The sequence below is a fragment of the Melopsittacus undulatus genome, chromosome Z (assembly GCF_012275295.1).
Source record: "Melopsittacus undulatus isolate bMelUnd1 chromosome Z, bMelUnd1.mat.Z, whole genome shotgun sequence".
NCBI classification, from domain to species: domain Eukaryota; kingdom Metazoa; phylum Chordata; class Aves; order Psittaciformes; family Psittaculidae; genus Melopsittacus; species Melopsittacus undulatus.
This window is the reverse complement of record NC_047557.1, coordinates 15,765,320-15,909,498: the sequence shown is the minus strand read 5'-3', so window position 1 is coordinate 15,909,498 and position 144,179 is coordinate 15,765,320. Positions and strand designations below refer to the sequence as shown.

The 144,179-nt window shown below is 38.9% G+C and overlaps 4 protein-coding genes across 4 annotated transcripts; 3 read left to right on the top strand and 1 right to left on the bottom strand.

The window, feature by feature from the left end:
• Positions 1 to 23,013: 23,013 nt before the first annotated feature.
• On the bottom strand, positions 23,014 to 75,022 carry NNT (nicotinamide nucleotide transhydrogenase). The gene is given in 23 exon segments (XM_034073067.1): positions 23,014 to 24,415; positions 25,595 to 25,710; positions 26,679 to 26,797; positions 37,163 to 37,244; positions 38,665 to 38,824; positions 47,384 to 47,563; positions 48,306 to 48,466; positions 50,462 to 50,695; positions 51,166 to 51,361; positions 52,324 to 52,374; positions 52,376 to 52,470; positions 53,244 to 53,354; positions 55,489 to 55,650; positions 56,561 to 56,714; positions 57,827 to 58,018; positions 59,614 to 59,747; positions 60,462 to 60,649; positions 63,850 to 63,938; positions 64,590 to 64,677; positions 66,188 to 66,405; positions 67,537 to 67,766; positions 73,774 to 73,972; positions 74,932 to 75,022. Coding segments are annotated over 22 exon segments (3,261 nt in total). The 5' UTR covers positions 73,925 to 73,972; positions 74,932 to 75,022; the 3' UTR covers positions 23,014 to 24,265.
• A 175-nt stretch (positions 75,023 to 75,197) lies between these two features.
• On the top strand, positions 75,198 to 104,592 carry PAIP1 (poly(A) binding protein interacting protein 1). The gene is given in 13 exon segments (XM_013129760.3): positions 75,198 to 75,469; positions 76,519 to 76,635; positions 80,088 to 80,224; positions 80,226 to 80,270; positions 87,144 to 87,332; positions 91,607 to 91,719; positions 95,704 to 95,815; positions 97,048 to 97,173; positions 99,838 to 99,944; positions 101,286 to 101,403; positions 101,534 to 101,588; positions 102,178 to 102,271; positions 103,223 to 104,592. Coding segments are annotated over 12 exon segments (1,218 nt in total). The 5' UTR covers positions 75,198 to 75,469; positions 76,519 to 76,604; the 3' UTR covers positions 103,314 to 104,592.
• Positions 104,593 to 108,264: 3,672 nt separating this feature from the next.
• CZH5orf34 (chromosome Z C5orf34 homolog) lies at positions 108,265 to 121,760 on the top strand. Its single transcript, XM_013129791.3, is given in 14 exon segments — positions 108,265 to 108,388; positions 108,390 to 108,524; positions 108,856 to 108,945; positions 112,752 to 113,333; positions 113,335 to 113,399; positions 114,000 to 114,095; positions 115,466 to 115,589; positions 116,439 to 116,530; positions 116,746 to 116,815; positions 117,116 to 117,286; positions 118,679 to 118,767; positions 119,514 to 119,606; positions 120,420 to 120,460; positions 121,143 to 121,760. Coding segments are annotated over 14 exon segments (1,899 nt in total). The 5' UTR covers positions 108,265 to 108,331; the 3' UTR covers positions 121,337 to 121,760.
• Positions 121,761 to 122,915: 1,155 nt separating this feature from the next.
• TMEM267 (transmembrane protein 267) lies at positions 122,916 to 137,561 on the top strand. The gene is made up of 4 exons (XM_031051670.2): positions 122,916 to 123,019; positions 125,778 to 125,925; positions 127,555 to 127,942; positions 135,394 to 137,561. The coding sequence occupies exons 3-4, from the start codon at positions 127,619 to 127,621 to the stop codon at positions 135,727 to 135,729; spliced, it is 660 nt and encodes a 219-aa protein (XP_030907530.1). The 5' UTR covers positions 122,916 to 123,019; positions 125,778 to 125,925; positions 127,555 to 127,618; the 3' UTR covers positions 135,730 to 137,561.
• Positions 137,562 to 144,179: the final 6,618 nt, after the last annotated feature.

The window sequence follows — 144,179 nt, the reverse complement described above, 5'->3', positions numbered from 1 at the left end:
GAAAAGCAGTAAGAAACAAAGTGCCGTAGAACAAAATAAATAAGCAAAGAAAGCAGCAGTTAAACAAAAACTGCAGATATCCTGTGTCACCCATCACCTTACTGTAGTAACTGAGACAAAATGAGTTCAACTCCCAGCAAACACTGGGGAAGTCAGGCTTGGGAAAGAGGCAGGGAAAAGTGCTTGGCTCAGGTGAATTTTTGATTGCTTATGTTCTCATTTTTCCCCTAAGCCCAAATCAGTGATCAGAAGTTGATGTTACCTGCACATAATCAAGTAAAAATATCCTGACCAGAAATGTTTTGCCCACTGCGAATATTTGGATGCTTCTAACAGGAATGTGTGTTGCTTCCATGGTGCAGCTCAGCCCAGCATGTATCTTGCTCCACTTAAAACTGACCAGGACCCACAGTGCCTGGCTCCCATTAGGTGTCCCAGACAACAGTTCCCTTTAACTACTGCAACATAAAATGTCATAAAGAGCTTATTAATCAGCTAAGCCTAAAGCTACAGGAGTATTTCAAAATATTCATTATTAAATTTGGAGGGAAGGGGGAATAGGGAGTTATATTTGGTAGTAAAGAACAACAGCCCAATATTAAAAGAAAATAAATGAATGAGTATGGATATTGTTAAACACAGACTTAGGTGATTGTCATGTTACAGGTGAGGTTTAAACATTCAATTTTTCTTTCACTAGGGTCACTAGTAAAACATGCTTTTACTTCCATAGGAGGTGAATGGAGCCATTAAGTGCAGTTGAATTGTTAGGCCATATGGTCTCTCTCCTTGTAGTTTTCTTCATGTTGCAGGTATTTGTTTCTGTTTTGTGTTTGTATTTACATTTTCTTGGCCCACTTAGTGCCCTAAGGAGCCATTTATACATGGTCATAACACAGTAACCCACAAAATTACAGCCCTATAAATTATTCCCTCAGGCATTAAAAGAGCCTGGAAAATACAAACACAGACAGACTCAAAACTTGTATTTAACAAAATTTAGGCCGTATTAGCAGGGGGAGGAGAATCATAATTTCAAAACCTGGAAAACTACTTGTCTTAGATACAGACCTCATTTAGTGGGTGATGCAACAAACACAAGAACTAGCTGGGCCTTCCATAGTATCTTACTAGGTCCAAACAGATTTATTAACAGGAAAAATGAGTAAAATTATGTAAAAACAGTGAATCTTGCTAAGTGACAGTGTACTTACTTTGACAACATTTACAAAGCGAAAACACCTTAAAAGCCAGGAAATGAATAAAGAACATCTAAATCTTACTCTTGCTACATAAAAAAAGAAAATACACTGATGGCCTCTACTGCCTGCAATGGTATCCTAGAATATCACACTCACTGATATATTTGTTTTCAAAGCTTCTCCCTGAGACAAGGACATGACATTTTCAACCAGTGAGAAACTGATGCACAAAGCAACAATGTTTGAAAGATACCCAGCTTTGTAGACCCAGGGGAGACACGTGTCTCTCTTAGCTTCTGCACCAAAGGGAGTACCTGAAGTCCCAAAATGTGGTTTGCAGCCCAGAAGAGTGCAAGTAAAAGTGTGATGAGCACACTTGTATTCTTCAAGTTCCCCGTACACGTTCCTGAAAGCAGAACGTACATAGCTCAGAGACATGGAGCCATGCCACTAGCTCAGGGTATTCCCGGGCCCCATAATTTAAGGACCTACTCAATAAACGCCTCACAACCAGCTTACATAATGTCTACCCTATGATGCTGCGGTAAGGACAAGATTAGCATGGACCAAATGCATTCTGCTGCACTGATGAATGCCCCATAAACCTGGTAGCTTAACTTGGGCATGCATCCAGACAATTGCTCCCCGAACGAGAAGTCACATGGAAAACTAAGCACAAAGCCAGGACACTATGACAAAAATTGACTTGTGGATTGCCAGTAGGTTCAACTAAAACATGTTTCCCAACATGTCCTACACTACTTAGCCTTTCAGATCTGGCAAGATCCCAAAAGAAGGTGGTGTGGCTATGGAAAGTCTCCATTTTAAGGTTTAGTCAAGTGATACTAATTTCTTCACAAGAAGATTTGGACTAGAATCACACACTTCGAACTAATGTTTGTGAGAAGACAAATGTCTCCATATTAATCCCAGAAACAATAACAACAAGCAAATGCCTTTGTCAGTTGTTTCCAAATGTTTTTTTGACCTCTTAGTCCTGGAGATTATGAATTTCAGATGGATGTACTCCATGCCAAATACATTAACTCAAATAATTGGTGCCCTGGGGACCCACCTCTCTGGGAGACTGAATTCATCAGCAGACTGTGCTGCAGGACCTGATTTTGGCACACAATAATATGACATTTAGTGAGGGGAAAGAATCTTAGAATTCATCTTAAATATTCTATGGACTAAATTCATAGCTATACATTGTTTTTTCTGGCTACAGTACTGCTGTCACTGGATTTGAGGAATGTTTTTTCCCACTTTTTTCTGAAAAAGAATGAAAAGTGGGTGAGAAACCACACTTTTCACTGGGAGAGCTACTGAAGAGACAGAACATCTGCTGGAGAGATATATGGAGCTGTCTGTCCACCTGTGTTTATGGGGAGATTGCAGGGTAATATGCTAAGGGATGTTAAGTCTCCACAATCTGCAACAGCTCCAACTCATGTCAGTTCTAAAATAAGGTGCAGGAAAAGAAAGATACATCACAGTTTCTCAGGAGGCTTTGGGCAGAGCAGGGAGAAGACAAGCTGCAAAAGATCAGATCTCTGCTGAGCACACTTTGCTGCTAAAGCATCATGTACATTTTGTTCTGGGGCATAACAAAACTCTTCATTCCAGGCTCTCCCAGAAGGTACTGATAAGTTGCTCTTGCCAATAGATATCTCTGATAAGGGAGAGTCTTGCTAGATGTTTTGGTTATGTTCACAACAGACCCAGGACTGTCTGATGGCTCTGAGGCTACCCAGCCACTCACAGAGCACACCAAATGTGCCCCACTCCCCATCTACATATGAAACCAGGGTAGCAACATCCCAACCAGCTCTTTGGGATGGCCCCTGAATGATCTCAGGGCCAGTTCTCCACTGTGAATGTACCACCTGGCTTGGGCCACAGCCAGGAACTATGCAAGCAGTTTTATTAAGACAGCTGTATATCTTACTAATATAGTTATACAGACACTTAGAGCAAACTTGGACCAAAAAAAAGGTAAAACAGATCTGCTTAAGACCTTCATGCTTATGGATGCAGAACTGTCCTCCTTAGACTAAGATGAAAAAATCCCCATTACCATTCCATAAAACCTCTTTCTGAGTCTGAAGCAAAATTCCAGATCATTTTGTTTCTAATAGCAAACAATTTTAAAATTCAAGTTCTTACATTCACAGGAATGAAAGGTTATGGGCATCATAAATTTTATGACATAAAACTTATAAACCTGTTTTCATATAGAGTGCAGATTGTGCCCAAGTGCAAGTATACATTCTACTGAATATTTTTATAGAATCAGTTATTTCAGCAGATATTAATTATCAACATTTGATAGCTGTGAGTTTATTCTTATTTATAAGAGTATGCAAAGCAAATTTCACAGAAATAAGGTGTGAATAACTGGAGACTGTAGATTGACAGCTTTAAACAACTGTTTTGTTAGCAGAGGTTCCCTAAAAAAAATAATCAACAATTGTCTGAAACCTTAAAGGCATGCATTACTAATTTTAAACCTTTTACAGAAAAGTGAGATTATTTATAAAGTAGTACATTTACATTAAACCCGTTGCTTGAGAACTTCTCAAAACAGACCTACATTAATCAGTTTTTTATAAAGGAAGTTATCAAAATATTTAAAGTATTTTTCATTATTTGTCAAATGTCAACAACCACTTTGCATTTTGCAAAATGAAACCTGAAGACAATCCACTCCCCAAGGAGATTTCAGTCAAAATGTTGATTATTCTCATGCTACATAAAACCTTACAGGCAACCAGTCATGAGAGAAGATGCAGCATATATCAGTGCTCTACTAGAAGGCTATGCACACAAACAGTTGATTTATCTCCAGAGAAGGGACTCCATTTAGAGTTTTAGGGGTTACTACAAAGAGACAATGATATCAATTTAAATTTTTCTAACTTCAGTATTCTGATTTCCAGCAGGGTTTCCACCACAAGCAAACATTTCGGTTCCATGTCCACCCTAAACCTGGACTGCTCATCAGTGTAGGACAGCCAAGGCAATCTATACATAAGAGTACAAAGGGAAGGATTGTATTTATTTACCTTTGTCTCCAGAAGCTTGCTTGGCCACTTGCATGCTGAAGTTTTTCACTCCTACCTCTTACATAAAACCTGTTTATGGCCTCCAGCCTCTGACACCCTACCTGGAAATAAATTAAATGGTGTTCAAAAGAAATTGAAGTAAATACTCTTAACGTTCATGTGGGATCTCTCCATGAGCCTGCTGAAGGAATATGCCAGTTGGTTACTGGAAAGAGGTAAGTATCCTGACTGCATGTCCTAGCTGTCTCCACCACTGCCATGGCCTTAGATGAAGCTGTTCTTGAAGACTTTTCCTAGAAAATAGTTAATTTTCATTATCAAGTTATTACAGCTCAAAGTACATAACCCAATTTGTGTAAATAATATGTTCCTTTGTTTAGGTGATATTTTAAGATCATACTGTCTGAGGAAGACAGCAATTGTGTACAGAAATCTAATACCCTGCTTAACTTTAGAAAATACACAATTTAGTTATTATTGTGAACAGCACAGCCCACAAATACTATGGACAAAACAAGAAAAATTTTCATCTTTTCAGAACCCGCAGTTTCCATTCTTACACTGCATATGTTTATATATTTACATATTTTATCTTATTTTCTTTCACTATCCTTTAACATCCTCTTCCCATTTTCTGTTCCCTGAACTGAGTAAATGCTAACCCTCTATTTTTGTGTTCTGTTCCTTCAAGTAGTTTAACTTCCATTCATTTAAACAGTCCCCCAGTTTAACTGAATGAGATTAACCACATGTGAAACAACCAACATCCAACCTGTTGATGTTGTACCACATTCAGCCCCAAGACAGGTTTAATCTTTTCTTTAGTTTCAAGGCAGCTCCTGACAATTGTTGCATTTTAGTACAAAATGAACCTATTTTATTGCATTATTTTGAGCTGCCCTTAAAGGGAGATATATCACACAGACCATTCTGTCCTGAGATGCAGTCTGGGAGTGCTTTCTCTGAAGAAGTTGCATCCAGACCTTCTATGTCAATACTTCAGATTTCAACAACAGTCGTCATCCTTGATGATGATAAAATACACAGGGTTCTTAGTAGACTGCGAAATGTTACATAAGAGAAGATACAGCTCCACAGCCCCTTTACTCCAGCCAGTTCTGGTTTATATCTACCTGACATTCTTTATTTGCATGTGCTCTCTCTTTTACATTGTTTAAATTTATGGTAAGGTTGCTGCTTTTGTAGCAGTATAAGTATACAAGCTAGAGTAGGTAATCTCAGTCTCAGTACATTATTCAGTTGCATACACTGGTTTAGCACGGGATTTCAGCTTAACAGCTGAAGAGCCAAGCAGCATTTTACAAAGAACTTTTTATCCTGCTTTTATGGTGATTTATAAATCAAAGGAGAAAAGTAACATCTTTCTTAAGATTTCATTTTAAGCACTTTAAGACTTTGATTGAATACATAGTTCATTCAAAATGGGAAATTTTTATTCAATCGGTGCTTTTACTTCTCATGCTCTAGTACAGTTTTAAGGGGGTTTTGGCTTTCTTCCACTGTCAGGAAGTATTGTTTCCAAAAATCATTATTTACTAGAGCACTAAGTCTTTAAAAAGTACAAAGACAGGCAAAGAGGTGAACACTATGTTCTTTTTGAAAGTTTTCTAAGGAATAAAGTTGATGCAGCCTGTATCATCATGCCTGGATCTACATTCCTGCCTTACAACAGCTTTATTGATTTCTGTGCCATCCCTCCAAACAGAAGTGCTTAGGTGCCTCGGAAGGAAGCCTTCTCCTCATGTCATATGCCATAACACTGAAAACAAGCAGGGGAATAGCTGCATCATTATGCAATGTACAGTACAGTCTATGAATCAGGGCTCCCTTACTATGCCCAGAGCTTCACAACAGTTTGTTTTAGTGCCTCCTGTAGTATCTCTCTGCTGGTAACTAAATATTTTAGAACAGTTTATATTGACTCTAGGGACAGCTGTTGAGGAGAAAATTCCTTATTTCAAGCCAAATATGGAGTTCATGGCTTAGCTCAGGAATTGGACAGTAGCCAAGAATTTGTTAGGTTTTCTTCCCCTTTGCTCCGAATTGTCCAACATTTCCCTGCTTTCCCAAAAAAAAACTCCTCTACAATAATAAACTTTAAAGTATACCCAGAATGCTTACTATAGGTTGACATTTCCTTAAAGGCATGTTGTCAGGAAAACTCAGGCCTAAATTCTGGATCCAATAAGAAACATTTTAAACAAAAAAGTAAAGTTAATGCAAAATTTAAGATGATTTTAACCTGTCTCAGCAGAAACAGCCATTCGTGTTTTAAAATGCCACTAATGCTGTTGAATTTCTAAGAAATGTCTTATTCTATAAAAGCTAGTAAGCGAAACCATATAGACTTTTTAAAAGTCTAACACACTAGTCTGCTTTCACTGTCTAAATGCAAGAAAAGCAAAAAACAAACAAACAAAACAGAAAAAAAGAAAGATTTTTCATTTTCAATGCTTTATCTCATATTGATCACAGTCCATATAGATATTTGGTTTTATTACAGCACTTACAACTTAGTAACCAATAGCACTCTCAAAGGAAATCTATGCCTTTGTCCTAACAATTACATTACAATTGGGAATTAAAACAATAAAATATCTTCCATTTCCACTAGCCAAAGGCCTATCTACTTTTTCTATGACCAAGCAGAACAAATAGGTCAAGAGTATTAAGATACAGGAAACACTGACCAAACTCTTCTCCCCCTGAAAAAAAAAAGGAAATACATTTATAAAATGACACATATTTGCTACAGAAAATATCTCAATTTGAACTTACTGCATAAATCCTGCATTGCACATTTAATTTCTATCTATTCTTAGCTTGATTTTAAAACACAGGACAACATAAGAAAGATACAAATTCCAAAAGGTGTCTAGAAAATGAAGCTTATCAAGATAACACCTGATAGCTAACACCTATAAAGGCTTTCTGTAAATGACATGTCACATAAATAATGTCATGAGTCTTTTGTGAATGTCATGATACACCAGTTCCAATAGAACAGTAACTTGCTAGTAGCAAAAAATACAGGTTTTTAATAAAGTAAGGCATCATCTAGAGTATACAAAACCTGCAACAGCTGAACTCCAAGGCATGGGTGACTCAAAGCAAATAACACTTAATCCTAGTGATATGTGAAATATTTTAAAGATTTAAAATTGGGAATATTTGAGCAGGTATGAGTTAAAAAATGCTTCTAGAGTTTTATTGAGATTCTTGGTGGAGGCGATGCACCTGTGGGATATTAGTCCAACAATAACAGATTTATTGTGACCACTCATCATGAACAGAGAGGTCTGCCCCACAAAAGGATGGGTAGCAGGGGAAGCTCGAGGTGGCTTCCTTAATCATGTGCTACAGTCTCAGAAACTGCCTTCAGCATCCCCTGTAGCCATACAAATTGGCAGGAGAGCTCTGTTCCTCTGGGAGGAAATTAATGCCTTGAGGACAACCGGCACTGATAAACAAATTTCCTGCCTAGGGCTCTGCACAACAGGCATTAAAGAAGAAAGGTTACAGAGCTATAGCAGTGTGAGGCACTTGTTGAGGACACATCATAAGGAAGCCCTCTCCGCTGCTGCACCATACACTGAGCTGCCTCATGCAAATGACTATGGCATAGATCTTCAAGGAAGGCTTTTATGGCACTATATCCAGCATAAGTCTGGATGGATTCGTACTTACAGGCAACTGTATGGCTAGAAAGTACTTAAAAATTCAACGTCCAACTTCCAGACTGGTGTTTCTCTAGCCTCGTCCCTGGAGAGTCTTTAGCCTTTCTTAAGGTATGCCTTATAGATACACAATCAGCGGATTTCCAGATGTGACCAGCAGAAGCAACAAATACAATTAAAGCACGATATTCACCAAGCGAAGATGGGATCCAATTTGCTCCTTGCAACTCAAACTTGTCTAACCCCTTTTCTAAAAGTCTGCGCCTGGTGCTTTTAAAAAGTCAAGATTTACCAAAGATGGAAAATAAAAGAAATTTAAGACATTTTTTAAGTCCATGGTTTAGGAATTTCCTTGAAGACATCTTAGTCCTCTCAGGAGGTAGACATCACCTCATGGTGTATATCCCCTGCTTCCAGGATCTGTGTTGCAAGCAGTAGGTTATTTTATACAAGTAATTTGCTGACATTTTTTGTCAATCAATCCTGTTTTAAAATAAAGCATCTTTGTAACTGTGTTTCCAGAGGAACTCATTTTCATTGGGCTCCTGGGGTTAAGTGTCCTGGGGAAATTCCCAGTGGACTGGTATCCCATGGGAGCCAGCCAAGACCTTCACAAGGAGATAGATGTTAATTTTCACAATGATTAAATAAATAGGTTGATTGTTTCAGATTTTTATACTTAAAAAATGTATTCTCTTATGAGATTAGGCATCTCATAAGAGGCACTTCAAGTATTAGGTAGCAGCTACATGATGTTATTGAGGATTTGGCTTTGACTGCTTTCAAATATAATTCCCTGCTGCTAGTTCTGCATCTCTAAATAAAGGACAACAGAACAAAGAGTCCAGACCGGGTTTTGCAGGGAATTAGCAACACCTTCAGCTTTTAGGGAACAGGATGCTCCGTAACTCTGAATCCATTCCAGTAACCTTGGATATGTCACCAAGCTAAAGGAATCTATATGCAAAGTGTTACAACCTCTGTTCAGGAGAAGCTGTTGCTCTTGGATTTTATTTTATTTTCTTTCAGCTGGGGTGGGTTTTAAAGTATCCATCTGTAGCAATAACAGAATTCTCGGCACAAGAGATGTAGGAGACTTGCTTTAAGCATAAAAAGCCTTTCAACATGGTTAGATGGAGACCAAAAAAGAAGGGAAACAATCAAGGTTGGACATGTTTCACGTATCAGACAGTCCCACATCTGCATCAAGCCCGAGCTCCTAATCCTGTTTTGGCTTCCCCTTCCAACACTGATGTGGTAAAACTTTATTTTTTCTGACAAAACTTACAGCGCTCCTGTTTAGCAGAATACTTTTCATAACAGCTATAGGTTATCACCTACTAGTGCTTTGGCTTGTGTAAGTATGAGGCCATGATAAAAAGGTCACTGCTTATACATGAAGGAAAAGAAAAGTATGTAAGTGTTACTGCCGTTTTTCTAAAGTGCAGTCCTGGAAAAATTCATGTAAACTGTGCATAGCTGTAATGTGAAAGGGGACATTTGTTTCTTCAGAAGGAATTACTGTGGTGCAAGAATTGTCTTGGCAGATAAACAGAACATATTTGCCTATTGTGTAAATAACACTTTCTTCTGTAAAATTTCAAGTGAATAAATTACATCTTGAAATGCAAAAAGATTCCACCTCTTTACCTTCTGTGCAGAGACACATACCCGGTCCTTTAAAAAAAAAAGTATATATATATATATATTAAATTCTACCTTTTGACCTCAGTGGTTTCAGTGCAAGTTTCAAATGTCAAACCAAAGGGTATTGCTCATGAAAAGAAATCTGCTGGCAAAGGTAACTCTCCTATTGAGGTTACATTCTAGAGTTCAAAGTGTGGGTAAATTATTGGGTTTTTCCCCACTTTCCTAAAAGATTAGTCACATAAATATTTTCTAATCACATAAAACACTACACATGACTCTCCCTATTGAAATGTATTCATTTAAATGTCTATTACGCAGTTTCACTAGCAGGAATGCCTGCCTTTCAAAATTGCGTGCAAATGGGTCCTTTTCTATTGGCTGACCTGGAGAGGAATGAAACCTCTCCAAACCATAGCAGCTATCTGGACAGAAATTCCTCTTCAGCTCAAACCACAGGAGGTCTGTGCTTCCAGACATGCAGTATGTAATTCTAGCATTACATGTTGTCCAGCCATAGACTGTCTGCATGAAGTACCACATTGGCCATGTATCATCATTATGCCAGTGCCAGGCAGAAGGTCTCAGCTGAACCTGCTCTATTGAGCCCAGAAACATAAAGGTTTTCTGCTAGAAAGGGGTCATTCATACAAATATCACAGACTTGATGCCAAAATCTGCCCTCTCTAGAAAGAGAAAGGTGAGGAGAACTTTGCCAGCTCAGGCAAGAAGTTATCTTTCTATACTAAGCTATAGTCATCTCACCAATCTAGATCATTTTAACGATGGATGCTCAGATTTGAGATAATGACTTTTTTACCAATTTAATGGTGAGTCTATCAGGACATGGAACCTAGGGCTCTCCTGGACTGTAGCATGGAGTATAACTGCACCCACTGTTACACCACAAGTCATTTTGCTGCTTGCAAAAACTCAGTGAAAAAGTCACATCTTCTTGCCTATTTTATTTGGACAAAGTTACTTCTATTTGCAGTAATATACATGGATTTTTTTTTCTTTCTATTTATTTTGTGAGTTGTCAGTGACCAGGCTGTTTCAATTTTTGCTGTACAAGAAAGGAAAAAAATATTTTTATTTATACCCTACAAGCTTAAATTATACAGGCACAAAGGAATGAACCAAACAAAGCCTAAATGAGTTTTCCTACCATTTTTAGATAGATTTTGACACTCAGCAGGTTGGAACTACTTAGTCTTTTCTCATGATTCACAAATAAGTCCACCATATACTTTAAAAGAATTAATGAATATATCACCCTGCAGAACACTAATGCATGCATTATTCATTCTGCCTCAGCTTGTTTGAAATGTTTGCATGAAGAGGAACTATAGTAGGTGCTGTTTCATTTCATCACTTACAGTGCCTGCAACCTGACTGCAGTAAAATTTACAGCACTGGGCTCTTGTATGATTAATATACCACTGCCCTAAGAATCTGCTATACTTTTGGTACCAATATACACATGGGTTTCTGTTGGATACCACTCTTTGTGACTTCACATATCATTAATTTAAAGGTAGCAAATGTTTCCTTAAGGTATGGTTTTAATCTTGTATATCAGACATATGAGATATTCTATGAAATTTGTGGAAGAGCTTGTTTGGAAGAAGCTCATACAATTCAAGGTAAGTAAGCAACCCAAGACTAATCTGCTTGTGTCTACTCATCAGTAATTTAGAACTAGATAATTCCCCAAAATAAAAAGACCTATAGGGCTTCTAGATGGATAAATGAATAAAAACACCTTGCAAGGTCTTGCTCATTTGGTTATCAGGCACAGCAATGGAGAGATGGAAACTCCACAACACATTAACCCTGCAGCCCCCTCTTTGCTCTTCTCCTTGGAATTCCTCATCATTTAAAGTAGAAAGCAGCTTTAAAAGCCCAAATAAAACTACTTGGAATGACTTTCTTGTGGTGGAATTCACTGTGTTTAGGGGACTGAAGGCAAATGAAGAAATCAGGGTATGGTCAGGCCAAACATTAATGGAGTCATAACAGAAAGCGATAAACCATGAATATGCCTTCTTGTGAAAACTGGGATGGAGACCTAGCATATGAAAACTTACCTCTATGAGCAGCCATTGTGGAAACAGCTGTCTCCTTCCTTATCTGAATTCTACTGAGAACATTTGAAATTTCCTGGTATAGCTGTTGCAAGAAAAAAAAAATCATTTTTTAAGTGCGCAACAATAAGTTAAAGGTGAAGTTTTTATTTCTTATTTTCCCATTCCTCACATGTGTGTAATAACAAAAGCTCTCCTCATATTTTTAATTAAAATATTCAGCTTCAGAAAGCAGCTGACAAACTGCTTCAGCTCTTGTAACCTGTAGCACAGCCCTTTAGGGCATCATTTACCAAATTTGACCAATATGTTTAACTGTTAAAACAAAATTAGCAAAGGTTTGTATTACACACTGCTTGACTTGTATGTAATTAAGAGTAAACAAGCTCTGTTGTCTCCACTGGTATCTAATATGGCTTTATAATAACCAGACAGAGACAGCCTTTGCTGTTGGGAAATTAATACTGTATAGAGTAAAAAAAAAAAAACTGGGACAGAAAACTTCACTGTAGAGTTTCAAGATACAACAGAACTGAACAGACAAAACTTTTTTTATAAAAAATGTGATCAAATACCAGACATGAAAACACTCAGGTTGACTAAAAGACCCTTGGAAAGAAACCATTCTTTAACAAAAAAGTCCCATAGAGTTAATAACCAGCAGCCACCTGAGACCCTACCACACAGTTTTAACAGCAGCAACAGAAACACAACTAGAAGGGAAATAAAACTGTTTCAGTTTTAAACACACTAACAAGATATTACTATCAAATCTAAAAATTTTTCCAAAGCACTAAATAAACGTTTAAGATAGCCAATCACCACAAATAGGTGAAACATGATAAGAATATGCAAATACAAGCATATTAAAAATGTATTAATGTACCCTGTAAATACCCTATCACTTAACTGTTTATATTATAAGTTTCAAGAGAATGACAAGTAGGAGACATTTGTTAATAACTGCTGGTTTTTAGATAGGATTCAACTTTTATACTTCAAAGTCAAATGCACAAAATTTTGTAAGATACAACAACATGTTTTTCTTTTGAACAAAAAGTTTTGGTTAGAAATAAAGATCAGAACTGACTTTTCCCCGGACAATTTTCGAAATGTTGTCTCCCATATAACAGGGGACAGTTCTGTTTGGGTTGTTTTTTTTTTTTTTGAGAATGCTGTAGCACTAGTACAACAGTACTAGCACAACAGTACGGAACAGCTAAGTACACATGGAAAAAAAACTGCTCAACCCAAAGTCATTGAAAGAAGTGGACCTCATTTCACTAAAGACAAGATGTCATTCTACATTCTAAATATCAGTAAACTTTAAAGAGCTGACACCTATACCTGAGGCATTCAGTAAAATGAACTTTCTTACGCTTACGGAAAGTCTGTACTATTAACGTTGTAGAGATGGCAATGACATTAACCCATTAATTATGGGATGTTTATATATTTATTATATAATACATTTTATAGACTTTGCATTTATTTTACATATTTTATATTGTATTTGGTTAATATATTTAGAATATTATTTATAATTTTACATACTAGAAACATTAAAATTTAGCTAGAAAAAAGAAGTGATGGGACAGTGTGTTATGGCTGAGGGTTACCTATTTATTCAACAACTTACAAATGAAGAAGACTTACCACAGTTCTCTGCCACTTAGTCAAGAAAAGGTTCTTCTTTTTATTCTAGTCTTCTGATAGTGCTGTCAGATGCTGCTGTTAGGACCGACATAACAGACAGGATGTACATACAGGCACAATTCTATTTACACAACAGATGACCACATCAAGCATCACTACACATGTCAAAACACAGGAGTTGGAATTTGACTGGTGCTGACGTTGCCCATATATTTTTTTCAAGATGTGAATTTCTGCAGCTAGATATTCTGCAGTAAATGGGCAACACCTCAAGAAGAGAATACTTCTTGGGTTTTGTTCCTTCCTATCTCTCATATCTTCATCTCTTTTTTTTTCTTTATTGTCTGCAACTTTCTTTTTTTTAAACCTATTATGTATGCTTCTTTACATCCACATTTTCATCTTTACAAAAAGCCTACAAATGCACATAAGACCAAACGCACTGTCGTGAAAACCGTATTTCTGTTGACTCAAACTCATGGTCCAAGTCAATGCTAATGCTACAAAAGTCATGGAGATCAGCAGAGTAGTGGCAGAAACAGGACCTTCCTGATGGCTGCCTCATGGTTACACATTACTGGAAAAGCCATCATCTAAACCTCACTTTAGAAGCATTATAGCATAATACAGGCACAACTCAGTTACAAGCATCTTACACTCTAAGGTAACAAGATGTCACTTCATATTAACCTTTCCTGATTTTCAGATAAAAAAGCATATGGCAGAGAAAGAAAAATTCTGCTGCCCATTCTCACCTAGGCACCATTTCCATGCTTGCTGTTGCACACAAACTGTTTTCTCTTATGCCAGACCGTTAACTTCTTACATATATTTATATGGAACAAGTGACATCCAGTGGTTGGTACAGTCAATTACTATTCAACTCTCAAGCCAGGTGCTCCAACTTCTCCCTCTCTCCTCCTGTTCCCTATCTACTCCGAGTGCCCATAGGGAGTCAACCAGTTTCTCTGTTCAAGGAGAATTTCTTCAGGACCCTCACCAAAATAATCGCAAAGGAGACTGGTACAAGGATCATGGAGGTTAAGGGTCTTTTCCAAACTAAATGGTTCTCTGATTTTATGATTCTATAGTTGTACATTGTATGATAACCAAAGAGCTGTGGAATGGCAGGCATTTACTTTATATTACAGACTCTAAAACAATTAGGTGATAAAAGAATGCTATAAACAATGTAATTCTGTTATAGTTTGAAGTATTTTTCTTAATTTTAAAGAAGTATTTGATAAAATATTCAAATCAATTACTCCGGTCTGAAAGACATCAAAAGCTAGAAAACACAATATCGCATTTAAAAAAACACATTTTTGTCTATCTTGAAATATCCTCTTTAACTATCCACCATGTAGACATAACTTTTTATTGCTGTAGCTTACTTACATAAGACACTTCACTTTTTTTTTTTTGCAGTGTTAGCAGTAAAGTGCATTCTATTTTAAATCCTTTCCTAAGCACTTTAAAGATTTTAGTATTTAAAATAACAAACATTGCTGCTAAAGATAAATGGACAAAGTCATTCAAGAACAAATGTCAGAAACATGAACCAGGTAGCTTTAATACCACATTAATAATTTTAGGTCCTATAACAATAAGAAATGGTAGAACATACAGGTTTGTCTGACATGCCACAGAAAATAAATTTTGAGAGAAGAAATAATGCAAGACCAAACAATATAGCTAGGAAACAAACCAGAGCTTTCAGGGTAACGTGCCCTTCAAAGCTGAGTACAAGGCCATTTCTAAACAGAAGAAAATGAGGTTTGAAAAATGTGTCCATTCTTTTCCCAACTACATCAATTGCCTAATAAAATAAGTCAACTCTCCCTTTCTTTTTTAGTCTGTTATGACAACAGGAGGCCATCAAACAATAGCAATAACCAACTCCCCAAGAATGAGAAGTCTTTTTCAGAAGACGATGTTATAGCTGCTTCATTCTGCACAAGGATTATTTCTCAGTGGTAACAGGACACAAGCTAAGCCAAAGAGAACTAGCTTGGACATTTCTGGAACAAGCTTTCGAAACAAAAAAGAACCTCTAAATACACAACCAAGCAGCAGCATGCTTAAATATCTTAGACATTCAAGGAAGAAGTGTTCATAGAGAGAAGTATCAGCTGAAACCTACATTTTGACCACTCACATCTACATACACCACACATACAAACAGTTTTACATCCACTGTTTGGACCTCAACAATATTTATTCCTACAGGATTTCAATAAAGGATGGCAAAACATCAGCCTTAAAATATGTGCTCATTTTGTGGCAACTCATATATCACATCTTGAACACTTACAAAGGTCCTAACACCTCTACTTGTAAAGTAGAGGAATTGCCATAACAGGCAAACTGGGACACCCCTTTTTAGAATATCAAACCTTCCCTAGCACAGAAAGATTCTTTAAGAGGCTTTCTTTTCAACCATCCCTTACATTGGGCCCTAAAACATACTTTCTATACAAGAAACATAACCCATTATCCTTTTACTGGGTTTTCTTACCTACAGTTTAATCAGAACACAAGAATTTCATATTTAAAAGCTTAAAATCTCAACATTCGCATTTGTTAGATGCCTCTATTTTAACAGCCTGTGAATACTGACCTAAATCACAAGTAACTCCTAACAGGAGCACAGAAATTTGTGGATACAGCATTAGACGAAGAATGGATAAAATGTCTTCATTTTGATGAAACTTTTAATACAGAGAACTGAAAATTTTCACAAAACAAGAAAGCTGCTTTAGATCCCCAGCTCCTCTTTGTCTAAGTTTCCTTCATATTATCTTTGTATTCAACACAATTTAACATTTGCAAACCATAGTAATTATTTTCCATGTTTCCATCCCGATAAACCATGGCCACGAACTCCAACAAAAAGCACAGACAATTAAGAATTTAACAAAAACTAATTTTCACCCACAAAATGTATCCAATACTGCAAGTTCATCAGAGTAATTCCCAAACCAATTGCAACTATTCTTAAGAGGCATAAGGGAAGTAATTTTTGGAGCTAGACAAAAGAGAGTTGATACTAACTTTGCTTGGAAATGGAAAAATATTAATGAATTTAAATTCTGGCAGAATGCTTCAGTATTTCCTGCAAAGTACATAAGTCTTCAGGTATGGTAAACTTAGTGTCATACTGATCAAAACCTGATCTACTTCCCTGTCCTAACCTAATATATTACTTGGTAAGTCTGGCTGAGAGTCAAGTCAGTATATTCTGAAGGTAAAATAAGAAAGATACTGATTGAAAACTAAGCTCAAATACTGGCTTTTGCACCTCACCAACATAGAATCATAGAATAGAATCATAGAATAGATTCTATTAAATACTGGCTTTTGCACCTCACCAACATGCTTTTTTAAGGGAAAAAAAAAAGCAAAACAACAAAAAACAAACCAAAAACATTGCCTGCTGGAACAATTCTAACAAAACATCTTTGGAAGATACTTATCTTCCAAATGCTAGAACTTATTTCTGAAAGAACAAGTAAGCTAAAATACTCCAGGTTTATTGGAAACTAATGGTAGAATACCACCCATCAAACAAAACCAACACAGGAGGAGTCTGGAGACTACCTGGGCTTCAGGTGCTGTTTGGTAAAAGGTCCAGCTTTCTTCTTTCCCTTTTTAAGAGCTGACAGTTTTAAAGACAATTATTTTGAGAAGAATGCATACACAGAAACAATGTATTGCTAAGACTATTACTTATATTATTTAAAAAATAGTTGCTGTTTGTAAGCCATTGTGCATTTCCTGACATGGAAGGATATCACACCTATTCAAACACTGAGATTTAACTGTTCAGCCCAAAGCCACAGAGCTGGTCCTTGAATAGAATGAAAGAGAATTGATTGTTACAAAAGTCAAACTCAAGCCCTCTTGAAAATTTTCTCATTTGTCATGTCATCGACAAAAAAAATTTAGATGCCTCCTTCTTATCCGGAGGGATGCACTGCAATTCATCAGGGAGACCAGCACAGCACATCCACAGGGCAAGCAAAACAAGTCTTCTTATCTCAAATGTTACACTGAGCTCTTTGAACTGTATTTCAGTCTTCACTGCCATTTTAGCTTCATCCCAACATTGTTTTGCTCAACCTTTTGATAACATCTATTTCAATAAATCGGAGGAATTGCAACATGTGCATGACTACAGTAATCTCAAGGTAATACACTAGAGTATGCTTCCAAACTAAAACTAAAGTGTCTTATTCATATCATCTCCCATTCAGGCAATATTTGCTCTATTGAGATCTTTAATGAACATTCATAGGTACCTTAGAAAGCAAATGAATCATAGAATCCACCCGACTTCAAAAGGATTATAACATGAAAATTATAGCAACACTTACCAAATTGCACTATGTTGATTATACTTTTCTGGTTTTAAAATTCAAATATAAAGAGATCATGTTCATATTATATGGCTCACAAAACTAACATTCAGTGGATACATTTGGAGACAGCATGCTGATGAGAAATAAGGATTGTTGATGTGCCTATAAATTACAGAAAAGCCAACTTCCTGTGTTGTGTCCACACATTAACAAATCCACCATAAAACACTTGAAAACTTAAGTTCATGGCCTATGACAACAATGAGCTTCTGAGAATGCAAAATCAGAAAACCAAATGGTTTTTCCTATCCACATCTGTAATATCTTAATAGGGAGAATGGGCAACTGCTAGTTATTACTGCATGAGACAGCTTTAACATCTGCTTGAGCTTTTTAAGTTCACTAGCTGTTAGTTTCCATTCTGTTAAGGATTTTTTAAATTATGGGTTAGACTGACCATGTAATAGAATAACTTAATTTCATGCTATGCTAGAGTTCAACCTCAATCTTCTTTCAGAAGACACTTCTGATTGTGAAGCCTTCTCAGCCCTTTTGTTCTCCAGTTCCTTTGTAGCTTCCTTTCTTTAATAGGGAAAGGGTTATAATAACCAGGTTTATGGGTTTTGTCAACAAGGAACAGGAAAAGAAGGTCAAGAGACACACAAAGCCTTCTCTCACACCTACTTGCAAAACATCACACTGTTAGTGACGCTCATATTCGGCACATCAAACAGAACTGCATCACATAAAACCTTATTTTTAAAGCTATACTTACATGGGAAGGTGTGATCTTTGCAGCAAGACTACTTTCCATAGAAGTCATTAAGATGATAGATCTGGAAAAAGGGCTGTAGATTAGTCCCTTAATGTCCCAAGCAATACCTTGAATTAATCTTTTAGGACAGGTTTTGCTAATTCAAATTATCACCTTTTGGGTACTTTAACCTTCAAATATTACTAAACCCATTTATGAAAATGTGCAAGTATGTATCTTCCTCTCAGGAAAAAACATGCATCACACTAGTTTAAGAAAGTTAAGGTGATATATCCTCTTTGCAGCTACAGAGCAGCTGGATTACACAAGTCATTAGCATTTGCACTTCTTTAGAATTATTTCTTTTAACCACCACTCCACACTAGAGATATCATTGGAAGAACACTCACTGCAAGTCTAATGAAACGCCTATTGGAACTGCACTGCTTAGCTACAAAGTATCCAGACCTCCCAGTGTTCACACTACTTCTTTGTCAAGTTTTCCTGCAGAATTTGAGAGCTTATACAAATACATAGTTATGCTCATAGAGAAAAAAAAATCTTTTTCTGTTTTGGGGTGGGTGGTTTTTTTGAATTTAAATTTTTAGTTAACTAATTACAACTAACTAAGCCTTAGACTAGAAGGAAGTGAATTACACCCTCTTGATCTGCCTTATGCTCTATAGATCTGGAAGTCTACCATCGTAATTACTTTGGCACAACAGAATCAAACCTGGCAAAAAAGGGACTTGGTGCTAAGGATATGAAATGCACCCTGTATGCTTGAGGATGTTTACTGTGAACTACCACTAATCTGGTTCTACAGACTGAATGCTCATTCACAGCTCTAAAGCATCTTCTACCTTAGTTCCAAAAGAATCCAAGTTTGTGTGCTCCAAGACTGCTCTGCAACAGAAACCAAAACTTACCAAGCGATGGAAACTGTGATTCACTCCAAAAGTCAGCTTTTTATGCAAACTGAAATACAAAAGTAGATTCAGCCCTAATTTCCCTATCTGAATTAGCCAGAAATGCATGCTTGCTACATGGAACCAAGATAGCAGGGTATATGTAACTCATTAGATTAAGATATGGTTTCTGAAATTCCAGACTAATGTAAGAGTCTGAGAAACAGATTGATGGAATAATAGATCACATAACTGCAAACTTGTCATTTGGCAATCAGTTAAATTCCCCTATTTACAAAATGCTACAAAGCGAATTTGCCATCACAAAAGTCCGTGTTTCTCAGGAGAAAAAGTAAACAGAATGTGTGCTAGAAACAGCAGCTTTTACAATTAGAATTTAACTTCTGATCTGAATAATAAGTTGCTGGCTCAAGAAAGGCAAAGAACAGGGAAATAATAGGCCAGGCAGCCTAATGACCCTGGGAAGAATATATAACTAATACCCCTTCAGAATATCACATAAAACAAGACAACTGGGTAAAGGCAGGATGATTTTACCATGGACATATCATACCTGACCAACATGATTGCCTTCTGCAGTGAGATAGCTGACCATGAGGACACAGGAAGAGCAAAGGATTTTCATACCTTGACTTTTCGCAAGGCCTTTGACAAGGTTTCACACAGTATCCAGGCACATTAGTGACATACAGTTTGCACAGGTGGAGCCCCAGCCTATTATCCCTTATGGGATAATAGCAAGAAATCCAGCTAGTGGTGAAGTAACAATATCATGAGGAGGGTCAGTACTTAAGTCTCAAATTTCCCTATTATTGACCTGAATGATCAGAAGAAAATCACTCATAACAAGCTCACAGATTTTACCAAGTTGTAGGAACAAATTATAACTGCCAGAGGGACTTCAGCAGGCTAAAAAACAGATTGACAGGAATCTGATGACTTCCAAAGCAAATGCAAAAAGCATGACTCAGATGGAATAACCCCCCACAACAGCACAGAGCACGGGACAACTAGCAAGAAAACAGCTCTGCAGAAAACAAGATGGTCCCACTAGACCATCATGAACTGTGAAACAGAACCACAACCTCGCAGCAAAGGCCAACCATGTATTGGACTGCATCAGTAAACACATAGCTCATTGGTAAAAGTGATGATTTCCCTGCACTTCATACTTATGAGACTGCATCTGCATTAGTGTGTCCAGTAAAAGAAAACACTAACACACCAAAGTGAGCCAAGCTTGAACCAATCATTCACACAACATACACAGAGAAACAAAAGACAGTGTTTGTCAGGCATAAATGGATAAGGGCAGAATTTTTCTGTCATATTCAGTAAGACTGGGGGAAAAAGACTCTTTTCAGAGGGACATGGTAACAGGATTAGGCTAGCTAATACACACAAATTGAGCAAAGGCAATTCCAATTGATATGAAAGAAAAAAATTGTTCACAATGGGAAGAATCAAACACTAGAACAGAGAAGCTATGGCACCTCCACCCATGAAATGTTCAAATCAAAGCCTTGCAGCCTCTGATAAAACTGCAGACAGGCAGCTCAACAGGGAAGACGGGTTAACTCATGAATTAATGCCAGGCTGCAGCCTCTGAGTCTTGGCTTGACCAAAACTCAAAGAAAACATGAAAGCTACATGTCAGCCTTGTATAATGATACAACTGAACAGACCAGCAGATAGCTGAAGTTACTATCATTCATTTCAAAGGCAGAAACTGAAATCTTCACAAAATCAACTTGACCATCTTGTAGATCTAAATAAGAACTGAACCAAACTTATATGGCAACAGGCTCAAGGGCACAGGATTAATCTCACACCTCAGCCAAGTTAGCCTTTACAGCTTTTTCAGGGTTTTTTTAAGTCAAAAAGGCAACAAATATTTGGATCAGCTGCTCTCAGAAGCTGTCTAACCCTTTTCATTTATTAGAAGTTGCTACAGTCACGTAACATCATTTTAAAGAATTATTCAAATTAAAAAGCCAAGAAATACGCATATTTCACTGAGTCCTTTTCATTACATTCTTCAGTCTCAACATCCTTGGTAGCAATTTGATCTTCTGACTCCCAGAAAGAATCTCAGACTACTTACCTACTCAACAAACAGGACAGAAAAGAGACAGTGATCAATAAGAAAAATAATTGACTTTATTAGCACTTCAGTGATCAGCTGGTGTTCCATGGTAAAGCAGTTTCAAAGATAACACTGGTAACTCTGATCCAACATAATGATATGGATATATTTTTAGTTTTTTTAAGTTCCTCCCCCATTGCTTTTGTTTGTAGGTTTTGTTGTGTTTTTTAAAAACCTACTTATAAGCAGAAACATGTTGCATACAGATTTAGATATATCATGTTTGACAAGACAAAAATTAATGCTTTAGGATGTTAAATCCCTTCAAATCCCACTTTGTTTAGTTGGGAGACAGACAGAGGATTATTTCCGTGTCTTTCCTGCTCTCTCATTTTCCTATTTTTGCAGACCTAAAAGAAAAGTTGAACACAATGAAATCAAGAAGCCATATATGTTACAATCAAATATAGCTGCCACAATGTTTTAAAATTGAATTACAAGTCTTTTCCTGAAGTGTACAACATATTAATGCTTACATGAAAAATTTTATTTCAAATTATATGAAAGAGATTTGCAAAAAGGATAGTTTCCTTAATACATTGTTACAACTCTTAATGTAATTCTTATCAGTTCAAAGTCTGTGTTTTAAGTGATTTTCACATAAAAACAGAGGTAGCTAAGTAGAAATACTATATTTTAAATGAGGTCTCTGTACCTGGTTGTCATGGGTTCAACCGTAGCAGTCATTTTTCTCCTTCTCGTAGCTAGTGCAGTGCTGTGTTTTGAGTTATGGGCTGGGAACAGTTGCTTGATGGCGAGCATGTTTTGAGGGTGTTTTTGTTCAAGGCCTTTTCTGAGCACGTGCTCCAGCCAGGTGGAGGAGGGGAGGCCGGAAGGAAGGAGAGACAGGACACCTGACCCAGGCTAGCCAATGAGGTATTCCATACCATAGCACGTGATGCCCAGGATGCATACTGGGAGAGAGAGAGCAGGAGGGGTGGAGCTCTGAAGGGAAATGGAGGAGGGAGCACGCGGTGCTCGGCCGGGCAGGGTGGAGTGAGTTATGGGTCAGTGGCTGGTGGGGTGTTGTATTCTTTTCGCTTGTTATTGGCTGTATCATTATTATTTGTAGTAGTAAATGGCAGTAGGGGTTTTGTGTTATGCCTTAGCTATTAAACCGTTCTTATCTCAATCCGTGGGGGCTACATTCTTTGGATTCTCCTTCCTAACTCTCCGGGAGTTGGGGGACTTGGTTTAAACCACGACAATGGTATAATAAAAAAATGTTTGTTCTATGAATCAAAATGGATTAATTTCAAGACCCACTTCATAACAGTTTGTCTTCCCCAAATATGACTGCTTTCTAACACAAGTACAGTTATTTCTGTTTAGCCTTCGTCACCACAGACAGTTGCTACATCATTGTGGAAACATGATAAAGTCATTTTAATAGACAAATATTTGAGTTCCACTCAAGTACACTTAACATAATAAAAACAAAATGGTAATCTATGTCATAATGTAATTTAATTCTTTGCTGAACTTATTATGGGAATTTAACAGTGCTTTTAATTAGATTAGAGAGAAGTCAAATAATCAAAACACTGGATTTTAAGATTGGTATGTTTCTGTGCTGTTCAAACAATAGCTTATTTATTTAGAAAAATTCTAATAAAACTCCAGCATCTTAAATATGTTTGGAAGTACATTTTCCAGCATAAAAAAATGTTAATTAAGAAAGCATCACTGAATTTTAAAGTAGCAAATACAGTGAAAAGTCTAAGTGATCACAAACTGAAACAGTGTTCCAAATTCTGTGAACAGATCGGATATGCAAGATGTTCTGCCTCTGCAGAACAGGACAATATTTTTCCTCAGACACTTAAAAAGGCAACAACTGGAAAAAAATGGAGAATTTAGCAGCTGCTTAAAAAAGTTAAGCAGTGCAAGTACATGTACTTTTCCTTCTCAGACTTGAATATCACTGGGTAGGTCCCCGAAATCCTGTGCTTACATAATGTAAGCAGACACTACAAAAAAAGTGGAACTGTTCTTCTGAAGAAAAGTAACCTTCCTAGAATGTTCCTGATTCACAGCATCCATAAAATCCCCAAAAGAAACAGAATATTCTGTTCAGAGTCACAGATCATTTAAGCATCTATTTGCATCTGCTTGCATCTGTTTGCAATTTGCTTGAAGTTTTGATGAAATAAATAGTTGTTTTGTCCATACTGGCCAAAGAACAACTTTGATGATAAGACAGGTTTGGCACAGTATTTTCTAGTGAATTACCATGACAAAAGTACAGACAGCAAGGAGGAGGAAGCCAGTAACTACTTAAAGATGACCATGAGTTATTAGTTCCTGCTTCTAACAGCTCAGTGTTAACCTTAAAAAGCACATTTTCATCTCTTAATGCATTGCCTCATGGGAGATTCAGTTTGAAGGCCTAATATGGTCATCTTTTCATAAAGCCTGCGTTCCATCCTTGGCAGTGTTCAAGGCCTGGTTGGATGGGGCTTTGAGCAACCTGGTCTAATGGAACCAATGGCAGGGGTGTGGAACTAGATGATCTTAAGATCTTCAGTTTGGTTTCCAAACCAAACCATTCTATGATTCAATGATTTCCTAACTGAACTACATCTCCTAGGAGTCAATGCAGTCTTCTTCAAATGCTGGCTGTATTATGACAGTAAAGAATTCTTCTATAACTCTTTTTCCACAACCTCTGTGACAAAACATTAACTGCAATCATGAGTGGAATACAAAATCTGTATTTAATTTTGATACAATTCCCTGACTTTTGCCTGCAGGGCATCACAAGTCTTCTTAGCATCTCCCAACAACATGGCAGTATTAGGTTTGTAGAAGATTGGGTTGTCCACTGCTGCATAACCAACTCCCAAAGACCTCTTCATTACAATGACCTGCACATAAAGAGTTCATGTTTGAAACAGCAAAAACCAACTGCCATACCCCCTCCAAACAAAAACAACACAAAAAGCAACTTCCACAAACTAAGGGAGAGGAAGAGGCATTCAAAATAGGGTACTCACTGCTACGAAATTCTATTTCAAATTTTAACACAGCAGACAGAATTGATACCCAAACCATTTTCAGAAACATTTAGCGTTAAACACAATATTACACCTCACAAGAAGAGACTGTGGATGCTACACATGCATATACTTATTCCATATAATAGCATCAAAGCAAGATGGGCACTGATGATTACAACAGGTTTTTGAGGCTTTTTTATTTTGAATTATTTTAAGAGCCAATTCCCTGATAGCAACACAATTCCAGGCCATTACTCTGCATTACTTCACACATGAGATTTTCGGGTTTTCTAATCCTAAAATAAATTTCAGCCAGTTTTAGATATTAAATGTCAAATTAGTTAACCATGGCTCCTTCAGCAGAGAAACTATGAAGCTTTACCAGCTTCACTCGTACATGTTTATTTCCCAGTTTGCAACACTGTGATAAATATATGTGCCTACCACTGAGTATCTGAATAGCTAAACCCTCAGAAGAACTGAGGTCATATCCGGGTTCAAAACAAACTATCAAAGATTTCACAATGAGGCACCTCAAGTCTGCATATTTTAGAAGAGACTATGTTGCTTTTGAAGAGCAAAACTGGTGAGGTAATTAAACTGTCAACTCAACCTGGACAAACTAAGCTCTCTACTCAAACCCAGCCATTTACTGTTTTGATTCTTTTTATTTAAGCATATTATTAATTTTTGTATTTTTACTTCAATATCAAAGTTGTCAATCAAATTTCTTATGACCTTAAAAATGCTTCAGGACTGCAAATGTGAGCAGAACATAATTTATTCTAACCACATTTTTTAGTAGAAGCACTTTCATTGGTCTTTTCTACTACAATCACCACTAGACTCACTAAAGCATTTGCTGATGATTATAAAATCAAGAATAATGCATCACACTTTCAAAATATTGTTTTGTTGGACAACTTACAGAAAAGCTTCTCATGGAAACCAGAAGAGTAGGAGAGTCTTATTAGCTTATCCTATAAATCTTTTTTTTTAAAAGCATGCTCCATAAGGTAAGTGCTAATGAAACTCTGTTAATTTCACCTGTTTGGACTTCCAGACTTCAAGAACTGGCATTCCAGCAATGATAGAGTTTGGATCTTCCTGAGCTGCTGAATTAACTGTATCATTTGCACCAATTACAAGGACCAAGTCAGTTTCTGTAGCAAGACAAAGAACATAAGATCGATGAAAAATTATCTGAAACCTGAACAGTGATGCTGATATATTTTTGTGTTAAATCTGATCTTCAGAGGCAGAAAAACCTGTTATGGTAAGCAGTCTACAACATTTATGGGGACTTAATTCACAAATATTTTTCAAATTTATCAGGCAAGTTATATGTGAGAGGCAAGTGTGCTACAAACTACCCCAAGCAAACTGCAAGCATCCAGAACCCTGTTCTAAGGGACTTGTTAGATCATTTTGCCTCACAAAAGTAAATCCTTTGATATTTAAATGTGGTTTCGTATACACATAGTACCATTACTTTCATATTTCCTTGTGCCTAGCTTTTCCTTTGACTATTCTTGTTACCAGCAACTTTCTGATTTTTAAATAAAGATGTAAGAAAGAAAGTTGTCTGTACAATGCTAAATTGGTTTGCAAGACATGACAGGGCCAAGTCGTCCACGACACCAGACTTAAAGAAATCAGTAAACAGTAGTTTTCCTGTATGGGACAGTAACAGAGAGGAAAGAAAAAAAGGATATAGCATTTGTCACTTACTTCACAGCTATGACCAACTAAAAAAGAACACTGCTTTCTTGGTTCTGAGAGAAGCAAATTTCACAGGACTATCTAACTTCCATTCAACATCTGCCCTCTTCTGTACACCTGCATTCAATATTTCCCTTTGCTTTACATGTCCATACTTTCTGCTCCTCAGTCACACTATTTCTTGTATTCCTCTGTGCTCACTTGCCATCACAAGGGAGAGCACTCAGACTGCAAGAGAAAGACCTCCTGCTCTTCTACAGCAGTATCACTACAGGCACAAAGAGAAACTGAATGGCTTGACTGAGATTTTTTTATTTTTAATAATCACTGTGTGATATAAAACCAGAAATAAACAAAAATTGACAACATCAAATCCAATCTACTGGAAACTCACAGATCACATGCTAACCTGGGAAGTCACTGTTGATCTCATCCATTTCCAGTACAATATCATAGGGAACACCAGCCTCTGCTAGGAGTACATTCAGCTGACCAGGCATACGACCAGCCACAGGGTGAATACCAAACCTAAGAAGAAGGAAAGTTCAATCCCATTAATATGACTGATCACTCTCTTTTATAGAGTAAAACTGCCACCAGTGACCTACAAGACCGAGAAGTTCTTGAGTATAAGCACACATGTAAATTAATGAAATTATTAAACCTTAACAATATCATAGTTACTTTTCCAGTGTTGCAGGGAAGTTAGCAGGTGGGGAAGGGAACATGGCTCATAGATTTGACTCTTCATTTGGAGAGCAGCTGCTACTTTTCTGCATAGTTAAAAGTATGGCTGACACAGAAGGTATGCAAAAGAATATGCTTATTCACCAGTACACCTAAAGAAGCCAGGAGTACATTTTCAAACGTTCCATCATACAAGAGTGTTTCAGAAAGCTGCTGCACCCGCAAAGTGGCTTTGGAGAGCCTGCTGGACACCTGTAGCGATAACACAGAAGGAACTCATGGCCAGAAATGCCTGGGAACACGTTCTATCAAGATGGAACAGAGTAAATTTTCCACCCAGCAGTAGTTTACACCAAAAAGCTTTTCCTCAGTTACTTTTGTAGGTAATAAGACTATTCTACCATTTTGCCTAGCTACAATCACCAAACTGAGCCACATCACACCCTGCCAGCTTTTGCATCCACCTTCCAAGCAGTACCACATTTAAAAACTTATGACAAGACACCTTTGAGTTTTTGTGTATAAACCTTTTTGCTGCAAAACCATCATCCCCATGAATATGCTTTGCAGGTCCCATACATCATTAAAAAGTAAAAGCACCCAGAGTAAATGAACAAGCCACAAAATCTAACACTCCATGAAAAGGCCAAAAGAATGTGCACCCTTCCTGAAGCAAAGCCACTCCTAGAAATGCCCTTGGCAATGACCTTGTTGACTCCCACAGCTCTAGAATATGCATGGTTAGCGCAATCTAACACTGTAAACGGAAAGTTTAGTAAGGACTCCAAGCACAAAATAATGTTTTGCTGAATTTCGTTCATGTCCCACTGTCTTGTCATGATTAAAAAAAAAAAAAGAGTGAGAAGGTGGGAGATGTTTTTAGAACAGCTCAAAACCAACTTACATGAAATACACAGCTTATGTGTTGTGAGTTACTAAAATTCAGGTAGACACAGAGGGTGGCAGAGAGGGAGCCAATGCATTCATGCAGTTCTGTAAGAGTAAAAACCTGACAAAACTCAGAATGGATCTGTTGAAACCAGTTTAGCTGCAACTCCCAAAAACATATTTTGCATAGAAGCAGATCTGTTTCTATTTCTTGTGGGCAGATTGTACTCTTCTGCTCATCTACTGGCCCTGAATAAACTAAGAATATTCATGTCTACTGCTCTGCACATTTGACATCTTTCCAGCTCTGGAGCTATCACCAAATGGAATGCTGATTCCAGCACACCAGAAATGCCTCAGATAAATGTATATGGCCGAAGTTACACGTTTTATAATAAGGAAGCCTACACGTATTTTTGAAGAGATCTAAAATATGCAAGAGAACTGTAAAATTCTGAATTTCTGAACAGAAATTTCTGAACATAAGTCCAAGGAATGCAGTAAGACTGCTTTGGACTTCAGAAAGAAGGGCAAGACAGATAAATCAACTTGCCATGACAGACGGATTGTGAATTGAACACTGTACAAATACATCCTTAAAAGGGCAACTGAACACTCCATCAGCAAGACAACACTAAGACAATGCAAAGATGACATAATTGGAACTCCAGCAACAAAATTAAGGACATATGATCAATTCACATAGCACAAGATATACTAGAATTTTAAGCTCGAGGTCAAGCAGCAGGATAAAAGCCAGCTTTAAAAGAAATGCTTTTCAGGAAAGAAAGAGAATAGACAGTATTCAGCAAGTTAATATTTGCAATCCTATTGCAAAGGAGAATACTTAGAATCATAAAAAGGAGAGGAAATATACAGGACAAAACATTAACAGCTTACGTTTCATACCACTCAGTAATGGAAGCCATGTGCAGTACTGCAGCTAGTCTTCAAGTGTACTAAATTCAATCACTCACAGTACAGTAGGAGAACTCTTATTATGAAGTACACTTGAGAAAACCCATCACTCCTCTGGCAGTGAAAATGAGATTTTCCAACAAAATTCTCTTTTGTTTCTAATAAAATTATTTTAGTGTCTTTGTGACCAAAGCTACTTTGGCAATACAAAAAAAAACAAAATACTCGTGAGGTTTTTATTAAACGCTATGTACACATACAATCTTATTCCAAGGGCTGGAAAGCCAAAATTTAAGCTGCCAAAAGAATTAATTTCACCTTTGACTGCAGCACTCCTGACAAGAAGCAAAGAAAGAAGAAAAGCAATGGACAAGTAATCTTCATTCAGGAAAAGTTATGGCATGAACTATCAGTACTTAGGGACTTCTGACAGACTCTGCTTGAAACCACATACTGTGTATTCACAAAGAAAGCTACTCATACAAAAGCTTTCTGGATAAATATTAAAGCGACTCCCAGAAGTCTGCTTCTAAGAGCCTGTTAACGAAATATGACAGTAGCTTGCCAGTACCTCTTAAAACTGGGTGTGCAAGTGTGTCAAAAAGAACCGTTAAAAATATGTGCTTCCTAAGGTTTTCATTATTTCACAAGATAAGATCTACATACATCTGGAGTGAAGTCAGCCTGTCCAATAGAAAGCAGAATTCAGGTAAGCACAGAACAGAGGTAGCTAAAATCCTTACTCCTGACTCAAAACAGCAGCAGTTCGTGAAATCTATGTGTATTACGGCAGAAACATTTTATCACATGAACATGTCCCAGATGTTCAAAATATGAACCTCATATTCAAATGTTCAACACTCAAATTAGTTTAAAAGAGAGACCTATTTTATAACTATTAATATTTTAAAGAGAAAAATTGTGAGGTTTCTTTGATACGGTTTTAATATCTGTTATGAAAGAACTCAATTACATTGGTTGGTTTGTTTTTAAATCAAGCAGAAATCTCACACTCCTTTTGATGTTACATTAAGGTTTCAATCTATATATACTTCACCTATATCGAAGATTCACTATCATGCTGTGTCTGACTTGAAACATTATTCTGGTAGTTCACTGAAACACAGAATTAACTGATTTTTTTCTCTTGACCCTGACCATGTGACATGGGGCTTGCTTACCACCTCCTACTGTCAGAACCACTGAAGTGAGCATACACCTCATTGCTACTAAGACCTAAACAGCAAGAATATCAGGCAAGGATATCCAGCCTTCTTAATCAGCCTCTTTCAGACTTTCAGATTCTTTTTAGCTTTAGAAAGACACTGCAGCACTCTGAAAAACATGTTCATATTTGAACATTTTTTTTAATACAAAGAGTGCAACAATTTCATTTAAATTTAGACTAAAAATCTAAAACTCCTGACATGCACATCATATATAGGATAGCACTTTCAGCACAGAAAGCACTTAAATTCGGGGTAAGTGAGAGGAGCAGTTTGTGTTACTTGAAATAGTATGAAGTTGATTATAGCAGTGTGAATAGACAACTATTGCATGAAAAATCTCAGAATGGAAATCACTTTTTATACAGTTCATAAAGTCAACATCTATCTTTATTACAACTGGCTAGATAACATTCTTGTTATCAATACTGAAACAGCTAGCACCTGCCTAACCCAGTGCAGAAGTGTTTCAAGATCACTTCATCCATGTAAAGATAGGATTCTTGTCATTATGCCAAAGCTGGACAGAGTGATGTAAGTAAGTAACATCTGGCTGGTGCCTAGTTTAGTTTACTCAACACTTTAGGTACTGTATATACAGAGAGTAATTTGCCCAAGGGTTTTGCCTCATCTCTTCTCTCCACCCCATTCACTTTGTGTTTTGACACCTCTCCACCCCTGTAGTACAAACAATAATCTGTTATTCAAGGTAATGGGAGGGGAAGGAAGAAAATAAAACAAAATACAAAACTAAATTAACTGAGAAGTGCATCATTCAGATATTGCACAGCTTGAATCCTGCCATGTAACAGCTGCAGGGTAGTATGACAGTATAATGCTATCATCACACATTATGGATGACTATGTAGATTACTAGTATCAAAGCACATAGCTAGCTTAGGCCTGGTGTCATGCCTGAAGCAACAATATATCCCTAGAAATAGTATTTCAGCATCAAATAAGCTCTGGGTTTGCTGGGTCAGGTCATTTAAAGACTTTAAATTGGATTTAATAATTTAAATTATTAAGCATACTTAAGTGAGTGAGAGTTGGTACGGGCTCCTATTTCCAGGCACTATGGTTTATCACTTTGGTGATAAACCTTATTGTTTTTCATTTGCTGTAACTACAGCAAGCTCCAAATACATGGCATGAACTTTATCTCAATGCTAATACCCTCCCAAGAACCCAACTGCAAGGAAGAAAGAGCAGCCTACCTCCACAAAGCAACACACACTAACCTAGTAAGGTTGTCAGAGCTGAGCTGACTCATAGGAGCCAATGGCATACCTACAATAAAGCCCCAGGAGCATAGAACTGAAGCTGTATCCTTGCAAAAGCAAACCAGGTACAGCAAGGTTTGCTAGTGCTTTCTAGCTGTACCAATATATTTGAGCTAACATATCGATTAGACTTCATTTGTCCCTAATAATTCAGCAGCACTAATAATTCACAATCCACCTAGTTAATTTGACTATGTGAAACCAGCTGAGAACTGACACACATTGCTCATGATATCCTGCTGATATATTTAGTGTCTTCCTAGGAAGCATACTTCAACATCCTATGAGCTTGCATCAATGTATGTTGCTCTTAAGGTGACATTCAGCAGTGACAATAATTTCCACCTTATGCACACCTGAGTTATGCAGTATGGTAACACTGATTGGGAGATCATCTTAACAGCTCACCTTTCAAAATTCTGGGTTTTTCTTGTACAGCAATATAGAATGATGACTGTACATTGATTAAAGTAACTGAAGGTCAAAATAAAAAAAATAAAAAAATAATGTCCAACACTAAATCCGTATTTTTCAAAAATGTAAGAAACCCATTTTTCCATGGGCTCAAAACTAACTAGATTTGCCAGGATCAAAAGACAGAAACCCAAGTCCTTCCCTCCAGTGTATCAACTGAACCACACAGCTTGGTGTCATTGGCAAACTTGCTGAGGGCACACTCAATCCTACAGTCCATGACACCGACAAAGATGCTGAACAAGACTGGTCCCAACACCGATCCCTGAGGGACACCTCTCGTTACTGGTCTCCAGCTGGACATTGAGCCATTGACCACAACTCTTTGTGTGCAGCCAGCCAGCCAGTTCTTTATTCACCAAGTGGTCCACCTATCAAATTGATGTCTCCCCAATTTAGAGACACAGATGTCGTGTGGGACAGTGTTTAGCACTTCGCACAAGTCCAGGTAGATGACATCAACTGCTCTACCCCTGTCCATCAGCTCCATAGCCCCATCATAGAAGGCCATCAAATTGGTCAGGCAGGATTTCCTCTTAGTGAAGCCATGCTGGTTGTCACCAAGTACCTTGTTGTTTTTCATGTGCCCCAGCATGCCTTCCAGAAGAATGTGCTCCAAGATTTTGGCAGGCACAGAGGTGAGACTGATTGGTCTGTAGTTCCCTGGGTCATCCATCTTCCCCTTCTTGAAATGGGGGTTATATTTCCCTTTTTCCAGTTTTGGGAACTACACCTGACTGCTATGATTTTTCAAGTATGTTGGACAATATTTCTCTCAGCTATGAGAGTTACCAGAAAACCACCATATTTATGTATGAATTAGATTTAGAACATCTACACAAAGCACCATTATAGAATCATAGAATAGTTAGGGTTGGAAAGGACCTTAAGATCATCTAGTTCCAACCCCCCTGCCATGGGCAGGGACACCTCACACTAAACTGTACCACCCAAAGCTTCATCCAACCTAGCCTTCACAACCTCCCTGGCAACCCATTTCAGTACGTCACCACCCTCACAGTAAAGAACTTCTTCCTTATATCCAATCTAAACCTCTGCTGTTTAAGTTTCAACCCCTTACCCCTGTCCTACCCCTACAGTCCCTAATGAATAGTCCCTCACCAGCATCCCTATAGGCTCCCTTCAGATACTGGAAGGCTGTTCTGAGGTCTCCATGCAGCCGCCTCTTCTCCAGGCTGAACAGCCCCAACTTTCTAAGAGTCCATTCACTCTGTAATACGTTTTTCTTAACAAGAATTTCTTACTATGCAAGAAATAAAACACATGGATAGAAAAAGTCTTAGGAAAGACACATTGTGGCAATAGCTAAGACAGTTAATCTGATGTGGGAAAATGTCAATTACCCATTATATATGGAAATGTATACAGTTTTAAACTGTACTATAATACTATACAGTAATTACACATCTATATATAGAAGTACCTGGGTTAGGGCAATCCCAAGCACAAATACAGGCTGGGCAGAAAATGGACTGAGAGCAGCTCTGAGGAGAAGGACTCTGGCTGTTAGTTGACAAGAGGCAAAATGTGACACAGCAACATGCACTTGCAGCCCAGAAAGCCAACCATGTCCTGGCCTGTATCAAAAGGAGCATGACCAGCAGGTCAAGGGAGGTGATTCTGCCCCCTTGCTCTCCTCTCATGACACCCCACTTCCAACCCTGCATCCAACTTCAGGAAGACATGGAACTGTTGGAATAAGTCCAGAGAAGGCCACAAGATGACCAACAAGCTAAGAGTTGGGCTTGTTCAGCCTAGAGAAGGCTCTGGGGAGACCTTACAGAAGCCTTCCAGTACCTAAAGGGGCTACAAGAAATCTGGAGAGGGACATTTTACAAGGGCTTGTAGTGACAGGACAAGGGTACATGGCTTTAAACTAGAAGAAGAGAGATTTAGGGTAAATATTAGGAATAAATTCTACACTGTGAAGGTCATGAAACACTGGCACAGGTTGCCCAGAGAAGTTGTGGCTGCCCCATCCCTGGAATTGTTCAAGGCCAGGTTGGATATGGCCTGGAGCAATCTAGTCTAGTGATTTTACGGAATACAATTTAATTATATGGAAGAAATCAGAATTTCACAACTAGGAGCCTGCAAACTACATGTGCCAGAAAAACAAGAACTTTCAACAATTCACTCAGTTGTAACTTCACAGAGCTACAACAGCAGTTGTAGAACAGGCATTTCCTCTCCAAGGCAAATAGATTCTGGGGACTTGAGGATTTAGTTTATGAAAAATTTTATTGTCTTACACATCCATAACAACGGAATGTTATAATGAAGGGTCAGCAGTATCCAGCTTTCTATGTGATCCTCCTAATGCATTAAAGATGTGATCTGCTGCAAGACCATCTCAAGTAAGTGATGATGTTAGCTATGCAAAAGTTTGAAGTTTCCAAACTCTGTATTTCTAAATTTAAACCCCAGTCAAAGGTTATGCATCATGTTATATAATCTGCACTCTTCACTGAAAATGTTATGGCTATAAGTAAAGTAAATGAAAACAACAGCTCCTCTGGATCAATCATGAGCCACGAAGCAAAAGAAGACCATATGACAGACATAATTTTTCTTGGCACAGAATGGGCACTACAAGTTGATGCAATTGCATGTCCCTGCTGGCATCCTTCCACAGCGGATGTGTGAGAGTGTCACTACATCTGGATGGTGACTATACTAGGGTCCCGAGGCACTCCAGGCCTACTGAAACCAGAGGGACAGCAGCTGCACTCAATGAACACTGTGGGAGCTCCCCAAAGTGATGAAAGGCCTGAACTACCACAAACTGTAAATACAGATTTATTTCATTAAAATACCAGGTAAGCACTGCAGTAATCCCTTCCTGAAAATGATTCATTTCAAGTATAAGCCAGTTATTTCAAGGATTCATTCACATTTCTCCCCTGCAAAGCCAACATAAAAGGCAAAACCAATAATTACTTATTTCACCAAGGTTGATAAAAAAATAGGAGAGCTGAAAGGAAAGCCAAAGCACACAACACTGTCACTGCATTAGCCAAGAAAGGTTCTTTCATTGCACAGCTAACAGGTCTTCAAAATTTTCAATGCAATCTGGACACAGCTTCTGCTAAACATGGAGAAATAGGTGTGAACAGGACTGTTCCAGAAAGCAAATACACCAGCACACCTCCTCATTTATCATGTATGCATGAACAAATACATCTACAAAGCAATTTTAGATGCAAAACTACAACATTATGGGCAAATGCTAACAAGTAATTGCTGGTAAACCCTATGACAACCCTGTCATTAACAATGCATGCTGTAAAACAATGCAAACACTTATATGCAACTTTTCAATAAGCCTGGAAAAACAGTGGAAGAAAACTAAAACAAATACTTGCTGGAGTACTGCAATGCTGGAGTACTAATAGTTGGAGTACTGATTTCAAAGGAAAGTCACCATATAACTGAGTTAAACACATGAAAATCAGTGACTGAGTGTCTAATCAGCATCTGTCCAAGTATCTTGTTTCAAATGAAAACAGAGCCTTGACTGATTTTAAAATATTAAGTTACCATAATTAGAAAATGGTCGTTCACAAACAATCAGCAAGGGAGGCATGATGTTAGCTGCCAGTACTTTCAATATCTACAAGGTCTATGGAAAACTGAAGATGAAAATGACTTCAGGCCATTCATTACTGGCATCTAAGAATTAACACTTACTTGGATCAGCACTCCAGCAAAATAAAACCATGGGTCTGGCCATATGCACTCCAGTTATCCTTCCATGCAATACTTAAAGAACTCTAATAGCAGTGTTGCTTGCAATAGCAAAAATTTATGAAAATCCAGTAAGTTAAATTGCTTAATAGAATGGAGATTACATTAAAATGGTAACAGAAGTTTACATCCTCAGACCTTCCAATGTTCACTCTCTCCTTTCTGAACAAACCAGACTAGAAAACCGCAAAGCATGATGTGAGAGAAGGTATCACAGCCTTAATACTTGTAAGAGGCAAAGGGAAATCAGGCAGCATATCCTGTGGAAGCTAAAGTCCTGCTGCTAATACAAGATTACATGGATTGACTTAAGATGACTTCAACTAATGCAACAGACAGGAAATACACTTTAAAACAGAGGCACTGTGTGCAGCACATCAGTCCAAAAAGAGAAGCTCTTCAGTGTCTGCAAGACACCTCTAATCAATATGCACTGAATGTCTTTAGCTATTCCAGACTGCAGAAGAGGTTTTAAGAAGAGTAAAACAGCAAGGTAGACTGTGGATTTTTAACCTAAGCAGGACATCTAACACTATAGTGTGGTTAATACTTTTCAGCTTTGTTTCAAACATGACAATCAGAATTGGATGTTACTACCCGTATTTTTTTTTTAATACACAAATATTGCTGTGTAGTAGTAAGCATTACTTCTATTAATTCAAGTCAGTTACCCTAGGAAATAAGTCCCCCATTTTTTGTGCAGAGACTGCTACCTCATCTACTCTTCCACTTCATACCGGACTGACCCCAGCAAGAACTTCTTCCATCCTGTAGAAAGCTCTCCTTTCCTGCCTACTATCCTTAACTATTCCTATTGCACCTCTTTAACTATTCCCCAAGCAGAGAGATTAATTTCCTTAAGAAATTAGGACTTCAAAAAAAATAAAGCTATTTTCAGGATAATAAACAATCCTCCTCAATGGAGGTTTCTCTACAAGGGCTTTTAAAGCACTTATGTTAGGCCTGTGCTGTCTCCCTATTGACTACAAACATAAAAGTTATTCTCCCTGCCCTGATTTCAGTTGTTGTGATTACTCCTCATGGTTATGTATTCCCACAAAGTGGTTGCTTTCACAGAGCTCTCCAACCTCCACACCTGTAGAAAACACTAACTTCTGAACACAATGCAGAATTATATTAAAGTTTTATTTTACAAATAACTCCACTGGTTGTTGTGTAGCAAAATACTACTATATCCAGAGGCAGAGCATATGTATCCAAAGGAACTTACTTACCTTTTAGAAAAGTAAAATTTTGTTGCCTCAATAAAGAAGTATTACATTTTAAAGCTATTCTTTTTAACTGAACTTCAGCATGACACCAAATAAAACTGGGAAAAAATCCATAATTCTCCAGATGCTGGCTTCTTCTAGAAACCAAATTTAAGAAGAGTATAAGGGAGTAAGGAATCTTTTATATTCAGTATTAAATTTCTAGATATTTCTAGATATTCAGCTATAGCTCAGTAAAACTAGAGCATTCTTTTAGCTAGTATTCTGAGAGAGCAATCAGCATTATAACGACTGGAAAAGAAATTAAATCAAAAAGACTTGCAGGGGATTTTTCTGGAATGAATAAAAAACAAAACCAAAATAATAACAACAACAACAAAAAAACCCACAACTGTAATACTCAAGGAAAGTACCTACCTTACATTTTTTCCTTGTTCCCTCAACATTTTCACCAGATCAGATATGGGATACTGAGCTTTTGCTGCACACAAACCATAACCTGCAAGAATTTTCAAATTGTAAGCTATTTTTCTGTTTCAGTGCAGACAGAATAGTTCAAAACAATAAGTGTACCTTCCACACAAACAGAAGCTCCCATAATTAAAAATAAACAAAAAATGTATATGTACACACACACAAGATACTCATATATTCCCAGCCTGACCACTGTACTCCCACTGACCACTCATCTTTTGGTCTCCTGGCCACTAACAGTGTAGTGCTTTGACCAGTCAAACTATAAAAGTAACTTATTTCAACTACACAAAAGCATGTGCTCCTCTTTCTATCAGAAAATGATGTTTCAGACAGGTACACTGAAAAATTGATAAAGAGGCTACTATTGGGTTACTTCACCACTATTAAACTCAACATACAACTAGATTTGCTTTAGCAGCAAACAAACTTTTCAGTCTTTCTGTCTGAATCAAATCATCAGAGCAAAAGTGCCCAGGAAGAAAATGGAGAACATAAATTATTAACAGTGTCCTCAAAATCTGATCACAGGAGCAAGACACAAACTCCTTGAAAATGTCTGCAAGCTTTCTTGGAAACAAAGATGACTTCCCAAATCAGAAACCTACCCACTGATGTTTTTATTTAAGCTGAAGCAAAATGAAAGATGACTATGTTTGTTATCATTCTTTGCATTCAAATGCTAAAATAAATTTAACACAATACTTGTGCCATTCAGTTGAAGGAAAACAAGTCTTGAGCTATTCCCTACCTGACCTTTTATTAAAAGGGAACATACTATTGAACCATATGAGCCTACAGCCAACATAATAGTTTCAGACAACTCAGGGTTTTGGTTTTCAGGTTTCTTTCCACTTTAATTCCAGTATTTATTACATGCTAACAAAGTTTTAGACTTTTTTCTGTCTTTTTTTTAACAGTACAATGAACACTTGGCAAGTAGATGAGAAGTATAAACAAAATCCCCTCTTTCAGTAACTTTGAACAGACAGATATTCTGTTATTGGTATCACTGGTACTGTGGTTGTGCTTGGAAACTCACACCACAACAGCTGTAGAAAAAAACCAACTGTAAACTCTGTAAACCAACTGTATAATTTTAAAAAGACAGTATTTGTCCTGAAAAAAGTAAAGCCTAAATATATAGCACGGATTCTAAAGAGACACACACACGGAAAAATAAAGTGTCCTACACGTGTCTATACAAAGGAATGACAATCTGGGAACAAAAATGTATACCACAGATCCAGTCAGCATTTGCCCTGTTACTGGTATGCTTCAACTGCAAGGTGGGCTACCGTTTGGTTTTTTTTCAGAGGGGTTGTTTGTTTTTGTTCGTTGGTTGGGGTTTGTTTTCTTTTGTTTTGTTTTTTTTTAGGTTTTGGAGTGTTTTTTAAACAATGCATCTTCTGAACCTCTTGCTGTATGACTCAAGAATGTCTTACCTGGAGTAATAATAATATTATTGGCTTCCTTTATAATTTCAACTGCATTGTCCACACTGATTTCTGTGTGGGTTCCAGTAATTTCCATGGGCTTCCCACCAGCTGTTGACGTGGTGCCATAGCCCCCTAGAATCACATTTGCAAGGGAACGGTTCATAGCCTGAAAGACAAGAGAGCTTTCATCAGGTAAAGATGAAAACCAAAAATAAAGAACTTCTGAAACTATTAAAGCCTCTCTGACAATAGTCTTTCTCTGCTGATTTTGCCTGCTTACAACTCAAAATTTCTTAAAACAGCCTCCTTAAAACTGAGACACAGATTAACACAACAGTAGTCCAACATCAGCTTCTAACATATTACATGTAATGGAAGAGTATCAGTATTTCCCTAAGACAAGAATAAAACAACGCAAATAGCAAATATTCGTCTCTTTTTGTTTCAAAACAGAGAAATACAAAAGAATGCATGTTTGATGACAGGTTTATTTCTACATACGTACACACACACTATTTTTGCAAGGTATTTTCTTAAGTTCTTGAGCAATTCAACACATAAGCCCAGAATGGATACAGCACTGCTACAGGACAGCATAGAAACTGTGTATCTCTTACAGGTAGTACAGAAGCAAAGCTCCTACACCATCAAGGCAGGAAAAAAACAACAAAGCCATGTAGCCACACAAAATTAACCAAATGCTAACTCAAATAATAAACTGAAAAGGACCATTAACTTACTGGCTGAGCACCAAAGTGGGACAAGAAATCTTAAAACAGGAGCTTTAAAAGGAGAACACATACTGAAAATTTGGCTCCTGAAAATTAGCCAGGAAAAGCCACTGGCTAAATGCTTTCAGTGGCATGTCTCCTTGTGAGTATGGTCCCAAAGTAGTATCTGTCGATATCTGGAAGCAGGCAAAACTTGTAATTGCAGTAAACAAAACTTTGGAAGCAGGAAAGGAACAGGATAAATTGCTTCTTTAATTAAACATGTGTGTCGTACATCTGCTGTGTTAGCTCAGAAACCACAGCAAAATTTAAGAATTGATCTGGAGAGGCACACACACAAGCAAAAGGAAACACCCACACAAAACTATGTTTCCAAATGTGTTTCCCACCGACATTTCAAATCATGCAATTCCACAGATTTTTTGCTGTAGCCTGAGAAGACACACCATCCTGTGAAATTCACCATCCAGCAAATAAGTACAACAAAGGTGTTAGAAGATGTCCTGATTCATCATCAGTTTCAGGTACTGCAAGGCAGACTCACAAATTTGGTGAAACCAGCATCTTTCTACTCTGCAGCAGACAGTAGTTTATGTCCTCTAATAACACACTGCCTTTGACAAGTATCACAATATCAAACTATCAAAGAGAAGAACAGACTACTTAGTCTATTACAGCAGTTGAGTCAGGTAAGACTATCTAAACATAAGAATACCCTTTTCAGATGTTGTGCACATTAACTTTACATGAAAAGCAGAGCACTTTCGACATGTATCTAAACTAAAAACCGACAGTAAGACCAGACCAAAGGAAAAATAGTTCAAATATTAGAAATCTGAGAATCCACAAACAGCAAGCATGAGACTGAAGCACCCTTGCCTGGCTCCACACCAAAGAGCTGAGGAATCAGGAAGTGTGGCAAAAAAAAAAAAAGAGGAAAAAAAGGGAGTGGTGCAGAAGACTTCAAAATAAGCCAAGACCTCAACAAGCAACAACTAAACAATGCAGCTAAGACCTCCTCAGCACAGGGAAACTCTTCTACAGCCTCTTTCATCTTCTATACCACCACAGGCCACAAACACAACAAAGTCCAGGCTTCACCACTCACAGATAATCTAACCACTAGCAAAAGACCTCTCTGCTATGCACACACAGGTGATATTGGCCAGGAGCTTACAGCCCAGGCAAAAGCAAACACTTGATCCCTGAGAACTCCAAGGCCTTCCCACTGTGCCCACAGAAACCACACAGGTAGTTTGGGTGATGCACCATCATACTATTTATAAGACTAATGCAATATGTTCCTTCTCTTGCTCTGTTTCATCACCCCAATTAATGGTTCCTCTTCAATCTGAAGCGTTTTTCCCGATCCCTAAGCATACCAATTCTAGTACCACACTTGTGATCATCAAGTATTCACCTGAGGAAAAAAAAAAAAAAGGGAGAGAAGAACATGCTAATACAATCAAGTGTTCTGATGAAGACATGCTGTGTTACTGTTTTACGAGAAGTCACAATTCACAGGATGACTGAATGCTACAGGCCTTTGTTTTTTTTGTTTTGAAGTTAAATTCTTTGTCCTTAACTCACCCAATTAATAGGTACAGAAGATGGACAGGTATAAAATCAAGTACATACAAGTGAAACACTAAGTGGTTATCTGAACACCTGTTGGCCAATTTTATCAGCTCAAGCTTTAAGAGATTTTCTGGGTAGGTTTTGGATGATTAAACTACAGTTTTATCACAAGAAGTAATTGGAAATGTAAAAAGAAGGTTTCAGCCAGTAAGACGTTTCAAAAAACACCTTCTCATCTGTATTAGATATGCTTCAATAAACACTCTGCTTTAGATGGGAGTCATACTAGAAGAGAGAAGAAGTTAAAAAGAAATGAGAGGATAACTCTTGCTTCATTAGCATAGGTTACAGCAACTCAGAGTTTATTGAAACTCTTGAGCAGGTTTTTCTCCCGAAATGCAGCTTGAAGACAATGATACTGAATCCCCTAATTACAACAATACTTTTAAAACTAACAATTTCCAAAGTAACAATTTCCATTAAAGCAAGTAAAGAAGAAAAATGCTGGGCTAGAAACAAGTTATTCTGCTTATTATGCAGAAATTATACAAAATATTTGTATTTTACTGGCTGAACTTTGTCTAAACTTTATATAAAGCAGCACAAAATTTCTAGAATCCTATCTCAAACACTAAACTCACTGAAATTTAAGAAATTCATAGAGGAAAGCCACTTTGTCACAGCACAACTGCTTTGCTAATTACTTCCCCAGGCTTCTTATTTACCTAGATTCCTCCAAACAACAAATGCAGTATCTTAAAACTCTCTTGTGAGTGCTGAGAGGAGGTAGCAATAAAATATATAAAAAACCAGGAGGGAACAGTAAAGAAAAAATAAAAATTAAGTTATAGAGGTATTATGCCCATGTAAATATGTACCCCAGCAGATTATATTTTCACCAGGACTTACAAGAATTTGATCTTTAAAGAACACACTTTTCACTCCTGTGTTGCCCCATAAGCTTCATCATTCAGCTGATATGGACTAAACTGCTGAAGGGAGGAGCTTGAGAGAGGACACCTGTAACACTGGAGCCGGGGGAGATCAGCGTCCAGGAGCCTCACCTCAGAGCGACAAGAGCCACTGAGGAGGGAGCCTCAGGTCCTCAACAGGACTTGCCCCAGAGCCAACAGCTCAGCTACCGCGAGGAGCTGACTCACCGGGGGCGGAGACAGGAGGAGTGGCACCAACTGTGAGTGGTTAAAAACCTACCCAGGGAGCAGGGCGACCAGGAGTGGGCCAAGGCAGTTTGCGCGGACAGGCGAGCGGGATGGTGAGCACTCACTGTATGACCAGGGCTCGGTCTGGAAGCTCTGCCTTGGCTGCCCCGATGGCGGCCAGCATAGGCACCCAGACAGAGCTGGTAAGAGGGGAGGCTGCAGTGCAGAACTCAGAGTGTAGAGAGTGACTGCCCTGGTCTTGTGAGGGGAAGGTGCAGAATGGGCAGGGCTGCACTCACTTCTCCCTGATGGAGGTCCTCTTCCAGCAGGTGGCTGCGCTACGGGATGCTGTCAATAGGCTGCAAGATGTCAGGGAAGCTGAGAGGAAGCAGGACTGTTTGCTCCAGGCCCAAACAGTGCAGGGGCCTCAGGCTTCCCCTCTAACTCATGGAGGAAAGAAGGAGGCTGTTAACCCGGGAAGCTGAGAATTAGTAACAAAAAAAAAACAACAAAAGGAGGAAGAGAGCAATTAAAAGCAAGGGGCTTCCTCCTAAATCTGCTGTACCCACCCAGAACCGCTTTGCTGTCCTGCAGGGGGCTGATGAGGAAATGCACTTGCATCAGAAACAGGTGGCTGGTGCACTGGTATAGAAGATCTCTACTGGTGCCGCCAGGAAAAAGCAGCGGGTTGTAGTAGTAGGGGACTCTGCCTTGAAAGGGACAGAAGCGCTCATCTGTCGGCCTGACCCGGTCGCAAGGGAGGTGCGTTGCCTACCTGGGGCACGGATCAGGGATGTTGCGGAGAGGCTGCCTGCTCTAGTAAGTCCCACGGACTATTGCCCACTTCTAGTGATACATGTGGGTGCTAGGGATATAGATAGTAATAGCCTGAGGAGTATAAAGAAGGACTACAGAGCTCTGGGAGAGGTGGTTCGAGGTTCTGGAGCTCAGATAGTCTTCTCAACAATTCTCCAAGACACAGGGGAGGACCTTCCAAAGGCAAGGAGGATTGGACAGGTTAATAAATGGTTAAAAGGGTGGTGTCATAGTCAAGGGTTTGGGTGTCTTGGACATGGGGCCCAAATGTGTAGGCCAGGCCTACTGGGGTCTGGTGGAGCTGCTCTGATAAAGAAAGGGAAGAGTGGTTTTGCTGGGAGGCTTGCCAGACTTGTCAAGGATGCTTTAAACTAGATGTGTTGGGGGAGGGGAGCATCATTCCATCCCAACACACCCAGTCAGTTGCCAGCACCTATAATAAATGGTTGGAGCAATGTAGTGATATCCTAGCCACTCCAGCCAATGAGTCGGCTTCATTTGGAGCTCGGCTCAGATGCCTCTATACAAATGCCTGTAGCATAGGGAACAAACAAGAGGAATTAGAGATGTGGGCACATCTATGGGGCTATGATATAACAGGCATCACAGAAACATGGTGGGATGGCTCCTTTGACTGGAGTGTTGGAATGGAAGGTTACAGGCTTTTTAGAAAAGACAGGCCCAGTAGGAGGGGAGGGGGAGTTGCTATTTATATTAGGGATAAGCTGGAGAGTATGGAACTCTCTCTGAGGACAGGTGATCAGTTAACAGAAAGTTTGTGGGTCAGGGTTAAGGGGAAATCGGTGATGGGAGACATTACTGTGGGGATACGTAACAGACCGTCTGATCAAGAGGAACCTGTGGATGAAGAACTCTACAAAGTGTCACACTCGCAGGCCCTTCTTCTCATGGGGGACTTCAACCACCCTGACATCTGTTGGGGCAACGGTACGGCTCAGCACAAGCAATCCAGGAGGTTTCTCGATTGTGTGGAAGACAACTTCCTTCTGCAAGCAACAGAGGAGCTGACAAGGAGAGGTGCCATGTTTGACCTCGTGCTCACCAACAGGGAAGGGCTTGTTGGAAATGTGACTCTCCAGGGAAGTCTTGGATGCAGTGATCACGAGATGGTTGAATTTGAGGTCCTCAAGACAGTGAGAGGAGCGTGCAGTAAGCTCACTGCCCTGGACTTCAAGAGAGCAGACTTTGGCTTCTTCAGGAACCTGCTTAGCAAGGTTCCATGGGATATAGCCCTAGAGGGTAAGGGGGCCCAAGACACTTGGTTAATATTCAAGAATCACCTGCTACAATCTCAGGAATGTTGCATCCCAACTAGAAGGAAGTGCAGCAGGAAGGCCAGGAGACCTTCGTGGATGGATAAGGAGCTGCTGAGAAAAATTCACAGGAAAAAAGAGCCTTATAAAAGGTGGAAACAAGGACAGTTGGCCTGGGATGAATACAGGGATGTTGTCTGGGAAGTTAGGGACCAAGTTAGGAAAGCTAAGGCCCAATTGGAGCTAAACTTGGCAAGGGATGTTAAAGATAATAGGAAGGGATTTTATAGGTATGTAGCGGCTAAAAAAACAGACTAAGGACAATGTAGGCCCCCTCCAGAAGCTTTCGGGAGAACTGGCTACACAGGACTTGGAGAAGGCTGAGGTTCTTAATGACTTCTTTGCCTCGGTCTTCACTGGCAAAGGCTTTGACCACACCACCCAAGTCCTGGAAGGCAGATGCAGGGACGGTGAAAACCTAGACCTTGGGCCCACTGTACATGAGGATCTGGTTCAAGACCATCTTAAGAACCTGAATGTACACAAGTCCATGGGACCTGATGAAATCCATCTGTGGGTCCTGAAGGAGCTGGCAAATGAAGTTGCAAAGCCACTGGCAATCATATTTGAAAAATCATGGCAGTCAGGTGCCGACTGACTACTGGAAAAAGGGAAATATAACCCCCATTTTCAAGAAGGGGAAAATGGATGCCCTGGGGAATTACAGACCAGTAAGTCTCACCTCTGTGCCTGGCAGAATCTGGGAGCAGATTCTTCTGGAAGGCATGCTAGGGCACATGAAAAACAACAAGGTGCTTGGTGACAGCCAGCATGGCTTCACTAGGGGGAAATCCTACCTGACCAATTTGGTGGCCTTCTATGATGGGGCTATGGAACTGATGGACAGGGGAGGAGCAGTTGATGTCATCTACCTGGTCTTGTGCAAAGCGTTCGACACTGTCCCGCATGACATCCTTGTCTCTAAATTGGTGAGACATCAATTTGATAGGTGGACCGCTTGGTGGATAAAGAACTGGCTGGATGGTCGCACTCAAAGAGCTGTGGTCAATGGTTCAATGTCTGGTTGGAGACCATGAGTGGTGTCCCTCAGGGATCGGTGTTGAGACCAGTCTTGTTTAATATCCTTGTCACTGACATGGACAGTGGGATTGAGTGTGCCCTCAGCAAGTTTGCCAATGACACCAAGCTGTGTGCTTCGGTTCATAAGCTAGAGGAAAGGAATGCCATTCAGAGGGACCCTGACATGCTTGTGTGGTGGGCTGATGCCAATCTCATGAAGTTTAACCATGACAAGTGCAAGGTCCTACACCTGGGTCGGAGCAATCCCAGGCACAGCTACAGGTTGGGCAAAGAAGAGATTCAGAGCAGCCCTGCGGAGAAGGACTTGAGGGTGTTGGTTGATGAGAAAATGAACATGAGCCGGCTTCAGTGTGCACTCGAAGCCCAGAAAGCCAACCATATCCTGGGCTGCATCAAAAGAAAGCGTGACCAGCAGGTCAAAGGAGGTGATCCTGCCCCTCTACTCTGCTCTTGTGAGACCTCACTTGGAGTATTGCGTGCAGTTCTCGTGTCCTCAATATAAAAAGGACATGGGACTGTTAAAAGGACATGGAACTGTTGGAACAAGTCCAGAGGAGGGCCACGAGGATGATCAGGGGACTGGAGCACCTCCTGTATGAAGACAGGCTGAGAAAGTTGGGGCTGTTCATCCTGGAGAAGAGAAGGCTGCGTGGAGACCTCCTAGCAGCCTTCCAGTATCTGAAGGGGGCCTACAGGGATGCTGGGGAGGGACTATACATTATGGACTGTAGTGACAGGACAAGGGGTAACGGATTGAAACTTAAACAGCAGAGGTTTAGGACTAGATCTAAGGAAGAAACTCTTTACTGTTAGGGTGGTGAAGCACTGGAATGGGTTGCCCATGGTGGTTGTGAATGCTCCATCCCTGGCAGTGTTCAAGGTGAGGTTGGATGAAGCCTCGGGTGATATGGTTTAGTGTGAGGTGTCCCTGCCCATGGCAGGGGGGTTGGAACTAGATGATCTTAAGGTCCTTTCCAACCCTAACTATTCTATGATTCTACATACATTTATACCTAAATAAATATACCCGTAAACCACATAATCAGATTTTCTTTTGATAAGGTGATACAAAATGTTCAAGAATGAACAAATTCTTTAAAATTCATGCCTGGGATTGTTCACTTGAACTCACCTCCACAAAGCTGCATAAAAATACATTTTTAAGCTTTTCTGAAATTGCTCCTCAAGAGAGATAAAAATGAGTGATTCCTAACATGGTAACAACACTATTTATCAGCAGATATGAAGTACAAAAAGATATTCAGAGCTGACAGTGGGAAAACATTAGGACAGGAGAAGAGTGATACTGATCATACAAGAAGACAACAACAGAAGTGAAATGGAATTACACAACAGATAATCAGCAGGCTGGTAGCTGTGAATAGGTGTTATTTTTTATGTCATTATCTCTCCATCTTTGAAAACAAAAAGGAGACACACGCAGGAAAACAAAATACTTATGACAAATATTTTATAGAAAAAGAGGCCAGTAATAATAATGCAGTACGATCCTACACACACAGGATTGCATTGAAGCTCGAGTTTGCTCCAACAGACATTAGTACCAGCACTACATTAATGCAAGCCTGCTGCCACCCCGTGGTACTTCAGAGTACCTGCTTTGAAGAGACTAGCAAACTCCTGCACTCCAAAAATCTAACTTTCCAGTACCTCCTATCAAACTAACCTTCTTTTTTTTTTTATTCTAAAGGAACTTACTACTTACAGCATCTCCTGCTGATAGATTTTTCATTTAGCTTGAATGAAAAGTAAACATGAGTGTGATAGAGTGATATGTCTAAAAAAACACCTGAGCACAAGGAATTATACTTAAACTTGAGTCCAGATCCCAAACCTCAATGCACAAATCAAAGCAAAGGCTTTCTGAAGTTTTGAAGTACATATCTCCTCAAAACCAAATAGAGATGATTGGCAACTAGTCCAACAGTTTCAATCTAGTCTGTAAACACCTAGCAGTTTGGTCTTCCAATTGCTTATCTGCCTAGCAAACACACTGAATACAGTTTTTTATTACTTGGAAAACAAGCACATTTCTGCTTCTTACCACACACATGATGTAAGAGAGGATGGCACCAGAAGAGCCAATGAGTGCACCAACAATGGTCAGCAAGTTGTTGTTCAGTAGGAAGCCCTCAGCACATAAAGCCCATCCAGAATAACTGTTCAGGACAGTAATAACTACAGGCATGTCAGCACCTCCAATAGCTGCTGTTAAAGTGACACCCTGCAAAAGGAAAGAAAATGCTTCAGTACAAGCTGTAACTAAGGAGAACATGCAGAGAAAACAACCTGCCTCTAGCACTGAAAAATAAATATTAAGTTACTAACCTATTCAAGTGTTTTCAGTGTAGGAAGTATTAAGCCTGATAATTGGACATACTGATTCTGCCTTTTAGAGAGGACATGAAGGCACTTGACTGTCCCCACCCTGTGCTTAGCCAAGTATTTTTACTCGCAAAAATATCCTACCAGCTCTGTGAAACTGTTCATAACATTAAAGATTTGTACTGAGGAGTCTTTGCAAGACTTAGTTTACAGAATAGTGATACTCAAGGTAAATTTTGCAACAGCCAGTGTGAGTAGAAGGGGGCAAGTTACACATGGGGATAATCTTACTAAATGATGATAATCAGTAGACCTAGTGCTCTTTTGATTATTTTAAGGATAAACTTTCCAAGAAGTCTTTTAAAAGAAGTTTGCCATATAAAAGGCTCCATTAAGTCATAGCTGCAAAAAGTAATTCCATATACATATGCCTGTTCTTTGGAACAGGCTAGATTTAGGAAAAAAAAACTGCTAGATTTAGGAAAGGCAGTTGCAACTTACTACTCCAAGTTAGCATACAGGGACTATGATGACTGTGACTCAGGCTGGTAAAATGCAACCATTAAGAGGAATTGTTCAAAGTCAAAGAACAAAAAGCATATTTAATTTGTTTCACCTCTTAAAACACCCTGACTTCTTACCATTATGGCTGAGAGAACTGACACAGAACCTAAGCAGGTGATTCCCGTAGTGTAACTAGGATCAATCATGTATGGAATCATTCCACCAGCACTGGCAGCCAACAATCCTGCATTCAATACATGTCGACCAGGCAAGAGCAATGGTGCAGAATTCAGGATACCTGCAACCAAATGCATATTCAGAGATTGATACATGTGTGCTGGTGAGCCTGTCTCTTGCCTTCAGAGAAAACCGAATACCTCAGGTAATGAAAAATTAAAAAAAGGGAGGAGCAGAAAACAAAACAAGTTAGTCAAAGCTGAGATTCTCAAATACTCTTCCTCAAACTCTTTTTAATTCCTAATCACACTGGAGTCCTTCAGAATAATCACAAAAAAAAAAAAAAAACAAACAAAAACCCAACCAACCAAACAAACCAGAAGAAAAAAAAAAACCCAAACCAAATCAAAACAACTCATATTTTTATTTTGGCCCCAAGTCTTTGCACATTATGTAAGTTTTAGCTGAAACTTCTTAGTACAGGTATTACCTCAGCTTCTCAAAAGCTGTGTGCTTAGAAAAATATGACCACACAGATAATCCCAAATATAAAATACTCCTGCTTTCAAATGCTTTGATTTCACCAGTATCCTCAATCACACAGAATTCTTACAGCTTTCCATACCGGCAAAGAGGGTTTGGTATTTATGTGAATTTATTTGTACCCTAGCCTTTTTTTTCCCCTCAAACAACATGACAATGAGTAAAACTAATGCAAGTTTATCTGTTACTTTTGGTGTAAGTAATTACTTACCAAGTTCTCATTTAAATTTAACTGAACTAAAGGGGAAGAATGATCATCTCAGGACTAGGAGTCAAAGTGGGGTAAAAAATAAGGGAAAGGGGGAAAGGCAGAGAAAAAACAAACAAAAAAACCCCAAAACAACAACAAACAAACCCAAACCACCACCCAACAACAAAACAAACCAAACCAAAGTGGGGGAAAAAATAAGGGACATGGGGAAAGGCAAATTAAAAAAAAAAAAAAAAAAAAGGAAAATCCCACCTAACAACAAAACAAAACAAACAAAACCCCACAAAAACAAAACAAGAAACAGAAGAGTGGGCTGAAACAGGCCAGGAAGTTCACCAGGGACATGCGCACAAATTACTGAGGGGATGGAAGGAGGTAGGATGGAGAAGATAAAAAAAAATAACCAAGAAGAAATACACGAGTAACCACTTAGCAGAAATACGTCATAAGTACATACTATCTACAATCCTTCAAAAGATTATTAGAGAAGATAGCTTTCCATCCATGTCATGCTTCCTCCTTCAATGGCTGGTCTCATAAACACTTAAGAAAGCAAACAGATGTTTCCTAAAGGAACTATTGCAAAGCTAGTAACAGGATTAGTAACAGGAAGCTCTTAGCTGCAACTTCTTAGTACAGGTATTACCTCAGTCTTTCAAAATCTGTGCGCTTACAAATCCAAAAATAAACACAATAAAGAACCTTCAGGTGCATAAGAATCAGGAATTAGTATTTAATTTAGAAGGCATATTTGCTAAAACAGAAAAATGCCTGGAGTTTGCACAGTAGGTAGACAGCTAACTGAATAGTTTCAAGTGGGGCAGTCTCAGCTTGTATTGCAAGCTACCTATCTGAATGAAGCCTGCTATGACCTACCTAAATGAAGCCTGCAATGACCTACCTAAATGAAGCCTGCAGTGCTGAGAACAAAATCCTATAAATACTGGCAGTACTCACTGAGTCCAGCAACACAAAAGTTCCAATCAAAATGTCTGCTCAGGAATATGAAGTTGTGAACATAAAAGTTCAATAAAATTGATTAGAGAAACAGTGTCAGGTAGTGTCTTAACATTAAAGCAACACTTATTTCTAGGTAAGATGAATGGAGGGAAGGTTACATGACTTAGTAATTACTAGCAGTAAGTAGTATGTCCAAGCATTGAAGACAATTTTTCATAACTAAAGCTGTACACAAATTAAATACAATTTAAAAAGGGGGTGAATGAATTCATACAAATTAAACAAAGTTTTACCTGATGCAAAATACTTAAGTTTCCTTCCAATTACATAGCAGTCTAAAGGTAAACGCTAGGGGTAAGAAAAGTCTGTCACAAATACTTAATTCTGAATGGAAGGTCTCACCTTGCAGTTTTCCATAAGCAACAAGAGAGCCACTGAAAGTTACTCCACCAATGTATGTGCCAAGGTATGCCACAATCCTGGTGAGGTTTGCAGCTGGATCAGCAGCGAAGTGAGGATATTCAATCATGTATTCTGCAATACAGGTGAGCACTGCAGCCAAACCAACCAAACTATGGAAAGCAGCCACTAGCTGAGGCAGATCTGTAATCTGGATGCGTTTAGCAATCGTCAAACCTATTAAAAGTTGAAAACAGAGAGAAGTCTTACAAAACACAATCAACCTGCGCAGATGGAAAATAATGTATCATAGTTCAGTGTGCACTGAATAAATGCACACACATGCCTGTTCCAATGGAAGAATTTCTTCTACACTGAGAATTGTTATAGTATTTAAGTGTAAGATGCATTTGTGTATTTTATGCAATGAAGATATAATGGAAATTAAAAGATTAAAGCTTATTATGTTCTTAGAAGCTTCATTAAATATTGCTCCTGCTTTTCCACCACTCTCCCTATTCTTTACGTTACCCTGATGCACTAATAAAAGCCCTGTGACTTTTTGTTCACGTATTTGCAAAGTAACATACACAAGCCATATATTTTAGTCAATTCACCTGTGAGCTATACAGTATTTTGTGTATACACAACCTGCATAACCCCATGCATAGAGCAAATATTGTTAGGTTATAGCATCATACACATACCTATAGTACCACCAAGTGCCAGTGCACCTGACATCTGCGCCAACAATTCAGGTGAGGGTTTAAGGCAACCAAGAGTTGCTGCTAAGCCTCCTGCAACACCAATCATACCCAAAGCATTTCCAAGACGAGCTGTTCCTTGTGTGGACAGACCAGCCAGGGCACCAACACAGCATAAGCCTGAGCCTAAATACATCATCTTTAAAATAAGAAAAACATCAGTATGCATATATGAATTAAAGAAAAACTGAATAATCACTGTAAAAAACTTTCTGAATATTACATAGAAGGGCTGATTTCTCCAGAATATATGCAAGTTACAGTTCTTAACTGAAGTCAAAACTCTTCTGACTAGGAGAAATTGCTGCACAGGATGTGATTTTGGCCAATCTTGGTTTACCCTGTGAATACTAAACCTGAGTCAAGCCCTTTTTCCTCATCAGTTCAGAAGGATATTTTTCCTTAGTACAAACCCAAAACTCAATGGTCCTGTTCATTACAGCAACAGTTTCAGAATTTGCCTATGGAACATCTGAACTCCTATCTTGTTTGTATAAGCAAAGTTGAACTGAGCAGTACATGTCCAGATAACTGAAAAGAAAAAATAAAAAATAAAATCTATTACAAGCCTCTGGCATACAGGTATGTTTGGATTTGCTTTTTTCCAAACACAGAAGGCAATACAGATTGTTTTTTCTTCCTTTTAAAACAAACGAAACAAACAAAAAAATTGCCATAAAAGGTGCTCATTTACAGGTACAATCCCTGTACAACTCTTTGTGCTGAATTCTCATCCCATCCAGATGTCACACCTACTTCAATTGTCATGCCAAGCTGAATTTTCAGAAACATTTAAACCAAAGCCTGGTTTCTGTAGTTGCTCTAATGCTTAAGCTGTAATTTAGGAAAACTGTCCAATCAGTAACAAAGTACCTGCTGCTTTGCAGGGAAAAAGAAAAAAAAAAGTTTTTAAAATTTTCAGATTCAGCATTTGGGGTATGATAGCGAACTTCAGGTTAATCAACTTCAGACTGGCCTTGTGCGAATACATAGCTAATGAAAAGACCATGGCTAAATTGCAGTTTATCCCTCAAAGTAAACAGTGAAGAAAGATACCATGCTGTGAACAGTTGGCTAAGAGCCACAAAGTTATCTCCTTACCTGTTCAATGTGATAGCCACCACTAAGAGCAGCTGCATAGCCTCCTACAAAACACACCACCAGGAAGTAGGTACAAGTAGTTGTATTCAGGGGGATCTGTGGGACGTTTGAACATATCCAGCATTCTCTGTGTAACTAGAAACCCACCTGGCCAAAGCAAAGCAATAATTTTACAAAAATAAAATCTGAAACTAAACATATGACAAGCTGTAAGAGAAATATTTGGTTAAACCATATTACCACACAAAGTTAACAACTGACACCAATAAAGCCTCTGAAAAGCTACTAATCTGGAAAACCATCAGGAAACAAATATGTAATCAGTGTGAGATCCTGTTGTCTTTTTTAACCTTCCGAAGAAATTCATAAAAGGACAAATTGGAACACATGGAGGACATCCTCTGGCTCTATACTCTACACTGACTGGAGGATACAGCTTAGTTTATGACTGTGCCATTTTCCCTATCTACTCTAGAAAAAAGTTGTATCTGTAAGACACATTGCTCACTTTCTTATCTTTTTTATTTGTGAAGCTTGGGCTTCTGCAGCTCAAGCAAGCAGAATTTTTTCTATGACACTAGCATATTTTTCAAGTTGAAAAAAGGAATACAAGGACAAATTTATATCCCAACATATACAGGAAAAGATATTTCATATAATCATCACCAAAAGGATACTGTAAAATATACAGGAAAAGATATTTCATATAATCATCACCAAAAGGATATTGTAATAGAAAAAGGCACATTTAAATGTTTCCCTAAAGAAGGTTTACACAACAGGGTGTGCAAACCAGACTGAGTAACTTCTAACCAATTTCAAGAATTCTACTTCTGGAATCTATATGATTAAAGACCCAGAAGAAATAAAAGAATTAGACAAGTGCTTTAAAGTTACCCTCAGGAGAAAGCCTTTCATACCTGCAATATTGACTGAAGAGATAAAGGCCGAAAGCACAGCAAGACTTTGAGGAGCATTTTCAGGGAGATAGTGTCCTCCCATCAATACCAGCCCACCAACTGCAGTTAGACCTATTTAAAGGAGAAAAAAAACATTACTGATCCTGAAAAGGCTCTATACCTGTAGCAAATCACCTTTCAGCTGTCAAACAGATACCAGTCAACTCAAATTTTGACCCCTACTGTACACACTACTATTTAAACAAAGACTTTTCAGTCCTAGTCAGACTAAACAGTCCTTTTCAGCAATACAAACATGTTTAAAAACAAAAAAAAAAAAAACAAATTGTCCTGGTTTGAGCAGTAGCAGTCACTTTTTCTCCTTCTTGGTAGTTGGTGCAGTGCTGTGTTTTGACTTTCGGGCTGAGAACAGTTGCTGATAGCAAGTATGTTTTGAGCTACTGCTCAAATGTTTGGTTTGTCCAAGGCCTTTTCTGAGCTCATGCTCTGCCAGGGAAGGAGGGAGGCCGGGAGGAAGGAGAGACAGGACACCTGACCCAGGCTAGCCAGAGGTATTCTATACCATAGCACGTCATACCCAGGATGTAACAGAGAGTTACCCGGAAGGGCTGGGACTCTGGGGGGATGGAGGAGGTATCAGTTGGTGCTCGGTCGGGCAGGGTGGGGTGAGTTATGGGTCGGTGGCTGGTGAGGTGTTGTATTCTCTTCACTTGTTATTTCCTTTATCATTATTGTTTGTAGTAGTAGTAGCAGTAGTGATTTACGTTGTACCTTAGTTATTGAACTGTCCTTATCTCAACCCATGGGGGCTACATTTTTTGGATTCCCCTTCCTAACTCTCCGGGAGTTGGGGGAGCAAGGGGGGAAGTGAGTGCACAAGCTGTGCAGTTTGGTTTTAAATCACGACACAAATTATTATATGAATATAGTTTTGAAGTACAATGCCTTAAACAGAGTCAGCCTCCAATTGCTTGTTCAATAAAAGAACCTTTACTTTTAACAGTCAAAATGAGTCACACTTGTGACCTGTAATAGATATATACAAACGCAGTATGTTACATTTGACAGTTATGAGCCTTACAGGTCATTTAGAATCACAGAATCCCAAGGGTTGGAAGGGACCTCAAAAGATCATCTAGTCCAACCCCCCTGCAAGACCAGGGTAACCTAGAGTACATCACACAGGAACTTGTCCAGGCAGGCCTTGAATATCTCCAACGTAGGAGACTCCACAACCTCCCTGGGCAACCTGTTCCAGTGCTCTGTCACTCTTACAGTAAAGAGGTTCTTCCTGATGTTAACGTGGAACCTCCAATGCTCCAGTTTACACCTTTTGCCCCTTGTCCTACCACCGGATATCACTGAAAAAAGCCTAGCTCCATCATCCTGACACCCACCCTTTACATATTTGTAAACACTGAGGAGGTCACCCCTCAGTCTCCTCCAAGCTAAAGAGACCCAGCTCCCTCAGCCTCTCCTCATAAGGGAGGTGTTCCACTCCCTTAATCATCTTTGTGGCTCTGCGCTGGACTCTTTCAAGCAATTCCCTGTCCTTCTTGAACTGAGGGGCCCAGAACTGGATGCAATATTCCAGATGCGGCCTCACCAAGGCAGAGTAGAGGGGGAGGAGAACCTCTCTTGCCCTACTAACCACACCCTTTCTAATGCACCCCAGGATGCCATTTGCCTTCTTGGCCACAAGGGCACATTGCTGGCTCATGGTCATCCTCCTATCCACCAGGACCCCCAGGTCCCTTTTCCCTTCACTCCTTTCCAGCAGGTCAACCCCCAATCTGTACTGGTACATGGGGTTATGCTTCCCCAGATGCAAGACTCTACACTTGCTCTTGTTGAATTTCATCAAGTTTCTCCCTGCCCAACTCTCCTTCTCTCTCAAAACACATAGTTTGAGGAGAGGGAAAAAAAAGCAGAAAATATGAAAGACAAGTTACTTTCAGGGCAACATTTTGGACAGATGGGAGGAAAGATACGTTTTATGAGAGACTGCGGTACTCCAAGTAAAACAGATTTTAAAGCAAACAGGTTAAAAGTGAAAAATCAGTTATAAAAATTAAAAATACACAGCATCATATTTGCCATTCTTTTGAAACATCATATTCTCATAAAGAGTTTGCTTCAGGTGTCTTTGCTATTTATTTATCATCAGACTTTTGTCTGAAGTTCAAATAAAAGGAGCTGTGCCTACTCCAAACAGAAAACAAGCAGCTGTGTGACAGCTACTCACCTGAGATAGCATTAGTCACTGACATGAGTGGAGAGTGAAGAGCAGGAGTCACACCCCACACTGTATGGTACCCCACTATTCCAGCTAGACCAAATGTCGTCACCATTTGCGTGAAAGCAGAAGTAGGTGCTACAATGCCCAGCCCTAACGTGCTGGCCAAACCTAGAAGAAAAGAACAGCAAAGCATTTTTATAGTTTTTCAGTGGTTTCTTACATTTAACCTCTGTACAACAGTATTTCCCAGTATTGAGCTAAAAACAAAAAGCAGTCTTGTGCATGGACTTATTTCAAGATCAGCTGTGTCATCTTTGTCGACTACAAGACTCTTTGATGCTAGTGTTTCTTTTACAATAGAAAATAAAACCATAAATACAATACATACATCTTTGTTATGCATGCCCACAAAGTAGCTATGATAGGTTTCTATAGCAACACTGAATCCTATCACTCCCCTGTTCTAGAGCAAAAATATAGAAGAGTGGCAATCATGTTGAAATACTATTATGAAGACTCAAACCACGCATATGAAGAATAAAGAATATGCAATTTATTCATTACCTCATGCAGAATTTTTGGTACATACAGAATACCAAATGCCAAGAGCAAACAATATCTATGACAATATATATTATTATGACAATATATATGACAAATGTCATATTCTCAGTACTTCAGTAGATTGTGAGCAAATTAACTCATACACTACATTAAAATTTGAACAAAGCAATAATACTGAATTGATTCTGCTGCAAAGTATGGCTACAGTCCTAGCAGGAGTCCTTCAGGATTTTAAGTATTTTACTGATATTTAAGTAAAACCAAACACATAGATGCACACAGCATGAGTCACCACTGTTTGAAATGTTGATACTTTCAGTTAAACTTATAAAATTTTATTTTTCCCTCCCAAAAGCAGTTATTCTAATACACTGATTTTGCACTAGAGTAGAACAGCCAATCATCTGCTCTCCCAAATAGTTACTAAATTGAATAAGTAAGATGCGGAGTCTTAAAAGTATTTGCCAGATGAGAAGCACTATACACTGATTCTCCAAATCTGGAAGGTGCCTACCTGCTGTGTATATAGATGCAGTAGTCATAGTTTTTCTAAAAGGTGTAATAGTAGCTGCTTTTTCAGCTTCCAGCTCTGCTACAGTCTTCTGCTTCACAGGGGCTCCTTGAGGAATGTTATTTGGCGGGGGTGCTGGGAAAATCACCTTGCCATCCTGACAAGAAGTATTTACAGTTATCACTAACATGGCAGATGCTTTACAGTTAGAGGAATCTCCTCTTCTTAATCCTGCAACTCAATTAAGTCTTAACATCCTACAGGCATGCAACGGGAATATCTTCTTTTTCTGCATTTGCAAAATTTTGCAAGGTTAGATGATCAGTACAGCCTGACCAAGTTAACCTTACTGATTTACATATTTTTCAGACATGATGTAATATTAGTGTCCAAGAGCACCTGGTGAAATCACAACACGAGGCTTGAAAGCAGAAACCAAAGTGGTCAAGTTCCTTAAATGGAAAACATTTATGCAAAATAAAACAGGGTCTTGGAAATAGCAAAATCTGCTACAGATCTGAATTGTAATCAGAGCCTGCTGAGACCTCAGCTACAAACCAAGTATACCGTCTCACATTTCTTGCTGTTCTCCAGACCTCTGGAGGAAAAACCTCCAACCCGAGCAGTACACACCACTTCAGTGGCCTGGGAGAGTGGAGGTTAATGCAATCCTCCTCCTGGTATCATAAGCATTACAAAATGCTGGAAACACTACGTAGCAAACTCAACAGAAGCAAATACCTCTTACCTAAACTGCAAGTTATTATTTCCTAATAGTTTCAGGAGGAGAGCCTATACAGGCCCATGACCAAAGTCTGTATTTTCGTATTTCCCAATAGAGTTGAGAGTATCCTGCACATTCAAGTTCCACCATTTTTTTCTGAAGTTACTCTTACAAGAACAGAAACATGTATTTATTAAAAACAACAAAAGGAATATTTTCTGATCTTGCACTAATGTTTCAAACATGTTTTAAATAACTATGCCTTTATCATATGAATACAACATGCAAATTGAATCTTTTTCCTATTTTTCAATAGCAGACATTAGATACTGGTTTAACCATAACAAGAAGACAGAAGCAAAGAGCTCTCCCTTCACAAAAAGGGACAGAGGAATATTCAGCTGAATACAAACGTGATTGCCCACACTACCCATGAAGTCGCATCTGAAGTCCATTCGTACGCAGTATCTTTGAAGTATTTTAAAGAGGCAACACTGATAAATGTATGCACACACAAATTAAGAAAAGAATATTTACTGACTTACCTTCATTACTACAGTTCCTCTAATAACATGATCCAGAGTCCCATAATCGAAATCATCTTTTGGATCAAAGTAGAAGTTCTCTTTGTCAGGACTAATAGCCTTTAGGAGTTTGACAATGTTATTGGAATACAGAGTACTGGCCTGAGTAGCCATCCTGCTAGGCAGGTCTGTATAGCCAATGTGTGTAACGCCCTGAAAAAAAAAAATTAAGCAAAATACTGAGGATTAGTACAACCATTAAAGATCATCTAGTTCCAACCCCACTGCCACAGGCAGGGGCACCTTCCACTAGACCAGGTTGCTCAAAGGCCCACCCAACCCGGCCTTGAACACTGCCAGGGATGGCGCAGCCACAGCTTCTCTGGGCAATCTCTTCTAGTGTCTCACCACCCTCAGAGTGTAGAATTTCTTCCTAATGTCTAATCTAAACTCACTCTCTTTCAGATGAAAGCTGTTTCCCTTTGACCTAATGCTACATCCCCTTTTAAGAAGTCCCTCTCTTATTCCTATATATCCTCCTAGAAATATACATCCAAACTGTTTCACTTATTTCTGTTTTTAACCCCAGATAAACCTGTTACCTGCAGCTCTAACATTATTATGTTGGAGGAAGGATTACTCACAACAATTACAGTGTCCAACATGATCAAATCCAACAACTTAAATGCTATTAGCAGCAAGTCTACACTGAGAGGAAGATGTATTGGTGAAAGAGCTTGTCCTCTCCAAATCCTACCATTCTCTCAGATTAACTTCTTAAAGCATCCAGTAACAGATTATTCTGCCCAATGTTTGGCGCTTTCTCAGTCATTCTTGAGGGCATGCACTGAAGGCAATTTTCCATATGACAGAAGAGTGAAGGAAACTTCCTTAGAGCTAGCTAGCTGTGCAAGTAACATGCCTAATGGGTTCACATTTATGTAAAGAAGTAACATAATACATCCCTACTGTTTAAAGAAGAAATGTGAGTATACCTGGTTATCAGGGTTTTGGAACTATGGGAAGCTGAGGCTGTTACAGCTGAGGCATGCACATACAAGCAGGCTTGAGTTAAAACACTGCTCCCGCAACTGAGAGCCAAGATCCATGCATGCTTCCAGGAACATTGGCTTCACAATACAATGCTATGGCACACTGATAATACCTCTGCACTGCTGTTTTTTTTCCATAGGTCAGTGCCAGCACACTATATCCAGGGGTAATACTCCTCTGACTAAAAGTGTTCCATATAAATTCTTCATGCAAGTATCTGATTACTTCTGTTCTACATACTCTAATTTTTTAAGCAATGACATCAAAAGCCCTAGAAAACCACAAAGCCAAATACAATGCATGACTCATACACACACAGCCCTGCTAATATTAATAACCATGGCAACAGTATGTCCTACAAGCTTCCATAATAACACCATTATGTCCTGACATCACCAAATAAACAACCTTAGAAACCTGCTACTCTAAATCTCATCACCCAAATCTCTGTAACTGCTAGCAGATTCCTCACAAGTGCCAAAAATAAAATCCAAAAAGCATGAAAAACAAGCTCTCTACTGAGCCAATGAAAACTGGAGCAAAACCAAAGTAGTAAGTTCAGTCCAGAGCAAAACTGCTTATTTTAATGAACAGATAGTGATAATGAACCCTAGTTTGGCTTACAAGTGGTTGAGGTACATAAGGATTACTTAAGCCCAAATAGTGAAATCAACTACTCATTTTCAGCATACAGTTTACAAAACACAATGTGAATTCACACAAACTGAGAACAACCTGCAGATTAAAATGCTCACCTTATGAACATACATTTCGCCAGGCTTTGTAGTCTCAATGTTTCCCCCTGCTTCTGCTGCTAAATCCACAACAACTGAACCTTCCCTCATTGATTCAATCATATCCTTCTTAAACAAGATAGGAGCTTTTTTGCCTGACAAGACAAGGTATTTTAAGTTAAACACAAAATAAAGCTTTTTATCTGTAGAGCTCAGGAGATACATTCTCTCTATATATAAGCCTTATATATATATATATACATATAAAACTTATTTTTGTAAGCAAAATTTTCAAGTCATCAGTACCTAGGATGAAATGTCATAGAAGGCTTTTTTGTACAGGCAGAGACAAGAGATGCTAGAACATCTTGCTCTGAGCACGTAAAATTTTGTTCTCAGCAACTGACAACATCCAATCTTACAATTCAAGTTGTAACACAAAACCAACAAAAGATGCCACATCAAAATACAAATGTTGTGCAATACAAATAGTAAGCTCTATCTTACTATGTTTCAATTACCAAAGACGGTACTGTTTTGTTTGGATTCGTTTTTGTGCACAAGCTGGATAGCAGCAGTAGCCATGATGCAATAAATATGCAAGAGAATTACATATTCTTATTTTATTACCATCTACTCTTTGTTCAATAGAAGAACATGGTATTGAGTCAAAGACTGCTAGTTTGTGAAAACAAAAGCTGCAAAAAAAGGCACATGCTTTAAAAACAAGCATTATCACGGAAGTTAAAAGGTACATGGTAGCACTTAAATAATTCAGTAACACCTCTGTTCTCACTGCAGGCACAGCTCCAAAACACGCAAACTTACACAAGATAAATGAAAATCAGCATCTTGTGCATAAAACATACCTGGAATAAGAGCTGTAGTGATGATGATATCAACATCTTGGCACTGTTTGGCAAAGAGTTTCATTTCAGCTTCAATAAATTCTTTGGACATTTCCTTAGCATAACCACCCTGTCCCTCTCCAGATTCCTTTAAGTCAACCTCCAAAGGCTCAGCCCCAAGAGACTTGAACTGTTCCAGAGCTGCAGCTCTAAGAAAATAATATTGCAGGGAAGAAAAGAACTGCTGCCGTGAAAATCCACCATGACTTTTCTGTCATTTTTTAGTAGCAGTGTCCACACAAGAGATCTCAAACTTATTCTAAGATTAAGGAAATCATAACTTAAGTCCTAAATTTTATATATAAAGTGAAAAAAAGTAATTGCATCAATAACTTTAGGTCCCTAATAACAATAATTGGGTAAGGAATAAAGGCAGCCAAAGTTTTCTGACCACTCAGCAGCATTGCTCCAATAAAAGGCTCAAAGATGGGAGCTTAACTGTTGACAGACTCTGTTTACCCATTTCTCTTGCCATGCCCAGGTACATCTACAGCCCAAACCTGGATGCCAACAAGAGGTGACAAATACACAACATGTGCCCCTGTCTTTAATCTGTTAAATGGGAACTAGTAAGTCTTATTTTCACAGGGAAAACCGGGAGGTTTGGAGGGGTTAGGGGTAATGGGTTTGAGGGTTTATTCAGGTTTTGAGGGTTTTTTTTTTTAACATTTATCCTGCAAATCTAATATTTATTTTTCACCACATGATATCACTGTAAATAATGAGTCTAAATTTCAGAGTTAGGTGAACACTGACAACACGTAAGATTTAAGATTAAATTCTTGTGCACCAACATAAAAGCATAAAGCATGTTTAAGAAGGGAATTTAAAAAAAATTGTAAAATGTTTTAGACAAGTGTTGATCATGCTTTCAGGAAAAATAAACTCTTTCTAGTTTGTTTTAAGGCATATGCAGATTTTTTAACAAACCAGAGTGAAGGTTTCTCATGCTGCACATAATAAATCTGGAGATATATCCTTAGCATCATAGGATCATAGAAGAGTTAGGGTTGGAAAAGACCTTAAGGTATCTAGTTCCAAACCCCTTGCCATGGGCAGGGACATCTCACACTAAACCATATCACCCAAGGCTTCATCCAACCTGGTCTTGAACAATGCCAGGGATGGAGCATTCACTACCTCCCTCGGCAACCCATTCCTGTGCCTCACCACCCTCACAGTAAAGAATTTCCTCTTCATATCAAATCTAAACTTCCCCTGTTCAAGCCTGAAACCATTACCACTTGTTCTATCACTACAGTCCCTAATGAACAGTCCCTCTCCAGCATCCATTTAGGCCCCCTTCAGATACTGGAAGGATGCTAGGAGGTCTCCACGCAGCCTTCTCTCTTCCAGGCTGAACAGCCTCAATTTTCTCAGCCTGTCTTCATACGGGAGGTGCTCCAGTCCCCTGATCATCCTCACGGCCCTCCCCTGGACTTGTTCCAACAGTTCCATGTTTTTTCTATGTTGAAGACACCAGAACAGTACACAATACTCCAAGTGAGGTCTCACGAGAGCAGAGTAGAGGGGCAGGATCACCTCCTTCGACCTGCTGGTCACGCTTCTTTTGATGCAGCCCAGGATGCGGCTGGCTTTCTGGGCTTCGAGCGCACACTGACGCCAGCTCATGTTCATTTGCTCATCAATCAACACCCCCAAGTCCTTCTCCACAGGGCTGCTCTGAATTTCTTCTCTGCCCAACCTGTAGCTGTGCCTGGGATTGCTCCAACCCAGGTGTAAGACCTTGCACTTGTAATGGTTAAGGTTCATGAGATTGGCATCAGCCCACCTCACAAGCGTGTCAAGGTCCCTCTGGATGGCATTCCTTCCCTCCAGCATACCAACCGAACCACGCAGCTTGGTGTCATCAGCAAACATGCTGAGGGCACACTCAATCCCACTGTCCATGTCAGCGACAAAGATGTTAAACAAGACCGGTCCCAACACTGATCTCTGAGGGACACCACTCATTACTGGTCTCCAGCAGGACATTGAGGCATTGACCACAACTCTTTGTGTGCAGCCATCCAGACAGTTCTTTATTCACTGAGTGGTCCACCTATCAAATTGATGTCTCACCAATTTAGAGACAAGGATGTCTTGTGCAATAGTGTTGAACACTTTGCACAGGTCCAGGTAGATCACATCAACTGCTCTACCCATGTCCATCAGTTCCGTAGCCCGATCACAGAAGGCCACCAAACTGGTCAGGCAGGACTTCCCCTTAGCAAAGCCATGCTGGCTGTCACCAAGCACCTTGCTGTTTTTCATGTGCCTTAGCATGACTTCCAGGAGAATCTGCTCCAAGATTTTGCGAGGCACAGAGGTGAGACTGACTGGTCTGTATTTCCCTGGATAATCCATTTTCCCCTTCCTGAAAATGCAGGTTGTATCACCCTTATTCCAGTCATCAGTACTTCACCTGACTGCCATGACTTTTCAAATATGATGGACAGTGGCTTTGCAACTTCATTTGCCAGCTCCTTCAGGACCCACAGATGGATTTCATCAGGTCCCATGGACTTGTGCACATTCAGGTTCTTAGAATGGTCTCAAACCAGATCACTTTTATTCTTTCATATTAAATAGAGTTAAGTATCACTAAATGTCACTTCTGCATAAAATTACGTACATATATAAGTCATTTTAATGCAAATACAGTATTAAGCACATAGAAATTCAATATAAGGCCATTTAACAGAAAATAATCCAGTTGTAGTCCCCGGGGCTGTAAGAAAAATGTTTGTGCTCTGTAATTTTCCCAGTCTACTGCTCTAAAAATGGCTATAGGACAAAATAATCCTTCCAAACATAAAGAAGAAACCCAAAAAAGGCAGAATTTGAAACAGCTTTAGTTTTTCTGTTCTCTCATCCTGCTATTTATAAATAAAATAGCTTGATCTCTTGCTTCTTTCAACCTACTGAAGGAGAATCTCTCCAAAGACTTCCTAGCTGGCCTTTCTCAGATCAGGAAAGAGGAAGTGAATGAGAGTACGCTGCTACGAACTTGGATCAAAACAAGCTATAGACAGGGGCATACAGATTATTTCTTTACGATTGCCTCTGCATCCCCAAGAGAGACATGAAATTATGGATAAAAGCCCTACCTTTCTCAGTCTCATAAATAATGATTTTTTTATTCATGTATTTCTGAATGATGCAATGATAAGGACTTTTTGGAAGATTTGTTTTTGAGGTATAAAACATGGAGGAATAAAGATGGAATAAAAATAGCAGGAAAGGAATTGTGATTCAGTGCAGTACAAGTGCTTTCACTGTAATACTGACTCAAACTACTTAACCTTAAAATAGCGTCAGATTGCTATTACCATTTTCATACACCTACCTAGTATCAAATCCACGAACCACTGCACCCATTGATTTAGCTGCTCCTGCAGAAGCCAGGCCAGCAACTCCTCCTCCGATAATCAAGACCTAGAATGATACAATCATTGTATTTATAACATAAGCTAAAACTAGAGCTGGTTAGAAAAGCAGAAGCATTGTACTGCCATTTAAGCAAGCTACCTTAAGACATAGAACATGAAGTTACTTTGATAAAGCTGCCCCATAATCTAAGTTTAAAAGCTGCAACTCCTAACTTCACTTATCTGAAAGCCACCTCATCTGCAGCTAACAGTTTATGTAACTACATGTTTTCTCCTTAGTTTTCTTTTTTCCCCTTCCCTAATTCTACTTTCATTTCTCTTCAACCCAATTCACCTCAATTCCAATCCAGCAATCCCTTCAATCACAGCCTTCACTGCACCAGAAATCCCAACATCTCTGACTTTTCTGAACTGCTTCCTTGCCTTTCCCCATCTGGAGAGAAGGGGGAAATACATCCAGGTATAAATAGTCTGAAGTTCAAAACTAAGCAAACTTAAATAAAACTCACATTATTCTGTTATTCCCAAAAACACCAACCCTACAGGTAGTGAACAAAAATTGTTCTTGGAATAACTACAGGAATTTCTGAAGTCTCCAAGGCAGGAAAAAAGCCTTTTAAGACAGTTTCAGCAGTCGACAGCTGCACTCTGGAACTCACATATTCTTCTGCCACAGTACCTGCTTAATTGCACATACCTTTGCTGGAGGAACTTTACCAGCAGCTGTGATCTGACCCGTGAAAAATCGACCAAAGTGATTTGCTGCCAGTACCACAGCCTTGTAACTGTCAATTAAAGATGGACACGTATCAGTATTTTCCTAGGGTCAGTACAATTCCATTCATGACAGCAATCAAAAGAATAAACATTTGACCATAGCTTGCACAGGATAAAGCAAGTTTAATATTTTACTGTTGAGCACAAGCTTAATAGTCGGTCTTTGCATTTCCTTTATCTTTTTTTTGGGGGGGTGGGGGCGGGGAATGCATTTTCAGACATAATTCTTAGAATGCCATATACCAGATGTCCACAATCATTCACTCTCTCGAATGAAGTTTCACCTGAACAATATACACATAACTTGCTAACAGTTAACTCTGTGTTCTTTGAAGCTATCTTTAAAGGCTGTAACCTGAGGCTTGCTAGGAAGGAAACATGAACAAGCAATTGCAAAACCCAGAGCAATTCTTAGACAAACAAGCACACATTTAAACAAGATACTCTGACCCTAACTCTGCAGAGCTGTATAGTTTAGGCCAAATAGCTGAAGCTTGCTACTTCTTTTGCCCCATCTGCTCTGTAGCCATACAAGAACTGATGGCTGAATGCCAAGTTAACATCAATACAGCTATCAAAAAACGCAGATTAATGTGTAATTGTGTCTTTTATTAACAACAGTGCACATTTTCTTGCATTGTTACTAACAGTGTTGTGTTCAACAGCCACGTTCCACTCTTTTTACTGTCTCTAGCAGGAATATATGCAGGTCTGTATGACAAAAAAATTAGTTCTAATTTGGAATACAGGTTGTAGATCTTATACCTTTAAAAACATTATGAATTTCTGTATTTTAGTAAGTTTACACAGAATGAAACACAGAGAAGTAGCCAAACATGTGCTCAGATGTATAATGCTGGTGTACACAAAGTCTCGTAACCTTCCCCAAGGTTTATTATACCTCACAGACATCATCTAAGTAAAAAGTCAAAAAAAATAGTAATAAAAAAGCAATAAAGAATCTAATAATAGAAGTCAGCTTGATGACAACAACATTTTAATGCACTGGAATACCTACAATACCAGTCACAAAGCATGAAGATGCCTGACAGTATTTGGTCTTTTGTTTATACCTGCCATGGAAATTGCATTCATACTGCATGCTGCTTGGGTCAGTGAGCTCCCAACACCAGCAGATCCCAATGACAGACAACCTGTGTTCAAGCTTTCTTAAAGATAACTTGAGCCTGCTCAGATCTAGCTCAGATAAAAATAAAATAAAATAAAATAAATTAAAATAAAAAATACACTATAGAAAGCAGCCATGGAATTAAAAGAAGTGCCATCAATTTTGTCTATTTAATTTTTCTGTAGGCTTTTTCCTGATCTACTGCAAAGCTGACAACAATAAATTTAAGTTGGTCAGCACCTCCAACAGCATCATCCTCTGTGAAACAACTATATTAAAATAGAGGTGCAGAATTGTTTTGTATATACCCAACACCAAAGCACATAGATTTTAATCCAGCCACAGTTACTCAAGCTGAAAGAAAGGGAAAAAAAAAGTAAAATTCATACCCAGCAATGTTGGCCATTGAGCTAAGTGCATCATATCCCTGAGCAATGGTGATCCGTGGAACCTGATCCATAGCCAAGACAGTAGTTTTTTTCTCTGCAAGTTTTTTCAGGAGGTCTGGATTTTGTGCTGGGTAGATAAAACTAATCAGAGTAGCCGTCGTCTTAAAAAGATCTGCCTCATGCACACCTAGAGCTGAGTTATATATAGGAGCCCTCACCTGAAGAAAGAGAGAAGTTCCAAATTAATCAAAGAAACAAATCAGAACACTGGACTTTCTTCCTCCTCACCTGCAGTTGTCCATTCCCATCCACAAAGTACAGAAGGATGGAAGTATATCAAAGGCTTTTTACACAACTGAACCTTTTACACAAATGAACACAACTAAGTAACTGTACTTCTTAACTGCAATCCATGTATCAGAATTAGCTCTAGGCAGATTGGTGACAGGGCAGTAATAGCCATCACACCTTCTAACCAGCAGTTAGTGGCTTTTATGACAGATAGCTGCCCCAAACACACAATTTTTAGGCAAAATGATTACTGAGCAGATGTGCCATTAAGCTCTACAGGCTAAGAATCACTTATCAGTTTGCAATGCAGCACAGCATACAGAGAATTTTAAGCATGAAGTCCAGCAGATACTCATTTTCATCTGTACTCACTTCTCTTGAGTTTCTCACTTTTCTTCAAAAAGAAACCTACTTAAAAGGCTTGCTCACAAAGCAGCTCACAGAAATTCTATGTTCAAACCTGACAGGATAACTTTAAATAAAGCAGTTAAAAGAAGCCTCAGCATCTAGTTTAAGGTCTTTTTCCATTTTCCTTCAGGATTTACACATCCTAATACCTCACAAGCAACTTCACTTCTAGCAGCCCTCCTAGATTAACTACAACTCATCTAGTTACAAATACTTACGAAACATTCAGTTGTAGAATTGTTGGATGCCTGATTGAGAAAAGTTAGAAACCGGCACCTTCAGAATTCCAAACAACTCTCTCTAAAGAATAATTTCAGTTGTATGTTACTACTTTTCCAGCAAAAGTATCAGCAGGGATCTCATTTGATTAGTCTAGAACTAGTAGCCTGCCACACTCCAGAAAACACAACACCTCCAAGCTACTTAAAAACTTGGTAATTATCCTCACTTTTTTCAATGCTGCCATTTACTAGCTTATTACTGCAGGTGTACACCTGAGCTATTAAAAAAAAAGAAGAAAATTGATTCAGAACTTATAATGGAAAACTCTAACTTAATCACTGAACTTTCAGCACACTAGCAGAAAAAAAAATTAACTCTATGTTTCTCCAAAAAGAATGTAATAGGAAATATATTAATAAAGCAATTACTTTGATAATCAAATCAGAAGCCAGGACTTCCTTGGTCCCCTGGATCTTTGCTCCAACTTCTCTATAATGGTCATCAGAGAACTTGGAAGCTTCTCCAGCACCAGATTCCACCACAACATTGAAACCTTGTTTGGCCAAGGCTTGAACTCCAGCTGGTGATAGAGCTACTCTCTTCTCATTCTCAAATATCTCCTTGGGGACACCTACAGTCAGCTGTTTATATGGAATTCCTGTAAGAGTGGCAGATAAGACAGCATGACTTGCATCAAAAATTAATAAATTGATACTAATGGCACTATTCAGTGCTGTAAAGACACATGCAGACATGTCATACTTACCAGTTCTCCCTCCTAATGGAGGAGGAAGTAGAATGATCTTTTCTGGCACTGTAGTTTACATTTCCTTAAATTACACCACTTTGCTAGAGATTGTTGTTCTCTCAGGAATTAACAGATCAGCCCAATCAATCACACAAGCAGTAACAAGTGTTTGGTGAAGTTCATACCCATCTGAATGTATGGTTCTGACTGTGCAACTGTCATTCTGACTCATACTTTACATGGTGTTCTGGTGATAATATATTCTACCTGGGGTAAGAAGGGTTTAAATCTCTCTCTAGTCACTATAGTGAAGAAATAAACAAATCAGTTTGTCCACCTGAACTGCATTTTAAATAAGCATGTTTTTAATGTTTATCAAATTACAGTTGTCTCTGATAACTACTAATGAATGTAACTTACATACTACAAAAGACATTGAAAGACAAGACTACATCTATAATGTACTCTTACAGTTTGTACAGAGACAAGATCAGTGAATTTAGAAGTGGAAGAATAATGGAATATCTATCTACTAGTTTATTCAATTACACTTCTCTTCAATGTTACTTCCTTGCCTTAACTTGTTCAAAGCTCTTCTAAGTAACACCAGGAAAATGCTGAGGCTGCAATCTATCCGTTTTATCTGAAGGTTTCAAATTACAAACATCTTTGTAATTGTTCACATACAATTTGTGGACTTTCAGTACAATATCTGATCAAGTTAAGTGCTTAATTAAATACATAATTTATAAATACACAGACTCAAGCAGAATACTTATATATCAAACTACTGCTTCAAATACACTAGACAGCATGCAGTCCAGCACACAGGCCCAGTTTTGCACCAGCTTTGAGTGCTGCCAATCTAGAATTTAACCTGGATTGTGACATTTGCACAAGCCACTTGCACCACATATAGATTAATGAAATATATGTGCCTAAGCAGTCACAGATACTAAAGATCAAGCAGCAAACAAAAAAAAAAGGTGAGAGGAAGGGGATGAGAGGTTTGTTTTATTTACAGATCTGCTTTTCATTTTGCCACTAAACTAGGTATTCTGCTACAAACATTGTAGCAGACTAGTAATGTGTTGCATGTTTTAGGAAGGCCTCCTTTTCACTTGGAAACAAGCAAAACAAAGCCAAACCATACCACACTAGAAGAACTTGGAGGAATTGAGTTAGTTTGACGTTTTAAAATCTAAATCTGAAATAAAAACTAAGACTATAAGGTGTTTAAAGTTGAACATCTGAAAATGTTTAACAACTTTCAAGATACTATCTGATACTTGCTGATGGGTTCAGATGATACGCTGGAGGGAAGGAAATACCACCCAGAGGGACCTTGACACACTTGTGAGGTGGGCTGATGCCAACCTTATGAAGCTTAACCATTACAAGTGCAAGGTCTTACACCTGGGTGGGAGCAATCCCAGGCACAGCTACAGGTTAGGCAAAGAAGAGATTCAGAGCAGCCCTGTGGAGAAGGACTTGGGGGTGTTGGTTGATGAGAAAATGAACATGAGCCGGCTTCAGTGCGCGCTCAAAGCCCAGAAAGCCAGCCGTATCCTGGGCTGCATCAAAAGGAGCGTGACCAGCAGGTCAAAGGAGGTGATCCTGCCCCTCTACTCTGCTCTCGTGAGACCTCACTTGGAGTATTGTGTGCAGTACTGGTGTCTTCAACATAAAAAGGACATGGTACTGTTAGAACAAGTCCAGAGGAAGGCCACGAAGATGATCAGGGAACTGGAGCACCTCCCATATGAAGACAGGCTGAGAAAATTGAGGCTGTTCAGCCTGGAGGAGAGAAGGCTGCGTGGAGACCTCCTAGCAGCCTTCCAGTATCTGAAGAGGGCCTACAGGGATGCTGGAGAGGGACTATTCATTAGGGACTGTAGTGATTACAAGAGGTAACGGGTTCAGGCTTGAACAGGGGAAGTTTAGATTAGATATAAGGAAGAAATTCTTTACTGTGAAGGTGGTGAGGCACTGGAATGGGTTGCCCAGGGAGGTTGTGAATGCTCCACCCCTGGCAGTGTTCAAGGCCAGGTTGGACAGAGGCTTGGGTGACATGGTTTAGTGTGAGTTGTCCCTGCTCATGGCAGGGGGGTTGGAACTCGATGATCTTAAGGTCCTTTCCAACCCTAATTATTCTATGATTCTATGACTATGTCCTTCTCCAGTGTTTTGGGAGATCAAATCCAAGATAAACATTGAACAAGTCTCATTTGCCTCTCATCTTCTGTTCGCCTCTGTCCCACTACCAAATTTCTAGCTAACAGCAAATATGGAAGCACATGAACACAGAAGAGACATGGATTTCCAGTGGTTAGCTACAGCAGGTACAGGACATTTTTCAAGACTATAATGAACTATCACATCATTCAACACCAAAACAAAGCGAATGTCTACAACTGCAATGCAAAGTTCTATGTTAAAACTTCAGGACAGGCTACAATAAATATTAGTTTTGAATAAACAGTTATACTGTGAGTGCAGATTTGGCTTACTAAACTCAGCGATATTACGGAAGTTATTAGTTTTTAAAAGTTTAAATCTAGAATCGTAAACTTAGGATCTTGATTTAGATTTTATTTCTAGAAAGAACATCTGCAATCCTTCCCATGCATTTTAAACTGCATGAGAATGCGAAGCTTCCAAGTTGTCTTTCTGAGCTTCCACATCCAATAATTTTTTTAAGAATTGCCTTGAGAATGTTTTAGTAACTAAGTTACTGCTTATCACATGAAGATTTTCCAGAAACAGACCACTACACACATACCTTGAGAGCCTTTTTTGAATCACATGAAGATTTTGAATGTACTGTTCATTTTGTAGGAAATACACCACTTTTTTTTTGATACAAAGAATAAACATCAGAAGGACACTGCCAATACCAAAAGTCGTGGTAACATTAAATTTCACAGGCCTAAGAATCTTAGTACGGAATATAGAAAACTAGTAAGAAGCCTAACATAATCTCAACTGTGTAATGAAGACATACAGTCTCAAACTTCATGTAAGCAAAATAATTACGTAGTCTAAATCTTCCAGTTCCAGAAATCAAACAAAAATAACTATCGTCACAGAAGTGATGATCTCCATTTAACTTTTATCTACAAACCAGGTGTTTAAAGAAGATCATAAGCTAAAACTAGCAAGAAAACTTAGAACATTGTACGTACAGAAACAGATAAAAATAGAGATTTTTATTCCCCTAACTTGATTTCAGGAAGAAGTCTGGAGGAAAGTCTTACCAACAACAGGCTTGGAGAAAATAGAAGTTTTGACTATATGCCAATGTTCTGGGGTGGGAAAACAGGGTATGTAACCTGCTTTATTTATAAGCTACTCTAATATCAGCTTTAAACCAAACACCTCACCTGTTTGGAAGATGAGGACATATTCCAAAGAACAGCAATATCATGTTGGGAAAATTAAAAAAAAAAAAAGGATGGTACAGAATATTAAGCAAAAACCTGATTCTTCTTACACAAGCAAGAGGATATAAAAAAACCCACGGAAATTAATGGAGAATGCCTACGATTTATAAATAATGTACAGGTTATCAAGAGAATCAGATGATAATAAACTGTTACAGGTTTAAAAGTTCTGCTATACAGGAAAAAAAATAAAAAGACAAACAGGCCTTTTAAGAAAGAAGAATCAAAATTATAATTACAATTAAAATCCCAAGCTAGAGATGAGTGAAAGTCTCAGAGCTCTGAGGCAAATGAATCTGGAAATACATTGGAAACCAGTCCATCACCCTTCAAAGGGCCTGGGAAAGTTTTCCATCTGTTTCTCAAGCACCTTGTGCTAGCAACTATTTGCGATAGATTGCAGGAATACTTTTTTACTCCTGTATGAAAATGCTTATGTTTTCTAAGGAACATAGAAAGCAAATTAAACAGCAGTAAGAAAAGTATCCATCTTCGAAGTTTACTTTTCGACTGACTCCAAATCCCTTCACACCTGAAGTAGCTGTTGTTCCTGTACATAACATATCCTGGATTAAATGAAAGCTAATCTGAGAGAACGGAAGTAACAACCACAGGCTTAACAAGAATTACTGTGACAATGGTCTTTTCAGAAAACTGACTGTTCCTAGTATTACAGTGATTTTATCAAGTGTCAGAGATAATTTCTAAAAGAATAAAATGTATTTTTTACGCTGTTAAATTTTTATTCAAGAGAACTTTAAAAGTATACATAGGCAACAGTACTGCCAGTAATTCATCAGTCAATGGCTGGTTTATCCTTGATTTGTCCCCTGCAGAGTGACAAATCTCATGTTACCAAAACTAACTATGAAAACAGCTTAATTATCAACCAAAATACTTCTCCAACTTAATTCTCAGCATTAACTAACTGCATTGCATGAATACTATTCACTCTTAAATAAGGACTTCCACATGACAGATGTGAAGAGACAGCACTGAATGCTTGAACACATGACACTTATCAGAATTCTCTGTCCTTGTGGAAAACATTCTGAAGAGTGATTCACAAAAATAGAAAAACGCACACACATGAGAGACATGAGACAAGCATACTCACTTCAGTAAAACTGAAGAGATCTTGCAGTTTCATTATCAAATTTGTGGTCAAAGTCAACTACAAAGATTGATTCCAAACTCAAACAACAACAAGGGCACTTACCTGGGACATTTGAGAAAGAACCTTGAACCTAGTTTTCTACATCCTAGTTTAACACCACCAACCAAGGGTCAATTTGCTATATCAAGACAGATAGATGTCTCATTTGGCACATAATATGAAAAAATAAATTTTTGGAGCATCACAAATCCGTCAGAGAAAAGAAATTCAGGTTCACCATGCAACTGTGGTAAAAAGCCATGCGATACCAATTATAAGGAGCCCTTGGAACTAAAGAAACTCTTCCTCTCATCACATTTCTTCAGAAGCTCCAAATCATTGGCTCACTGATTTGAGAGGACCTCAGAATGTATCAGCCATTGTTAGTACTGCCAGAAATTCCATGCAACAAAGGCTTCTCAGAGTTATATAGTCTAATCTTGTGTCCTGTGTTTTCATAACCAGACACTTCAATCCACAAACAGCACTACTTTTCTAATACTCTAACATATGCAGTTACCTACTGTGCATATCTGGAAGAACTGAACATCACGTGTACAGTGTCTAACTTTCCACATTAATCTGTCGCAGACTGAGAAGATCCTAGATCTGCACTGCAGCTGGGTCTCTAAATTCCTTCAGGGAAGCATGACCCATGCAGGATAATGGGCAAAAATATCATTAAATCAGTTTTACATATTCTCCAGTCCTCTAGCTCTCAGGCTATACACTGCATAGGGAAAAAAACAAAGTCAGTTCTGATTTTCATGCACCAGGCTCACAAAATAAACTGGAACCAAGGACACCCTCCACTCCCCCTTCTTTATTTTTTTTTTCTCTCTGGAAAATACCTGAGCCTGTCCATTATCTGCCCATAAATGTAATTAGTGCAAACATAGCAACAAGCCCTACATGTGAAGATGCAGATCAAAAGTTCTTCAAGGTAGTGCAACATAAGTTTTCTGAACAAAAGATTTTTTTTAGATGGGATATCTACATCTACATATAGTCATGCTTGCAGATCCCCTCTCTGAGAGGGCTCTACTTTCTCCTGCATGCACACAAAGAGTTGCACAACCACACCTCTTGGGGAACTCAGGATTTTTATTATGAAATTATTCATAATAAACACACTTTTCACATAACCCCTTTAAAACCAGCGTAAAATTGTACTACATCTAACCCAAGCGTGCTACTGACATGATTTAAAGGTGCTCTTTTCAAGTCTCTTCTATATTAATTCATATCTGAAAGAAAAATTAAATCTATCTCCATGTTTTAAAATAAGTGATCATTTACAATAGTGTAATCCATTTACCTGGCTTTAGAACTGCCTGAGTCGCAAGCATCCTGTGGGTTCTAAACATTCGCAATTGTGGCATCTTTGCAGAATGCACATTAGGTGGTAAGACACTGCTGAAAACAGGAGCGGAGCACCCACTAACAGCAGTGCGCAGAAGGCTCGCCATTTTGCCCAGAACCTTACAGCAGACTCCTTGCCACTTATGGACTTTGGGCTGCACATATAAAAACAAAGCAAGAATTATTAATGATACAAGACAGAAGGCATGTAAACTCAGCAGCCTAAGTCTTTGTCTACTGCCAGTAGCCATGAGATGATCATTTCTCCCCTTTTCTTCCTAGCTAAAACTTTCTTTTTAACTGAGGCAACTATCGAACTAAAGTAACAAGAACATAGCAGGGTTGACCTAGAGATCTTACTTCTGTGCTCAAAGACTGCATTCTCCTCGCACCATCCCTGTAAATCAGAATCTCTGACACGTGTAAACTTCCTGCGCTTCACAAAGCCGAACAATTCAAACCCCTACCAGAGTTCTCAGAGCAGTGACCCGCTGCGGAACAGCATCTCACGGGCACGGCGGACACATTCCAGAGCAAGCACTCGGGCTGGGACAAGCGGGGCAGAGGGCATGGGAGCAGGGCTGCCGTCTTCAGCAGGCGGGTATTGACTGCTGATGGATGCAAGGGCTCCTAGCCCGACACCCAACCGAGTCTAACCCGCCGTCCCGTCCCTCCCCACAGCGAGGTACCACCACTCCCCCACCGTCCCCGCCCACAGCACAGAGCCCCCCGTTTTGTTCCCGCTACTATTTATAGCCACGGCCACTGACAGACCTTAGTTGGGCAGGCAGCTTGCCCCCCGCCCGACAGGGCCCCCCGCCCCGTCCTCCCCGGCACAACTGCTATCGCGCCCGCCCGGGGGGAGGCCCGCAGCCCGCCACTTCTCCGCTCCCTGCCTGCAGCCCCACCGCGGGCCCCTTTCCGCGTTACCTGCCCTAACTGTACGTGTCCTCCCTCCCACACGTCTTTCCTTCCTCTCTCCCGCCCTTCCTTCCCCCGGCTCCCGGGCGCTGCGAGAAAGAGGCACCGCAGCCCTCCCCTCAGCAACGGCCAGCCCCCGGCCAAGCCGCGAGAAAGCAGAGGTGCCACCACCCCTAGCCCGCAAGACACCCACCAGCCGTACCGCCACGGCTCGCTCTGCCGCGGCACTAACCGACCCCGGGTCGAGGCGGCGCGGCAGTCCCAGCGCGGGGTGGGGTGGGGGCCTGGCGGGATGGGCGGGGCGGGCCGGAATGGGATGGGATGGTGTGGAGGGGTGTGGGGGGTGCGCTGCCGCCAACCCGGAAGGAGTGAGGGGAATGCATGGGTCGGGGCGGTCCCCGAGCGGGAGGGGAGTGGCGGGGGCTGCCTGTCACGTGGTGCTTTGCGTGCCGCCGGCGGTGCGCGGCTGAGGGGTGGCTCCTCCCGCTGGCCCTGTTGCGGCGCTGGCGAGGCGTTTCCCGAAGGAAGCTGGGGTACCGCGGCCGGGGTGAAGCCGTCGCAGCCGTTGGTAGAGGCCGAAATTGTTGGGCGCTGGCAGCAGGCGGGCGCGTCCCTCAGCCGTGGCAGGCCGCCGGTGACTGGGGCCAGGAGGCGAAGGTTGAGGCAGCCGCTTGCGAAGAAGGTGTCTGAAACGTGGCTGGTTTCTTGCGGACAAGCACCACGGCATATAGGTGATACCTTTATTATTTTTATTTCTTGAGATGTGTAATACAGTAGCGAGCTGGTGTCTGCGTTAGAGTGGTAGATACAATGTGTGAGGATAACAGAGGAACTCTGGCAACTGTATAAATAATACATTAATCAATGAAGAGAACGTGCTATTAAGTAGGAACTTTACAGATGACAGTTTGCCCGTTGCCTGTGTGTCTTGTCTTACTTCACACAGTCTGTAGTTTCTAGGTATGTGCTAGGCTTTATTTACACCAGTGTAACTGTTCCTGCAAAACATGTATTGCCAGAGGTGTCATACGGCCTCAAAACCAATGACTTATGACTAGAAGTGAAGTTAATTATTCTGAAAACATGTTTCTCTGAGAGTAATTAATAGGATATCCTGCTGCTAGATGTTCAGGAGACTACTGTACTTTTAAATAAATCTGTGGGAAAGATTCCAGTTAGAGTTACACCTTATGTACTAATAAGGGTGCTCTATGTTTCAGGCTGAATAACCATTAAGTAGTGCAATGCTATGCCTTATCAATAGGGATAGCAAAATATCAAGTATTAATAATATATTCAATGTTAAAGGTAGAACTAGCCCTTTCCATTTTTTTTCTAATTATAAATACGTTGTGAGCATAAAAAGAAAAGAAATCTTAAAATACTCATGTTCTGAATAGTGACAAAGTTGCACTTTGTGGTTTCTCAGCACCAGGCATTGCAGGTGTGCACACATTGCTTCAAAATTAAGTGATAGACTATTAGGTCTCACACTTAGGACAAAACAGGTTAACTCCTTACAAATGGATATTTGTAAGTAATAATGTTATTTGGTAAAAGTTTTCATCCATCATTGGGTGTCTCACTAGCATAGCCATCTTGGGTCTTCTGCTGTTTGATACCACAGGATTGAAGTAACTGGCAGTTACTCAGGCCAGAGCATTCTAAACAGAATTTTAGGCATTGTCTAAAAGGGTTGGCTATTGTAGGTAGTATTTTGGGTATTGTAATTTTGGATTTCATTGTCTGAAAAATTCCTTTTTTAAATTTTTGGTTTAGGTGTGTACAATAGGGAAGAGAAATCGTGTTCCCAGCCAAACACAGCTGTTTTCATACAACCTCCAGTACAACATCTCTGAGGAAAAGATGGATCTGGTATCACAGTCCACTCTGAATGGTAAGTAGTTGCCAAACAGACATTAAATTAAGATAATACAGAATTATTTTAAAAAGAAGAATTCACATTTATGATCACAGATTAAAAGTTACCTGTTCAATAACATTTAATTCCTCAATAGGTGTATACCTTAAAGAATGAGATTTGCTTTTTCAAAAGATTGATGTATTAAGACATGATGCCAGAGTATAATGATGATTTTCCTTTTAAAGCCTCAGGAGCCTAAGACCAGTGGTTGAGAATCTCAGCTTCCTTTTTCACATTAACGTAAGCTTTTCATTCTCCTCCTGGTAAGGTGAAGTCTGTGGATGTGACATGAGGTCACAAACACAGGCTTTAAAAGTGGAGCAGAAATAACACAACACTACTGAATATATTCCATTTAGTTATTTTATTACCTAATTTGTGATCTTTAAAGGGTTGGTAATGCTGCTTAGATCTGGTTTTGAGAATTGTTTACACAAGGGAAGTATTCCGGTATTTTTTTTGTCTCATCAAAACCTCCTACTGTTGCTCTCATTTCCTTTGCAGTGTGTAGATCTGTTAGTTTACCAGTCTGGCTTTCAGTAACGGTTGCCTAGGAACAGTTTTCCCATGAGCATAATGAACTTCAGCTCTGTCACCTTTACTGTCTGGCCAAGCCTGTCTCTCACCAAAAATCAGACCAATTCATGCCTTGTGGAAGTCACAAATATTTTACACCCTACACCAACACCCCATTAATAATTAAAAATGGTAAAATGTAATAATAAACCAAACAAGAACATAACTTCTAAAGGCACCATTTTGCAATCCATTTTATTTTTCTTTAGTACAAGACAGTGCTATTCTGTTTGGGTTTTTTTCTATAATGTTTCACACATGTGTGTGTATTTTTCATCCCCTCATGAGTGATGAACAGAGTTTGACCTGATCCCACCGCAGGCTTTGGTTTTGGAAGGGACAGAGCACCTTTGTGGGGTCAGGACCAGCTGTGGTGTGTTCTGAATGCCCTGTGTCTCTGCTGCCTGCCTCATCTTGAAAGCATATTGTGGTGTGATGGAGTTTGCAAAGTGAGTAGAGTAAGGTTCTGGGCTAAAATTCAACAGGAATAGGTGAATTTAATTGTGAGCAGGCACTTAAATTGAGTCACCCACAGTTAATGTGGGTTGATATTAGCAAAATATTAGTTGTATTAGTTAATATTAGCAAAATGCATCACACAGATAGATAACTGGCTCCTCCAGTTCCTGTTGGTGTGGAAGGTTTGAAAAGTTGAATCAGAATAGAGTTCGTTACCATGTCATGCACAATTATACATGAAAATACATTATTCTGAATAAGCACTTTTATATGAAGTGACTCTAGCAGTACAATCGTTGCCACGTTAGAGGCTCAAGTGTAGAATTCAGGCTGCAGCTGTGCACTCAAACGCCTCTTCTCTGCCTGTATGTGCATAGTTTAGCTACAGGTCTTCTGCTACGTGTAGCAACAGTCTTGGTGCTGGTGGGGTCAGCTCGCGCTGTGTTCCTGCAGGGAAACAATCACAAGAACATACTGTTTTGTGAGAAATGCCGTGCCCAAGCTTCCCTGCTGTTCAGGAAGCGTGACGAGGTGCGGCCCCGGAACCGGCTGCTGACACCCGCAGCCCGCTGGAAAGGGATCCGATGTTGTGGTGGGGTTGCAGACCCATCAGCTGTGAACAGGCGAGGTTGTCCTCGCGTACGGGAAAAGCGTCTATTCGTCAGCGACAGTCGAGCTGGGCAAACACTCGCCCGGGCCCGGTCGAGCTACTGTCCCTGCGCCGGGGTTGCTATGGCGACAGGCATGACAAGTGCCGCGAGGGGGCGCTGTCAGCAGCTCCGGTCCGCGACCATCGTGGCGGTGGGGTGGGGGTGAAACTGAAAGTGAAGGGTTCGGGCCGCGGCAAGGCGGGACTCAGCGGCCGCCCTGCCCCTCTCTCCGTTCCGCCCCCACGCCGTTCGCCGGCTGCCTCCCAGAAGCGCTTGAGCTGCCCCACCGTGAGCATGTCGAATGTTTTTCGACCGAACTCCGGGTGCCGGCCGACGCCGGGGTGCGGGCTGGGGAGGCACTGCTGTGCCTGGTGGTGCGGGAGCGCCGGAGAGTGGCGATGGGGCCCCCCTTAGGGGAAGCTGTTCAAACAGCTCAGGCTCGGCCGACGAGCAGCAGCACCAAGCGGGCGGCCTCTTCCCGCAGCAGGAATCACTGCGGCCTCCGAAGACTGCGCCTCTGGGCACCGGAATCGCAGGTACGGGAGCAGCGTCCCCCTCCCTACCCCTCCCGAGGTCCCCGCTGTCGAAGGCGTAGGGGAGCAGCTCCCTGCAGCCTGCCGCGCTCCACTCGTGTGGCCGCAGCATGCTTCTGCTTCGCTTGTCCCCCCATTCGCCATCCCGCTGAGACTGGAGCCTCACCTCCCCGCGGCCCAAGCTCGGGGACGCGTGATTTTTCGCACCCCCATACATAAGGGCGGGGGAGTCACCGCGGCCTGAGGACCAACGCGCTGTGCACCCCCAGCCACCCGCCGGGCTCCTCTCGGCATGGCACCGAGGAGAGCTGCGTGGGGGCATCTGCACCTTTCCTTAGAAGAGTGATCATGTTTCTGGGTTATGGGCCTATGGCCAGGTAAAGGTGTGATGTGGCACTGCAGCCACTCACACCTCTTTGTCCACTTCCCCCCTTTCTGGGCCCTCACATCTGTGTGTGCATTTTATCCATCTGTTAAACTGACAGCAGATGGTTTCAGCCTTCCTCTTATTGAAGAACACCAGCCTAAAGGTTTGCCAGAAAATAAACACAATCTAGCAGTAATACAAAGCATTGTTTGCTGGTTAGTTTTTTCAGGTAGGTATCAGGTGCCATTTTCAATAAACATAGCAGCTAATCTATTTGTAACTCTTGGGAAATATTGTTTCAAAAGCATCTCTCATTGTTGATTGGTTACTTAGTTGTGGGGGGCTTTTGCCAGCAATGCATGAGAAAAACACCTAAGTGTCTTTGAGAATTCTGGTAAAAATTAATGTTGTTAAAAATTAGTCATGTCTTCCAATAATTGAATTTCTTAGTCTTGAATTTCTATCTGAAAAGTATGGAAAACCCATAAGATGAACAAGCATACCTTAAGCAGTTTCTCAGGTTAGCTCTCTTAGAAAGCATGTTTTCATGGGAGAGTGCTCATTTTCTTTTTTCTCTTTTTTTTTTTCTCTTTTTATTAGTGTTCCTTTCACATGAACATTGTGGTTATTTTCTGTGAAGTAGAAGGACATCTAGAGTTTGTTAAAGTAAAAACTTTATCCATGTTTAAGAAAAAAACCCAATATATTTGAAGTAAACTTGAAAGTATTTTTATAGTAAAAGTATATTTTAAATAAAAAATATGTGTTATGTGTATACTCAGTGTGAATACATACTAATTTAGTAAATTTTAAGAAAAGCTTTTAACAAAAACTTTTCAGAGCACCTGCCACAGACAGGGATTCCATCTGGATCACAAGATAAAGTTTCAGTTCTTGATTCTGAACCAGAAATGGCTGAACCTCAGGTGGCTGCAGCTCCTGTGATAAGATCAAACTTGTCTGTTAAAGCACCTGAGTTTTTATCCAGCAGGATACGTCCACAACTTCAGTCAGAACTTTGCGGTGAGTGTTTATTTTCTTTTCTTAGTATATGCCAATTTGCTGGTATTCAAGTTAACATTTTCCTGAGATCTTGTTTAATCAGATAACTTCAATACTTCATTTGCTGAAGAGATTCCAGAAACTCTGATGATAACCTCAGGAGTCACAGTCAGAAAGTTAAGTGATAGTACGTGAATATTATGGTGTATGTGAGAGCCTTTAGCATGAGATATTTTGCTAAAGCTTGCTGCAGATAACAATGTTACTTATTGATATTATGTCTTTTTAACAGCTACCTCTGTTGTAGTTATGTCTGCACCGGATTTTAAGTAAAGGCTTAGGTACACATTTATGCAGATTTCACAGCTTTTGAGGCAAGTGTGGGAGAAAGGTTGACCTTCAGCTTTTCCAAGCACAGACTTTTTGAAATTTATTCTACAGTGGGTATGACTGACCATGACTTTTAATTCCTTCCTTAAAAGTGGTATTGTATCACCAAAGGGCAAAAAAGTAGGATTAGGCTCATTCCTAGCAGTTACCTACCCACATACCTAACACATTTACAGCCAGGTTAAGGGTGATTTTAAATTGATGTTGTAGATGCATCATGTAATAAAAGTTGCTACTTTTTATTTTCTACTCTGTTGTCTTCCATGTTACTGCTTCAGTAAAGGGAAAGTTGTATGTGAATTCTTGGAATATTCTTTTGTGCAAGCAGCCCAATTCTGGTATTGTACATAAACAGGTGTGAACAATGACTTTTACAAATATAGTCAAGTAATTAAAAAAAAAAAGAAACACACAGAAAAACTCCAAACAATTTATAGAAACATACAGATTTTTAATAACTTCTAGAAAAATACTTGATTTGAATGCTAAATGTGGTGGCTTGGATTTAAAGTCTTTTCCTCACCAGTGAAATTGATGTTATCTTAATGTTACCAGCTTTGCCAGCTTACTGAATAGAATTACTGTCCTGCATAATAGAAGCCCATAGCCGATATACAACTGCTAACGGAATGCCAACATGAACATGCTTCAGTGAATTGGATAATCTAGGGAGAAAATAGTTGTTTTCCCCCTAGAATATATGTTACGTGTTTTCTATAAGTAAAAGATTTCAGTTTCAAGACCAAAAAACCTGCCATTTGGGTTGGTATACACAATGCATGCCTACAATTACAAAGTTTTGAGGACACCAGTGTTGCTTTTCAGCTCTTTTGCGAAAACACACAGGCATGTAGGAGTTCCTGGTTGCTGTGTTGTAGGAATATGTTATAGGAATATGTGACTCATCTATTAATTAAAATACCTGTTAAAATGCTAGGCAAAACCTAGAACATGTATTTGTAAGTATGTTGCAGGAGCCTTAATAGTGGTGTTTCAAATGTTTGCGCTTCACTATTACAAAGTTTTTTGGTGGTTTTGGCTTTTTTTTATTGGTGTGGTTTTGGTTTGGTTGTTTTGGTTTTTTATAAATTTAATGGCTGAATTCATTTCACTTGCAATAAGAATAAGAAATTTAGCACACTTCATTATTACACAGATTTTGATCATGAATTTTTAAATTTGAATCAAAAAAGTTTTGAAAAAAAAAAATCTGCTTTTCTGGCTTAAATTAAAGCTAAAAGATATTAATTTTATAACATTCCCTGGAATTTTTACATCTGAAAGCTCCATTTCTCTTCTAAAAATATACAGTGGTTTTGCTAGTAAGCATTTATTGTTTTAGAAAAAGTGACAGATTTCTTGTTTAATTGTATGTTATAGTAATTACTGTGCATGTCCATATAACATTTGCATATGAGATTACTTGATCACTTCCTGTTCGTTCTGATACTCAAAAACTATCAGTTCCCTGTGAAGAGAGTGTAAGAGATACAGCACACAAGGCATACTAGAGTTTTCAGAAAAAACTTTACCAGGACTTCAGGGAATAAAGACCCGATGGAATTATCTGTTTCCATACAGAGGTCGGTCCAATCAAAATTTGTGGAATTCTGCAGTAGAACTGGGGACTAGATTTACATTTGAATTGCTAGTTGGAAATGTCAGACTTGTTCTCTGGCATGAGTGTATGATAATAACATGGCTGTCACTCCATCAGAAGGGTACAATGATGTCTTCATAAGAATGAGATTTGTATCATCTTAGCTGGAATCCCACCATTACCATTTGCTCTGGCTTTGGTTTTTTACTTCATTTCATTTCAAAAAAAGGAGGTTAAGCAGCCTCAGTGCTGGTTTTATATGTTTAGCCAAGCAGGAGGGTGCCTCTTCCCTTCATACAGCATGGCAAGATGATTTTGATATGCAACAGTCTTTGCGTTGTCCCAAAAGTGGAATTGTTACCTGGTGTGCAGAACGACTGTATATACTCAGGCTCAAGGTGTTTTATTCTCAGCTGTTTTTGCAAAATAGGGTGCTAGGTGTGTGCTAGCTTTGTGGAGCTTCCCTTAGTTTTGTGTGCATCAAATATATACATTTCAGAGAATAAAGAAATTACCTATCATTGGTCAAAATTTACCAAATATATTATTAATTAGTACTTTATTTTAGCACACGTGCTTCGTAAAGGGCAGTGGGGAGACAGCAAGCTTTTTGGGTCCTGAATTGAGTCAGTCAGCAATCTTCCTGTGCCACCTTTTCTTTTCATCCAGCTGCTGCCCTTTCATGTTGACCACTTGTTTTTCTAAGTGTTTTTTTCCAAAGTGGTGTTTTTCCAAACACCACTTGGTGTTTGGCACTGTCTGGTGCAGGTGTTCTCCTTTTATCAGTCCTTTAGCTCTGCTTCGAAGGTTAAGGTAATTAGTAAAGAATATATTACTTACACACAGTCTTGTTTTTCCGAGTGATGTTGTTAATCACTGTTTATCACTATGGTGAATTCCATTTTCATTGTACATCATTTGCACTTAAGTTTGCAATAAATTTGTTGTAAACTTGTTAAGTGCATATAGTCTGAAAGGGAGAAAAGCTTGTTCCTAAGAGTCTGAAGAGAAATCAAATGAAGGATTCAGTGACAAAGTTCCTAAGTGGAAGAAATGTTGTGAATACCTACCAGGTATAGGAAAGTGGTAATTAGCACATGTGCAGAAACTGAGCACAAGAGCAGACTTGGCTCATATATCTTACTTTTTGTTACCTTTATGTAAATCAGAGGAATTTTAGTACATACTGAGCTTTTTCACTGTTATTTTTTTGAAACTCATGAATTGACTCTTAGAAGCAGAGGCAGAAGAGAAGCAAATCATCTCTTAGCCAAGAAGAGGCAAATCCATTATCTTTAAATTGGTCAGTCTTTTGTTGTGAGTAATCCAGGATCCCATCCTATAGCTATCAAACGTGAAGGAGAAGGATTAGACAGTGTTGGCTTGATTGAGAAATCATTGAAATTTATGGAAAATTTCTAATTGACTTTCATGGCTTTGAATCATAAATTTGTAAACTTATAGCTTCCTGTTAGCCAAATAAGAAAAATAATAGGAGGGATTTGCTTTGCTTTTCTTTATTTGATACAGTACTCAGTGCTGTCTTCTCTTGTTAAAAGCTGCCAGTGACAGACATGAGTAGTTTATGTCTAGAAGTTACTGGGCTAAACATTATTATTTTTAAAGTGTCAAGTATTACTTATTTAGCAATATACAACTTTATTATAATGTCTGAATTATTCATTTTTCTCTCCTGTTCTGTTTGCTGGCATAGTTACTAAAACCTCAATTGCATTTTGATTTCCGTAGTTAGTACAGGTAGATTAATGTGGTGCAGAGCCTCTGTGTTTAGCCTTTTAATTACTAAATGGGACGAGGAGTGTGAATACAGGGACACCATATGATATTGGGGCTCTTCCAGAAGGACATTTTCCTCCAAGACTGAATTCCTATCAAGTAAGGATGAAAGGAAGATACCTTCCTTTCTGCTGAATGAGGATCTCCTAACAACCTGATGGCTGTCTGAAGGAGCAGCTTCTTTGTGCTAGCTGCAGCAATAGCTGCAACCTGGCTGAGTTTTTGAACAGGTTGTTTGGAGAAATGCCAGTTCATTTGGATATGACTAAGCTGTAGTTGTTGCACTGTAACATCATAGTTCTGTGGAACAAAATAGTTGAAGTTTGTTGTACAGAACTTTTACTAGCAAGTTCAAGTACCCCGGGAAAAGTTGATTTCCCTTAGCAAAATAGAGTATTTAGCAAATTACACATAGGCCTGTTACCCTTTATTCTTTGGCTTTGTAAGCTCCAGACCATTAGAACTAGGATACTTTCAGTTGGAAAAGACATCTGAAGGTCCTTGGCTCCCTTCCCCAACTCAAAACAAAATTAACTTGGACCAGGTTGTTGAAATATTTATCCTAATGGTAATGTTTGTCACCATTTCCATAAACCCTTTTTTTTTTTCTCTTTTTTTTTTTTCTTTTTTTTTTCTTTTTTTTCAGTTTCTTGTGGGCAATATTATGTAACTTTGTACAGTAAATAATACTAAAGACAAATATTATACTTAATTAAACATAATAGGAATCACAGAATCCCAAGGGTTGGAAAGGACCTCGAAAGATCATCTAGTCCAACCCCCCTGCAAGAGCAGGGTAACCTAGAGTACATCACACAGGAACTTGTCCAGGTAGGCCTTGAATATCTCCAATGTAGGAGACTCCACAACCCCCCTGGGCAACCTGTTCCAGTGCTCTGTCACTCTCATAGTAAAGAAGTTCTTCCTGATGTTCACATGGAACCTCCTATGCTCCCGTTTACAACCATTGCCCCTTGTCCTATCACTGGATATCACTGAAAAAAACCTAGCTCCATCATCCTGACACCCACCCTTTACATATTTGGCCACAACGGCACATTGCTGGCTCGTGGTCATCCTCCTATCCACCAGGACCCCCAGGTCCCTTTCCCCTTCACTTCTTTCCAGCAGGTCAACCCCCAACCTGTACTGGTACACGGGGTTGTTCTTCCCCAAATGCAAGACTCTACACTTGCCCCTGTTGAACTTCATCAAGTTTCTCCCTGCCCAACTCTCCAGCCTGTCCAGGTCTCGCTGAATGGCAACACAGCCTTCTGGTGTGTCAGCCACTCCTCCCAGTTTAGTGTCATCAGCGAACTTGCTGAGGGTACACTCAGTTCCCTCATCCAGGTCCTTGATGAAAACATTAAACAGCACTGGTCCCAGCACTGACCCCTGAGGGACTCCACTAGTCACACACCTCCATCTAGATTCTGCCCCATTGACCACAACTCTCTGCCTTCTTCCTTTCAACCAGTTCTTGATCCACCTCACCACCTGATCGTCAAGCCCACACTCCCTTAACTTATCTATGAGGATGCTGTGGGAGACAGTATCAAATGCCTTACTGAAATCAAGAAAAACCACATCTACCACTACCATCATCCCTCCACCTAGTTACTTCCTCATATTTTATTTTATTATATTGATATGTCTCCCCCTAGCTTAAATTGTATACCCTTATGACACGGATCTGAAGAATTTTGGAAGGTCTGCCTTCTTCCCCACACATTCTTCACAGGTCATGAAATTAGTGTAAATACTTGATTGTCAGCAATGTCTGTCTGTCTTTCTGTACAGTTCATGTACAAATAAAAATCTTTCACAAATCCATGTTGCTTCACAGTAGAGGAGAGACTGAGGTGTTTTGGAGACAGAAAGTAAATTACATCCCTTCAATAAGTGAGAAGTGGTGGGGAAAAGGAGAATGTACTTATAATCATTGGCAATGTATTTATGTCCACTAAATGAAGAAAATTGTTAGTTCACTGACATTTTTAGATAACTGTAAAGAAAACAATTAATATATTTTAAACTTTTTGCTTGTTAACTTGTTGATCAGTTGACAGGCCTGATATTTTGTGTTACTCTTATGTCTTGAATAACTAATGATAAATCATTTCTTTAGCAGTCCCTCTTCAGGCTCCTGCTTGCACTTCTGAAATCTGTGTAAGAATGCTTTTCACCATCTTTTGTATAGTGTGACAAAGTGCATTATTTGTACTGTGTTATTACTAGTGACATCACAAAGTATCCTGCTTACTTTGCTGTTCGTCTCCTATGCTAGCATAATAATACTCCAGAACAGTATTGACTTCAGATACCGTTACATACATTAATTTCTGAATGAACAAAATTGATAGCCTTCTGTCCATCAGCAGGAGTGTAAACACTGGTAAAGTGGTATTGTGCAAACTCATCCCTCCTGTAGGGAACAGGTATGTTTACTGTCTGGTTTTTAACCTCAATAACTGCAAATTAATGCAGTACCATTTGAATAGTTTCATTTCATGCTTTGTAGTCTTTCATCCGTTCTCAAGAGATGCAAATTCACTGACTTAAAAAAAATACTTTTTACATGGGGGCGCTAGTCTGTATTTGTTGTATTTCTGTAATTTCTTGCCATTCTGCATGTTTTGAAGCACTATACACTCTGTTTAAGCCCAACATACTGTATTTCAAGTTTCCGATTATTTTTCCTTCTATATTTTGTATATATGCAGCACTGTCTGCACATCAGGAATAGGTGTTGAGCCTCTATTAGTTTTAGTCTTAACATATATACTTCCTTTATTGCTTGGTTAATCTTGCACCTAACTTGGCAAACTCTGATTTCTTTTGATCTGTTTTTTGATGTGTTTTGCTGGGAGACCCTAATCTCTATAAAAATATTACTTAGTTCTTAAGATGACAGGACTACTAGAGCTTTCTGATGCCCTGAGGTCTATGTTCTCTTAACAGTGTTGAAGTAAACTGTGATAAAGATCACTATTAAGCCTGCAGAGATTCACAACTAAGGGCTATATGGTTGCTTTTGGATATAGTAAGTTTAACTATGTTATTTTATGTTCCTTTTAAATAGTTGGTATGTTATTTCTCTGCTATAGGATTCTTCCTTTGAAGATAGATACGATGGCTATCTGACTTTGGTGGAATATGTACAAGACTTCCTAAATCACCTCACCGACCAACCAGCTTGTTTTGAAACTGAAATAGAGCAGTTTGCTGAAACACTGAATGCCTGGGTCTCTTCAGGTGAAGATTTACAAGGGCTTGTTGAGCTCATCTATCAGCAGGTACACTGTGTATTCTGTCTTATAACATTGATACTATGCCTCTATTACCTAGTGTCCAAAGTATGCATACCCGTATTATTTTTCATGTAATTTTATCTATGTAGTTGTTTAATGAATTTTTATTTTTAGACTGGAACATATAGGAAAAGATTTTGCTAAATCAAATTTAAATGGTAGCTCAGGTGTGGGATACTTGGATGGTTGATAAATTTTTATTTCCTGGCTCACATACTAGAGTTGAAATTATGGTTAAAGGGAGTTATGTTTGAATTGCTTTATTTATACAGTAAATATTGAAGAAGTACACTCTTAAGCAGTGTCAGGGTTGTACATCTTTATTCTATCCTGCAAAACAATTTCTTTATACTACTCAGATATTTTCAATTCCTTGGTATTTAAAAAAAATAAATTCATACCTACTGGGCGCATTACCCTTTGGGAAACACTCTTTTACTGACAGGCTTTCTTATTCATTTGGAATGTACCTGTTTCAGAATAGCATAACTAGGGAAAGGGAAAGCTCATCTAGTGGTAACTAGGTCCTGTCCCATTGATGGCCAAGGAGATGAGGACAGCAACCTTGAGCTGAACTCCATACTAATTGAGGGAGCCATTGGAACAAACAGCTTAATATATGTTGGTTAGCAAATTAGCTGTTTTTACTGTCTTTTGGCCTTGGCACAGAGAATGAAGTCACACTTGCCCTTGCTGTTTCTTACCTTAGGTGTCTTTCACTTTTCTGGGTTGGTTGCTTTTGAATTCTACCTTGGAGAATGCAAACTCTTATTTAACTTTTAAGTGCAGATACTTGCAGAATATTTTAATCTGGGACACACAGAAGCTGCATGACTGAGTGATCATGGTACAGAACTGTAGAGTCTAAAGTTTCTTACTGTCATACAAAACTGATGCAGATTAACGATTATCTGTAAGATTATCTGTGCTGTCTTTGACAACATTGTTTGCCCATCTTTTATTTGAACACATGGACAACAATTTAAAAAGATTAACATATTCTATATAACTTTGTTGGAAGAAAAGGAGGGATTTATCTGATTTTTAACTTCATACAAGTTAAATAGACTCTTATTTAATGTAAATCTTCAGTGTTGTCTCTTTCTCTCTCCCCCTGTGTTAAAACAAGTCCAGTGTTAGGGTTGGCTGTGCCTTCTCCAACTGAGAAGCATTGAGTGTTATCACTCAAGGAGGGCTAGAGTACCTCTCCTATGAAGACAGGCTGAGAGAGATGATTTTGTTCAGGCTGGAGAAAAGGTTGCCCCAGGAAGATCTTACAGCTGGCACAGGTTGCCCAGAGAAGTTGTGGATGTCCCGTTCCTGGAAATGTTCAAGACCAGGCTGGATGGGCATTTGAGCAACCTGATCTAATGGCCTGGCTGAACAGGGAGATACTGTGGGAATTCAGGGGAAAAAAGGAGAATCTATTACCTGCAGAAGGGACTATTGCTCCATCAGGAATACAAGGATATTGTTGGGTTATGGAAGGAGAAGATTGGACAGGGGAAGGCACAGATGGAACTAACTCTGGCCACTGCCATAAAAGATAATAAAAAGTATTTTTACAAATATATTAGCAATAAGAGGAGGGGCAAGGAGAACCTCCATCTTTTACTGAATAGCAGAGGAAACCTAGTGACCAAGGATGAGGAAAAGGATGACATACTTAAATGCTGTCGTTGCCTCAGTCTTCAGCAGTCACACCAGCCAGCCTCAGGGTGCTCAGCTCCCTAAGCTATATGGCAGAGATGGGGAGCTGACTGAAGTCACTATAGTTCAGGAAGAAATGGTTAGAGACCTCCTGTACTCAGCACTGGTGAGGCCACACCTCAAGTCCTGCATTCAGTTCTGGGCCTCTCACTACAGGAGAGACATTGAGGTGCTGGAGGAGGTCCAGAAAAGGGCAGCAAAGCTGGTGAAGGGTCTGGAGCACAGAGGAGCAGCTGAGAGAACTGCGGGTGTTCAGTCTGGAGAAAAGGAGGCAAAAGGGAGTTCTTCTCACTTTCTACAGCTGTTTGAAAGGAGGATGGAACCAGGAGGTGGCTGGTCTTTTCTTACTCAGTAACAAGCAGTAGGATAAGAGGTAACTGCCTCAAGCTGCAACAGGAGAGGTTTCGCCTGGATATTAGAAAAAAATTCTTCACCAAGAGGGTGGTTAGGCACTGGAACAGGCTGCCCAGGGCAGTGGTGGAATTACCATCCCTGGAAGTCTTCAAAAACCATGTAGGGGAGGCCCTCAGTGACATGGTTTAGTGATGGACTTGGCAGTCCTGGGTTAAAGGTGGCAGATTTACACCTGCTAGGTGTAAAGTAAAAGACTAAAATGAATGAAACACAAGTCCTGTACACTATTCCCTTTGTTTGTGTATCAGGTATCTCAATCTATCTATAAGTATTAATTATATATTTACCCTTCTTCTTCCTAACCCATTTATGTCTCTGTACAGAGTGAATTGTTGGTTCTCTTGTTTTCCAAAAGTTGCACACTGACATTATAGCTTAAGAATCTTGGCTGTTTATAGTTAATACACCAACTGAAATTTCTCAAGATAGGTATTGGTAGATTAGCGTTCTGCTTAGATTGTGACTTTTTTGAGTTGGAGATAAACTGGGATTACCAGCAACAATAATTCAGGGAAGATGTTACTGCACAGTAATGACTGGTTATTAAGATGTAGAGGTGGGTTTTTTTTTTGGTCTCTGAGTCATACTACCTGAAATTTAGGTCATAATACGTAAAACTTAAATGTTTCAGTATTTATGCAACCACAAATACAGACCAAGTAATTAGGAAGATGAAGTTTAGAAAATACAGATGAAGTTTGAAGGATTTGCACATGTGTTTGATTGATTTGGGGGTTTGTTAGGAGAGAGAAGTGAAATTAAAGTGATGTCTTTTGCTTTATAAAAAGGGGACACCTTTTCTAGTCCAAAGCAACTAATTGAACCAAAGCACCAAAAAGCTCATTAGGTATTTCACATGCCTCTTACTGGAAACTAGATTCTTTTTTACTATCTTAGTTACATAAACTTGTATCTTCCAAAGACCAGTGACTTTATGCACACAGTACAGTTACAGTAAGCACAGTTTTTCTCTGTCTGTAGCTAGCTATAGTGCCATATAGAAGGTAACTAGATATAATGCATTGACATGCTAATGGCAAGATGCTTTTTATTTGAACATGTTAGAAGCAGCAAGCACAGCTGTAGTGCTGGTAGATGACCAAGATGTAAAATGAATGTTCAAAGATGATTCAGCCATGGGAGATGTTTAATGAATTCTTGATAACCCTGTTTTCTTTTTGGCAGAGCTGCTGGAGTTACTTAAACTAGAACCTCTTTTCACTGAAGCTGTATTTGAGAAAGAATCTCTAATTCAAGCGTCATTAAAAGATAGTTTAAAATAACTGAACAGTAATAAATTGCCAAAATAAGGGGATGTTCTACATTAAGTTCTAAGAGAGATTGAATAATAGACAATGTTGAATTTTCAATTGCTTTTTTCCACCTCTTAAAATTTTAAGGTATAGTATTTAAAGCAGAATATTTTTCAGACAGTGTATAACTTAGATTGTAAAATTTCATTGCTGCCAGCTGTTTTTAGATTACAGACGTGTAAATGTGCAGAATAATATGACTTTTTCTGGAAAATAAGACCCATCAAGAGCTATTAACTGTAATGATGTCTTAGAGTTTGCTATTCTGCAGATTGCGGGAGTGTGTACAGGAGAAAGTATTTGTCTTTACTTGCCATGTTCTTGTACTTTTTCCCTGGGCATTCATTATTGCCAAGAATAGTTTCTGGGATAAACAGCCCTTTGAATGAAGGAGAGTTTTTGTTGTTGCTGCTGTTTTAATATACTCCTTGCTCCTTGAGAGAGAACGTGTCCTTGGAAAAATGTTTTAATGACCAGTGTTGATTTCTTTTTTTTTTATAAACAGTTTGTAAGTGACCTTCAGATACTTTTTGGTTGTAGGCAATAGTGAAGAAGCACAGTTGAGACACAGCATAATAGTGGTTGTTTTCTTAAATATTCTTACAAAATCACAATACGTGCATTTTTTAAGTGCAGGAATGCATTTAGCAAAGTGTTGATGACATGCAAAAATTAACATGACAAATAGTAATTATTAATCTTGTGCTCTTCAGTTGTCCTATCAACTGTTGTCAAGCAGTTTTCAAAAAGGCTTTTTAAGATTCTGATAGCCTAATAATGATTTTATGAATAATTTCTTTTTTTCCACTTTTATTTTGGAAGGCCACATCTGTCCCAAATTTTTCATACATGGGAGCACGGTTGTGTAACTACCTATCTCACCATCTAACCATTAGTCCACAAAGTGGGAACTTCCGACAGCTGTTACTTCAAAGGTCAGTATCAGTATGTAATTTTAAGCCTGTCACTTTCTCAAGTTACATATCTTCTTACTTTATAACTGTTAGCATCTTGTGCAATGAGGTACATATATAAAATAGAAGATTAGATTGAGGATTATTAAAGCACAGGTATGTACTGGCTATCAGAAACATATATTTTAAAATTGAATCCCTTTCTCATATTTTAAAATACTTTTTAATATTATAAAATACGAGAAAGGGATTCCATTTGGAGTTCTGTTGGCTCTTTTGACATGAGTATCTCAGACTGATCCCAGATTACAGGATAAATTGGAAACTTAGTCAACTAAAGTAAAGTAAGTTTGAAAGTATAGTAAATGCACATATATGTACTGTTCTTGTCCTTTGACCCTTGCCAAGACTGACTTCATTGTGGGGTTTGTTTTGTTTTTTTTTTTTTCTTTTAATTACTTCTCTGGCTGGAGTTGCTGTGTAAGGTTTATTCATTGATCAGCTAACTGACTTTGTGAAGTGGGTGCATAAAATCCAGAAGAACATATTTCTTCAGTTTTCAGTTTCTACAGAATTTCAAGGGCTTACAGTTTAATAATGACTAGACTTTGTAGTTCACAAAAAAAAGTTTTTTAAATGGACTATTTCCATTTAAATCTTACTGCATGACATTTGAAGCAGTACACTTTAATACTTAAGAATCCTTTAGAAATTAGCCTTTTTCTCTTTAAGGACTTCTGGCTTTATAAACTTCAAGCTTGCTTCTTGTTTTAAAAGTTTCACTTAGTGCACCTATGTTTAGGAATAAAATCATGAAAAACTTCAACAGCAATGCATTATGATGTTCTTTTATCTGGAGTGTAACTTCTGGAGTGTCGTGGTTGAAGACAGCAGGTAGCTAAAAATGATACAGGCATTTGCTTACTCTCCCTGCCCCTCAGGAGGATGGAGGAGAGACCTGGGAAGAAAAGAAAATTTAGTAAGACAGAAATTGAAGGAAAAATAATAATAATAAACCAAGAAGTTGGCTTGCTGAAATGCAGTGCATGTTTCACATTCGTGGCTAACCTGTCCAATAGTGTCCATGGTGAAATCTGCCCTGCTGTCACAAACGCATCCATATGTTGTATTTCTTCCTTGGTGGCCTGCATGAGCCCACTGCGTTAAAAATAATTCTCCCTTATGTTGCCAGTCCAAATGCATCTGAGCCACTTCAGTCTCAGCAGCCTGATCTACCTTTTGACTGTTTTGATGTTCTTCAGTGGCCCAACTCTTGAGTGCTTGAGTATCTGTCTACATAGCATACTTTTACAACAAGTACTCTACCCAAGCAGCCTTGTAACTATCTAGCCTTGGGACATCTGAATGGTATTCCTAAATAGTTGTTTAACTCGATATTTAGGAGACATAGAAATATGACCATGTTGGTTTGAACATCCCTAGAATATGCAAAATTCTTGAGCTATTATGATTAGCCTGGAGAAGAAGAGGAAGATCGAGGAAGGTATCTCCTCCAGGAGAAAGGGAGGGAACATACCTCCACAATGGATTGGGTCTCCGAGGAGAAAAGGAAAAAGGTGTAATTGCTAATAGATTCCGATAGATGGCTCCCGAAGTACGGAAATGAGGCAAGGTTGAGTGAGACCAGATGAGTCTCACAAGCAGCAATTTTATGTCATAAGCCAGTGTTACAAAGTACAGCAAAATGGTAACCTTAACCCAACCCCCAGAGTTAATAAATATCACAACAGGCAACATGTACAGCAAGTAAGGTGTTACCACAACTCTGAGAACACACACAGCAACTCTGAGAAAAAAATCAATCAATATTGTGACCAGTGACTGTTAAACTAATATAATTAGTGCTTATAGAAAATTTGTTTCAACACACTGTGGTCAGATCTGTTGTTAGCTCAATCTTTTGTGCACCATGTTGGGCTCCCAAAAGGACTGTTGTGGTTTAACCTGACAGGTAGCTAAATGCCACAGAGCCACTCACTCCTCCAATGTACTCACAAAATAACTAAAGCATAAGTGTGCTATTAACATTATTCTCATACTGAAGTCAAACCACAGTACTGTACTGTACCCACTACTAGAAAGAAAATGAATTCTGTCCCAGCTGGAACGAGGACACAGAGAAACTGAAAACACTTACATTTTCCCTCTTCCCAAAATAAGCCTTTTTGCTTTCAAAATTATGACTTTTATCTTGGGTTGGTTTTTTTTTTAAATGTGTTTGTTACTTGAAGATTAAAGAAATAACCTGTTAAGGTTGGGTTATCTGTTTTTTGGTAGGTTTTTTAAAGCCAACCCAATAGATAATATCCATTTTGGCACCCTGCATATGTTTTATTACTAGTATGGATGTAATTGGGAAGGGGGATAAACAACCCAACAGTATGACCACAGAGAGTTCGTCTACTGTTTCTCAACCCAAGTTTATACTTTAAGCAGCTGAAATAGAAAATGTACACTTTTCAGTTTCTTTAGTGTTTCTTAATTCACTACATAACCATAGAGAGTACATTAGAAGTTGTCTGGCTTTCCTTTATCTCAGGTACTTTCTAATTGTGGTTTTGAACTGCTGTGTAAGCTTGTATGGTTTTGACACAGGTGTTGAGATTACCTCTCAGACATATTATCTTAATCCTCTGTATTTAGATTATAGAATCACAGAATGCTTTGGTTTGGAAAGGGACCTTAAAGATATCCAGTTCCAACCTCCCTGATATAGGCAGGGACACCTTCCTCTAGACCAGGTTGCTCAAAGCCCCGTCCAGCCTAGCTTTTAACACTGACAGGGGTGGGTCAGCCACAACTTCTCTGGGCAACCTGTGCCAGAGCCTCACGACCCTCACAGCAGAGAACTTCTTCCTAATGTCTAATCTAAATCTACCCTCTTTCAATTTAAAGCCATTCCTCCTTGTCCTACCATTATTTGCTCTGACAAAAAATCCCTCTCCAGATTTCTTGTCAGCCCCTTTAGGCACTGGAACCACTTTAAGGTCTCCCTGGAGCCTTCCCTTCTCTAGACTGAACAACCCTAGCTCTTTCAGCCTGTCTTCATAGGACAACTGCTCTAGCCCTCTGATCATCTTCATAGCCCTCCTCTGGACTCACTCCAACAGTTCCACATCCTTCTTATGTTGGGGGCTCCAGAGCTGGACATAGTACTGCAGGTGGGGTCTCACCAGAGTGGAGTTGAGGAGAGAATCGCTTCACTTGACTTGCTGGTCACGCTTTTCTTGATGCAGCCCAAGGTGTGATTAGCTTTCTGAACTGCTAGTACTCATTGCCAGCTGATAATCAGTTTTTCATCCACCAGTACCCCTAAGTCCTTTTCTTCAGGGCTGCTCTGAATGCACCCAGCCAATATCCATGTTTGGGATTGCCCCATCCAAGTGCAGGAACTTGCACTTGGCCTTGTTGAACTTTATGAGGTTTGCACTTGCCCACCTCTAAAGCATGTCAGAGTCCCTCTGCATGGCATCCTTCCCCTCCAGCGTATCACCTCACAGCTTAGTATCATGAACTAGGCATCACTGTCACTTAAAATGGTTAGATAAATAATTCATTGAGTAAGTGTAAAGGTATCTAAAACATTGTGGGCAGCATCCTGAAAGGGGGAATGTCTTTCACAGTAACATCTGTTTTTGTGGACCTCTAGCTGCCTGCATTAAACTTCCTGGACCCATATTCGAATATGTAGACTGTAACTATCTTCTGATTTTTCCATGTTGTGATTTGCTCTATTTCATTTTACTGTGTCCTGTTTCAGCACTTGAAAACATCATCATGTCATCATATGTTTTCATCTAAAAAGAGACAAGTCCGTGATGTCTTCGTGAAGTGCTCTCATTTCCTTCACAAATTATACTTGTCAACATTCAGCATGTAACAGTTTCAATGTAGTTCATATGTTCTTAGCATTTTGTTAAGTAAGTATTATGCTAAATACATTGGGATGTTTACAGATGTATGTTTTTGTTTTAATTTTCACAGGTGTCGAGCAGAGTATGAAAACAGGGATGAAGCCACCAGAGCAGATGAGACTACTCAAAAAGAGTTTCATGCCTTTGTGCTGTTCTTAGCTGAACTTTATCTTAATCTAGAGGTAAGAAGAAAGTTCCATGTGGTCTGGTTCTTTGTTGATTTTTTGTTGGGTTCAGGTAAACACTGAAAATGGCATATAATCTGAGGTGTTTTTTTCTAAAGGGAGAGGGGAATAAATTAAAAGAACTTTAGAACAGTTTTGTTATAATGGGTGTCCAGGAAATAGGACAAGATCAGTAGAAGTTTATAAAGATTTTTTTTTTTAAGTGTAAGATATCATAAAAAGAACCAACCACAATCACCTTTGGAATGCAGCTTTTGGTATGTTCTTTAGACTGGCAAAACCCCCAGATGAGTACACTTCACCAACACAGGAAATGTTACAACCTTGCAGAAGCGGATCAGGATCGATAACCCATAATTCACCATCCATTCACCAATAGGAGCTATTAGCAAACCCTTGAGGAAGATGTGGAAATTTTTAAAATGAGCAATTAAAAGTTTAGGCCTTTAAAGATATATCTTCTGAAGGTTGAGCCCTTGTATTATGCTTTAAGCATGTAATCTTGTATTTGAATTCGGTTTTTTTGTATCTGTAACATGTGCAAAAAAGTTTATGCACACTTAAAGCTTCTTTGACTCTTACACTTGTGAGTTCAGTAAGGTCACTGCCAAAGTGTATTTAAATACATTTTAACAGGATTATTTCAATGGTTTGATATATAAGCAAACAATATAAAAATGTTCTGCTGGCATAAAGAAAGAAAATAAATGGGTGAGTTTTCCATTTCTGTTTGTAAGTAGGCCTTGAAATCTGCTTTTCACGTGCTAGAAGTAAATGGGAAAATTTACAGAGGGCTTTGCGGTAGGAGGAGTTGTCCAGTTCTGTGGAACTTATGATTTATTTTTTTAACTGTTTTCTATACTCTCTTAAATACATAATGAGCACCTTCCAGAAGTAAGCCACTACAGCTGCAGAGAATACATATTGTAACATGGGAAAGAGCATGGGGTTCTGGGAATCTGGGATTTTGTGGGCTGTTTGCCAGGCATTTGGTAGCTTTTCTTAGCAATTTACTAGCAAACAAAATGCTGGGCATGCATTGTTATGTATATGTCAGAATTGCAAGGTGTTCTCAAAGTCTGTGTTCTAAAACAGCTACAGTATGTGACATGTTCTTCCAGTTAAAGACCTCAGCTATGCTGATCACAAACCAAATCATAACAGCATTTGAGAGAGGAAAATGTGACTAAATTGATTTCTAAAACTTAAGTCTTTTAAACTTGTTGCAGATTAAAGGAACAAAGGGACAGGTAATGCGAGCAGAAATTCTTCAAGAAGGCCTTCGGGAATTACTAAATGCGCTCTTGTCTAATCCTGTGGACAGTAATCTGATATGTGCTGTGAAACTGCTGAAGGTGAGACAGTAGTTTTAACAGAAAAAAAAATTATCAAGTTTCTTAACATTCCTGCCTTTGGAAGCAGTGGGGGAAACTGCAAATGAGGAAATGTTTATAAGGTTTTATGCATTACATCATTAGCAGAGGAAGCTATACTTGTTTGATGGGTTTTTCTCCCTTAGTACCATTATGAAATTGAGCCAACAAAAAGTAACATAAGCTCTAAAAGTAAAATGAAAGGCTGTTCTTGTACATACAAGAGCAATGGAACTGAAGCCAGGATGCAGAGGATTAAGCAGTCACTTCAGGTCTCCTTTTGCTGTTTCTGGCGTGGAAGAAAACTGTAACCAATTTGAATGAATTGTGGGGGCCTGTAAGGATGCTGGGGAGGGACTCTTCCTTAGGGATTGTAGTAATAGGACAAGGGGTAATGGGTTAAAACTTAAACAGGGGAAGTTTAGAACAGATATAAAGAGAAAGTTCTTTACTGTGAGGGTGCTGAGGCACTGGAATGGGTTGCCCAAGGAAGTTGTGAATGCTCCATCCCCGGCAGTGTTCAAGGCCAGGTTGGACAGAGCCTTGGGTGACACGGTTTAGTGTGAGGTGTCCCTGCCCATGACAGGAGGGTTGGAACTAGATGATCTTAAGGTCCTTTCCAACCCTAACTATTCTATGATTCTATGTTCTCTGTTCTGAAGGATGTGTCTGTCACTTCTTGTGGCAAAAGGTTCTTGATATCAGTTATTTCATCCTGTATAGTCTGTATCATTGCTACTGCACAAATAAATATATTCTTCTTTCATGATGAAAGCAAACCTCTTCGCTTGTAATTTTTTCCTTAAAAAAAATGGTAGCCTCTATGCAGGGAGAAACTTTTCTCTTTGCTAGCCATGGTTATAATTATAGTTGGGAAAAGCCTGTTACAAGAAAGCTATTTAAAAGCTAAACAGCAGGTTTGTTTGTTTTTTTTTGGACTTTAGTGTTTTTTGGGGGAAAAAAAGGTACGGGAAGGGTGGTTGGTTGTTTAATTGCTTTTTCCTCATTCCTCTCTCTTCTTCCCACTCCACTATTTTTCAGACTCTTCTATCTTGAAATTCAGGCAGCTTCTTTTGATATGGTGAATAGGGAAGAAAGTTTTTACATCTTTCTGTTTAAACTTTCCAGTTGAAGTTTGGATGTTTAAACAGGTTGCTTCAAAGCAAAAATGTGAGATTGTATTCAATGAGCAAAGTCCCTCCTGTGGTCAGTCCTTAAGTTGGCAGTGCTTCCCTTAGGCAAGGCCCACTGAAGGACTTTCCAAAAAGGCAGTACACAAATCGTGAGGTTTTCCAGTACTGCTGTTTTTTATAATTGTTCTCAAAAGAGGGTGGAGGTCTCGCTATTTCTGTGAATGTTCTTGGAATATTTACTTGATTTTGCAGCATCCATTCAAAAATACAAGACAGCAATCTGAATTATTTTATTACACAGTACTAATCTACAAAGTGTTACAGAACACAGGTTTGGGGGGGGGGGGGGGTTGATGCAAGTGTTTTCTAGTTTCTTACAGGAGCTACAAATGTTAGAGTATACTTGTAGCTGGATTGGGCTACTTCATGAAACAGAATCACAAAGAATCACAGAGTTGTTAGGGTTGCAAGTGGTCTCTGGAGGTCACCTAGTCCAGCCCCTTAGCTTCACTATTGAAGCGGTAAATGTCTCCTGTTGTCTTTTCCATTTAATATAGTGATAGATACAGATGTTTTACCTGTTTGCTCTGCAGTATGTTTATTTGTAATTAAAACTCCTTGGTGCTATTTTCTAATTGTTTAGGATCAGGAAAGGACTGCAGCAGAAAATTGAGAATACCAAACAAATGCTGACCAAAATGCTTGCTTTTATCTCTACATTTTATTCCTTTATACCATCAGGTGCTGTTCCAGGCATTTTGGAAAGTGTGATATTTATGCTGAGTAGATCAGGAATTGCTATTAACTTTGATCATAGAGCCAAACTATTTTTCTTGTGATTTAATTTCTACTGTGCAATTACTGGGCAGTGAAGTACCTATTTTTAACAGGCTTTCATCCACAGAAGTTGTAGACTATCTGCTGCTGAAGCTCTCTCAGCAGCATCTTCAACCTCACAGATTTTATGGATTAAAATTCAGGCTGGCTTAATTAGATAATTGTTGGTTCCTCATATATACCCAGATGAAATAATCTGGCATGTGTGATGCTAGCTAAGTTTACTGAAGTGTTTCTAAACTGTTTATTAAATTCTTCGTTATTATCAGGTAAGCTAGTGGCATTATCTGCAAAAATAAGGTCTCCTTTTTTTTATAGCATATACTTACGTAAGATCTGACAAATGTCATTAAAGAGTTTTTTCAAATCATATTTCAAGACTGAAAGAAGTGGTTGTGAACTCCTTGGTGACATAAACATTGGACATAGAGCTACCATACTGCCTGCAATCTAAAATAAGCTTTTTACAATGTCTGTTAATCTGTTTAGCAAAAAGGTATTGGGAATTGGGAATGTCAGTCCTCAAGCAGTCACACAGTACGTCTAAATGTTATGAATTGTTACAAAATCTGGTCTGTTGACAGTTTATTAATATTTTATAATTAAAAAAAAAATAATAATAAAAACCCACAAAAAAAGAAACAAAAAAAACCCCAAACTAATCCAATGTCTTTAGTTGACAGGCTCAGTTTTAGAAGATGCCTGGAAAGAAAAAGGAAAAAGTGATATGGAGGATATTATTCAGAGAATTGAAAATGTTGTGTTGGATGCAAACTGTAGTAGGTAAGAAGATAAATTTGTGTGCAGTGGGATTTTCTTATATTAAACAGAACACCTTAAAAATCTTTAAGAATAATGAACAACACATCCAAAACATTTTTAAAACTTCTATTTATAAGAAGGAAGGGGATGTTCGGGTCACTTCCTATGTATAAAATCAGATATTTCTTAATCGAGGGGGCTTGGGGAGGTTGTTTGTTTTTTTTTTAATATATATATATATTTGATGTTTTGATAGGTATGTGTGTCCACAGTAATGATTTTTTTAATAATTTTTTTTTAACCTTTTAGGTCTTGAAATCTTTCATGAGTGCTTTAGTTTCTAAGAGCAAGTGTATATATACAAGGAGACAACTGTGGTGATATCTCATTGTTTACACTTTTAAGTATTATTTTAACAGTATTAGGGTTATATAAATATATACAAATAACTATAAATGTAAAGGCAAAGTGAAATTTGGTTTTGTGTTGTTTTTTTCTGGAGAGCATGGTCTTATTGCAGTCTGTAGAAAAACGAGTGGTGTCAACTGCATGAATGAGGTGATCTGATTCTGTTGTACTTCAGCGTCAGCTTCTTGCAAACTCACTAAAGACCTATACATGGTCCAGGCACAGTGACCTGATCTCTTGCCATATGGAGGGAGGCCAACAGGTAGCTTATAACATCTGTGGATTGTAATTGAGCTGTCCCCAGGGTGGATGAGGAAAATTTTGCTTCAGGAACCTGAGAAAATTGATAGCACGAGCAAAGGCTTCAAAGACACAGAAGCACAAACTCGCTTTAATAGAGAAAACAAGTGAAGATTTTATTTATTCCTTAATGAGAGTCTTCTCCATGAACTTGCTTAAAAGAAGAAAGCAGTTTCTCTTAGGGGTGAAATGACTAGTGGTATCTAATGTATTTGAGACATTACTTCTCACTGTTCGCTGCAAAATTACAGTGTGATTAAGAGGGCTGAAGTAAGGAAAATAAATTATATTATTAAATACAATTTGAAGATCATCTGCCTGTTTTTCCCAGTACAGTCCTTTTATCAGAAAAACTTGTGCTGCAGGTTTTTTTATCTTGATAAAAACCATAGCAATTTTTGTTTTCATATGGGCTCCTTACTTCACCATAGAGGAAGTGGAGAGGGTGAGTATCTTATATTTGATACATAAAGCATCTAGACTTACAGGGGGAAAAAATTAACTCAAACTTATCTGTCAACTGGACTAGGTTTTGTCCTTTTTAGAGCTTTTGGGAGGGGATTTAACTATGTAGTATTTGCAAGATATGAGAAGCCAAATTTCCTGCTTGGCACAAAACATTCTAACTTTTGGAGTGCTGCTTTTTTATTTCAGAGATGTGAAACATATGCTTCTGAAACTAGTAGAATTGAGATCAAGTAACTGGGGTAGAGTTCATGGATCTTCTGCACATACAGAAGCTACCCCTGAAAATGACCCTAACTATTTTATGGTAAGAACATACAGACACTTCAGTTCCTTAATTGTGAACTTAATTTGATTCATAGACAGTCACATTGCTGAAAGCTACAAACAGCTGTCTCTCTGAATACATATAACTTTCTGTGTAACTTTATTCTTAGAATGAGCCAACATTTTACACTTCTGAGGGTGTTCCTTTCACTGCAGCAGATCCAGGTATGTCAACAGCTTAGCATACCTTTCTTCTCAATCTTTCAAACATTGTAATCAGCTTTGTCCTGTTGAAGTACATAAAAAGTTGTTCTTCAAGTTTCTGAAATTCATGCAAATTAAAAGACAAAATTATGTCTGAATTTCTGATTTTGTGTAGTCCATGCCTTATCCTGCGTTAAAAGAAAATGATAAATATTTGAAATGGAAAGCATGTATTTGAGTTCCTATCACTCAGAAGAATTTGTGCCATAGTTCTCAGCAGTTGATCTCCCCAAAAAGCCAGAAATCTTCAAGTCAATTTTTGTTTGTTCTTAGTAGCAAAAAGGTTTGTTTCTTCCTTGGTTTCCTTGTTTTCTGTTATCTGAGCACAGTGTGGCATGAAATCTTTTGCAGCAGTCTGTGGCTGGGAAGTTAGGTATCATTCTTAAAGGTTGGTTCATGTCGTGAGAAACACAGTAGCAGGAAGGTTTTTTTTCTATAAAATGTTTCATATCATGGTTTCCTTGAAAAGGTTATTTTCCAATCATACAGATATACGGTAATTTAGAGGACTAGTTTTATGTATTATTCAATCTCATTTTTGCTTTGCCAGATTATCAAGAAAAATACCAAGAGCTGCTTGAAAGAGAGGACTTTTTTCCAGAATATGAAGAAAATGGAACATACCTGCCAGGACCTGGAGATCCGTATGTTTTCTTTTTGAGTGATAATTTTCTCTTTTTTTTTTTTTTAGTACCAGTTCTTTTTACTGCAGACTCAGAAATCCAGTCTTGTCAAAAATAAAACTAAATAATTATTATTTAGCTCTACAGTGGAGGTTAGCTGTTTTGTAATCACACAAATTTTAAACATTTTCTATTTATCCAACTGAGCGGGGTAATTAGAATTCAGATATTCATATCCATGTACAAACAAACTCTTTCCTGCATTATAAATAAATAAATAAATTTGCAAGCGAAATGTAGCATCAGACTTTCAAGTGCTGGTAGTGAGACAAACTGAATTCACTTGAGTGATGTGGATGAACATCCCAGCTAGAGATGATTACAAAATTTTCAGTCTCTCAACATTTGTTACATTTCTTTCCTTAGGGTAACTAGTATTCCTTCAATGGTTATTCAGTATTCCTTTGGAATTAAGGTTTCATATATCAACAAAAAAAGGAATGCAGGTTTTTATATAAATGGATTCTTTGACTAGTGTGCATCCAAGGCGGTGGGTGTACTAGGATGAACTAGGATGCTGACCAGCCAAAAAAATAAGCTAATATGATGCTCACTATGGTTTCTTGAAATTGATCAATACAGGTGCATTATTAAATTTTATGAAGCTTGGTTAACATTACTGCACTTACTAGCATCTTCGGGAACTATTTCTGTTTTCAGACTGTGGACAGTGTAAGACGATCCAAAATGGTGACAAGCGCTGTCGCTATTTATACTGTACCCATGCTGCTTTGAGGTTTCTATTTATTTGTTTTCTCAGTTACCCATGTTTTTTTCCTTTTCAGCCCCTTTAGGAAAATGTCATAGTTAATAGCTATTTACAGAGCTGTGTTTTACTTTGACATCTACATAAATGTTTCTGAAAAGCTGTACTTTAATGTCTTTGGTGATTTAATTTATTTTTTTTTTCAGGTATTTTGATGACATTGATGATGAGATGGATCCAGAAATTGAAGAGGCGTATGAAAAATTCTGTCTAGAATCAGAACATACGAAAAAATAGTGAGATGTTATACATTAATGTTAGTTTATTAAGCCACTTTATGGTTAGAATTCATGGGGATAAAAACATTTGTACCAAAACAGGGAGCTTGAGTTTCTCCAAGTACTAAAGTACACAATTTTCATTAACAGAAACTGCCAAAAATTGTAAACTCATGCCCTGTATCTGAAAATGTTGTGTATATAATCATAGTTTATTTTATGTACAGGTATATGAACAATGTTTTGGCTGCAATAAAAATTATTTTAAAATTATCATAACTGAAATTACAATCTAATGGGGAATTATTCCATAAAATTTACTTGAGAAAAAGGGGAAGAATAACTTGATCTGAATTTAACTGCTTTCTTGCTTGTTCCAGTATACATTGGGTATTTACTCACCCTTTTTGAAGACACCCATATTTATTGGCTTTTTTTTCCCCTAAAAAGCATGATTCAAAACCAGTTGAGTCTTGGGTTTGGGTTTGTTTGGGTTTGTTTTTTTTTGGGGCGGGGGAGTTTTTATTTTTGTTTTCCCCTGTAGATGACAGCCATGAGAAGTGATTTGTGTAGGTTTTGTTTTGTGGGAAATTTTGTTTTGTTTATTTCCTTTTTTTTTTTTTCCCCAAAACCTGTACGGATGAGGTCCAGATTCTTTTGGCTTTTTTTTTCTCCCCTGGTGCAAACACATTCTATGTTCATAAGTGAGAAAGCAAGCAGTATTTTGGACGTTGGGTGCTTTCAAGGTCTTTGGTTTAGATAAGCTTATTTTCAACTTCTACAAGCAAAAACTAGCCTTTAATTTGCGGTGTTATTCAAGAGCATACAAATGTAGTTATGTTTTAACCCATGCTTCTCAAGAGTTTGTGCAGTGCTCAATATAGAGTTTGGTTTTCTTTCAATGTATCTAACATGTCTGACCTGGTTAACTCTTCTAACTTACTTTATTCTTCTAATTTTATGTAGTTTAATTTTGTAGTTGGAGTAAATTCATGTATTTCATTAATGTCAACATTCTGAAGCCAGCTGCTCTTCTTTTGACCCCATATAATCATGTTACCTTTCCTAGGATACTCTGTTATTGTTGTTGCCAAACTCAGTTGTACTGTTTCCTGTTATCTGTTACTGGTTAGATGGAGTAGAATCCCTTACCAAAAAAAAAAAATTAAAAAAAATAAAATAAAAAAAATATCCCAAAAGTTAGCAACTATAAAGAACACATGGTTGTAAATATGCATGTAAATAATTCTGGTAATATTTCACTGTTACTTGTTTGATTAAATAACTTGTGCATCTGCTATGAGTGAGCACTGACTCTTTTCTTTCTGTTCATTTAACATACTTATTTAGGTTGGGATTTTGGAAAATAAAACTTAACCAGCTTTGTTTCCTTTGGTATAATTTCACTACATTTTTTGCTTAAAAATAAAAAAAGTTACTTTTTTGTCCTTTTTCTATCTCCCCTTTACCTAATAATCCTATTTTTCTTTAGACAGTTGCAGAGAGTATTATCTTTTAATACTCATTGGAAAAATAAAATTTATCAAAGAGCAGTATGGTCATAAGAACTATTAGCATTTCAGAATCTCTAGAACAAAATGCAGAATCTAGAAAAGTGAAAATTAAATTAGATTCTTCTTACACACCCATTCTCAAATGTTTAGTGTGTTTTACATACAAAAATTTGAATCCAAATACAGGTTGGACTTCCACTGACTTTACAGGCAGATGTCTTGTGGAAAACATATTTACTCAAACATTGAAGTCCCAAGGAACAAGTATTCATATATCCATTATAGTAAACTAATAGTGTCTTCAAGGGACTCCACTTTGTGTTTTAGTTTTGTATCTTTTGTAGTGTCTTTTTGTCTGTAATGTAGCTGTCGGACTCCAGTTGTATACCCTGTCAGCTTGTGGAGACAGCATGTCTTACCCGTAGGTAAGAAATAGGGCAAGTCATCCTGTACAAAAATGGTGGGGACTAGGAACTGGAAGAATGAAGCAATTTGGTTCAAAGTTTGCAACATAAGATTTGCCTTCCACCAGGAGTGCTGACTGGTGACAAAGTGACACTTCTTTTCAAAGTAGTGGCAGTGGTGGTGGTCTCTGCACATAGGAAGCTTTGTAAGATTTTTTTTTAAGGCCATACTGGAGAAAAATTTAGTTTTAACTCTGCCACTGCATAAGGAAGACAGGATAATCTTGGCCTTAAACACTTGACAACCTTACTTGTCTTAAGCCTCACAGGAGTGACGGTGGAATGAGATGTGAGAGAGCAAAGCCAGCAGCACGTTTTGCATCATCATAATCACCATTTCCTGCTTGTCTGCCTGCTTTTAACTGCCAGTAGTTCTGTGCATGACAGAGATGAGTCTTGAGAGGTTTTAAAGACTTTAAAATTCACCTGAATTTTCAAGCTCTCTTTGTGTTTCTCATCCACAAGTTTCTGAACCATAAATTGCAGATAAATAACACTTAAAAAGATTTCTTTACGACATAATGGTAAACCAGTGAAGGTACAGAAGCATGGAAAGCAAACTTCGGGAGAGAAGTGAAGCAAAATTCCTCAGCACTGGTTCTGAAAAGAAACAGACTTTGCCTCCAAATTCAAGCATGTGACCAAGCTTCACACATTAGAAAACAATATTTGCCATTCCAGACAAATCATTTCTGATTTAACAAAAATGTTTAGTATTTGAAAATCGCACCCTGCTTGAAGTAATTTCAAACTTGTGGCTTTTCATGTGGTTTGCTTTTGAGCGAGAGTTACATATTTAGATATTGAGTCAACTTTTTCATGGTAGTTTCCTTTCAAATCTGCTAATCTTTTGAGTTTGGGTTGGGGTTTTTTTGTGCTTGGGTTTGGTTTTGATTTGGGGTTTGTTGTTTGGGGTTTTTTTTTTTGTTTATTTGGGGTTTGGGTTTTTTTGGGGTTTTTTTAGGGCTTTTTTAGGAAAACAGTCACTGGGTTTCTGAATGTTGGGTTCAGTTAATTGTAGCACTACAGAAACAAGCAAGACTAGCTCAGCTATGTCCTGTATCACAAATAATACATAGCAGGGATTTTATTTTCTGTTTAAATAAAATAATCCATTATGGCAATGAATGTTTGTGACAGTCCGGTTTGTAACAGTTGCTTTTATTTCTCTCTCAGACAGTACTTTCTTACTACATTCTGCTTCTCTTTCCTATCAGCAGCTCAAGTGTGCAGCTTCTCCCATCTGCACTGTAGTTCTAATCACACAGTTTATACCCGTGAACTGCACTAGCTGATGCAGCAAGACAAAATGATACTCTCACCAGAAGTCAGGGAAAGCAGCGCAGTGTTTCATGAACTGCTCATTTGCCACCTCTGCTTCAGCCTGCATGACCTACTGCCACAGTTCCTGTGCTGAGGGTTTTGGCCACCACAGTTGTCAGTAACACACAATGCATCGTCCATGAATAATGAAGAGTAATAAAGGATTTTGTAATGCAGACACTTAATATGGAAACTTGCTTCAGGCAAGGACAATGCAGGATAATAGTCATTAAAAAGGGTATTGCAAACAGAAGCAGACTGACTGATGCATAGCTGTGTCTGTAGCCACTTCACTGGGTGTTGATCTACTCTCTGTGAGAAAGAATGGAGATCTGTACTGAATGCAATTAGGCATAATTTTTAAATGCACCTTTGGGAAGTTAATCTTTCAGTCCCATTCAGCTAGGGCTTCTGCAACCCAGTTCTGAGTACATGGATACCTGTTAGGTTTCCCTGCCCTGGAAATGCATAAGTGCACAGGAGCAGTGACCAGACAGTTACTTAAATATAACCTGTCTTCAGGATATGTGGCAGATTGGGCCATTGGCCTCCTCGTTTTCCAGAGTTGATCCTGTGGGAAGACACCCACAGCTCTTGTACAGTAGCTGGTGTGCTACATGGGGAGGCAGGAATGTGCTGCTGCTGCTGCTGCTGCTGTGCTCCAGGTAGCCCTGCTCTGTGTCAGGGCACTTGCTGAACAAGGTCTATCTTAAAGCACAGGTACAGGTCTCAACATAAAAGGGCCTGGGGGTGCTGTCTGACAGAGCTGAACATGATCCAGCTTGTGCCCAGGCAGCCAAGAAAGCCAACAGCATCCTGGCTTGTAACAACAATGGTGTGGCCAGCAGGGCCAGGGCAGTGATCATCCCCCTGCACTGGGCACTGGTGAGGCTTGTGGCTCAAATCCTTTGTTCAGTTCTGGGCCCCCACTACAAGAGAGACATTGAGGTGCTAGAGCTGGTTCAGAGAAGGGCAATGGAGCTGGTGAAAGGCCTGGAGCACAGGTGTGATGGGGAACCGCTGAGGGTGAGAAGGCTCAGGGGGGATATTATGGCACTCTACAACTACCTGAAAGGAGGATGGAGAAGGGTGGGCCACTGGTCTCCCCTTACCCAGTAAAAAGTTACAGGACAAGAGGAAACAGCCTCAAGCTATACCAAGGGAGGCTTAGGTGGATATTAGGAAAAATTTATTTTCTGAGAGGGTGCTCAGGCATTGGAACAGGCTGCCCAGGGCAGTGCGGGAGTCGCTGCCTCTGGAAGTGTTAACAAACCGTGTAGCTGAGGCCCTCAGGAGTTTTAATGGTGGACTTTGCAGTCTCGGGTAATGGTTGGACCTGATGACCTCAAAGGTCTTTTCCAACTTAGCCGTGATTCTATACAGGTAAATAGGTTTCTTTCTATAATCTTGGCCTTTGTGCTGCTAATCTTCATCTCCGGAGCAGCAAAAAGACACTTGTGTTTCCAGCAGGTAATAACAAACCCGAACAAGTGGAAAGGGACACCCCGTGTATTCCCACCCACCTGTTCGACGGACGTGCGTATAAACCGGCTCACGCTTCCGACCGCTGCCCTGCAGGCAGGAGCACGCAGCCGCCCCGCCCAGCCCCGCTGTGTGGCCGGTGAGCTCGGCCCACGCCCCATCCCTCGCTTCCCGCCCGGCTGAGGCGGCAGCCGTGGGTTGGGCCTTTCCAGTTGCTGGTGCAGGGCTGCGGCCCGCGCTGCGCCGCCGCGGCCATGGCGGAGCGGCTGATGGTGCTGTACGGGGACGACTCGGCGGAGGTGCACTACGCGGGAGGGGGACCGCCTGCTGCTGTCGCCCTGCGGCTGCGAGTACCGGTACGAGGCGGCGCCGTCCGCCGCTTCCCACCAGCTGCAGCCGGCCCAGAACACCCGGCAGCGGACCGCCTTCTGCCGCAGCGCTCACCGGGTACGCTGGGGTCGCGCCCCACTGTTCCCTGTGCTCCTGGCCTTGATGTGCAGTCCCGGGCCGGTGTCGAGATGCTTTCTCGGAGCTTCCCTCTGGGTTCTGCTCTGCCGTGCCGTGGAGGGCGAGCGCGGGTTCCGGGGAGTAGCCGTGGTGCGGAGTGCCTGGGGTGCGGTTTTTTCTGCTCCCAGCAAAGTTCCTCTGTGTGAACGGCTGGGATCCTCTCAGCCTCTGCTGCAAAACAGAAGACATAAAATCAGCTTTAAACGTCATCAGTGTGTACAAAAACCCGTAACAGTCTTGTCTTGGTTTGTTTTTCTCTGCACTTCAATAGGAACGACTTATACGAGCTCTAGATTTCCGGAACAGGTTCTCTTCTCGCCCATACTTACCTTCACGTGTTATATCTCCAGAAAGAAAAAAGGTGAGAGTTACACATATAATGCTGTTGTACAATGGACATCCCTAGGAGCCTGACAAGGTGGACTCCAATAACTTTACATGCCTGTGTATGATGAGTACAGGCCTTGATGTACAGAGGACAGTTTAGTGAGTGCAGCTAACAACTTTAAAATACTGCTAGTTTTAGTTACAGTTTCAACAGTTTATTTAGTCCTCTCTGCACATCTTTTGTAGTCAAACACCAAAGAGTTCATTTACTCATAGTGATTTACGGAATAGAACTTCATAACTCACAAAAAGTTATAAAGCAGGTATGTTTATTGCAGCGCCAGTGTGAGGGGGATTGCTCCTCCTTAACTCGTGCACCAAGAGCCTAACAAGCTGGATATTATTACACACAAGCATACATATTCATTAGATTTTACAAGCATAGGAGGAGATTATTACAGTTAGTTCCCATTAATACCATTCTCCTCCTCTCTACACCTGTGCACTGCCATCTGGTGGTCTTGGGCCTTCTGGATGAAGTATGCAGTCTTCCTCGCTGTGCACTTTTCACCCTTGGTGCAGTTTCCCCAGCTAGCAACCTCAAGTCTTATAGGGCCTAGCTGAAACAGATTCTTGTTAGTCATCTTCTTGAGGGAAAAGGGTCCCTGATTTTAAACTGTGTGTTTCAGCTACCTATTCTGTTCTGAGTTATAGTTTAACCACAAGACTAGCAAGAAAAAGAACATACCTGTTCCCTATACTAAGTTAACACAATCAATACATAGTTTGGAGAAAACTCTCAACCCTTTCCTTAGTCCGTTACTATTCCTTGCATCAATAGTAAGATTAAAACCTAGGGGTTTGTACATATGCCAGAATGAGCTGTTTTATATATTGTCCTTTCTTGCGCTGAAAACCTGCCAGGGAAGACTGGGTGACATAAGGCAGTGGTTTCTGAGAGCTGTCACATTCAAGCATCCCATTGTTTCTGCACTGCAAACACCTTTGTAACTCTGGAGGCTGCAGGAGGGCAGGGGCAGTGTTTACTCTAGGAATGCTATTCCAGGTCTGGCTGAGGTCCATCCAGAGACCCCCATTCCTCTTTCTAGGAGCTCCCCTCTAGGTTCCCACTGAACACATGTGTACATGCTATGGTGGGACTCTTAAGGCAACTTTAAGAGCCCCACCGAGTGTTAAAACTTCATTAGTAGCATACTTAATGATAACATTTAGTTCCTGAAAACACAGTATCACTACTTACTTAGCAGTAGGCTGATGCTCTGTCATTAGCACATGTGGGTCACACTTGAGACAAGAAGGCACAAAATAAAATACAAACCTTTGTAAATAAGTAGAATCAGGTCTAAGTAATGTTAAGTTTGATGGTGTTGTAACAGTAGCAATGGGAAAATAACTAAGATACATATTTCACAGGAAAAAAAAGAAATAGTGTGCAGCTAGAGAACATAATGAGAATCCTTGTATAAGATAAACCATTGTAGTTGATGTAGTTTTAGGTCCTTATGACCTTAGTACAAATTAAGTGTAAGAAAAGCAGGATGGAAAAAACAGGATGTGTAGATAAAGAGTATCTGAAACTAGCAGATGTCCAGGATGGGCCTGCAGCTAAGCTACCTGACAAGTAGAAGGACAGGATGATTATGTCTGCAGTGTTACCAAACCAATTAAGCTGGTGTAAGCATTATCTACTGCACGTGCTTCAGAGAGTGCCAGGAGTGATGAAGATTGCTGGAAGAAGAAAACGACCCCCCAAAAGACCACTACCACGTTGTTATGTGCATGTGAAAATGGGTGTGGAATTATGTCAAGTGATTCTCGGAGGGTTAATGAATACGTATGGAATTTAATGAATATGCATGTTAAGCAACAATATAATCACAGTTTGAGGTTTGGCTGAGACACATTAGGAGGAGCTATCCCCTGTGTCTCCCAGCGCTGCAATAAAGAATACCTGATTGTCAACTTAAACTTGTTTGGTGAGTTCCCTTGAGATTTCTCTGAATCACTTTCCACTCTCCCCCAGGCCAGTATCTTCTGAGCATGGTTGGGCCTCTAGATGCTTCCTAACTTTAGAGCTTTCACTTTCAGGGTGCTGGGGGTAAATTTCCCAGCCCATGGGAACTGTTTATTCAACTGTTGTTTTTCTTAAAGCAAAAGAGGTTTTTCTGTAGTTCTTAAGATTGTACTTCTTTGGTAATTCACCGCTAGCTGTGTCCTCTTTTCAACTAATGCTCATTATTTCCAAAGCTTTGCTACTTCCCATGCTCAGCAATCCATTATAGCAAGGTAACAATTACCAAGCTCTAGTTCACTCAGCATGTTTCCCATAATAATGTGTTAATGAGCCTAATGGGCCAGCCTTGGAGCCTCCCACAGTTACCATAGGATACAGTTACTCCAAGGCCTATGGCTTTACTAGTAGTAACTGTACTTTTACTGGCCACTGGGTATGAAAACAGTTGCACTGTGTTACTGTGCTTATGCTTGAATTCCAAACTCTATAGTATAGTTTACTTAGGCTCTGCTTTGGCCACACCTAACCATCCCCATCTCTAGACAGCTTGAAGAGAGGGATGTTGTCAGTAGTATGGGCCTGTTCAGAACTGCAAATAGTACTTACAATGCCAGACTTTTCCAATGCTGAGCCAAAGCGTGATTAGGGCTGAAACATATTTGATTAAAGGTCAGTCAGATGTGACAAAGCTGATTAAACTGAGATAAAACAAATTATGAGGAATGCAAATACTTATTTGCTAAGGGTTTTTTTTTTGCGTCTTATTTGGGAGGGTTTCCATTTCTGTTCTTATCTTGGATCCAGTGCTTTACCTGAAGTCTTCAATTCAGAGCAGGCTAATGAATGATCAGGTATGAGGCCAATACAAAGGAAAATACTTAATTTTTAGGGCAGAACTTTTTGCAGATGGCTAGAAAGGCACTCTCTGTCTTAGGATGTTTCTAGTTTCAGAGGGTGATTAGTGTATTTTCCAAACCTACAATTTGGGGAAAGCCTTAATCTGGGGTTTGAGATAGATACAGTGCTTGTCTGGAGTACTTTGTTGAAAATCAGCTGCTTTGTTTTTGTAGAAGGGGTAGCACAAGGCCATCTGGTGTGAAAATGTTTTGTTTGTTTTTGAACGAAAGTGCTAATTGAAGCAGCAAATCTGTACTTGAGTATCACAGCACCAAGATGAGGCTACTCTTTTGAGATTTTCCAAATGTTATAGAAGCCTAAAATCCTTATTATATTTTACCCACATCCTACCAGTAGCAGTGTAACCAAAACTGCATTGCTGCAGCAAAATGTTTTTAATAAATTTCCATTTTGGTAAGAACATGTAAATACATGTTACATGACAGTTTACAGGCTTACCTTAATCTTATAAACAGAAGATTTCAGAGCACATGGGGGTTTAATGTACACAGTTTTGATGTGGGCTTTCCATGAAGTGTACCATTAACTGATGCAATTGAGATAATTTAGGCTCTCATCAGTGTTTATTGAGAAGCATACTGAAACAAATACCTTCCATCTGTGGGCAGTTGTGCCTGGTCCAGCTGGCCATGTACCTTACCAGTTTATGAATGCATATTAATTAAAACATTATTGCTAGGTAGGACTCTGTTAGAAGGCAGCAGATACAAAAATGAGATATTTTGCCTCTGCTTGAGTACATGTGTGCAAATAAATGCAGGAATAATGTTTCTTGCTATGTATCACCTTGCAGGACTGAATTCATTTAAATGTAATCCTCCATTGCAGATTGTGGGAAGCAGGGCATTTTTATCTTGCTGGATACTCCAGTTCTTTTCTTTGTTTAGATTATTTTCAGGGATATCTTAGAAATCAGATGGCCTGACCCTGCTACAGCTAATCTGACAAGATGTGCAGATAATGGCAGTGTGAAGATCTCATCAGTAGATGCTTATGCGCACCTTTACCTGTCAGAATTGCAGCAGGAATTCACAGTGGAGTTCTTATGCAAAGTCAGCCAGCCATCTGCAGCATCCCTACACTCCTCTGAAAAGAACAGCAACTATCAAACCAGAGATCAGTATGGAAAATCAAGAAAGAATCCTGTTGCTGAAATGTCATTGAAACAAATGAGAATAGAGGGTAAGAAGAATGACCAAGGTTGTGCTGAAGGTAAATACAGAGAACCAACCAATTCAGAGGACCAAAGAGACACAGATGGAGTCCCTTTGTTCTACACAAATCACTCTTGTGAATACATGTGGGTTACACAGTGTTGGTCTGTCTCCTCCTACCCAGAAGAATGGAAATACCCTTTGTCATTGGCACTGATGTGCTACAACTTAAACATTGCTAAGAAGGTAATAGAGACATGTGAGAAGAAGAACAGTCCATCTATGGAAACCGATGTTTTAATAGACCCTGGAACAAAGAAAAACAGTTTCTCATTTACCTACGGCTTTGCCACTCAGTTGCAGAGCCCCACACTTACACAGGTAATTTGTTTACTTCATAGTTGTTGACACATTTTGAAATTTGTAATTTGGAACTTCACCCTCTAGCAAAAATAACTGAATTCTAGCTGTAAAAGATTTTTTTAAAAATTACTATAGTAGCATTTATTTTTTTTTAGGAACTTCTTGAGACATGAAGTTTGTGAAACTAACATTCTATATCCTACTGTAATTAGAATATAGGAATTAGTCCAGAGAAAAGTATTCTTTATATTTCTGATATGCCATACAACTATGCAAAGGAAAAAGAGAATACTGAAAAAAGAACACAGTTTTTGGGTCTGTTTGGTGTGGTTTCATTTTTGAGAAGGTAATACTTCTGAGTTGTGCCAGAGGCATATGCTTTCTGTCAGCACCGCTAAAAATAATTAAACAAAAGAAAAGAAAACCTTTGTAGGCTTGAGAAAATTAATTTGGTAACTAATATGGGTAACTAAGCAATTGGAGGAATCTGAAAATACCTAGTTTCTTTTCCTTTAATAAGTGTGCATCCATCTGTTCTTGGTACAGAAATGATCAGCAGCACATAAAGAAAAAACCTGACCTTCAGCCTTACTGAAGCATTTGTTGTATTTTATACAGGTGGACTTTCTGTGACTTCTTTCAGAATGAAGACATTGAAAAGTATTCATGCCCTCAGCTAATTCAAATTGTATGGTGGCAGGGTGTTTTTTACAGGTATGTTGGAGATCTTGAGTTTCATCTTTGAAAGACTTTACAGAAATTAAGCTTTAAGATGCCTTACTTTTCCCTTTCTCACTCTTTGAGATACTACACACAATCTTCATGTAAGAGTCTGTTCATTTCTGCTCTTCATTGGACTTCAGATTTTCTGGTACAGTGTATTTCCAGGTCTGAAAGTGGGTATGTCTGAAATAATCAATCTGAAATCATGTTTAAGGCTTTTAAAGTAGTGATCTGATTTTAGAATCATAGAATAGTTAAGAGTTGGAAAGGCCCTTAAGATCATGTAGTTCCAATCCCCTGACATTGGCAGGGACAACTCAGGGTTGCTCAAGGCGCTATATAAGAGTTCTTAACGGTTTACTGGACAGCTGGAGCTCCCACTGGGAAAATGGTGCTTGGCTTCTTTAAAAATTACATTGCTGCTTTTGATGCTGAAGATTTCATGCTTTATAAATGCATGGTGACCTATCTTGGTCTTGAATTCTTGGTGACATACATAATTCACATCTTGCAGGCAGCTAAATTGTGGATTTTACTGGTGTATGTTTAAAAAAAAAACAACCAAAAGCTAAACCAGAAATCTTCTTTAGAATTCTTCTTTCCAATCTGTTGTAAAACCTGAAAATTCTACAGTTGCTAGCAGCATCTAAAAGTCTTTGATAAAAACATAATCCGTGTTTAAACCTTTAATCTTTCTGCCCACTCTTCACATTTCTGAGTGCAATTCCTAAATTTTCATCTCATTTCTGAACAAAATGTTCAGCAGCTCTTCAGTACTATACCTCATTTCTTTGGATATGGCGAGTAGCTGCACTTAGTCTTGCAAGTCCCATTACCAAACCGCAGGTACATAACCACAGAGTCACAGAACTGGTCCATTAAATGGCTTTTAGGCTTCTGAGATACCATACAATCACAACAACCATTTATCTTAGGGAAAAATACACAGCTGCAGTGAAAGTGAAGACCTTCAGGTTGTTCAGGAATCATTCTCTGTACACTAGGTAGGGCTGGACCACTAAGAAAATTAAGACTTTTCTCTTTAGAATTGCTGTATTTTGTGCTCAGCAGAATGAGCTGTTGTGATACATTTACCTCAACACAAAGCTTTCCTTAGCTTGTTTAACTCCTGCACACCATGTACACAACCAGACAAAGAGCCTGGCAATGTTAATGTTCTGTGTTGAAAGAAATAATAGGTACATTTCTGGTGTTTGTAAAACAGTAGAAGGTTTCTCATGTAGGAGTCATGTTGAAAATATGTTTCTGCTTAGTGCTTTCTTGAAGTATACCAACCTGTTTTGCTTGGGTAGTGACACAGCATTTAAAATACTTGTTAAAACACTTGTTATTTCTCTCAGATTTATCCATGGTAGGAAAAACATCATAGAAATCTATCCTGGTGATGATTCAGTTCTCAAGTCAGAGGGAGCACTTTTTGGAAATTATTTCATACACTATGCAATCCAGAAAGGAACAAAAAAGGTATAAAACTGTTCTAAAATTTTAAAGTGTTTTCTAAATTCCTTCATGTTAAGCAATTTCCTTATTTTTGAAGACATTTGCCTATGCAATCTGTAGTGAATCAAACAATCAGTTATACAAAAATGAGATTATACTTTCTGTTCCAGAATGTATTTTTATAAGTTACAGATGGATAAGATTTTCTTACAGATAAAAAAATTCTTGTTCATTGTAACATCTGTTTCATGAGCTCAAGTATGCACTGCAGCAGAATTCTATAATGACCATTTCTTACTAATTTAGAAGGGACGTTTAGTCTTTAATATACCAATGAGAGGTTAATCTTTGTGCACTTGGAAATATTTTTCATGGTATAGAGACAGAACCTAGAAGATGCAAGTTCTGTTCTAGATTTGCCACAGACCTTCTGTTCATTGCTGGAGAAATAGTTTTGCCTCTCTCTATATCTTTCTATTGTTAAATTTCCCCAGAATAGACATCCTCTGAAGGCTCATGCAGTGTTTTGTATTCTTAAAGCAGAATTAAGCATCGACTTTGTACCTTTCAAACCAAGCCTGTGACTTGTAGTCAGTCGTAGTTACTCAGTAATGAACTAGTTGACTCTGATAAGTGAACTTCTTGGTCCGTACTGAGTGCATGGAAACCATGCATGTTTCTTCCCTCAGAAGTAGGCTTGAAGAATACAACTGCAGGTCAGTAATTTTCAAGGAGATACTTGTCCATGTTCTGGAAAAATGTGATTACAGGTTCTTTCTGGGAGGTCAGAATTTTCATATATTGCAACCTTTTAATGCTGTTTTCATGCTACAATACTGTAACTAGCTCACCTCCTTCTGCTTCTTACTGCAGAGGGAAGAGAAGATGTATTCGCTCAACAGCCTACCTCCCGATGTACCAGGAAATTCATATTCTATATCCTCAATCATCACTCAGGCAACCAAGTAACTTCAATTTATCTTTGTTATATTAATTCCTCTGACTGTGAAAGGACAGTAGTTAAAATTGCACATAATACATCTTATGCCATGCAGTATAAAAATTAAAGGAGTTTATATTGGCACTAAGTATATCTATAAACTTACAGAAGATCACAACTATTTAGAAGATGTAGTAAGTACTAAATGCTTAATACTTTGTTGGTTTTTTTTTTTCTCAGAATACTTCAGTACTGCTACAAGACTAAACTGTCACTAACTCATAACTATTATCTCTGCTGCTGGAAAATGGTATGTAGCTGAAGATTTATAAATCTTTCAGTGTTACAAGGTTCATTATGCAGGCTATACGGAATAGGACCTAATCTATAGGGAAGAATGGTTAGTGTACCCTTGAAGATCAGAAGATATATATTGGGAACCAATGGCATGCAGTGTAAATGTATATTTGTGAAACAGAAGGCAACTGCATGATAGCGATCTGGTTATGGTCTGGAAAAACAGGTAAATTGAAGATCTGGGAGAGATTCAAGTATCTGAATGATGTATGTAACCTTTCCTCAAGATTTTAATGTATTTGTCTCATTCTAGGTACCTGAGACAGATGGACGAGAAATGTTGCCAATTTTGCTGTATGAAAAGGTTATTCCCAGCATAGGAAGACTCATTGTGTACTCAGATCATAAAGTCCATGCTGCTTTCTGGGATGGGGTGACCTTGAATATGGTCTGGGATTTCAGCTCTTCCTGTAGCAAGATCCAGGTAACTCATGAGTTACAGGGGTAACTATTCTTAAAACTCTTCATGAAAAGTACCACTAGGAAACTAACGAGAACATGAAACAAAAGGTTTGATGCATGTAAAATACAAACTGAAGACTCTGGAGAGATTCATTCACAGCATTTTTCATTTGGATGAGTACAGAAGCTCAAGAGTAGGTTTGTCTCACAAGCTTGTATAGTCATCTAAATGAAAATAATAGGAACTATCTGCAAATACAACCATTAATGGATTGCCAATATTTTAACCAGAAACAAGGGGGAAAAACATTTTAGTGCCTAACAGATGCCTGAGGCAAATGACTGTCCTTTCAAGGAGTCACATTGATCAGCAAAGGGAGTGTTTGGTTTTTATTTCTAATTACCTGTCATTGAGTAAATGGATAGTGAAAATTACTCAGAAAAGTAACCTTGTTCATATAGTATTCCATGTATGCGTTTAAATCTGTTTACTACAGAAGTAAAACGACTATGCAATTTTTGATGAATGGCATTGCAAGAGAAAATTTTATGAGTGTGGAATTCAAGGTTGACTGCTGAGACTTTTGCTTCTGTGCTTTTGCTTATTACCCTGAGGTGACAAGACACAAAAATATGTTAAAGTGTCCGAGGATATCTCTATTTTAGAGTCATAGAATAGTTAGGGTTGGAAAGGACCTTAACATCATCTAGTTCCAACCCCCTGCCATGGGCAGGGACATCTCACACTAAACTATGTCACCCATGTCACCATGATCTGTCCAGCCTGGCCTTGAACACCGCCAGGGATAGAGCATTCACAACTTCTTTGGGCAACCCATTCCGGTGTCTCACCACCCTCACAGTAAAGAACTTCCTCTTTATATTTGTTCTAAACTTCCCCTGTTTAAGTTTTAACCCATTACCCCTTGTCCTATCACTACAGTCCCTAATAAAGAGTCCCTCCCCAGCATCCTTATAGGGCCCCACAATTCATTCAAATTGGTTACAGTTTTCTCCCACACCAGAACAGCAAAAGGAGACATGAAGTAACTGCTTAATCCTCTGCATCCTGGCTTCAGTTCCATTGCTATATATATAAATATGATAGTGTTTTAAGAGATACAGTATAACTTCCTGATGTGAGCTAGCTTGAATCTATATACTCACTCCTGATAAAAGGAGGAAGAACTGAAGATTCTACAGGTTTGGAAACATTTCTGCACACATTTCTGGAAGCAGTTTATTCTTGAATAACCAAATTCTACCCTTAGCGAAACACAGACTATTAAGTATTTAAGGTGGAATGTTCACAGATACTTAATTCTTAAATTGGCATATTATACTTGGCTTTTTTTTTCTTTTTCTTCGGACTGTAGCAGAAAATTAATAATTCTAATTTTCTTTTTCTTCTAAGATAAATGAGGATGTAGGCTGGTGTAAGTTAACTACTTCTGATGGGTTACAGCAGCTAATACAAATAAGTCATCCTGGAATCTATGAAAGGTATAAGTAACTTAAACAAGTTAAATAGAAAATAATTCTGCATAGATCTCTTATATGAAGACATGGTATTTACTGAAAATACATGGGGGGGGGATAACACCAAACACACCATGACAAAAGCTCTGTGTTTCATCAGGCAAAGATTCAGGACCTTTATGGCTCAGTACCTCTGCATGCTATCATTCCATTATGGTTATTCCAGTAATATCTTTTTAGAAAAGTGACTAGAGCTGAAACTTGGCACTTAAATCAGTGGATAAGGATGGCAAAAAAAAAAAAAAAAGGAAAAAAATCCTTGTCCTATATAGAGCTGGTACACAGAAGTGGATAGCACTTTATCAAATTTCTGCTTTATTACAGATACTGACCTCTGCCTGCAGATTGCTTTCTCTAATCTGCTTGCTCTAATTACAGCCTCATTATGGGAACCATTAGAAGCTTACTGTGCTACTTTTCAGCAAGGAGATATTCACAAACAAAAATTAACACTATTCATTACAAATCATACAGCTTTGTTACAATTTTCTGTGACAGCACAGATTTTAATATGAAGGAGATTCTAGACAAAAAGCAGAAATCAAAAATTGGCAAGAGAATCTAGAGAAAAAAGCTAGATTTTGACTCATGTTTTTTTTTCTTCGGATCCAGGTCTGTTGCTTAATGCCTTCAGGGTTTTTTTGCTTGAATTAACACAGTGTATTTCTCATATAAATAACTACTTTTTGTAAATTTTCGTGTTAATGTAGGTACACAAGAACGGCAATAGAATGGTGCAGAAGTTTGAATGAAAGGAAGGAGACTCCTAAGTATACTGAACACTCTGTAACTGAAGAAAATTGGTATTAATCTTTATCCTAAATAATTAACTACAAATAACCTTTATCCTAAATAACTGACCTGTAAATAAGTTGAAAATAAAATTCAAAAGACTAATAAACTTTGAATTTCATAGACTGAATTTCCTAAGGGTCAGAAGTAATAATTTTAAGTCCATTTATTTTTCTTTCAGTGTTTAAAAAGTTAGCTAAATTGAATTCTAGGTGAAGCTTGTTTCATTGTCCTTCTGCCTGTCTTACTTAAAAATCAGAATTATGGTGACTTTGCCAAAGGAGGATTAATGTTACAGAGATAGTATCTTACAAGGTGAAAAAGAGAAACTAGGCTAAGAAAGGCGTCTTTTGACAGAGCACCAAGCAGCTCAAAATAGTACTTTGAACTGCTAAATGACACTTAACATTTCTTGCTAATACATTTGTCCTTTTTATACATGCTACAAAAGTCTCCTGACAGCATATACAAACACATTCTGGTATTAAAAATGTGGGGTTTATAATTTAAAATGATTACACTTTGTATTAAAATTACAGCAGATTCAGTAGCTGATGAAATAAAAATTATATCTGTACATACATTCATATAGCAAAGAGATTGTTTTTAGAGGGAGCCTATATTTTTGGTAACACAACTGATTGACTGATGGCAGCCATTTACTTGAGGTGTGAAGGACAAAAATACAGCTTTTTTTTCACTTGGATTTTGCTCATCTAATTTGTAGTATTGCTGGAAACTATTAAAAAATAAAATCTGCAGTAGAAAATACATTAAGAGAACTTTTCATGATACTACATCATTTAATAATCTATTTTGCACAGGTCTGCTGATGTTGAGCTTGAAAAAATACAGAGATTTCACTGTATCCTTTCTGAAAGCTGTAAAGATTTTTCATTTTTACATTGTTGTTCATCTGCATATTCAAATCTGCATTTTTGATCATCAAAGGCTGTGTATCCTATTATCACCTTTTATTGTTTTACCCACTTCTAAAGATTATCTTATTAAGCCATTTTTTCTTATTTATCCTAAAATAAATCACAAAAAAAATGTGCACTGCCTTAACTTTGCTAACACTCACCTGCTAATCTCTTTTTGAAAGCATGATGATGCAGTTGCCATGGAGCTTGTTGTTACAGCACAGAACCCTTTACTTCACTTTCAATTACCTTAGTTTCACTCCACTGTGTTCAGATAGCTAAAAGAAGTGTGCTGCACTGCCTCTGCTTAAAGCCACTCTTACGATTGTCTTCAAGCCAGGATTCAATTTGAATAGTATGAAAAGTGCTTGCTGTTGAATGTGCAGTGTAACATCACATAGTTTCCTTTCAAGGTAACTTTTGGATAAATCAAAGTCTCAAGACATTTTTTATAAATGTTGTAAACATTTTAGGTTATACACTCTTATTTTTTAGCTTTATGTAATTGCCATTCTATGAATTGTAAGACTTTGCAGAATGATGAATAGGAATCTAGAGAAGTATTTTTCTCATTAGGAGGAAGAGTTTGAGGGTGTTTTTCTTTCCTTAACAAAATAACCTTAGTTTTATTGGATAATAGCAATGTTCTGGAAGGGACATCTGCTGCAAAAACCAATCCATCTGGTATTACTGTCAGAAAAACAGAAAATGAGAGTGAGCCAGAAGAAATCAGTGAAGGGTACGTCCTGGAGGCTTTGGAAAAAACTTCCAAAGTAATTCAGGATATTGAATCTCTGCTTGCAGCTTGTGGGAGGTGAAGCCCCCATGGCTTCATGAAGACCTGTGTTCTGCATCTTCATGGGAGTTGTTGCCATTCTGTCTGAGAAGGCTTCAAGGTGCAAGAGGAATGAAGACTGAAGGCAGAGTGACTGAGTTGCTGTTTTAACACCAGAGTTGCATGTTGTGCATAGACAAAGGAACTGTGAAATAACAGAGCAGAGCTGTATAAATACATCAGGGCTGACCTGGAAGTGCTGGTTTTATATGTATGAATGTCTGTTTGAATCATGTTGTTTTATAGAGGACTGTACAGGGAACTTAAGTTACTGCTCAAGTGGCTAGGGTGGGGATAAGCAGTTTTAACTGTATAAATGTGCTTTTATTTAGACGCATACCCTGAGTAGTCTAGTATTGAATAGAAAGCTTTCCAAATGCTTTCTACTTTATGGTTTTGTAATAAATAAGTATTTAATAAAGTGTCTTCAGTGCTTCCTGGTGCATTTTCTGTTACTGGGTGGTGCACTGTTGTACTGGTGGTGTATAGTGAAAACACACTAGCCTGCTGCTCCAGAGATGAAGATTAGCAGCACAAAGGCCAAGATTATAGAAAGAAACCTATTTACGTGTATAGAATCACACAGTTGGCTAGGTTGGAAAAGACCTTTAAGATCATCAGGTCCAACCATTAACCCAGGCCAAGTCCACCACTAAACTGTATCACTGAGGGCCTCAGCTATAGGGTTTGTGTATACTTCCAGGGGCAGCGACTCCCGCACTGCCCTGGACAGCCTGTTCCAGTGCCTTAGCACCTCCTCTGTGAAGATATTTTTCCCAATATCCAACATAAACCTCCTCTGGTGCAGCTTGAAGCTGTTACCTCTTATCCTATTGCTTGTTACTTGGGAGAAGAGACTGAGCCCCACCTCACTACTACGTCCTTTCAGACAATTCTAGAGAGCAGTAATGTTCCCCCATGAACCTTCTCCAGACTATCAACCCCCCCCCCCCCCCCCAGCTCCCTCAGTGATAAGACTCCTTCTCCAGACCATTCACCAGCACTTTGCCCATCACTGGACCCGCTCAAGCACCTCAATGACCCTTTTACAGTGAGGGGCCCAGAACTGAACAAAGGATTTGAGCCACAGCCTCACCAGTGCCCAGTGCAGAAGGATGATCACTGCCCTGGCCCTGCTGGCCACGCTATTGCTGATACAGGCCAGGATGCTATTGGCCACCTTGGCTGCCTGGGCACCAGCTGAATCCAGTTCAGCTCCGTCAATCAGCACCCCCCCGGTTTTTTTCCATGAGCAGCTTTCCAGCCACTCTGCCCCAAGCCTGGAGCGTTGCCTAGAGTTGTTCTGACCCAAGTGCAGGACAATGCACTTTTGTCTTGTTGAACCTCCTACCACTGGTCACAGCACATTGATTCAGCCCGTGCAGAACCCTCTGCAAAGCCTTCTTCTTCTCCAGCGGATTGCTGGTTTCAATTCCAGCGCTTCACTGCGATTCCCCCCACCCTGTTTCTCATCACTTCCAGGCACGTTTCCCCCACAACCCAGCCTCACACCGCAGGCCGAGGCGACCAGGAGACAAGCCGCTCCCCCAGCCGTCCTCCCAGCCTGCTCCGCGGCCACGCATGTCTCCTGCGGAGCGGGGCTGCTCTGCTTCACCTCATGGGGAGAAGGGGGCTGTTGGCAGCGGTGGCGGCGGCGGCGCTTGAGGTGGGTGTGAGGGGCAGCGGGACGGCCTCGCTCCAGGCGGCGGCCGCGACCGGCTTCCCGCCCACACGGACTCGGCGGCTCCGAGCGGCAGCCCCTCTCGCCCCGCGGAGCCGGAAAGCCGCTCGCCGCCGCCCGGGCCGGACATACGGGTCGGGTCCTCACATAAGAATGCAGTGCTTTGCCTAAAGCCAGGCATGTCACTTAGCTGTCAGGCTGCCTCACGCTCCCTTCTTGTGGTAAAGATGACGGCACATTTTTATTTCTTAATGACTGAGGAGGTGGTTGATGAGGGGCTTTGGTGGTGGGTGTTGAGGCAAAGCGTACTCTTTTTTCAAGACGTAAAAATTGTTGCTGATCGCTGTAATTTCACATCTGCTTGCTGCATTCTTCTCTTTCCTTCGTCCCAGTCTTTAGTTACACTTACTGATTGTATTCTAGTCTTAAATTAGATTAGTTATTTACGATGCAAATGATGTTGCAGTTAATGAGGGTAATGCATAAACTGCTCGTGCTTCTTTTTTTCTTGTTTAGGATGACACATGATTGAGGTTTTTTTTCTTCTACTGGAAAATACTGGGATCTGTTTCTATTCCTAAATACTTTAAGGATATTTCTTTCAACAGTTTTCTTTTAGGTACATCTCAGTTCCAGAGTACTCATTAAGGAGGTCTGCGTTCTGCTGTCTTGGTATCTCTTTTCGAAAAACACCTTGTGGTCCCTGAAATAAACTATTTATTTAAATCCAGATTTTCAGGGGGTGGGGGTGGGGTAGGTGGTATATGTTTTTCTGAATTTCCTTGTGGTTTTAATTTCGTTTTTTCCTCAGTAATTTGATAAAATCTCACTGATTTCTTGTGTGCTTTTGTCCTCTTTCCTGTTTAGCCCCCTTGCACCCTCCGGCATCAATAATGCATTATAATTATCTAACCCCAAAATATTTTCATTACTGGTTCTTCAGAGGTCCTTTTAGGCTCAGATCTGCTTTTCCGTGAGATAATACATTAAATGTTTGAGTTTGTGTCTTAATTGGTAATTCAGCTTTATGCAGCATTTTGTACAAATTAACATCCGATATCAAATAATGCTTTTTTAGAAGATCATAGAATTATAAGGGACTGCTGCAATCTTGACTTCTTTCATAAAGTGCATAATTCTACTAACTTTAAGCATTAAATTCCTATATGTATTCATGTACCTGATTTTTTTCTCTTGCTGTTACAACATAAGTTGGAAGGCTTCTTAGTATCAGCTATTTCCTCAAATGCATATTTGCAACTTTGATCTAAATATTGTGTCAGTAATTTACAATGTTAACTGTGTGTTTTTTAAAATTATTTTTATAGTTTCCGTAAGTGAAACTAAATGCATCAGCAAAATTGCATTTTCTGGGTATAGGCAGAGATTATGCATAATGCTATATATATCTCATAGAAAAATGTCATGAGAAAGCATAACTCTGAGCAGTGTAACTCTGTCAGCTGTTGTGTGAATGTGTTTTATGTAAACCCCACCTAAATTTCTCTTTCAGTATGTTAACTGGACTGATCACCCATAGGTTTCTAAGCATTCTGTGTAATACATCTGTTTCCCACTCTTCTGTTCTAATGTAAGATGTAAGCTCCGCAACTGTGCTTTGTCAGATTTATAGGATAGAAAAGCCTCTGACACTTCATGGTGATGTTTTACACTTTGTTGTGGTATTTTATGTTTTACTGTGATACATGTAAACATCACACTTTATTGTGGTATATTTACACCACCTGAAAATCATTGTTTTTTTCACATAAAAAATGTGTTTTCTAGGTTTATATTAGAAATTATAGTGTCAGAGGTTATTTTGGTTGAACAGAGTTTTGCTTTTTCTAGACTTGATTTCACTCTTGATCTACAGAATATTTATAGTTACGCCATTGTACCTGGGAATTTGACTTGATTTTTGCACAGATATCAGTCATTTTGTCTATGAAAGGTGACAGCACCAGACTGCTTAAAAAGAACAGTTACTCCATGGACATAGCTCTTGACTAAGGGTAATCTGAAGCCACATTTTTGCTTCCTGTTCTTTATTCTGGCTCAAATACACCCATTATATATTGTTTTCCCGGTTTGTATTGTTACTTTTATTTCACAATAGAATAATTCTCAAATCATACTCATTTTGTGTTACTTGTGATAGTTTTCCTGCACACTTTATGCACATTAATAATATCGATAGCAAAGCAGTGTAAGTCCACCATAGAAATGATGCAGACCTCTGTTGCTGCTTGAATTTATAGGTCACCACTTGGAATAGACAAGCTCACTAAATGATAGGATGAAATTAGAAAGAGATAACTGAATGTGACTCACAAATGTTTCATTAGGTGGGAATCTTTCAAGTGCACAGCTACAAGGAAGTATCTGTTAAAATAGGTCTCTCTATAGTTTGAAATGCAGTTACTTAAAACAGAAGGCTGGGAGTGCATTTTTCTGACTTTATGACATTGGGGGTTATTATCTTTTAATTATTACCCTGTTCCATCTTTAATTTGTGCCCTTCTTGTGGTTTATGGTCATCTTTTCCTACTTTTCTCACAGAGCTTCTAAGCCCTCGCTGAAGATACTTTTAGCTCAATTAAATTTGTTAAGGAATTCATTAAAAGGACATTGCATCTTTCTCTATTTTATACTATTTTTCAATTTTATGTATGTTTTGTAGAGAGTTTGAAGAGCTCTGTGTAGTATCAGTGCTTACTATTACCTGATTCAATTTATTTAGGATGGAACAAATGCTGTTTGGTCTTCCCTGCACTGGACTGCGCAGACAGGATTCAAAAAGCACAGAAGCTCCATGCTGAGGCATAGACCATGCTTGCTACTGGAGTAAAGCAACTGCAATGGAAAAAATACGTTCACTTAGTCCCAGAGTAAGTTGGATTCTGAATACTGGTGTGCTTTCTAAAAGTACGCTGCTACATCAGTTCTTCACAAGTTGACTTCCTATTACAGGTTTTATGGTAATTTTAAATAAAAACCAATTTGATGTGATGCTTATACAGAAGAAACATTTGTGAGGAGTTCACCATTTGTTCCTTAAAATAGAATTTATTCAGAAATGTTGTGTGTGTTGTAAAGTCACATACCAGAAATGGCAGTTCCAGTGTTTCAGGAAATACTTTATGTTCACATCTTCCTTCATGACAGTCATGGTTAACAGACACTAAACACAATCTACTTCTTTCATCTGTGAGCAAAATCCATGTATTATTAATCCTTTCTTCTCCTTAAAAGCTTATAAATAAGTGAATCAGTGGGCTTTTTTTCTATAAAGATCAGTGTCAGTATGCATATTTTTGTGAGTAATTCTACAATAATCAGGCATGCACATAATCTGGAAGACACATTCTATATTTCTGGGGTTTCAACTATTATGTGTCATGGTTATTAGAAGTTTTCACTTTTAAAGAAAATCTAATACACTGGTAAAAGCCCATTTAGAATAAAAATTTACCTAATGGTACTGTGTGAAGGAGAGTTATTGAGATAGCACAGAAACAGCAAACTCTTGGAAAAAACGGTTTTGGATAGGATGTAGGCTTTGAAACTGTGGTCTGTCTCCATCGCTCCACCAAAAGGCAGAATAGAGTAATAGTTGGGAAAGTCAGAAATGATACTGTCCTTCAAAGACTTCTATTCTGTGTGTTTAACATAATAAAGCTTGGGAATACATCATTTTAGTGTATTCCCACTTTTATTTCAAAAGCGTGGGTTTTTTATGGTATCACAGAAATCAGTAGTTTGTCTTTATAATCCTAGTATCTCATAATTGCTTCTTAGGAGTGGGGTGAGGGTGTCTTTTAAGAGCTTGAATTATTTTTGGAATTTCTTTTGAGGTGTCAGATGGTTATTTAGGGACAGTAATTCCCAATAAATCACCTTGTAGGAGAGAGTTTCGTAACAATTACAAAAACATTCATTATTAAAAAAACCTTGTAAGTGATTATTAATGCTAATAACAGTGCCTTTATTTTCAAATTACAACAGTCAACTTTTGAAAAGTAAATGTCTGGGATTAGTTAATTTTATTTCTTTTTTCTGCAAAAGGAGCTGTTACGAAGGTGATGTGGCAGACCATAAACAAGTCCTAAAAGTAACAGTAGAGTTTGCTGCTGGAGCACATACTGAGGAAAAGCATATGTAGTTTTGCTCTGTAAGGAGTTAGTTTTGGTTACTTCTGCTTGACTCAATCATTATTGTCTTAGAGTTTGTGATAAATGGTAAAGATATTTTGGTGTTTCTGGTTTTCTTAATGCTTATTCTATGTGCTAGTCTCCAAGCTAAGAAAAAAATCTTTGCTCAGAGAGGACTGCCTGGGTGATAATACATATAATACAATAAAATAGAATACAATAACTGAAATGGAAAAAAAAATCCCTAGAAATATATAATAAAACATTGAACTGTTTTTTTTTATGCTCAGTTGTGGTAGTGATAAATGCTTTGTGATGATAGGTTTTTTTCTTTAATAATTTTCTCTCTGTTCTTAACATTTACAGAACAACTGATTATGCAAAGGACAATGCACAGTGTGTGTCCTGATGACATTTTTTGTGATGTGACATGCTTATTGCCATGGCATCTGAGACTGAAAAGGCCCATGCTCTTCTCCAGACTTTCAACACAGCTTCAGTTATTTCTAGTCTAGGTTTGGGAGTATTCTGCTTTGTAGCAGACAGACTTCTACAGTTTTCTTTCATTCAGCAAAATGACTGGCTCCGAGCATTCTCTGATAATGCAGTGCACGGTATACTAGGAATGTGGTCCTGGGCAATAGTGATTGGACTCAGGAAGAAAAGTGACTTCACTGAGGTCACTCTGGCTGGCTTCCTCTCCTCTGTCATCGATGTGGACCACTTCATTCTTGCTGGCTCCCTGTCATTAAAGGTAAGGCAGTAGATCAGTGGTTGTGTATTTTTTTTCTTCATTACTGTTTACTTTTTTTTGTTCTTCTGCCATATCCTAAGCAAAAAAAGTTCCAATTAGACACATTTAATAGATATATGGAAATTATATCTGATGCAGTTGTTAAAATTTTAAAAACCCTAAAAATATTTTGTATCTACTGTTAAGTTCTTCTTGCTCTGTAAAAAAGAGTTCTGAAAGCCCTTGTTTATTATATCCTCTGCGTATCACATAATTGCTTTGTTATCCAGGTTAAACAGTTAAGTGCTGCAGTGTGTGCTTTTTGTATAAAGTGGATTATTCTGCTTACAATAAGGGGTAGAAATATCTGGAAAGTAGATAATTGAGCTGCAGTTTGGTTTCATTCAGTCTGACTGAATAGTACATTTGGTTTTAGCCAGGCCTAAGTTTTCCACAAACAAGCTGTATGTGAGCTGTCACTGTTAAAAAGGCCGTTTGAGTTTGGCCTTAAATATAGTTCATTTAAAAAAAACAAGTGTCAACTTCTTTATAAACATAAAAAGGAGAATTTTCTCTTGTTAAGGAGTATACATGATCATCATCCACTTGCAGAACTGCTTGTAACAAAAGTTTCTCAATAGGAGTACTACCAGATTATGGCTTTTTTTTTTTTTTGGTAGTGCTCTGGTGGTTTAAGTGTGTCCTGTTCATCCTTCCTCATTCACATACATGTATCCCTGTCTTTCTTGCTTGTTGTCGATATGTATGCCCAGATTTTGCTGACCACAACAGTTTCATCTGTATACTCTACAAAATGTTGGCACCTTCTGTAAGCTCTGTCTGTGCCAGCCCCAGCCCCAGTTCTCTTAGCTCTGTGCCTCCCATATCTCATACCTTAGGCAGACATTCTTTGCCCCCAGCTAGCTCATGCCCTCCACAGCAGCAGCCCTGCCACTCTGCTTGTTGCTAGGAACTTGCTCTTGGTTGTAGTTGGAAGTATCCACTGAAAGTCATCTTCTCAGGCCCGCTGCTGAAGTAGGCTCACCTGGAGCTTGCTGCAGAGTCCCACCTCTCATCATATGCAAGATGCTCCAGTCCCTTCACACTCTTAGTGGCCCTTCACTGGACTAAATTGCCAGTAGTTCTATGTATCTCATAGTCAGGAGCCCATCTGGACTCATCTCTCCAGAAGTGGTCTTACCAGTGCTAAGGATAAACAGAAGCATCACTTTCCTCTACCTGCTAGCAACACTCCTAAGCAGCCCAGGATATCACTGGCCACCTTTGCTACAGGTTGTGTTGCTGGCTCATATTCAATTTGCATTTAACAATTTGGAATTTCCTCAAAACTGCTTTCTAGCCAGGCAGCCTCCAGCATGTGCCATTGCCTGGTATTCTTCCTCCTTAGGCAGACTGTAGTTCTCCCCTTCTCTGTACTTCTTGCATATGGAAATACTGTAAAATTATAAAACTATATAAAGGGAAGTTTGGTTGATTAAGGAGTCCTATAATATTAACATTTTGGTATAGAATTTAAATCTATAATTCTTTATATATTTCCTTATTTTAAAATCAGCAAATGGAAGTAATGAATAGTTAATTACTAGAAAGTATTGTTAAAGATTTATTGCTGCTTTTTTCTTGCTTTTGAGGTTATTACCAGTTTTTTTTTTTAATTATGACCACTAGATGACACTCTTCACCAGTGTCTGTTTATAAAGTTGAGTATTGTGTCAAAAAACTGGAAGGTGACCTGTTTCTGCTGCCTTCAGTGAGGTGAGGTTAAATATGCTTACATTTTCCATAATGGAGACTACTTTTATAGCCTATCCCTAGTATCCCTAAAGTAAATAACTGCAGTTTCATGACTTCATTTTTTTTTCCTGTGTTGTCTTGGTTCCCAAGCAGCTAGCAATTGTTTTTCTAATATACAGCCTAAAGTACTGTTGTGACAGCTAGATCTTGTTTCCTTATTCTTTATGCCCTCTCTGGAGAAAGTAGCTGATTGCTGTGCTTTCCCAAAAAGTGCTGCTCAAATCAGAAACACAGGGTGTTGAAGGTAGGAGAATAGCCAGCAGTTAAGTTAGTAGCCAAACTTACTTAACTGAGGAGAATGCAGGATGCCTAAAGGCTTTTTCATAGCAATTTGCTTATGAACTCCTCATTCCAAACATCAACTGCATTAATAAAGGATGTTTATCTTTAAGTCATGTCCTGTATATGTCTCTTGACTGTTATAGCAGTAACTGCATTACTTTTACAACCTGCAAAACCATTATGCTTTTCAAAGAGTATCTTCTTGACTAGCTGGCTTGCAAAAAATCTGGAGGGCCTAGATCTATGTTTTCTAAACCTCTCACTATTTTTCTTGATCTCCTCTCTATTACCTTATGCCTAAATTATCTTTAAAGGGACCCATCCAAAATTGTGTACAGTGTTTTAGGTGAGATTTCTTTAGATCCAGATAGCATAGGTTAGTTGCTTTTAGTGTCACATACATACAACATTTCTGTCATTTTTAAAAGAAAAAAAAAGTCTTACAGGATTTAAATCTTCCTGCACTGCAGTCAGAGGTTTTTTAGCTTGTGATACAATGTAATATCCATACTCTTTACTGCTCTGTTGTTGCCCAGTTAGCTAGACTTGATTGTAATACGTGATTTTTCTTTCTTCAGCTTTAGATGACGTAACTTTCAGCCTCGTGTCGTAATTTCAGGCTGTTGCCTATATAATTTATTACTTCGTGGAATACGTATTTACTATGTATTTGTTAGCACCAGTCCCATTCTTCCTCCTTAGATTGCAGAATTGAGAGTAATTGATTTAAGAGACTACAATGTTTACTGCTTATGCAACACGTTCCTAAGTAACTAATAAATTAAGAATCTAATTAACCACACCACTCATACTAATTTGTAACAATAGTATTTTTCACATTACACAATTACGTATAAAGCTCTTCATAATCACTCTTAAATCTGATGATGGGTTACTTTTTTTAAGTAGGCAGTATTGCGATCTACCTCCAGTTGCTACATTCACACTCCTCCAGTCATTTCCTGCTGACACAGGTGGCTTCTTGGATTATTTGGCTGCTGGGCTGCTTTTCATGGAGTCATCATTATTTTTCTGCAGTATTCAGGTTAAAAAGTCACCTGTGGTATTTATATGTTTACTCTGATAAATACTTGTGTACCAAGTAGCATGTGATCTGCCCTTTTGCCCACATTAGTTTTTGCAACAAGTATAAAGTCTACAAAGACTTTACTACTTAGTATTTGTAGTTCTTTGTATTCCATGTAGGTTTTACTGTGTATTATGTGGACATAAGTGTAGAAGAATCTAAGAATTTGTGTTTGAAGAATCTCTCATTGACTAGCTCTAAAGGTGAACATTTCTGCAGCCTGCCATCATACTCAGCATTGCTGATAAACAAGAACAGCATCAGCATCATGGGCTGTTCCCAGTGTTGCACAGGATTGTAGCCTGAACACTCGTTGTAGAACAGATGTGCAGGAGTTTCTAGCTTGCTGCTTTAAACTACCAGCTTCTAGAAGTGTAGAGAATGCAGTCAGTGGCAAACAAGATTGTACCAGCAAACCAGCAGGAGGTATTTCTGGTATGGAGAATAAGCTTTGCCCATGAACAATTAATACAACATTGAATTTATAGTTCGGGCCCAAAACTAAGGACTTCAGGTTTGTGAAATATCATGGAATATGAGTGAGGGAGCCCATGTTATGACATAAATTCTGTGGTGTCACTTTGAGCAGTAAAGCAAAGAGTTAGCTTGGGTTCTCTTCCATGGAATTGTTGTCTCCAGTCTCCAGCTGCTCATGGTAATGTGTAAAAGGGGCTGGAGGAACAGGAACTTCGAGAAGATCTTGTACCTCATTGAACATTAAGAGAAATTAAAAGATAATTTGTGTTGTGAATAAATTCTGTTTGCAACTGCAGCCTGATCTCTCTCGTGGTAGGCATCCCCCTAAATCTACCCAAATCACAACCATCTTTTTCTGGGAGATTTAAGGCAGAAAAAGCCTTGGTAATTTCTAAAGGCAAACAAGTTAGGAGAAAGTGTGTAACAACTCATATTGACAAATAGAACATGTCTGTCCCTTGGGCTTGTCAACTCAAAGATGTAAATGTTCTCTAGATAATTACAGACCAGTCAGTCTCACCTCTGTGCCTCGCAAAATCTTGGAGCAGATTCTCCAGGAAGGCATGCTAGGGCACATGTAAAACAACAAGGTGCTTGGTGACAGCCAGCATGGCTTCACTAAGGGGAAATCCTGCCTGGCCAATTTGGTGGCCTTCTGTGAGGGGGCTATGGAACTGATGGACATAGGTAGAGCAGTTGATGTTGTCTACCTGGACTTGTGCAAAGTGTTCGGCACTGTCCCACACAACATTCTTGTCTCTAAATTGGAGAGACATCAATTTGATAGCTGGACCACTCAGTGGATAAAGAACTGGCTGGATGGCCTCACTCAAAGAGTTGTGGTCAACAGTTCAGTGTCTGGCTGGAGACCAGTAACGAGTGGTGTCCTTCAGGGATCGGTGTTGGGACCGGTCTTGTTTAATATCTTTGTCAGTGACATGGACAGCACGCTTGTGAGGTGGGCTGATGCCAACCTCATGAAGTTTAACCATGACAAGTGCAAGGTCCTACACCTGGGTCAGAGCAATCCCAGGCACAGCTACAGGTTGGGCAAAAAGGAAATTCATGGCAGTCCTGCGGAGAAGGACTTGGGGGTGTTTGTCAATGAGAAAATGAACATGAGCCAGCTTCAGTGTGCGCTTGTAGACCAGAAAGCCAACCGTATTCTGGGCTGCATCAAAAGAAGTGTGACCAGCAGGTCAAAGGAGGTGATCCTGCCCCTCTACTCTGCTCTCGTAAGACCTCACTTGGAGTATTGTGTGCAGTTCTGGTGTCCTCAACATAAAAAGGGCATGGAACTGTTAGAACAAGTCCAGAGGAGGGCCACGAGGATGATCAGGGGACTGGAGCACTTCCCATATGAAGACAGGCTGAGAAAGTTGGGGCTGTTCAGCCTGGAGAAGAGAAAGCTGCATGGAGACCTCATTGCAGCCTTCCAGTATCTGAAGGGGGCCTACAGGGATGCTTGTGAGGGACTATTCATTAGGGACTGTAGTGATAGGACAAGGGGTAACGGGTTGAAACTTAAACAGCAGAGGTTTAGACTGGATATAAGGAAGAAATTCTTTACTGTTAGGGTGGTGAGGTGCTGAAATGGGTTGCCCAGGGAGGTAGTGAATGCTCCATCCCTGGCAGTGTTCAAGGGCAGGCTGGATGAAGCCCTGGGTGCTATGGTTTAGTGTGAGGTGTCCCTGCCCATGGCAGGGGGGTTGGAACTAGATGATCTTAAGGTCCTTTCCAACCCTAACTATTCTATGATTCTGAAGGATGGAAAAGAGATAAACTGTTCTTCTTTCAGAACTTAGGCACAGCATTTCAGGTGCTCAATGACTCTACTGCTATTACAGAATAGAGTTGTCTTGTGCTTAAATTGCACATTCATTTTGCTTTTGAACAGCCCTACCATCTAAACTTTGTTTGAAACAAATTAAAACATCACCTCCCCAAAACTGAATAAAGGCTGGCACTGATACTGATAAATTGCATATGTAATTAGCATTTCCATTTTACTTACTCATTGTGTTGCTGTTGGTACCTAACATCCATAGAGTGCTGGAAAATATTGGGAAAATAGTCATTTAGACTTTGCCACGGATTTTTATAAAGTGCAGGAATAGTGACTAGTCAATAGGACGTCTGCCAAAATGTATCACTATCCAGCATGGGATTTTTTCAAAATTAAGCTGGTATGGACTTTTCAGGCTCTTGCTGACACTAACAATGACTTCTCTTTGTAGGGTAGGTAATACTTTCACCATCACATTTTTCTGCCTCAATCCTTGAATTCTACTTGTATAAAGCAGAAACGAAGTTGTAGAAAATACACCCTTTGCACCAGCTTTAAGGAGCTGAGTCCATACCCACTGCAGTTAAAAATTGTTGAGACAGTTTATGAGCTTTTTAATTCTGTCATCTGGTTGAGAGAGTCACAGAGACGCATGTGGGGGGAACCTAATAGAGCAAAGCTTTCTGTGAGCCTTTTAACACCGACATTAGTTTAAAGCACGGGCTGTTATATTCTGAGATGGCCCACAAGTTTTCATCTGTGTTTTGTGGCTAAGGCTACATCAAAGTTTCCTTACAACGAAGATATGGTTCCAAGCAGTTGTCTGAATTAACCATAAAAACTCGATTAAGCCATTCCAGAGTCCCACTTCCCATAGCTGAAACCTGCAACAATTAAAACAATTGAAGTATTGACAGGTTAGTGGCTGGTGTCCTGTAGTAATGCATTGTTTGCTTTCTGCAATAGATGCAGTATTCAAAATAACAATCAGATGAACCATTCTATACAAAGAGTATGTCTCTGGTGCCTGTTACAGTGTTTCCAAATGCTCACTGGTATCTGAATTGAACCAGTTAATATTACATCAGCACCTGTACAGATCTTTTACTAATGTGCTATCATTTTTCTTATGCTTACAGAAGCAAGAATTTACATATTTGCTGCTTAGAAAACTGAAACAGGTTTTTTTGTTTTTTTTTTTTTTTACTACCTGAATTTGTGGAGATAGTTCTAGCTGTTGCTAGTTAAGTACATCTGGAACGTTTTCTCAAGTATATAAGTTAAATTGATAGCTATCACTTCTTCAAAGACTTAAGTTTAATCTCACTGGTTAGACATTCGCCTTAATTAAAACCAAATATCAGGCTTTCAGCTGAAATAGTGTTAAACAATTTGTTGATAAAAAAAACCCAGTCACAAGTGGTTCAGAGGTCGGCTTCTGAACTTGCCTCTTGCCTGTCTGTAAAGAATACTGTGTCAAGGCAACCAAAATACATATAACTTAGATTATTTTTGTTGTATTGGAAATTACTGTTCTGTTTCAGGTGCTGTTCAACTGAAACAGCTTCACAGATGCTAACTAGTATAATATAGTGGGTTTTTTTTAAATCATTAAATCATATGAAATATTTCTAGTAGAGCTTATTAAATATTTTAAGTGTATTATATGGTTGGTTTGATTTCAAAATTAGATACATGTAATCAGTGTAGCAGACTGTACAAGTTCTGTGTGTACAAAGTTCCACATGCCTATCTGACAGATAGCACAATTCATCCCTCTCCCTCCCTGTTTCATCATTGGTAATGCTTCATAGGATGCATGATTCATACCGTAGAGAGACAGCACAGTAAACAGCTCTCATATGTCTAAATAATCATGTTAATTTTGGTAAACTTCAGTGGAAAGGAACAGTGTGTTTTTCTTTGCACTTACACTTAGCCACTTGATAATACACCTGTAAACATTTGTGAAACATTTCTTGTCACAATTGTACCTATTGCCAATTATATTTTTCTTTTCTACAGGCTGCTCTGACTCTTCCACGGAGACCATTTCTTCACTGTTCTACTCTTATTCCTGTTGTGGCTCTGACATTAAAGTTTATTATGCACCTTTTCAGGCTTAAAGATTCATGGTGCTTTCTTCCTTGGATGTTGTTCATATCCTGGACTTCTCATCACATCCGTGACGGGATTCGTCATGGCCTCTGGATCTGCCCATTTGGAAAAACTCCTCCTCTGCCATATTGGCTCTATGTGGCAATTACAGCATCTTTACCTCATCTATGTTCATTTATTATGTATTTAACAGGCACTAGAGAATTAATGTCTATAAAACATGGAATCCGCATTGATGTATAAGAATTAAGTCCTTAAAGGCTATGAAGGCTTGAATATTTAAGGACTGTGTGAAGACAAATTTACTTATTACAGTAAAACAGAAGCTTAAGGGAGATTTGGGAAGATTCAGGAAGATTCAGATATGAGAAAATTAAAATTGCTCAAAATGTGAGTTTGCTTACAGACCTTACTGCTGTCCTCATAAACAGCATTTTCCATTAAGTGCAATGTCATCCATAAAATTCAGTATTATTACATGGAAATGTCAATTTCATCATAAATAAGTTCCCTAACAAAACTTGTTACTATGTTGCATGTTTGTAATGTAGTAATTTGTGCTGGGATCTATTCAGTTTTCATTTACAGAAATTTCTCAGAAAAGGTCGCAAAGTGAAAATATAGCTCTTGTCTGGGTTACAGTGTGCAAGCTGAGAATTGTTAATCATTGTTCTACTGATTTTTTTGTTCATTGAACTCCATTGTCCATTAAGGAGATAGGACCTTAATTCCAGTTTGTGATGAACTGCAGTCATAGAATCATAGAATCATAGAATAGTTAGGATTGGAAAGGACCTCAAGATCATCTAGTTCCAACCCCCCTGCCATGGGCAGGGTCAAAAGGGTGTATGTTTATAGAAGAGCATATATAAGTTAGCATGTGCTGAGCTGAAGTTATCAAAGTAAAGATAAGGTGATGTGTTCATACTACACTTATGTGGGTAAATATATCTTAGTATGAAGTGCAGAAAAGTTACAGAAGATACTAACTGGGATGACTGGCTTATTGAGTACCAGAGACCTATGGCGGCGAAGTACTAGAGGCTGGCTGCTGCACACTAAGCTAATTACAGAAAGTGTTTCACCTTTTGAAATGTGCCCTCCAAATAGTTTCTGACCTATCTGTTCTTCATGTAAGAAAGGTATGCTTAGGGAAACTTAACCAAAAATGTGTTGGTTTAGAGCTGTCAGAGCAGGAACTGTCTTTTATCCAAAGGCTTAATGGTTTAGAAGAGGTGGAGCATTGTTCATGCATTTGCTTCTAACCTGTATTTTAAATATAGGCTATGAAGTTCCAGTTATGAATATATTTTGTGCAAGAAGTGAACACTTAAATCCTTGAAACAAATTTTCTGAATTCTTATTTCATAGTATAATACTCCTATAATTTTGTGCTTTATAATATGCAGATCTGTTGCAAAGGGAAATGCATATAGGAACAAAGTGGGGAATTGTATTGTCTCATTTTTAGTTTGTAGCTGTAGCATTTTTGGTAACTCTATGTTCACCAGCAGTCCTTAAGATTGGTATGGTACTGTACTGTCCTGGCGATGTTTAAGGTATATCTTCAGTAGTTTAAAAACACATATTTCATTCTCTATATTGCAATTTTTGTGAGTTTTTTTACAATAATTTTCAGCTGTGTTTCAATATATCACTTCTCTGGTCATGTTCTTGTACCAGTTCTAAGACAGCAGCAGGTGAATGCCATTTAGAAATATATTAAGGAAGGTAGCAAGAACATGTGACAGTTAAATTGTTTTTCTCACTGCAAGACCTACATGGCAGTCTCACATCCTGGCATTCAGGCAGCTTTACCACAGGCTGTTGACAGCTTTTCAGAGTAAACTGACAGGTTGCATGTAAAGCTGTAATTTGTGGGTACACAGATTAGAAAACAATGGCGAAGTTCATGTCATCTAGGAGATACACCTACCTATTAGGAATTAATTGCCTAAGAATTCCTTACCAGTATTTCATATGCATTTCAAATTCATTGGTATTTCCAACTATGCATTGATACCTTCCACATGTAGCAAAACCATGGCAAATAAACCAAGACACTAAAACCATCATGAAGTTGTGCTTTTACTGCATGCTTTACAGTAAAGGGTAAATGTGAAGCACAAAAAGCATGTGAATTGCACACAAAAAAATGTTAAAAAGCTCAAGTTAATAATTCTGTGCACAATTCATTATACTAAAACAATAGTTATTTCAGTGGTTCATTTGCTATGCTAATCTAAACTTTTCCATGTATTTTCAAGTGGTACTTACCAAGTTAAGAAAATGTGTTGGTTTCCTTTATTGTTAGAACTTTGCTGCTTTTTTTCCTGTTTTAATGGACTGTTATTGTGGAAAGTAGGTACTAACAATTGCCAAGTTTAAAAGAAAAGTGTTAGAATGTTTCTTCTCCCCAGTCCTCCAGAAACAAGGCAGAATTTTTCCTAATGCCCCAGTGGCCTTAACAGAAAGAGTAAACACATTTCTTACCAGTTTATATTTAAAATGTAATCTGTATTTTTTACTTGACTCCTGGTACCACTTTATTCTACAGGGAAGTATATTGCATCATGTGCCTTTAATTGGTTATTGATGAGTGAATTATTCGTAATTGGTGCCGCGCTTCAAGGAAGTTTGCATTAAATGGAAATAATCTTAACAGCCAGGCCATTGGTATTAGTTTATTACTAGAAGAACATTTCTTTTGCTAATGGAAATAAAGCTCCAGAATGAGGGAGGGAAGGCGTTAGAATTCAGTCTAAAGGAATTGTTAGTTCATAGTTAATTTTAAACACATATATTTTTATTCCATCAGCTACTATAAGTATGAAGCTAAATGAAATGCATCAGAAGAGTGCATTTCTGTTTAATGGAGCCAATCTGTATTCTGTCAATTCTGTAAATTTATTCAGGACAGAATAAATTTTATATTACAGGTGTTGTACAGCATGGGCTTTGTTCAACCAGTAATTCGGAATCCACGATCTAGGTTTTGTTTCCCTGCTACAGGCAGACCTTGCACTGAAACAAAGGAAGGACTGTTGGTTTAAAATACACTTTGCATCCATTAAAAAAGCCCAACACAATAATAAGGCTTTTCTTCAAAATAATAAATTGGTTACTTCAGTTATTTCTTAAAAATTTCCACATTTCGTGGCCTCTACACTGAATTCTATATTGTAGAACTGTTTTCTATTACATATGACATAGACCCACTATTAAAGATAAATGGTACTTGTACTTACATATCTCACACACTGATCTTTCTATGTTCATATAATCATCTTCCATTGCTTAACCTAATTTTATATCGAATTTACCTAGAATAAAGAGGAATATTTGTCTCAATGACTAGGAAACCCAGGTATGCAACTAGTTAGCAAAAACATTTCAGTGCAGTGTTAAGAAAACTTCAGAATGTTGAAAATGAGAAAAGAAATTATACTGCATTCTTTTTGTTTGAAATGTTAAGTAGATTTCTAAGCAGCTTGTAGAAACAGATTTGTTTAATCAAAACTAATTGACTGAAAACATTTGTATTAGTAAATATAGGGGAACAATCTGTGTGAAAATGGATTTGTATACTGAAACTGTTGTAAGGGTGATAGAGCAAGTCGGGCTGTATGCTGTTGCCACGTCCACCACAGAAACAATTCCTTTGTCCAAGGAATTATACTAATGTCGCTGAAGTTTTCCTCACATTGCCAAGGGAACTCAGTCTTACTTTGATCTTTGTCAGTCTTTCCCTTAAAAATTGTGTCACGCTAAGGGCTCCTGGACTGGTGTGTGGTGGTTTCCTTGATCTGCTGTTCACTGCTTCCCAACAGTCTTACAGGTGAGCCAAAAAAGCTGGTAGTTGTGAGTATTGGTACAGGAACTGGGTAAAGAAATGAAACGAAAGATAGCAGATGTAACATTGGCACAAGGAATTTACAAGGTTATTAATGCTGCTGGTTTCACTTTTATGTTTCAGTTTAAATTGCTGATAGTCAAACAAAACCAACTTCTTTTTACGTATTACTGCCAACAATTTAGAAACAAGCTTTGTGATGCCTGCTCTAAAAGCCTGAAGTTTTTCTGGGATAAATGAATAATGTAAGATTCAAATAATAAGGCTTTATCAATCTATTTTCAACAAAAGCATTATGTATTTTTATTCATGTAACTGTGTATAATAGGCACTAATTTTCCTGGTCCTACCAAGGAAGCATGTTTGGGGTTTGGAGAGTTTTGATATAGAATACTCCAAAACCTTTTAACACAAGTAATTTTTCTTTCATTAGTCCTTGGAGAGATAGATCTTCCCTTTTTTTAGACATGTTTTGTTAATGTGAAAGTTTTGAGTGATTTACAAGCATATTGTGGGTGAATGTTCTGTATTCCTTATACATCAAACATAAATAAGCCAAACAAATGCACTTACAACTTTATACCATGAAAATGTACGCACGTTATTTATCATTTTCTCCCTCATGTAAAAGCAATTCAACGTGCTCTTGCATCTTGCTTCATGCATCTTGCATGTCTATGTAAATGTTGACCAAGGGGCATTTCTAGTAGTTCTGTATGGGTACAGAGACAGTACAGAGCAGCATTTCATGCACTCTTCTTGTGCTTGACTTAACTTCAGGTTAGATGAAAAGTTTGCTTCTGCTTCAGTGTACGTGACCCACATACCTCGGCTGGGTTCTGCAAGATTAGATGGCAGACATCTATCTCATCACAGAGTCCCTTTGTATTCAGCATATATCTAGTCTGTCTGTTGGTGCTAGAAACATGATTCATCTCTTCCTAAAAGAGAAGTCTACTTCTGTTCTACTAAATTGCATTCTAGTCACCACAGATTGTATTTAATTAGAAGGTATGTGGCTAAAACTGAGATTGTAGATTGGACTTGTCTTCCTGTCATTCACCATGATTTCCTATTGCTGAAGAAGGGAACTGTCTTTTCAAGGACTCTTTTATCCAGGTGATTTCTAGATATGCAGAAAAGCATAAAAAGTGAAACAACTAAAGCCAAATCCCATGAATCACTTCACATAACTTCTACACTGACACATTTCAGCTTTTTAAAATGAATTGTAGCTTTTAAAATGCAGAACAAACATGTATTGTAAAATTAGATTATTTTCTTTTTCAAAATCTAAATCTGTCCAAAGCCAGGAGATTCTCTTTAAAAGATTAAACCATTGCAGTTTATATATTTATCATGGCTGAAATTTCTGGTGCCAAGTCCTTACTTCAGTTTATATTTCCTTGAAAAAATACATGGCTCTGGCTGCAATGTATGGGAGCTTAGGCTAGGAACATGAAGTACTGTAAAAGTTTGAGCCTCTTTCTCCTTTGGAAGTTGACTTAGAAGAGGCTCTACAGCAGAGCTTGTACTAGGTACTGTCAGTCTCTCCTAATTGCAATATATGAAAGTGGATCGTCTGTTACTGTCATGATAAATATTTATTGCCATTAGGAACCTCTGATACTGTTCTCCAACACTTCCAAGGAGATGTGGGTTGTACTTGCTGCTGCTGCCTGCACACTCAGGGCAAAGAAGGAATGCTGCAGTGTTACTTAAGCAAAACCATGGCCTAAGTATGTGGGATATGGGGCTCCATGGGTGTTAAAAGCTGCTTCTGTTAAAAAGAAAATAATGAGTTTTTTCCCAATGAGTTTCTGCCATTGAAAGTTGTGTTGAATGATCAAATTTCTTGAAAACTTGTTTCAGATAAGAAAATCTTGTACTTAATTACAAGAAAGTCTGTTCTTTTGCTGCCTATTTCAAAGGGATGAATTGGCACATTTTATGGTTGTCTGTTTTCTGGATTAGCTCTGCAAAACAGGCAGTGTCTTCTTAGTCATCAAGAGAGTGAGCATTTTCCATCTTTATAGTGGACAGGTATAAAGGTTTGCAAATGCCAAGTACATCTTTTTTGCCTTGGCACATATTCATAAGCAGTCACTTGTCATGCAAGGTTATGCAAGGTATTCAATAAAAGGTGGAAAATGCTTTGGACTAATCATACACCAAGCATTTCATCAGAATCTGTCCAAACTCCTTACACAACAAGCTGCAGGTGCACCTCCTCTGGAAGAAAGTAACCAATATCATAAAATAGGCTATTTTTTTGGAAAAAAAAAGTGTTGAAGAATTGCTTTGCTCTAGCTTTTTTCTTCATCCAGTTTCTCTGTTTCCTTAGCTTGCAGGAGGACTGGCCTTCCACTGAGTTTGTTCGCATTGCCACATAGTGTACACATACTTTAAGCTTATGTGAAAGATAAAAGCTTTCAAGTGCACAAGGTGAACTTGAATTGCATTATTATAGCAGAATGCTCTCTTCCTGAGTTGGTGGTGGTATATAATCCCAACCAGAGGGGGGGGGGGGGGGGGAGCATCTCTCAAAAGGAGTAGTATTGATTGAAGGTAGAGAATGCGCAACTTCCCTGGCACTGGTAATACTTCCTTATGCCAGAATATCACTCCACTTTCCCTGGCAGAAATTGCTTTATTGATGGAGAGAAAAGCTTTATTTCTCAGTTGAGCTTCCAGCTGATTTGGCACACTGACATAATTACATCTACAGAGGTAACAAACATTGATTTTTCTCTGTGTAATGAGAAACCTTCTACTAACATTTTTCAACTTTGTACTGTATCTGGACTTGAAAAAAACAGTGCATCAGAACTGTTTGTGTTGAAGACAAGAGTTTGAAAACACTCTCCTGACATGTGTATGAAGGGTATTTGCTATTTCTGCTTTTATTTCTATCCCAAAATAACAATACTTGCAGGCTTTTAGGAGTTAATTGAATGGTCTATTTGATGGAGGAGAAAAGGACTTGCAGAGGTACTGACAGGACAAAATGGTTTACCAGCCTTTTGAAGGAAGTAACTGCTTGCTTTCAAAGTCAAAACGGTTGAACAAAGATGTTCTGTGACATGCATAAAATACATCTGAATGCAATTGAATGTTATGTCCCTTTATATATTACCAAAGGAAAACTGCTTAACTGACCCTTGTTTTCTTCCCTCTTGTATTCCTGCCTCCATGATGGCATTTCACATTTACCTCCCAAGTGCTTTATAAGCATTACCCAATTTCACTAGGTCTCTAATTAGTTTACAGGGAGGAAACGTAAAAAGAAGTGGAGGTTTTTTGTGGTTTTTTGTTGTGGTTTTTTTTTTTTGTGGGGAAGCTGGGCCGGATAAGTGTGTTCAAAGCTCTACTTCAAAGCAAAAGAGGTAGAGCTGACAGGAATGTTAGGATGAAATATAGTTATTCAAGGAAAGACTCCCCTAGAGAGGAGCTTCTTTCAAACTGTAATTACTATATTTGAGTTTCATGGTTAAATGATACACATCAGTCGCTTCCTGCTAGCTGACCTAAAGTGATGAAATAGTTTGGGGTTTAAAACTACAAAAAGAGAGCAGGTTGCTGCAAACAACTTTCCAATGCCAGGAAAACAGGCTTTGGAATAGCAATGAGGAACTAAAATACCAAATTCACTTGCCAAAGTAAATCAGCACCCTGCCCAAGTTAGTCAATAAATACAAATGTGCAGGACAGTTCTTCCATCCAAGTACTTGATGGACTGGAAACCATCAGATAATTTGAAAGAAAAGCAGTGAAATTGATTATGAGGAGAGTGTGTGTAATGTCTTCTGGCAAGCACAGAACCTTCCCTGGGAAGGACAGTCTGCACTTGGTGCACTTACTGTCTCTTACTCCTGTTTGGGTTTCATTGCAACCTAAAGATTAGATCCCTGAAGGAGTCAAAAAGTCAGCATGGCCCATCTTTAACTGGAAACACATGGTCAGTGCTGCCTGCATGTAGACAAGATGAAACATAAAGGAGTGTTTTTTGTTTGCCTGGCTCCAAGTTGTAAGCATAACCTAAAAGAGATTAGCATGTTAATTTGTTCCTGTGTATTTTCCTGATCAAATTTTACTGTGTTAAGTCTGTGCAGCACTGATCTGTTATCTGAGAGAGGAGCATGGTTTCACTGCAAGTTTCACAGTGTGACCTTTATTGCAAATGAGGAATATTTCGTGATCACATCACTTTAAGTGGAATTCAAAAGACAGGCAGGCCCAGTACAGCAACCAGAGCCCTTCCCAGTGTCAGTGAGTGAGAATTGCAGAAGCAGCATATTATTAACAACATTCTTATTAATAATTTATTTGTTCTGGGTAGTGCAGGAAGGTTTCAGCCTCTCATTATGTTAGGTGTTGTGTAACACAGCAAGATAGTCCCTGCCCAAGTAGTATTAGAATATAAATACTATTTTTTATATCATGTAGATAACATTTAACTATAAAAATACAAAGATAGGAGAATTGATCCTGATCTTGTTTAACTTAAAGTAGAAGATTATAAAAAAGAAAATTAAAACTAATTATTGCGAATTGGTACTACTATTTTCTTTTTCCTCCAAAATGTTGGCATTTCCCATACCCCTTGGACTTGTGAAACTTATGCATCTGGCATTCCAAAAAAAGCTGCCAAGAATAGCCCCCCATATTTTGTGTTAATTCTATTGAAAAAAATAACCAAAAAATCTTAAGGAGTTTATACACAGACAGTGACATCATGGAGGAGGATGGGGAGCATGTGTATCCAACATCATTCTACTGTTCAGAATTTACCATGGCTGTCTCCCATTGTTGGTGAAGTGTGGCCTTTTCCAAAAGCAGG

Excerpts from the sequence above, each read along its gene's own strand:
- TMEM267 (XM_031051670.2), top strand. The coding sequence starts at position 127,619 with ATGCTTATTGCCATGGCATCTGAGACTGAAAAGGCCCATGCTCTTCTC. Across the intron at positions 127,943-135,393 it reads CTGGCTCCCTGTCATTAAAG|GCTGCTCTGACTCTTCCACG; the intron begins GTAAGGCAGTAG and ends TCTTTTCTACAG.